Genomic DNA, 144,179 nt, shown 5'->3' on the forward strand with positions numbered 1-144,179 from the left:
AGAAAATCGGGAAAACTTAAAGAAAATAATTAATCAAATATTAATACTTTTTAAAAAAAAAACACTGTTACAACTTTCGATACGGCCGTCATCTTGAAAATCCATAATTTTTATCAGAACAATTCGAAACATTTATTATTTTTATAAATAATAATAAAATTTATATTTAAAAAGCCATCTTGGATTATGACGTCACGAACACCATCTTGAAAACCAGTAATTTTTAACTAAAAAATTGGTAAAAAAAATACAATTTATTTTCAATTGAAAGAAGCAAATTTTAATAAATTATTATATAAAAATGCACTAACTTCTTTGTTTCAAACATGGTGAAGGCTAAAATTAAAAAAGGCAACGGATACTTCTTCCACTGAATCCGCCGACAGATTGACCTCCCACCACTAATGCTAGAGTATATAATTATATCGTCAGATAGTATGTCGTCATGTCCGCCATCTTGTTTTGTCTGCTGGATGCCACCATCTAGTTTTCGTCTGCTAGAGTGCGCTATCGCCATATTAATTTAATTATTATTTACTAGGGTGCAATATTAATTTATTATTTCTGTGCCACCCGCCATTTTGACATTTAGATGTCTTCTTGAAAATAAGTAATTATTTAGCTAGAAATTCAGGAAAAATTCCATAATTCGTAAAAAAAACTGCAATTAAAATATTTATTGATTTGAGTTGATACCTGTATTTAATCGATACTTGATAAATGCTCAAAATTATAATTTTATGCAATAATAATTTCAAAAATATTGTAGAAAGTCCTAAAAGAAACTTAAAATACTTATCTACCAGCCTCCAGTAAGCAGATGATATCATATTGGCCACCATTTTAAAAAATATAAATATTTAATGCAGAAAATCGGGAAAATTTCAAAAGTTATCGAATAATCATTTATTAATATAATGAGTGATTCTATCGATATCCGTCCTTTGTATGATACTTGATGGATGGAAAAAAATTAGACTCAAAACAATTATTAATAAATCATTTTCAAAAGCCTAAAAGCAACTTAAGTTTTTCATATAGTACAGCCTCCTATAAGCTGATATGATAGCCATATTGGAAATTAATATTTATTGACCTAGAAATTCGGAAAAAAGTACAAAATTCATCAAAAAAATCACTTATTATAATAATAATTGATGCGATGGATTTCCGTCTTTGGTTTGATTTTGGGCCAGTGATAAGGACAACTGAATATTAAAATAAATTTTTACATTCGGTTTCCCGTTACCTTACATGGAGTTTACTAATCATTACACTACGAAAAACAACACTAGACTATATACCTGTCCAACGAATTAAATATGTTGTCACGCTGCCTAACACGGAAGTCTATTTTTTTTTCGATGCATGAAAAACGTTCCAACCAGTTCATGGTTAATGTTATAAGTATAGGCCTAGTGTCTTCGGGCCACGAGACCAGGTCATACACAAAGTCAAAAGAATATACCAGACATTTCCGAACCTCAAGACCTTCGTCGATAGCTAATATTTAATATTTAAAGCATTCAAGAAAAAGTTTTGGAACTGTCAGACATAAAATATCGATAAAATCATTTACAAGCATTTAGACCACCGTAACATATTTTACGCTTACTAAAGTACCAAGAAACCATGAAAAATATTTTACCAAGACCAAGAGGTTTTTAACTAGTAAATATTCAGAGCTACTACAGATTTGACAACGCACATTTAACTAAATCACACATTCAACAAAAGAAAAGAACACAGTACACACAGTACACACACTGGACACGCAATGGACCCACAGTACACGCAATAAGAATGCAATAGACACACAGTGTACGCAATAAATACACACAACACACACAAACAGAACACACATTTGACTAAAAGAAAGCACAATTGGAAGCAAATCAACGACAAGGAAGCACAATCGGAAGCACATTCGGCAAAGAGGAAGCACAATCAACGAAACGAAATCACAATTGTAAACACAATAAACGAAAAAGAAGCACAATCAACTAAAAGAAAACACAATAAACGAAAAGGAAGCACAATTGGAATCACAACCAATGAACGGGAGCAAAAATAATGAAAAGGAAGAATACTCGGAAGCACATTCGACAAAGAGGAAGCACAAACAACAAAACTGAACAACAAAAATTGGAAGGTCAATTTACGAAAAGGAAGCACAATCGGTAGCACAATCAACGGAAAGTATACGTTCTCACAAGTAAAATACTATAATAAAGGCTTGACTATGTAAATTTGATGAGAAGGACGTACATTTTCACGAACATTTAACTCAGTAGGATGCGATCGCCTATTTTAAGATAGGATATAACACCTCCATCAGTCATTGCTTTCAGCAGTCATTGTCTACAACAGTCATTGGCTCCAACAATCTTTGGCTCCAACAGACTTTTGGCTCCAGCAGTGTTTGACTCCAAAAATACTTAGGCTCCAACAGTTTTTGACTCTAAATTTACTTTGACTCCAAAAGGATTTGGCTCCAGCTGTCTTTGTCTCCAGCTGTCTTAGGCCTAACTGCTGTTTGGCTACGAGACTAGGTGGCTACGAAGCCACTTAGTACAATGGTTCATCAGAATTTTAGTGATTGTGAAAGATACTATTTAAAGATTTTGAATGCAAAGAAAACAATCTGGAACCACTGTTATAATAATAGTTCATTTTAGTACTTTCGCAAGTAAAATATAAATCTGTTCGTACTTCGTATGGAGTACAAACTTGGTGATTACTAGATTTGCGAGAATTTCGAGAAATATTTAAAATATTTACTTTTCGCGTGAAATGGCTGATTAAGTATTTTCTTTTGTAATAATAAAATTCTTTAAAATATATTATAATTACTACTTGGTTACATACTTGTTAATTAGTTATTAAGTAAATTTCCTGCAAACTGCCATTTTAAAGGTATTTCTTGAATTTAAAAGTTTATAATATATTAAGCAGTATGTATTTGTATTTTAACTATGGTTAAATTAAAATCGAATTATTATTGAGAAACATGTCACAATTATGTTTGCTGTATGTAACAAATGCTTTAATATTACTTGGCCATTATTGGTGGTTCGCTTTAATTGGTGAGCAATAAATGGAGATTAACCAAATATTGCTTATATTTAATACGAATTTCATCCAGGCTAGGTTTTAGTAATCAACTCTGCTTTGGCTAGTTTATTTTACTGTTGTGCTAACTGGTTAGAGTATAAATAAATATTAATTCCGCAATTTCTAATAATTCAGGTTTGTGTGAGACCAGCAGGGGTGTGACAAATTTGCTCCACTATGCTAGGCAGTAATAGATTTGGGCAACATTTTGAGTTTTTTTTATTAAGTTACATAGATGTGTTCTTGATACATAATTTTGACAAAGAGAAACTGTCGCAAAATGTACGCTTGTGTTATATAAAATTGAAATGCATGTTGATAAGCCTGTAAAGGTGTACCTTACCAGTGTCTACCCCCCCCCCCCCCCCCCCCCCCAACCAAATGCTGATGTGCCACCAATGGAGATTTTTCGGAACAATTATTGTTATATTTGAATTTTGAATTATCATCTTAACAGTAATTTTACAGCTTAAATTTAAACTTGTTCCACTCACTGTACTTAATCTATGTTCGGCTTTTTTCATCGAGTCATTCCCAGCACAGTATCTGAGATTTTGCCGACCCTTTGCGAGACCAGCATCCTGCCTCATTTTCTTTCCGCCTCGGTGCACGCCCGACTCCTGAAACTCTGCCTGTCGACGTGACCAGGACTTCTTGTACCTGCAGCTTCTCAGGCCAGCTGGTCTCTCAGAGCTCAGCTGAGGTGAGCACTTCCAGTCAGGCTCCCGAGTCAGTTTCCCTGTTGTCCCGGCATGTCTGCAGGCCCATCCTGCCACCAGCCTTCTGCTGAGCTCCTCAGCAACATCGGCCACGTCAAATGACCGATCATAGCCCCGAAGCTTGTGGGCCTTTCAAGCCGCCACTCCAGTGCTGCTCCGAGCTGTTGCAAGCGCAATCCCTCGGCGACAATTTGAACTAACATCCCAATTAATTCCCTTCCTGCTCGCCAGAGAGCAACACTCGCTTTGCCCACTTCCTAGTCTAGCGCCCATGCGAAGGCACACACTCTCGCGGTAGTCGTGAGAAGCTTCCCTGAGATAGTGCCCCTGTCACTCGTCACTCAACCATCCTTGGTTGCCCCTGCTTGGCATGCTAACAGTGCGACTCCAGCATAGTTGTTTTATTCTCTGGTTGAGGCCCCTCCCGGCCTGCCCTGCTGGCCAATCAGAAGGCAGTTTCCCTCTCCCTCAAGCCCCAAGCCCCTTGGGCGGGATTTAATCATACATCCCTCCGATAACCAGGGGAGTCGCGTTCACATCGCATCTCACTGCTCGGCCGCGACACTTGTGCTGATCACCGACAACACCCGGGATGTAGCTCCGTAGCATTCCCTGCCAACACTTAGCTGCATTGTGTTTTGTCTTAGGATCTTCATTGAATTCATCACGATGCGTGTGTTTACTCCTGCAGACCCCATGGAATGGTGTCTGGTCTTCTACCCCATTTGGTAAGTGAAAATCGACTGTCTAGCTACATTTATCACCCAAACCCCTTTTTTTGATAATTTTCTGGACGTTTCGATTAACTAGTTCACTGTGACCATTGTTCACAGTGGGGTCCAACAGCCCTACGGACTGGTGTTCCTGAGCACTTATGTAGAGCCATGATAGCAGCTGGTCCTCATGGAACAACTCCGAGCCCCCCACTCCTCTCGGTGGCAGCGTGCAGACCATCAGGAGATTACAATTTAAGATGAGTCCGATCTGTCAAGTCACCGTCTTTGCAGTTTTCAATAAGGACTGATAAACCAAATCAAAATCACGAAAGATATCGTTATAGACATTTTAAGCAAACATAATGTAAATTATTACTATAAATAATGGGTCACCTGTAACAGTCTGTAATATTATTGGTGGGAATCCGTCCCCAGTTCTCTTGATTTTGTGTAATTCTCCTTACCCGGCCGGGGGTTTTCCATTTTTAGTAGAGTCTAATTAGAGTGTCATTCCCGAATTTTAAAATATTTACCTTTTGGTTGTACGTGTATAAGTACAGTGATTATATTTAAAAAGTCTTCACTGCACGTATTTTCAAATAAGTGTCACCTAGAATGTACACACGAAATAAAATAAAACTAAGGTAAGCGGATAACCAAACGGCTTGTTTTTACAAATTCTTAACTTTGATCCACTTAACACCCTTGGGAGTGTGCTTAAATTTGGTCTTGTTCTCACCATGTGTTCTCCTCTGAAGCAGAATATTGTATATATATTTGTACGCAGACGCCTTTTAGTTTTACTATGGTTATTCTAATGAAATTAATTTTAGAACACAAGGTGAGTTACACGGACATTTAAAGATGTTCTTGAATTATTTACACAGCCACGATCCAAAACCACTCTATGCTGGAAATCCCTGGAAATTCATCCAAATTTGTAATTAGGGTATTTTGCAGGTACGAGTATCAGCTGTAAAGAGAAACTGGATCAGGCGACAAGGCAGTCTAATAACCTAGCAACCTTCAGGCACAGGCTGAAGAAACATCTTTGGAACACCTACTCAGCATGATAACTTCGCGGCTTACCTACCTACTGTAAGAATATGAGTGTGAATGTATGGGAGAATATATCAAAGTAATACTATATCATATTGCCAACTAATGACTCCTAGCCTTTAATTAAATTTCAGTTGGTTTGTATGCCAATTTCGAGTTAAATACAAATTAGTTTTCTGTTCACCATTTATCATTGTATATTCAGTTAACTATCAGTTTTTTTTAATCGGTTATTATTTTGCTATGTTTTATTATTTTATTATTGTATGCAATTTTAGTGTAGAGAAATGCAAATGTTTCATGTGGTTACGTGCAAGGTAAGGCCTGTGATTTAACTTCGACACCAATAAAGTCGATAAATTAATAAATACGATTTGAAGGAAGCTGATATCATAAGTCGTTCAAAAACGATATATACTTAATTCCGCTGCAATTATCATCATAATGAAAAATAAGGGGGGAATACCTTTTTTTCTTGGAATATTGAATTTTGAATAAGAAGATTATTCTAGAAACTTCAGCCATACCGAAGATTATTGTTATTTCGCAATATTTAAGGAAAGAAAAATTTCTCATGATATTGATTGGAATTAAATTATACTTTTTAACAATCTGTGTAAAAAGAAAATGATCCTAAATGTACCGGTTTTGTATATCCCTGGGGTCAGAATGAGTTAAAAGTTTCCCATTTAGGCTCAATTGTTGGGGGGCAATTTCTCTCCAGCGTGTTGGAAAATATTTAAGAAGAATTTCCACTTAAATTTGTAAAAAAGATTTTTGACGAAATATGCATAAATGCGGAATTATTTGAAGGTCACCTATTTCACTCAAATAAAATATTAGAGAAATTAAGATTGGCAGGTGTTACGTTAATCTGGAAAAGGTTTCTTGGGTGCTAACTGATATAAAGTTTTTGGGATTTATTGTGGGAAATGGTAAAATGGAAAACAAATGGCGGTAAGATTTCCACCATTATTAATTTTCGGAAAGCCAAAAATGTTAAGGATTTGATGAATTTCCTTGGTATGCTGGGATATTATAGCAGGTTTATTTCAAATTATGCTGAAATAGTTGCACCTATAAATACGTTAAAAAATAAAGAGGTTATAGCTGGGGGAGGGGATGCGGAATAATATCAGGCATTAAGGAAGTCGAAAGAAGCTATCTATAAAGCACCAATTATAGAATTTCCTTATTATTTTAATATGTAATTTATAAACCCAGGTCGATAGTTCTAGTTTGGCTCTAGGGACTGTTTACTGCAGGAAGGTGATAAAGGGCTGCAACCTATAATGTATGCCAGCTGAACACTTAATGGAAATAAATAGAAGTATATTGTCTATGAGAAGGACTCCTTAGCATGTTTATTTGCAGTGGAACAGTTTGATAGGTTTTTAGAACATAATACCTTTGATCTATTGACGAATAATGAGGCCTCTACCGCCAACAAGGCAAAATAGGCAGATGGATTATGCGACTACCCAGATTTTAGTTAGAAATTGAGCATGTAATGAATAAGGATAAAGTATTTACTGGCGCTTTGTTACGAATGTTTGATCCTCACAAATTGAATTTAATATTCATTGAGGGGAGAGTTAAAAAAGGACCTTGTAATGTTTTATTATCCTTTACTAAAATCTATATAAATTTGCAAGAATAACCAGACAAAGATTGTGATGTTTAGTGTTCCTATCTATGGATTTATGGAGAATGTTACTTTCAGTATTTCCATAATTCTTCAATCGGTGATCATAGTGGTATTGAAATTAATGTAAGAAATTTAAGGAAGAAATATTTTGGCCAGGAATGAGGAACGATAAGGGTTACATCAGTATGTCCGGGGTTGAATTGCGTCAGTTTGTTAAACAACCGAGCAAAAGTATGTTAGGAGTTACGCTGTGGAATAAATCAGTAGGTCGTGGGAATGTGGTTTCTTAGATAATTTTGGGCCTCCACCGAAATCACGTTTAGGGAACAATTGTTTGTTGAATATAGTGGATGTTTTTGCATGTTTTCTTTTGACGTGATAACATCTTATAAACCAATGAACGCCAGCTGCACGCACGAAAAAACATGACTCATTGTCACGTTCCACCTGAGCCGAGCGTGTAAGAACCGGCCAACCACCGTGCGAGAAAATCTTCTATAATATCAAACAACTTAAGGGGGCTTTTTTTTAACTAATTGTTCGTGATTATATTTGAACAAATTATTTAAATTATATTTGCAAAAACTGTAAATAACATTTGAAAATTAAAAAGTATGCAATTGTTCATCAATGTTTTCTTATGACGTTATCACGTAAAATAATCGTCCGTAAACCGACATAACATACAACCCCCTTTTTAAAAAAAAAAAATTAACTTCACCAAAATAAAAAAAATTATCAAATATTCTAATATTTACATACTTTAATACAAAATAAATAATATTAATAAATTCGATCTTTATCATCAAATATAAATTTCACATACGACAAAATGTCATTAGGACAAACTTATTTCACCTAGCCCGATATAAAAAAAAATACCTGTTCCAATGCACGATGACATCATATTCCGTGGGTAAATCGTCTTCCATTTTTAATTTTTTTATTTTCTTTCATCCCTGAGATACATTAAATAATACAAGTGGTAAAAGAATTAACCGTTAGATTTGGCAGTTGTTGGAGGTGAGGAGGAGTTGGTTTCGGATGCTGCTAATGTTTTTTTTTTTAACATCAGTTTGTTAGACGGAATGTCACTTCAAGTCCATAGTCGATGATTGTTGAAAGAGTAAAAAATTATTTAAAAGCTGCTCTTATTATGTGAAAGTGAGATAAATCTGTATGTTTCCTAATTATTGCCTTTAATATGTACCTTTTAATGGTTGGGATGTTGAAGGGCTAGTAACACGATTTATAAAGGAAGTGAGCACATTATATTTTATTACAAATTGTATCTTCATCTGTGTGAAAAAATTACAAAAAAAAAAACAATTTGTAAGTGCCTTAATATCAATGAACACACACACACGTCTGTGGCTCTAGACAAAGTGTGTATGGTGTGTGTGACCTCAGGCAAACACTGTCAAAATGCAAAGGAAATCAATGAACTTTAAAGTGCCTTGCCATTTTACAAAATTATCTAATAGGAACACGGATTTAATTGAACAAAGCATAAATTCCTTGGAATTATATATTTTTTTAATAATGTGGCTATCACAGAAATTAATATTAACTTGCTTTTCTTTACAGGCACAGTGGTACATATATTATATATAAAATTCTCGTGTCTCAGTGTTAGTTATCATACTCCTCCGAAACGGCTTGACCGATTTTTATCAAATTTTGTATGCATATTCAGTAGGTCTGAGAATCCGCTACTATCTATTTTTCATATCCCTAAGTGATAAGGGTTGTCCACCCCTAACATTTATTTTTTAATTTTTTGGACAAAATGTTTTTTTATAATGTGGCATTAAAAATACATACAACCCTAAATTTTCACCCTTCTATCACCAACCCCTAATTTTTAATATAATTTTATATTTTTCAACCCCGGTCGATAGCTGATCAATTAACACTTCATCAACCTTCCCCGCCTACAGCTAGTATATAACCTGGATTAACACATAGACCACATATTAATATGAAATCCCATCCCTAAGGGAGTGAAAAAGTGATAATTTCATTTTATAACAGAAAAAATCATAGGTCATAGGCATACAAATAGTGAGTGAGTGTCATTTCTTTGTGTCTGCCACACGATCACACACATAGTAAGGTCTGGTAAATTCATATTTTTCTCCTTGGTGAGACCAGCCCGCTTAGTGAAGCTCGCAGCGGCTAGCAAAATAAAGGCGCTCATAACAGTTTTGTTCTTAACTTAGTCAATAGATAGAGTTAGTTGCCTTGAATTTTAAACGCACCATCGTTTGATGCGTTTGTCATGTCTTTAATTTTCGTTTGTTTTTTCCGTATGCGTTCCTATACCATTCATCCAATTGCGATGAAATTTTGGTGAGTTGTTATGCGCATATCCGTGAAGGTTTCTGAGACGGTATAACTATTTTACAATAGTTGGAGCACAAATCGTTTCAAAAAAAAGTGTTTATTTAATATTATATAGCGGCACTTCGTTTGTTTTTGTAGTATAAGTGCGCACGCATGACACAATTCATTTAAATATAAAAGAGAGTCAGAGATAGAGTGAAATATAAAGAGTGAGATAAAGAGAGACAGAGAGATAAGTTGAGATAGAGCGAGGTATAGAGAATGAAATGGGTTAGATAAAGAGATATATCGATGTATAGAGCTATATAGAGATTTATATATAGAAGAGATATAGTGTGAGGTATATATGTAAATATGTAGATATAAAGAGATAAATAGCGATAGAGAGATACATAGATATAAGTATAAAGATGTATAAAGAGATAAACATAAGTTTAGAGAGATGGATAGATGATTTGTATATGTGGAACTACTTCAAACATATTACAAAACAAAACTGAATGAGGCATTGCAATGCATGCTGAGCATTAGCTAGATAATGGAATCTTTTCAATATTAGTAATATCTTATTTTTAAGCTTTTTTCTATAGTGCTTTATAGAGTCTAGACTGCATACAGACCACCAATTTTTAGATATATACAGGTAAATAACTATACACTGGCAGAACGTCTGTCGGGATCTGAAAGTGATATAAATTATTTTGCACACTTGACATTCAAATTAAGAAGACAATTACTAACTACATCTGATTTCGAAAAAGGTCCCCTTCACCCTGTGTTCAGCCCGGGCAACGCTGGGTACTGCAGCTAGAAATTCCCTATAAATAATTTATATGGCAAAACAACGTTTGCCGGGTCAGCTAGTATATATATATATATATATATATATATATATATATATATACATACATATATATATACATACATACATACATACAAATTTTTATCATAATTAGAGCTTAATCAGAAATAAGATTTTAAGAAACCAAAAACCGTTAATATTCACAAAATATTTACACTTAATCCTCTCTTATATCCAATCGCCAACCAGAAAAATACAACATTATGTATATATATATAATATATATTCGAGTCAATAGCCCTCGTATTCGCGCGATTTCAAGGTATTGCTCATATTTTACCTTTGTACAAGAATTATGTGATTTATTTCAAACATTTATACTTACTAAATGGACAAAATAAATTGTCAGGTTTAAACAAGTTAAAATTCATAAGAAAATTGTTCAGAAATTATATTTACTAAAAGTGGTTATGCGTAAGCCTTTTTTAAATTTCAATACAGATTAAGCACCTATCTGATTTTATAACATACTTTTGTAAGCGACTTTGTCTGCGTGGAAATGAGAATTGGTAAGAGAGGGAATGATTAAAGAGGGAAAAGTAATTATAAAAAACATAGCAGATAATTATTTGCACTGCAATTTTGCGCTTCATTTACATGGTAGAATCGTGGAATTAATATTGTTTCTCACTATTTATTTAGTGAAATTGATATTTTTTAACATTATATGATTTATTATTATCTGCTGGTATGTATACGTTGTGGGCATTAAATACTCTTGAACAACCAACATAGAGCTGAACATGCGAGAAGCATGGAGTACCCAAAGAAATACTGCCACTTTCAAAGTTTGACCCTAGGATTTATTGCCATTTTAAATGTTAACTTTAGAAGGAATTGCAGCTCCTTATGCTTTTTGTTGTCCCAGTAACTCTTATAGTTAAAGATATTTGTAAATTGTTCCCTGAACAGCTTTCCAGTATCAACTGCGCATATTAATAAACCCAATTAATAAAAATTTAATTATTGAATGTTCGATTATATTTTCCAGCGTTTAAAAAGATTATGCCTCAAAAAACATTAATTAAAATATTAAATAATGTATCAATTATTGAAAGAAATACTCAAAGTATTTATTATATAGTCAAAAATAAAAATAGTATGACAAAGGATATTCTTATGGACTTATGTTCAAAGTAAGTGTCCGTAAATTCACAAAGATAGCCGTAAATTTACGAAGGACCATGTATTAATTTTTACGTGACAACGTCTAATAAATCGATGAACGCCGGCTGCACGCACGAAAAAGTGTCCCGTAACGCACATTGTCCCGTTACGCTGTTTCCCGCTACGCTCATTGTACGCTTGCGCCGCATCTATCTCTCTTCCACTCGATTGGAAAAAACATCGATTTGACTTTTTCGAGGCACATTAAACTTGAAACACTCCCATTCGTTTCCTACTTTTACTACCATCGTCCTATCATTAACAGAATAACACAGATTGTAAGAAGTTAAACAGCAAACATGTATACAAATAATCTCTTCGTTAAAGTAATAAACATATTTGAATCAATGAGTGCAAATAAAAGTAAATTTATCAATTAGATTTCATTTCACTCCTTCTTTGTGTTCATACAAAATAGTGATAATTCAATAAATATGAGTCAATTTTATTCATAAAAGTATGCAATCATTTCATAAATGTTTTGTTATGACGTCACGTTAAAACAATTTTTGCAACCAGCGCTCTGCGTAAATTTATCGAGGAATATACATGCGCTATCCTTTAGCTTCTCAGGTCGGTGAGAATGTGATGTTTCTCCCCAGCTTTATGAGGCGCTGCCTGGTACAGTTGCACAATATCGGTGCATCAAGGTTACCGTGACGCAAAGCTTCAGCTCCAGTTTGTGGGAAGGACGTATCCCCTAGGCAAGACGTATCGGACGCACCAAACGATAACACGTTAAAAATTTAATACAACGCCATCTATTTAGGAAATTCCAAAACTAAACTCCTAATAACACTATCCACCGCGAGCTTCACTAAGCGGATGGGTCTTGCCAAGGAGGAGAGGGATTTGCCAGACCTTACTATATGACCGTGTGTCTGGCAAGGAAACTACACACACCTACTGTCCGTATATGACTTAGCTATGATTTTATATTTAAAAAAAAACACGAATTTTATACCTTTTACAATCTTTTAGAGTTTACATTTCATTATTGTATGGTCAATATATGGTCAGTCGAAATAAAAGAAATCGAGGGCCTTTAATCTATGCCAATGGTCAACATTCAATAAATCTGTTAGTTCTCTAGTATATATGCAAAAAAATGATTTTTATTTTATATCTCCGGCTCCTGACGTCGTATCGAAATAAAATATACAACAGCTTTTAAGTAAAAAAATAAGCTTTTAATCAAAGAACTTTTCATTAAATTAAATCCGGTAGTTTTTGCATGATGCTTAAACAAACATACAGGCAAACAGACAGATACAGTTTTATAATAGTGTTAAAAAGGCAGACAGATCAGCGACGGGCGCGCTTCGTTCGGAGCTGGCTGGCGGTCCCTCACGGCCACTGACGTCACGCGCCATGCATGCCACGCATGCCTGGCCGGATTACAAGGGTCCTCGCTACCCACACTCCTCCGCTTCCCGCGCACCGTCCCGCCACGGGTTATTGTCACCTCTAGCGGCCTGGGAGTTACGGGGCTTACAGAGGCCGCCGCAAGGAGTGGCGTGAATAAGCGTCGCTGTTCTGGGTGTTTCGGGTGTCGGGTTGGCCCGGGATGACGCGACATGTCACGGCCACTCTCGTACCTTCGAGAAGGATGCCTCGGGTATGTAAGCGATATCCTGGCCTCTGCGGGAGTTCTGATAGTTCGGAGAGTTCCGAGAGTGAAGGAAAATGTGACATCGGCGAAAAGGGTGAGATAGACACCCCCCCCCCCTCCACTAGAGCGGAGGGACGAGGAGTGACGGAACCATTTTTGAAGGAAAATTATTTATTATTAATATACATATATACAAATATAGAAATATAGGTGTTATCTACAACATTTACAGTTTGAAATAAGCTGTTAAAATATGATATGTCATCCATGAAAAATATAAAAAAATATTCTAAGGTTTCAGGAAAGCTATGTAAATGGTAAGTCTGATACTCTGAACTTTACTTCGCATTTACGACTTTAAAAAATCGTGTTTCATCGTCGTAAAGTGTCTTGCGAGCAGTCCTTAACGCGCAGTCCTGGATGCCAATTTGCAGGTTCACGTCTCTGTCACTGCACTAAGACGTTTCTGCAACCATCAGCCTTCTCCTTGGACAGCATCGGTGACAGCAAGTCCACCACATCCACTCGATGCTCACCTGGGACACCTCTATGGTGTCACTACGAGTAATTCGGGACCACCAAGCAGACTCCTTATCTATTCTAGCAACGACCAGTGATTGGCGGAATTTCTGCAAGACAGTTAAATGTCTCTGGTAGTGGTGTCACTTCTCAACAAGATAGCATTCAAAAACTTGCTTAAACTAGCAATGGAATATGTAAGTCCATGTCATGCCAACACCATACTCTTAGAGTCGTGTATTAATAAAATAACTAAGTCCAATCCTTCGCAACTGCTTAAGCCCTATGTCCTCACGGTAGCCTCTTTATAAGTTTTACACCAACAGCATACTAAGTATATGCTTATTACTCGATACCAGCTCCGGAATCTCAATATATATTCGGCGACAAAGAGTGTCCTGTATTTTGTGTTTAAAACAAGTCGTCACAACTACAACTGGAGACAGGCTAAGTCCAAACGAGTGCGTGAATAAGAAATGCTGGTCCCACCAAAGTTCAGGTTCTGGTGCGGACTCACTGGGTGGCGACAGCTGGCGACGTTTTGACTGTGTAGTCGGATGGGCGGGGCAGCGGCGATCTTCGTCGCCGATGATATCTTCATGTCTTCTAGGGATTATTAGGATTTTGAGTTCTTTCTAAGGAAAAAGTGTTTTGAGGTTTTTCGAAATCCTAATTTTTGAATTTTTGTGAAAGAAAACGATAAATTTTTCCTCAAAACGAGAATTTTTGAGGAATTTTGAGGAATTTTTGAGGAATTTTGAGGAATTTTTGAGTCAAAGATGGCCGCCGTGACGTCACATTAAGGGGCCCACCTCGTCAGGGGTGTATGTGTGTTAGTGAGGCGGGATGATAAGCGCGACGCTCGCTGGTGCTTCCAGCGCGGTATCGCCTCTAAGCGCAAGTCTCTGAACTGGCGCGCATTCGTCTCGTCGTCACAGGATAACTGTGAAATTTGAGCGGTGACCGTAACATTATATGGCGGAGAAATGAAGATAAAGGTGTTATGCGAGCCCCTTAAGTACTTTCACGAATCTGTACTGATTGTTTTATGCCTAAAAATTACTCTGAAAACACGCGTTTTAGGCATTTTAACGCTTCTAAAAATACAGTTTAAAAACTTAATCCGAAATTAAAAGTACTTTTCGGTCCTCAGCGAACTCTTAAATGCTATTCTTAAATAGGCCCCACTCGGATATCTTGAGTAGTTTTGAAATCGCGTTGTTTTTCCTGAAGCTCTGCACACCGTGTGTGTGCCCAGGTAGGCGGGCCCCTTAAGAGATGTGGCTCGTCACCACAGTCACCACACCCTGGACCCTGTGCCAGCTCCGGCTATTACATACTACTGACCAGTCTAGCCAAAACCATCCAATGGGTCTGCTTCCAACGGAAAAATCATGGTGGACTTTCGCCACTTACAAGTCGGTAGCTTCATTTCGTTTGAAGACAATATATTATATTAAAAGGGGGTTTTAAATTTAAGCTTATGGGCAGAATAGTTCTGTGCATCTTCAGCAGTAGTTCTCAAACTTCAACGTTCTAATTCTCTGTCAAATATGTGAAAGAAATTTTGCTATCCTGATGTGTAAAATCTTAAATCTCGGTATACGGCAATTGGTAGGAGTAATTTTGTGAATGGGACGGAAATGTGTAACGTCGGTGCTGCCATCTGTGACGGATGGCAAGAATACAAAGCCAAAAGATAACTTTTATATTATTAACTGTTGAGTGAATGTCAACAAGGTAGGCAGTATTTTATTACAATTCCTTGTCGAAATTCGAACCCAAAATCGGTATTTAAATTTTTTCAAGTGTTTTTCGCTTTTATCTGAGCCTTTTCATTATATAATTTAAAATTAAGCTCTGCAGATCGAATTATTCCGTAGTCGACAAAGCAGTTTAGGCAACGAATTCTAGAGGTGGGTGGGGAAACCATTTATGATTCGCGTCCAAAAATTTAGTTAAAAACGCAATTTTAAATGTATTTATCACCTCGGCATTGTTTTAAAAAATTATTCGTTAAATTTCGTGTTTGAGTTTCGTATTATAAGTGTATTTGCAACATGAGAACTGATTAATTAGCTCGTTATCGAGGTTAGAGGTTACACATCTCCGGCGAGTACTGGAAGACTCACCCACGTGGTTCTTGACGTGATAACGTCTTATAAATCGATGATCGCCGGATGCACGCACGGAAAAGCATTCCTCATTGTCACGTTCCACCTGAGCCGAGCGTGCAAGTACCGGCCAACCAACATGCGAGAAAATCTTCTATAATAGGGCTTATCGAATATATTAAGGCTGGCTTTTTAACTAATTTTTCGTGATTATATTTAAACAAATGATTGAAATTAAATTTTGCAAAAAAACTGTAAATAATATTTGAAAATTAAAAAGTAAGCAATTTTACATCAATGTTTTCTTATGACGTTCTCACATAAAATTATCGTCCGTAAACTGACTTTACAGACAACCCCTTTTTTTTTTTTATTTTGGTACTGTTCGTGTTTTAATTTTGGGCACTAGGTTTGTTGCTGCATGGCATCTCTCCTGTGGGGTGTCTGCTGCATGGAGTTTCCTTGCAGCTTCGGCTCAGTGTTGCTGTAACTCACAATTTCAGCTACCTCTGGTGGATTTCGTGTAGTGGAATTCTGCTTGGTGAGACTGTCGTGTAGTGGCATTGTCTTCATATTGAGGTAATGTTTCGACTTTAGTTATGTCTCTAAATTTTTTATTTAAATTAGTTTTTTTTTGACGTGACGTATAATAAATCGATGCACGCACGAAAAAGTGTCCCGTAACGCACCTTGTCCTGTTACGCTGTGTCCCGTTTTCTCATTGTACGCTTGCGCCGCATCTACATATCTCTCTTCCACTCGATTGGAACAACCATCGATTTGACTTTTTCGAGGCACATTAAACTTGAAACACTGCCATTCGTTTCCTACTTTTCCTATCATCGTCCTATCCTTAACAGAATAACACAGATTGTAAGAAGTTAAACAGCAAACATGTATACAAATAATCTCTTCGTTAAAGTAATAAACATATTTGAATTAATGAGTGTAAATAAATGTAAATCTATCAATTAAATTGTAGATTTCATTTCACTCCTTTGTATCCATACAAAATAGTGATAATTCAATAAAAATGATTCAATTTTATTAATAAAAGGATGCCATCATTTCATCAATGTTTTGTTATGACGTTGTCACGTTAAACTATCGTCCGTAAACCGACTTGACAGACAACCAATTTTTTTTCGCCTTCTTCAGTCAGGAGTGCCGGAGTCCCAGGAGCAGGTGGCCTTGAAGCGGGCGGCAGGACTGGCGGTTAGCCCGCTGTGCGCCGCACACACGCACCAGCTCCTCCAGCGCGCTGACAAATTGGCCCGCGGCGGCGCACGGCGGCAACAGCGGCACAAAGACCCGCCGCCGCGAACACATCACCACGGCCGGCGGCGACAGTCCACTCTGAGAGCCTCACTGTCGCCTTGCAGCAACGACACAAACTACTGGGGCCGACAAGCAGTGGAGCTACACATTCATTCAAACACTGGAATATTGAATACATAACAATTATTTTTGACGTGATAACGTCTTATAAATCGATGAACGCCGGCTGCACGTACGAAAAAGCATGACTCTTTGTTAGAGACCTGAAAATTCGCGGGTTCATTTCGTGTTATGCTGAAATTCAAATAAATATACCTTAGTGCTGCTTCTGTCATTGGTTCACTGTTAATCTGGAGGACTGAGGGCCAATTAGAGACCCTCACTCATAGAAGTGTCGAATCACAGGCCACCCAGTCGAGACGACTCACAAGTCAGCAGCCAATGAACAGTTGGCATTTGCCCGAGTGTGTAGAGGATATTGGAGTCTATCCTGGAGGTCATTTAACCCGCGAATTTTTCCGGTCTCTACTGATTGTCATGTTCCGCCTGAGCCGAGCGTGCAAGCGAGAGCGCGGAACAAGCGATAGAGAGGCACGAGCGGCTTGTGACGCATCTATCTCTCTCCCACTCCATCGGCCGATGCGTCCCGAGTAGAAGAGAGACAGCGGCAGCACACAACCTGCACGTGAACTGTTTTGTCAGCTGTTTATAAAGTGAAGTGAAAAGTTGATGTGGTTTGTATGCAATTTTTCATAAATGTTTTCTTACGACGTTATCAGGTAAAATTATCGTCCGTAAACCGACTTTACAGAAAAACCCTCTTTTTTCAATACCTCTAATTTAGTAACTATAATTACCCTTTACAGTCATATTTAAATTTCAATTTTTTTTCTTACCGTACACAATATTTAAAACATAAATGTCAAGTCAAATATTAATAAGGGTTTTATATTGATAATACGCATTTATTTCTCACGATTGATTTTACTTTCAGTAATTGAAATGCCACAATAGTTCCCCAGCCTCAAGCGTCGGGACATACTCCCACGTGCCTGCGAGGCTAAGGGCGCGACCCTTGAGCGCACTTGTTCACTGCCGCTCATGAACACTCACGTTCCTCCAATTCCCTGCTCCCGTGTTCTACCACCCACATGACCTGCACTGCCGAAACCACTGTCATTTCACACTACATGTTTGTGGGAGTTGAACATCCGTCAATAGTAGTGTAATTTTACAATTATTTAATGGTGATCAGAGGCGCAAAAACTACATTTTTAAAGGGGGTGCAATATACCTTTTTATAAAGAATCGTCGATCCCCCTTATTGAAGCGGAGGTATGTGTAGGTGTAAAAATTAGCTACACTCACATCGGTGGGAACTCTGCTTCACACATTCATTTGTGTAAAATTACAATGATTCTGGTTTGGTAGATATGACATAGCGGTTGGTGTATTTTTACTCCGTGATTTTTTTTAACATTTATAAACTCATGCATTTGTAACATTACCAGAACTGTCAGTTAATTTTGCTGCATCATTTATGTAGTAGCTATACACTAACAAAAAAAATTTAATTTGTACAAATTCCAAAAATATCTTACTTCTTGTATCTTATGGCTGTTATTTAACAATACATACTTCAGATATTATATTAATTTAAATACCTTAAAATCATGAAGTAATCACTAACGATAATCTGAGTGAATTATCGAAGGATGGAACCCAATACATTTTCATTGTGAGTCACGAACCTTAACCTCTCGATCATGGTGCTCAATAAACAACATGAAGAAATTGGAATCAGTTTTAAATTTACTGCTAACAAATTGTTTTCATTTTTACTATGACACAAGTGTGTATATATTACAGATATAAGCTGTGACCTGTAACTTTCTTCCTTCCTTTAATGTTTAGTCAGTATTTATCACCTGTTGGTAGACCAACAGCCATATATCCGTGTTTGTAAAGTTGCCTGTAGATTTTTTTTGCATGGGGTAAACCCCTCCAAATTGTTCCCCGTGACAATAAACACCCCCCGCCCCCATAATCGCACGTGCTGGGACGGAGCAAGCTAGCCAGACTACGAAAGATTGTTCTACGCGGTTCTGGTTGGAACTGGGCGACTACGTACATATATGTCCGCTCTTTGGGACTCCTTCAAGGGAGAGAACTCCGCAGTCGCCAGAGAGCGTAGCGCCGCCCGAAGACCACAGAAGTCTACAAGTGCGGAGACAGCCCCCACGTGGGTAAGAACAGACATTTCTGCATTTCTTGAGGCCGGACTTGACCCGTGACCAGAGGAAGCAGCCGACGACGAACTTCCAAGACCAGCAAGAAGGTTACTCGCTCCACGAGTAGTGAACTCGCTCAGCGAGTAAATTACCGAAAACTCGCTCTTAGGTATCTGAGAGTACGCGTGTGGGTAGAGGACCCTTGTAGGAGGCTTTAGCAACTCTCCGACGACGGTAAGAGGTTACTCGTCGAGCGAGTGAGGGAGAGAAGCTTGTTGGGAGACAGGAATAAATAACTCAGTTGAACGCTCGATGTAAGGGCTGGTTGGTCAAATACAGAGACGTGGGGCGCGGTGAGTGTGTATAGACAGAGGGGAACCAATGAGGCAGTGACAGTAACTGTAGTGACGAGTGTGTCCAGGGCAGCAGTGAGCCTACAAGTGCAGGTCCTCGTGGAGGGAGCGGAGTGGTCTCCGGGCTTCGTGGTGAAGCTGCCAGCCAAGTCCGCAGCACCGCGGCTAGCAGGAGACAGCAGGAGACATCAGGAGACAGCAGGAGACAGCAGGAGACAGTAGGAGACATCAGGAGACAGCAGGTGACAGCAAGATACAACAGGTAACAGCAGAGACAGCAGGAGACAGTTTTCCCTGAACCTGAAGTGCCCTTGACGACTGCGAAGAGAGGTGCGGAGGACAGGCCACGAACCCCTTTGGCCAGACAAGCATGATATCCACACCTGTTACACTCACACCAGTGAGTCGTAACTTCCGAGTGGACACTCCTACTCGATGTGAGTGTCAAATCTGGTGTACACAAGTCTAAGTCTGGAACACACTGCCTTGGTATGCCTGCCTCTGTCTGACCACACTGTTTAAAATGATGTCACATACATTCACTCACCCGTACCATTGTCCACTCGTAATTACTCTTCAGTTCCACGAACAACTATATCCTTAAAAATACGAGTGATTATAAACGTCTGCTATTGTCCGACTCTGTCTCGGACTCGCTATTGCCAAGTGCCCTCCTCCACAGCTTCTCCAACGAGTCTCCCGGTCGCCACACAGTCGACACTCGACTCGTTGTTGGCTACCTTCGGCACTTGTTCGCTGACGATCCTTAGCGCTCCAGCGTTGCTCCTCGCGAGTTGGGCCAAGTCCGACTGACGACGAAAAATAACTTAGTCCAGCTTACCCTTCGCAGAGCCTATGTCCAATACCGGAGTTCGTTGTCCATTCGGGCATAGTGACGGTCCTCTTCTTGGGTACACAGTCGTCAACTAGGACACAGTTTGACATATTTTCATTATCTAGGACATAAATTGTATACACATTAAACAAAAATGACACTTATTCGTCATCTAGGACACGTATTCGGTATCTAGTTCACACAGTTCTAAATACTTTCGTCATCTAAAAAGAAAATTGAACACACGTGTACTTAAAGATTATTTTTTGGATACACATTCGTTTTCAAAGACACAAAGTTGGACATAATCTTCTAGGAACACACATTGGTCACACATTCAACAAAAGGTATATTCGTTTGGACGCACATTTGTTTTTATGGCTAAGCATTTTTGTGCCCTAGGTGCATGCCTTCTACCTTGGTTTACCTGGTTTACCTGTGTTGTTATTATGTACCTAGTGAGAATTTGTACTGGATGCCTGCGGAGCTTGCAACCCGCAATTCTTGCGTGCCTTGAGAAGTCTGTCGCCCAGGCAAATAGTGGTTCAGCAAGAAAATAAAGTGTTCCAGGGATTAAAAAAAACCCTCTTATTATACGGCTTGGTATGAATTTTCTCTACCATAACTAAGCCTTGAAATAGAGCAATTATTAAACCGATCTCATGGGAAAATTCCGCTTGAAGAAGCAGTAGAAATAACTGCCTTTCTAAAAAAAATAGAATGTGTTTCCCCTGGGGGATTCTGACCTTAGGTGAACGAACCTATTCTACCATCACATTAAAACAGGCAATGGAAAACCAATACGGCAGGCCCCACAGCAAGTGCCTTCGGCAAAAAAGATGAGGCCATGAAGACTATTTCTGATTTCAGATCCTACAAAAATGAAGATTACTATGGACTGGGTGGAATAATAGAGCCATTTGCGAGACCCTGGGCATCCCCTGTCATATGAGGTTTTGTGTGAAATACCTGAAGCTGAATTACATCGCCAAAAAGGACAGCTTCCTCCTTTAATGTATTGATGACAATCTTGACACATTTTCTGGTACTAAGAGGTTATCCGCAGTGTACTTGAAGAGTGGTTACAAGAAAGTGGAGCTTCGCCCTTAAAATGATAAGGAGAAGACTGCTTTCTCAATAGTTCACTGTGCTGTTATTTTGATTATGAAATGCTCCTGAAACTTTTAAAATATTGAGGGAACTTGTGTTGGGTGGTTTTATATGTATATGCTAGAATATTTGTATAATATTGAAGTGGAAAATACAGAAAAATAGCATCTACAACATTTCCAAGAAGTTTTTAATGGGCTGTGCAATGCAAAATTCAAATCAACCCCAATCCTTGATCCAACATGAGGTAACATTAGGTAATGTATAATTAAAATATAGGGTACGGAAAGATCCTGAGAAGCTCCTGTCTGTCAAGCAGCAGCCTTGACCTAAAGATAAACATCATTTCCAGACCACACCATTGCATAAACTGACAAAAAGAAGACACATTGTTTATAGACTTCTGGGTGTGAGGCTGCCTTTCAGAACCATTTTATAGCCCCATACCTACCTACCAACATCAGCATGGAGAGTAAATATTGGCATGGATGTAAGCAGGGATGGACTGAGTGTTGTACTTTCCCAAGTTCAGGATGGAAGCGAACGAGTCATCGGGTATACAGTAAAGATTTATCTCAGCTCGAACGTAAGTTTTATATCACTAGAAGAGAAATTTTAGCTTTAAAAAGACCCTGCAGTATTTTTACAAGTATTTATATGGGAACAATTTCTTGGTATGCACTTAAGTGGATGTTGCAGTTAAGAAGTCAGGAAGACAACTTAATAGGTTTATTGAGCAGATACAACAGTATGATTGCTGAATCGAACACCGAAAAGGCCGACTTCAGAGAAATGTTGAAGCCCTTTCTCGCTGGTCATGCAATGTAGTCGGCAACCATTGAAAAACGCAGAAAAGAATAAAGGAATCAAAGACATACCACATTCGAATATCGTTGGGAGCTACGATAAATGGGACCAAGCTAGCCAAAATTTGGCACATAGACAAGACCCTGACCTAGGGTCCATTATAGACTGGCTAGAGACGGATACATGATGTCCATAATGACATGAGATATCCAGTTCCTGAAGGTCTGTGAACGATTATTGGGCACAATGCAATTGCTAAAAGATAGTTGTATATTGAAGAGGGCATGGTAGAGTCCAAATGGGATAGCGGTTACCATGCAGCCACTCCTTCCGACGAACTTAGTACCCGAAGTGCTAACAGAAATGCATTATAGGGCCTCGGGTGGCCATCTTGTTCTAAATAAAACTCTAGCCAAGATTCGTCATCTCTGCTACTAGTTGAGGCGATTTTGGTGTAACCAATGTGACATATGTTGAGTCAATAGGGGCCACTGTACTGTAGTGGAGAATGAGGTCCTACAATTTTGGAGCTCTGTTTGAGAGGGTAGCTATAAGCATTGCTTGACTATTCCCTAAGACTAAAGATATTAACAAGTTTATCCTCAAAGTGATTAATTAAAAAAATAGCTAAATCAGTAAGTCACTACCATTGTGTATGCACTAGTCAACAACCACATTTGCAAATTTGGGGTATCGATGGCGCTGAACTCAGATCAGGGCCGGAATTTTGGATCAAATTTATTCCAGGAGACGAGTTGGTTATTGGGATAAAGAAAATCTGGACTACAGCCTTACACTTCTGTCCAATGGCTTGGTGGAAAGGTTCAATAGGACCTTAAAAAAGAAGCATTCCTAGGTTATGGCTGACCACCAACAAGATTGGGATCAACACATCAAATTATTCCTGATGGCATATAGGGCTTCTATTCATAAATCGACTGGACTGAATCCTGCAAGTATTGTATCTAGACAGGAGTTTAGACTACCCTGTGTCATCACATTAAGCCGTTCTCACCAAGAGCTGACCAGCACCACCGACTAAGCCCATAATCTTGAGGAGCATTTGAAACTCATACACTATGAGGCTCCTAAAAACTTTCTATCGGTGACGAACCAAGTGACGACAATGTACGACCTAAAGGCTAACTAGACTGGGTTCCAGGAAGGCAATTCGGTGTGACTATAAAACCCACAATGAAAGGCAAATGTCCCAAACTTCAAAGCTACATATTTTTGACTAGAAAAATCAATAACAATATCAAGCATAACCCCAAAAAGTTTTGGTTTATGTGAAAATTATAGAAAAAAATATTTATAATGATCCATACTCTTTAAACATAAACATTGTGATCCTACTTTTTTGTGTAATGAATTTGGTCCATAATTTTTAAGTGTAAATGTTCCCTAATCCACTAATCACCTAGATCTTAAACCAACAATGTCAAGTGCGTTTATATCAGTTCCTGAAATTTAGTATTCGTTGATACTGCAGGTCTTTAAAGTTTTAGAAACTTCATATCTACTGGTCCAGCTGGGATACCGAATTTTATTAGTTACTTTATTAAAACATTTGTTAATCTGAGTTTTAAAAATTTGGTTTTTCCAGATAAATGGAAAACAGCCAAAGTAATAGGTAGTTATTCACAAAGGTGGTTTTAGGTTATGTGTATTTTGAGTATCTTTTCAAAAATATTTTTAAAAAGTTATAGTTATTTAAATTTTTAAATTACAAATAAAAAATATTACCTATATGATAATTAACATGAATTTATAACCGCTGTGTCCACTACAAGTAATCTTATTACTTTCTTTAATCGCATTTATAATGAAGTAAATAGCAGAAGACAAGTTGATGCCTGTTACTTTGACCTTGCCAAAGCCTTCGATTCTAATTATTATCTAACTGCGGACTCTATGATTGTTATATAAACTGGTTTTTTCTGTTATCTTAGTAGCCGTATTTTTTATGTTACTTAATAAAACTACATTTCTCCTTATTTCTATGCAATCTCTGGTGTTCCCCAGGGAGATTACATTGTCACCATTTATTTTATTTTATTATTTTCATTGATTATATCTCACTGGCACTGTATCACTTTATTAGTGCTCTTTTCGCAGATGATATCAACATCTGTAGAAAAATAACATTAAAATGATTGCTTACTTTTACAAACTGATATTAATGATATTAACAATTGGTGCACTAACAAATATAGTTACACTTAATAAAAGAAAAACTAAAATAACAACCTTCACAAAGAAATATATTCATATTAAACACGACTACTTACTGGAAAATACTTTCATCCCAAAATACACTTAAATAAAAGATCTCGATATCATTGAACACTAAAAATTATTTTTTCATCAAAATGTACTAGACTCGAGTTCCAAAAGAACAGTAGCCCTTATCAAATACATCACTTTTCATGCTTTATCTGCCAATTCTCTACTTTCAGTACCCATACTTAGCTCTAATTATATCTAAACTTGAATATTGTTCAATACTTAGGAATCGTATAGTTTAATCTGATAGTGAAATATCATGAACATTAAAAAAAGTCTTAATTTGATTTATAATAAACAATTTTCTGTGCCGAATTGAGCTTCTCTCTCGGATCGTTGATTCTACCTAGACTCACTTTTTGTTAACAGTTGTTTTAATTCAAGGATTAGTTGCAAATATATACTTTATAACATGGGCCTAACAGTTCCTCAATTACATAGTCGTCTATTATCCACCTTTTCCACCTTGAATGTACAGTGATATAATATTCAGACTAACAACTAATTATAATTAATAGGATCTAATGGAAAACATAATAAACTTTGATGAATAATTATTTTTAAAAAAATATGATAACATGATTTCCATTCTTGTCCTGTTAACTTATGATTGTTGTAGTACTAATCTCTAGATTTTTATTAAAATGAATATCTCGATACTTCTGTTGTATGTTTCGTTTTATCAATATTTTAACTGTTTGGTTTTTATTTTAATTTTACTGTATGTCTATGCTGTTGTTTCTGTTGTATTTGTTCTCTGTACCCTGTATTGTGTATTCACTAAGTAATTTTTCTTTTTATGGTGCACATTCCTTGCAAGCTCCCTAAGAAGTGTTAATGTGCATATTACAATATGCAAAAAAATAATTAAGATTCAATGAGTTCATTATTCCAGTATTTAGAAAAAAATAAAAATAAAATTATGCTGCGTTGTGATGTTACTGCTCACAATTGCAAAGAGGCATTTCATAACTGAAACTTTTATTTTGTTAAAAATTATAAAATTATTGAAAAAATTAATTTATACAAACATTTATTTATATATTTTTCTTTGACAATGATTTAATACAAAATTGCAGATAAAACTTATTAAAAATAAAATAGTTAATTGTTGTTTGATGTTTTTAAAGTTGAGTTTTTATGTGGAAGATTAGTTGCGCTGTCAAGCACAATACCTGGTAGTGTACAAGTGCTGCAACATATTTAATAGACGTATTTTGCGGTTAAAACTTCAGCAAAGTTTTTTTTTTTTTTTTTCAAATTATGAGAAGCACCAGATATTGCAACTGTTGAAAATAAACTCTTGCGCAATAAAATGTTTGAAATCAAAGCAGGTTTCAATATATTTTTTTTAACTCCACATAAATGCTATTATGTTGTATTAGCTATGCAAAATAAAGAATTCATAACAAAATTTGTTAAGTTATATATAAAACTTTTTGCACGAAATGAAATTTGTGACCAATGTTGACCATCAGAGACACTTTAAGTTGCAGTATCACTGGCGTGCTACGATTAGGTGACAGGCGGCAGTGATGACTGCTGACGGGCTCTTCTGTCTGCTAGCTACATTGTGGTATTCTCAAACACTAACGACAAGCCACGACCGCATCTCGTCACTAACGACAACAGATGGTCAAATTCCCAGCTCCCGTGAACGAGGCTACAGTCCCTGGTCAAATGAATGAAATGGTCAAATGTAACCATACGCATATCAATACTGGGAGAGTAAATTTATATTAGAGAAAAATGTGTTAAATATTTTTGGAAGATATCTTCCAAATCGATTTTAAATAAATTATTTTGCAGGTACATTTTCTCAAAGGTCTTAGTTGTTTTCAGTGAAATAATTCCAAACCAAATGCCATACATAACTTTGTCAAAGTAGGGCCTACATGTAAACCTTGAATTACTGCACAGTTAAAAACATTAAATTACATAAGAGTAAAAACTTTTTTTTTGTTTTTAAAATTAATTAAAATTTCTAGAAATAAAAAAAAATGTTTTTCTACTATAGTAGAGTTCCGAAATCACGTAAAACAGTAAGTTTTTTACTTGTTATATGATTATAGTTAAAATGACTTTTTGCAAAATATGTTATTTCACGAAAATTTATTCAGTTCTTTAGTGCTTGATTGTGCACATGCGTCGAATCTTAGCTACAAAACAGATATTAACTGGGAACTCATTCAGAAGTTTTTTTAACTTCTCAACAATTTCGTGTTATGTTCATGAACAATTATTAAATACGTACACTATAGTTTTTTTATGTAATTTATAGAGTTATTATGTGGGGAATTTAAGAGTATGCCAATTTTATAAACACTAGTAGAATTTGTATGAACTGATAAAGTTTAAATATCTAAATAAATGATTTAAAAATTATATGTATTTTTCTTTTGAATCTATATTGCACTTTAAATATGCAGTCACTCTGTCTATTATAAATCGTTACGTATTTTAATTTTTTTTTAACTAAATGAGGTGTCAGTGACATTTGATTTTTTTTATAAATCACCAGAAATTTCAACGCAAAGAATATATTCGTTTATTTACGATCTTCCAAGAAATTAATAATGGGATGAATATAATTTATTTTAAGAAACATGAACGTTGTAAAAGACGGCACATAAAAAAATTATACTGTCTAGTACATTAGCAAAAGCGTTGGCATAACCGTTCACAACAAAAGATAAAAGGAACTGCATCAAACTGTGTTGGTCAGTGCCAGCGGTCAGTGTTTGAGGCCTTGGAGGTTATTATAAGTTACTCGGAAAGGAGTTCTCAATTGTAAAATGACGATTATCGGAAGATCTCAATGTGTTCGGTATTGCAAGTTGGGAAGCCTTCTTTTCACAAACGAGAGAGCCAAACGCCCGATCGTGCATCTTCGGTTTTTTTTTGTTCATTGTAAATAAATATGGCCCCTTGTAATTTTACGCAACTTCTAATTTTCAGGTAAGGAATTATGCTATTTCTGATTGATTTCTAGAATACCTTCTGAATCGTTTTGTATCTAACATGTTTATAAAAATTACGAAGGCTCTATACTAATGGTCAATTAGGTTAGGTTAGCTACATTATAAATACTTTAAAACATTGTGGACGGTTGATTTGGTTAGGATAGCTACATTAAAGATACTGTGAAATCATCTAAACGGTTTCCTAGCGCTAGATAGCTACATATTAAAAAGTAATTTGCTAAGCAACCATAAAATGTTTTTACAGAATCCACAATGTTTTAAAGTATTTATAATATAGCTAACCTATCATATGCTTCTTTTGACTAAAAAAAAAAACAGATACCGTTTTATCTTAATTTACTGAATAATTCTTTCAATTACTTCTTGCTAATTTTAAGAATGACATCTTATAAGTTAAACCCGAGCATTTACAGAATAAATGCCCGCGAATTTTTTCCCTCCAATTAAATACACCTGTTGTGGTACGGAAATAAAAGCGAGCATGAACTTCGGGGAACTTCGGATGTGGCTCTCTCGTCTGTGAAATGAAGGCTTCCCTTGTAAGTTACGTGTGGCTTCTCGATTCTGGGTGACAGCTGATCGGTAGAGCCCAGCTGCTATTGGGCTCTCGCAACCTGACTTCACGATCAGCAACTCGCTTTCAAGCATGGCGGCTTGTGAGCGTAGTGGTGGCAGTTACATATAAGCTGGATATTCTCTCATTCACTGTTTACTCACTAGTCACATTATTCTTAAAGTAATTTTAAATGCATTTTAAAATTTCTATTTAGCGACTAGGTCTATAAGGTACAGTATTTTTTAGTTCGTGTGGAGGGTCATCAGAGATGTTTGGAGGGTCACCAGAGTGAGTGTTTTGGTCGACCAGAGGGAGGCCCATCTACCTGTCACGCGGAGTGGTCGTGATGACGGTGTCAGGGGAGCCGTGAGTGGTCAATAGAAGAAAAATGTGGCAGAGTAAGTTATTTCATGACATTGTAACCTCAATGAAAGAAGTTTTATGAGTTCATATCTCACCTTAAACAGTTCATTTGGTTTTTAAGTGTGTTTCGTTTTTGTTCAAACAATTAAAGACTTTAATTTTTTTACGGTACCGAGAATATTATATTTTAATCTTGTCTTGCTTCGTTTTATCTGCGTACTCAGATATTTTTTATTGCGGATATTTGTGGATTTTATATTTTCATTAATATTTTCAACATTTACTTTTTTCCAATATTATTCCTTGTTTTAAACAATGCTCAAAAACTTCGTACTTATTCAAACAATTAAGTTAAGAGTGTTTATTTTGCTACGCGAGATTACCGGAGATTGTACTGATACAGTGAGGCTGTGGTCGAATGTAATAAAAACCAAGTAATTTTTTTCCTCCGTCTTATTTTTTAAGTTAAATGAGTGCGTAATCATTTTAAAGAATTAAAAAATTCAGTTTGTTGTTGAGTCGAACCCAAAACAATCTCACGCAGCAGTTTTAGCTTGCGATGCAGTCAACCAACTTTTTAAATGTTTTTACAGTATCTTACCGTTTTTCAAACGTAGAGTTTAAATAAGTAGCTCAGATTGAGTGATAAATAGAGACCGGAAAAATTCGTGGTTTCAGTGACCTTTATGATAGACTCCAATATCCTTTACACACTCGGGCAAATGCTAACTGTTCATTTGCTGCTGACTTGTGAGTCGTCTCGACTGGGTGGCCTGTGATTCGACACTTCTATGAGTGAGGGTCTCTAATTGGCCCTCATTACTCCAGATTAACAGTGAACCAGTGGTAGAAGCAGCGCTAAGGTATAATTTTTTGAATTTTAGCATAGCACGTAATGAACCCACGGAATTTTCAGGTCTCTAGTGATAAATGATGAAGATGTAACGGCTGTTTAGTGTTGCCATGTTGCTTGTCTGTAAGTCACCGGAGGGGGAGGCAGGAGAGTAGGGGTGGGGAGTCGATAGACCCGAACATTGCCGAACATTGCCGAGAGAGCGGACCCTCGTGCAGGTACAGTACATTTCAAACGCTTGTCGGTATAACTGATAGGCTGTGTTCCGACATACTGGCCAGTCACGGAGAACACCATGGTGTTGGTCCCAAACCAGACTGCAGAGGAACATTCACCCAATACTTCTGCAGAGAGACTACGTTCGTTAATAAAATGTTATCTTCAAACATGCATTTTCTCCATGTGCAATTTATATAATATTACATAACATAGGTACAAATATTTACTCTCATAAACTTCAGCATAATAATATATTTCAGTAGGTCGAGTATTTCTGTGAACTTATTTATTTGTAGTCAGAGTTTTCATTAGTTAAAAAACATACAAGTAATACATAGAAAATCCCTTTTTTGTATAATAAATTAAATGGTATCTTTTTTTAAAATTAGATCTTCAGCAAACCAAACAGAATATTTCGTAGCAAAATTTCATTTTAGGTTAAAACCTGTCCACTAAGAATTAAATTTATGAAATTAATTTAAAAAAACATACCAATTATGTTTTCCTTATGCCTTCATCTGTCGGGTTTTTAACCGCAACAGAATAAAATGTACTCACGTTAATATAGGCCTATTTTAATTTATTTCGGGCGCAAATCAACTTGGCTCGATGTGGCTTGCAGGACGCACTGGGACTGTAGACTGTAGACTGTATACTGGAAACTGTAGAATGTAGACCAAGCGCGGCTCCAGAAGGGGGGGGGGGCGACAGCCCATTCCGAGACCAATTTTATTGATTAGTGTATATTTATGTTTACTTAAATATTTATTTTCATATGTTAAACTTTTATCTCATCAGAAGTTGCATGGAGCTACTAAGGTTCTGAATTTGAAACCTGTAATTTGTAAATAATATTCCAAGGCCAATATCTGACCACTTTCATTTTTTTGCAACTACGACCTTTCTTTGTGCGATAGCCCCTCCCGAAAAGTCATCCTGAAGCTGCCATTGCTGTAGACAGTAGACTGCTTACTGTAGACTGTAGACAGTAGACTGGAGACTGTATAATGAAAACTGTAGACTAGACTGTATACTGGGAACTGTATACTGTAGACTGTGGACAGTAGACTGGGAACTGTATACTGTAGACTGTGAACAGTAGACTGGAGACTGTATAATGGAAACTGTAGACTAGACTGTATACTGGGAACTGTATACTGTAGACTGTGGACAGTAGACTGGGAACTGTATACTGTAGACTGTGGACAGTAGACTGGAGACTGCAGGCCGGGCGTGTGGCGGTTGTGCGCTTGTTGCCCGGCCGCTGCGACAGCGGCGCGCCACGCGGCCGTTTAGGGAGGTAATGCGACGCTGAAAGGCCGCCCTTCCTTTGATGGCGCACAATGGCGGCCTGCCCTCCGGACTTTCTGACTGCCTAATGTAAATAGAGGGCCGCGCACAACATGGCGGCCTGCCGGCGACATTCCTGGGCCCAGCCTGCGGCGTGGACCGTCGCCTCGCCTCGGCGCAGCAGCCCGTGTAGTTGCACGGGAACAACACCAACAACAACAACAACAACACAGGGCCGTGCTGCTCTGCCGTCCGTTCTGCTGCGTCACGGCCCGAGGAACGATCTGTTGTTGTTAACAAAACCAACATCTTTATACTATAGATAGAGACCTGTAAAATTCGCGGATTCATTTCGCGAAAGGATAGAGTCCAAATACTTTTGTCATTATATTGCTTCAGTGATTGGACCACAGTTTATCTGAAGGACTCTGGGCCAATGAAAAATCTTTAACAGAAGAATTAGCGAATCACGATCATTCCAGTCAACAGGTGTTACGAGTCGGTAACCAATCTGCAGATGTAATTTGCTTGAGTGCATAGAGGATCATGGAGTCTATCCTTTAGGGATTTGAAATCGCGAATTTTACAGGTATCTAACTATAGATATAGGATGTTTCTCTCCTATTTGCTGTAAGACAGATTTAAGATATTGTAATACATTTTTAAAAAAAGTGTTTCTTCGGAAACGAGTAATAGCTGCATCCAAGGTGTGAAACTGCACCATTACATTATTTCAAAGCAATGGAAAATTATTGTTGGGATTTAACAATACTTTTTTTTTCTCTCCACAAATAAAAAAAAAGTTGTTACTTATAGTTATAGCGTGTGTTGGGTAGCGTTCTCAAACTCAACGACTATCGTTTGGTTGAATTATATGGATACACGCAGTTCCTCGCTGACGGTACAAATATTTGTGGCAGCAGCTCATGGATGAACTCATCAGAAACTCAACCCAGCTGTCAGTTCTGGCCAACAACATGCCAGACCCTCATTTTGTATCTTACTTCTTTCAACAAACAGCTGTGGAGGAGCGGGAATTCTTAAAAGCACAAATATTTATTTACCATGATTATATTTTGTTTGATTAATTGGTTTCGTAATTACTGTGTTCGAAATTACAGAACATTTGTGGGCTTTTTAACTAAGAATGTATCTAAAAAGGGGGTTGTCTGTAAAGTTGGTTTACGGACAATAATTTTACGTGATAATGTCATAAGAAAACATTGATGAAAAAATTGCATATTTTTTAATTTTCAAATAATATTTACAGTTTTTGCAAATTTAATTTGAATAATTTGTTTAAATATAATCACCAACAATTAGTTTAAAAAGCCCGCCTTAACCTGCTTGATATTATAGAAGATTTTCTCGCACGGTGGTTGGCCGGTTCTTGCACGCTCGGCTCAGGCGGAACGTGACAGTGAGTCATGCTTTTTCGTGCATGCAGCCGGTGTTCATCGATTTATAAGTAGGGACACCTGTATTTCGCGAATACATTTCGTGTCAAGGTATGTCACAAAACACTGTAGCTTTTTCTTAGAGTAATGGCGAATCGTGTGCATGCAGCAGTACGGTATCCACATTCCCATTGGCCCCGTCAAGTGCGGGCAAACACCTCTCGCCGACCACAGCCAATAACTACAAGAAAAAAACTACGGTGTTTTTCGATGTACCTAGACACGAAATGTATTTGCGAAACACAGATATTTTTACAGGTTTTTTTATCATTAGAAATTCGCAAATTATGAAATACAGCAAATTGATAAATTTTTCCCCACCCCAACTTAATTTTTCTTGTTTGTTTGATGGTTGGATAACTCGGTCCATGCTTACTGTAACCCTAACTGTCATTTATGAAATAGGCCTAAAAACAACCACTTTACATTATATTTAAAAGATAAAATCAGAAGTTATGAAAATCGTTTATTGAGAAAAAAATTTCACATCATGAAAATTACAGCTGGTTTTTATTTATTTTTTTGGGTATAAATTACTTTTATTGAGATGGAAAAACCAAAAGCTCCATTCAATAGAAAGTCATCCTATCCCTTTCTACATGGTAACTCGCAACAAACGGACTCCAAACATACATTACTCCTACCAGTGTGATGTCTCGACAGCCATATATGTCACCTCCCTAGATTTTTCTCGTCTGTTATTGTGTTATTGCAGTTATTGAATCCCAAATTTAATTTTATAGTATATGTACAGGCCATGCGCATTAAAGAATTTGAGCTGCAATTATTATTTATTTTATATGAAGTATACACATTTGTTCAAACGATTAGCACGCCACCTATAGTGAAATTGTTGTACTAACTCAGAAACCTTCGCAGGCATGTGGATAACAAATCACTAAAGATTCGTCACAAATTTTATGAATTTTTATGAATTCGTACGGGACCATCAAACAAATTTTTTTAATTACATTGTGAAGAGGTATATGCACACTTTGATAGAAGTAACTATATTTGCAGCTAAATTATCCATTGTTTTTGTCTATGAAATGTTATATCCTCATATAAGTTATTTTGTTCGCTATGCATAATAATTTCGGCAAGCAGTATTAAATCTATGCCGTAAATATGTGATGTTTCAAACTGAAAATGAAACTTGTTGTTAAATTAGTGTTTATATAAAAATTAATAATTTCCCAATTACAGTACTATTTCAAATGGTTAATTCAATTTGCTAAGTTACCGAAACTACACGAATTATTAACATCCACGGTAATTGTCTACAAGTTTAATAACATTTCTGAGGCGGTCAGACTAGCATGATTTTAAAAGACAAAAGTTGACCGTCACTCGGAACGACAAAACAAGAAAACGTTCTGGAAGCTTTTACTTTTTGGTCTGGACTAGCTCTGAATATGAAGCTTTGATTTTAATGTTCAATGTTGCAGCAGTACAATACTCGAGAAGAAATATATAATTGACGACTGATATCAAGTTAAATCAGAATATAGAAATAGGTACATCAAAGACAGTAACGTCGATAGTATTATTTTGAGATTTAAAATTGTGTACTGCGCAGTTAAGTCGTCGACAGTTGGAATCAAGATACGATTATAGTTTGAATCTATTCCTGACTGCTGAGACCAACAACGGAAAGGGGAAGAAATACGGATCAGGAGTCGTCAGCTGATCACTTCGAGAGCCAATACGACTTTCCTGGAGGAAGGGCGTTACCAGCATCGCTGATTCCAGAGCACAACCTGTTACGGCTCGTCTTCGCTGGTGATATATTGCTGAACGATATTCATCAACATTGGTTGAGTTTTGTAACATTGAGATCAGCAACAGATAAACAGTTGCAAAGTTGTTAATTTTACATATCGAAACCATTCTGAGATTTATATGTTTTAACCGCAAAGTTAAATCCCATTGGTAGAGACCTGCAAAATTCGCGGTTTCGATGGCCTTCAGGATAGACTGCACATACCACTGTACACTCGGGAAAATAACACAAGTACATTGGCTGCCAACTTGTAAGTCGTCTCAGCTGGTTTTTTTGTGATTCGATCCTTCTTTGGTTGAGGGTTTATAACTGGTTGAGATTCGTCTAGATGAACAGTAAGCCAATAGCAAAATTATCTAAGAGGTATATTAATTAATCCGCGAATTTTGCAGGTCTCTACTCATTTGTAATTACTGTGATTTAATGTAAAATATAGTGTAGGTATGTCAAACTGACGATATTAGAAGTAGAGCAAAGGGGACACTGGTGCTGTTGCCAGTGCGCAGTGGTGGTGGCTTCTGCTGCATTGAAACCTGCATCTCGGATGACATCACGGCGCCACCTCACATTGTACTTTTCCTTTAGGTCGCCATCTTGGACCGTGACGTCACGGCAACCATCTAGGAAGACCTTTGACTTTGACCTTGACCTATGGCTAGGGGCAGGCATTTTTCGCGAAAAGATCTGAAAGCTTATTAGACTGCAACAAGGTATACCCGCACCTGTGAATTATTCCTTGTGATTGGCGTCCGTCTGCGAGAGAAGTTGTTTTGCCTTATTTGACCGAGGCATTCAGGACTGAATTACTGTGATTGGTGTTGTTACAATCGATATGTATCTGGGATAAACTCGCGCAATCACGAACCACAGACGATGCTACAGTGTTTTAACTTTCAGCTAGTCTCGAAATCTTTTCGCGAAATCTGCACACCCTTACCTCTGGTCTTTGACTTTAGCGTTGACCTTGAAATTGACCCTTTTCCTTTGACCCTGAAATTGAACTTTACTTTGACCTTGAACCTTGACATTGACCTTGACCTTCGACCCGAGTCGCCATTCGGGATTCTGCCATCATGTGATCGAGCGCCTAATCCCCGAATGTTGAAATTTTTCGTTATAGTCGCCATATTTTATTTAGTAATATGTCCGCCATCTTGGTTCTGATGTCAACCACTATTTAGATTCTGATGACATGTCCGCAATTTCGTTGTCGTCTGCTGGAGGCCACCATCTTGGATGATGTCATGGACACCATTTGGTTATTTTCTGTTCTGCGGGAGGCAAACATCTTGTATTTCGTCGATGAACCGCGAGTATGAAAGAACAAAAGAATTTGCTTGGAAGTTTCAATTTGAAAAGTCGTCGCTGGTAAAGTTAGCGCGAGGGAACTGTGCAATAACGAAGAAAGGCAGTTGAGTAGAGCAGCGAAATACTACGATGAATTCTGGTGGCTTCAAGTCGTCGTTTGGTCATCCACAAGTAAAATTTGTGAAATTTCTCTGGCAGAAATATTTTTATGTCATCTTGGAGCAATTCGATACATTCCTTCGCTGCTCTCCATTTCGAATGGGGAAGTCACCGGTGATGAATAAACAAGTTTTCCCATGCTGTGCCTAGTCTGTTTGGGCATGGTTCACAGAGCTGTTGGCGGTATCTTTTTTTAAACTGGCATGTTGTCCTCATTAAATTGCGTAATGCAATTTTTATTATTTCACCGATGCAACGAAAATTGCAAGTTTTGCCATTTGAGTTATTTGGCGAGGATAAGAGGGTGATGGTAATCAGATAAGACCAGCTAAAGATAAATATATTTCTACGAGCATTTATAACTAATAAATGACTTGGGAAGTAGGAATTAGCGACTGCTGGTTAGTAAATTAAATTTAATAACTTGATGTTGCTTGCGGTGCCATGTGTCAACCATTTGCTATACGGTGTGGTTGGTCGAATTTTCCCTGAAATTGATGCTGGTTAAATCCTTTGGCGAGTCATTTCTGCACGAGAAATATCAACAAGGTTAGTGCGGCGAGTGAACGAGACACAGCAATACAATTTACACCTGTTAGAATTTACTGGTTTAAATGAGTTTACTCATAATTAACTGTTACTTGACAAGTTGTAAACAAGATGAGGGTTTGTGTCATAGATATTCGGATTATAAAGTAGGAGAAGTAAATGAGTTCTGTGACTTGAATATAACTAATACATTTTTTGCATACTTAAGAATTTATTGAGCTGGTGTTGATGAGATTGTGTAGTCACAGAAATGTTATAAAAGTATAGAATATGTGTTGGTAATACAGTTCAATGTATTAAGAGTCATTTTAAAACATTGTTAATGAATTAGTACATTTTGGTTAGGTCGAGTACTTACAGCGGCCTTTTGATAGTACTCTACGAACTTATGCACTTTAAAAGTAATTATAGAAGGAGCACAAAAATATAAATATATCGTTAATTTTTATGATATTTTAGTAGTTAGTTTTTAAATAGATATTTTTTATTTATTACTTTTTGCTTACATTATTTATATGGAATAGTGGTCTGATTGTAGTGTCCCGATCGTTGTGTGAAACAAACCGAGGAGTATACCAAGTGTTATTCTGAGATATACTTACTGTGATACCAAGGGGGATAAATGGTATTGCCTGATAAGCATAAATCCAATGTTTTGGTAAATTTTATGCAGGTTTCTATAGTTGTTAAGGGAGATAAAGTAACATGATGAGATCTGCCAACAAACTGAAAGAGGTTAAGTTGGAGATAATAAATGCTTGAGTAAGTCAAAAGGGGAAGAAGCTGCTTAAGTGTTTAACTGATTAATAGGAGCACTGGTGCAGCGGAATAGCATTTTTAATCGGGAAATGTTTTGTGTTTGGGTCGAAGCTGTGCATGTTTGGGATACATGCAATTCATAGTAATCGAATAAGTGAAGAATCTCTTCCTTTGAAATGATGTACAGGCAGTCACTCTTTTATGTGACCTGCAGGATGCTCACTCAAAATTTCAAGAGGAGAGCATCGCTATACACCAAGGAGAATGAAGTTCATCTTCTTGTATGATAGTGATTCTAAGCTTTCTAAAGGCATACTATTTGAATGAGTAATTATTATTTTGTTGGAATTACATATTATAAAATAATTGTTGGTGATGATTTAGTAACAGAAATTCACAAATTAAATGTAACACTGAATAAAATTGCATGTCTCATTGCATTGCTCCTTGGCTCCTGGGCATCTGGGCTTCTGGGCTCCCTGGCTCCCTGGGCTCCTTGGCCCCTTGGCTCCTGGGCTCCTGGGCTCCTGGGCTCTCGGGCTCCTGGGCTCCTTGGCTCCTGGGCTCCTGGGCTCCTGGGCTCCTGGGCATCTGGGCTTCTGGGCTCCCTGGCTCCCTGGGCTCCTTGGCTCCTGGGCTCCTGGGCTCCTGGGCTCCTGGGCTCCTGGGCTCCTGGGCTCTCGGGCTCCTGGGCTCCTTGGCTCCTGGAATCTGGGCTCCTTGGCTCCTGGGCTCCTGGGCTCCTGGGCTCCTGGGCTCTCGGGCTCCTGGGCTCCTTGGCTCCTGGAATCTGGGCTCCTGGGCTCCTGGGAATCTGGGCTCCTGGGCTCCTTGGCTCCTGGGCTCCTGGGCTCCTGGGCTCTCGGGCTCCTGGGCTCCTTGGCTCCTGGAATCTGGGCTCCTGGGCTCCTGGGAATCTGGGCTCCTGGGCTCCTTGGCTCCTGGGCTCCTGGGCTCCTGGGCTCTCGGGCTCCTGGGCTCCTTGGCTCCTGGAATCTGGGCTCCTGGGCTCCTGGGAATCTGGGCTCCTGGGCCCCTTGGCTCCTGGGCTCCTGGGCTCCTGGGCTCTCGGGCTCCTGGGCTCCTTGGCTCCTGGAATCTGGGCTCCTGGGCTCCTGGGAATCTGGGCTCCTGGGCTCCTTGGCTCCTGGGCTCCTGGGCTCCTGGGCTCCTGGGCATCTGGGCTTCTGGGCTCCCTGGCTCCCTGGGCTCCTTGGCTCCTGGGCTCCCTGGCTCCCTGGGCTCCTGGGCTCCTGGGCTCTCGGGCTCCTGGGCTCCTTGGCTCCTGGAATCTGGGCTCCTGGGCTCCTGGGAATCTGGGCTCCTTGGCTCCTGGGCCTCTGGGCTCCTTGGCTCTCTGGCTCCTGGGCTCCTTGGCTCCTGGGCTTCTGGGCTCTTTGTAGCCTGGGCTCCTGGGATCCTTGTATCCTGGGCTGCTGGGACTCTAGGCATCTGGGCTCCCATGCTCCTGGGCTCCTGGGCTCCTAGCTCCTGGTCTCCTGGTCTCCTGGTCTCCTGATCTCCCTGGCTTCTGGGCTCCTGGGCTTCTGTTCTCTCTGGCTCCTGGTCTCCTAGTCTCCTGAGGTCTCTGGCTTCTGGGCTCCTTGTATCCTAGGATCCCTGGCTCCTGGGCTCCTGGGCTCCCTGGCTTCTGGGCTCCTGGGCATCTGGGCTTCTGGGCTCCTTGGCTTCTGGGCTCCGTGGCTCCTGGGCTCCTGGACTCCTAGCTCCTGGTCTCCTGGTCTCCTGGTCTCCTGAGCTCCCTGGCTTATGGTCTCCTGGGCTCCTGGTCTCCTGAGCTCCCTGGCTTATGGTCTCCTGGGCTCCTGGTCTCCTGAGCTCCCTGGCTTATGGTCTCCTGGTCTCCTGGTCTCCTGAGCTCCCTGGCTTATGGTCTCCTGGGCTCCTGGTCTCCTGAGCTCCCTGGCTTATGGTCTCCTGGTCTCCTGAGCTCCCTGGCTTATGGTCTCCTGGGCTCCTGGTCTCCTGAGCTCCCTGGCTTATGGTCTCCTGGGCTCCTGGTCTCCTGAGCTCCCTGGCTTATGGTCTCCTGGTCTCCTGGTCTCCTGAGCTCCCTGGCTTATGGTCTCCTGGGCTCCTGGTCTCCTGAGCTCCCTGGCTTATGGTCTCCTGGGCTCCTGGTCTCCTGAGCTCCCTGGCTTATGGTCTCCTGGGCTCCTGGTCTCCTGAGCTCCCTGGCTTATGGTCTCCTGGGCTCCTGGTCTCCTGAGCTCCCTGGCTTATGGTCTCCTGAGCTCCCTGGCTTATGGTCTCCTGGTCTCCTGGTCTCCTGAGCTCCCTGGCTTATGGTCTCCTGGGCTCCTGGTCTCCTGAGCTCCCTGGCTTATGGTCTCCTGGGCTCCTGGTCTCCTGGTCTCCTGAGCTCCCTGGCTTATGGTCTCCTGGGCTCCTGGTCTCCTGAGCTCCCTGGCTTATGGTCTCCTGGGCTCCTGGTCTCCTGAGCTCCCTGGCTTATGGTCTCCTGGGCTCCTGGTCTCCTGAGCTCCCTGGCTTATGGTCTACTGGGCTCCTGGTCTCCTGAGCTCCCTGGCTTATGGTCTACTGGGCTCCTGGTCTCCTGAGCTCCCTGGCTTATGGTCTCCTGGGCTCCTGGTCTCCTGAGCTCCCTGGCTTATGGCCTACTGGGCTCCTGGTCTCCTTAGCTCCCTGGCTTATGGTCTACTGGGCTCCTGGTCTCCTGAGCTCCCTGGCTTATGGTCTACTGGGCTCCTGGTCTCCTGAGCTCCCTGGCTTATGGTCTACTGGGCTCCTGGTCTCCTGAGCTCCCTGGCTTATGGTCTACTGGGCTCCTGGTCTCCTGAGCTCCCTGGCTTATGGTCTACTGGGCTCCTGGTCTCCTGAGCTCCCTGGCTTATGGTCTCCTGGGCTCCTGGTCTCCTGAGCTCCCTGGCTTATGGTCTACTGGGCTCCTGGTCTCCTGAGCTCCCTGGCTTATGGTCTCCTGGGCTCCTGGTCTCCTGAGCTCCCTGGCTTATGGTCTACTGGGCTCCTGGTCTCCTGAGCTCCCTGGCTTATGGTCTCCTGGGCTCCTGGTCTCCTGAGCTCCCTGGCTTATGGTCTACTGGGCTCCTGGTCTCCTGAGCTCCCTGGCTTATGGTCTACTGGGCTCCTGGTCTAGGTGCAGAGGCGACCCCGGGATGAGTATTGTGATGTAAATAAAACTCTGTTGACACGTTTCGCACTTATAATCATTTAGGAATTTTAGTTTACAGGGAATTTATAGACTTTGTCATTGTAAAATGTAATGAAATAAGCAAATTTAATTCAGATTCTAGATATTATTAACTTATATTTTAAGTATAGAGTGTGTAAATTTAGAAACTAAGTGAAACTATTCAGGATTGATTTTTTATTATATTAACTCAAAAGTATTGAAAATTAGTGACACCTGTAACTAGCACCATAAAATAATCTTAATTTACATAAATATATATTATTTTTAAAAACCTTTTTAGTATAAGACCCTTCTCTGAAATTTAATAACAATATTGTAACACACATTTATCAAAAAATAAAGTAATAAATTTTAATGTAAAATGTGTATATGTTTTGGACTGTAAAATACGGCCTCAACACAAAATGAAACGTCTCAAAAGAGGTTGAAATATCGTTAAACAAAAAATTCTAAACAATGATATGAGTTGTTTTAGTTTGTATGCCAATGCAATATAAGGTAAGACTGCGAATTCCCGTTTTATTTCCTCTAATTGCATCTGCTGTAAGTAAAAAAAAATCGTAAAAAATACCTTGGGGATGTAATGAGTAGTTTTAGGGCGGTTTCCATTGCCAAAGTCTGCAATTTTCCATTTTATTTCCTTATTTGCATCTGCTGTAGTTTGCCTGTATTTTAATAATTATAGACTGTCACTGTTTTCTTTAGGAGTTTGAATCAAATTTTTAGCAACGTTATAGCAAAGTTACAGCGAAATTAAACAGTTGTGCACGTCCAAATAGAAAATTCTTAAACCGGGCCCTATAATAACAATAACCCTACTAATAAATATTTACATGTGATATTTTGTATGTTTGAATGTTTTAATGTTTAGATTTTTTCTGCTTAATCACGTTTTTAGTAGGTACTCAAGGATTTGGATAAAATAAAAACACGGCTAGCTCAATCCTGGATTAACACATAGGCTTAATATAGTTAATTAAAAAATTTCAACCTTAAAGGAATGAAAAATGGGTAAAATAAATTTCATAATAGAAAATCATAATCGGTAAGTCATAGACATACAAAGGTATAGACATACAAAAAGCAAGCATAACCGTGAGGCTATTGTAACGAATTAAGTGGAGAGTAAGAAAAATGAAAGCTTTTGGCAGATTTTCGTTGCATTATTTGTTACATAATTGTGAGTATTCATTTTGGACTTTATTGCATTACAGAACTACCACAGCCCTGCATCACATTGTAGGCCTATCTTCAGTAAACTACACACTAACACACACAACACAATACCGAAACCTACAGCACACTTACCTTTGTACACTGTTATTTCACACTTTGCACACTTTCGCACACTCTCATATACTTTCAGATAAATTTATGCTTTTGAAAATTTTCAAACTCTTAAATTCTTAAAATATCGTTTAATATTTTTGTATACTTTTGCATACTTTTTCATACATTTCCATTATTTTTGATGCTTAATACTTTTCGATATTTTTCCATATCTTTCCATAAGTTTGCAAGCTTTTAAACACCTCCGCATAATCTCTCTAAATACGCATTTTTTTCTCATACGCTACTTTTTCATAAATCGCTCACTTTGTTCTCTTTTGCATAATTTTTCTCACTATCGCGCATTTTTTTTACTTTTATTCATAAATGCGTACTTTCGCATACTCTCCATATTTTAGCACACTTTTTTGTACTTTAACATAATTTTGCGTATTAAATTACTTTCACATACTTTCGTATACCTTTCCATACTTTCGCATACTTCTACAAAGCATAGGCGTGCGCAGGACTTCAGTAGTGGTGGTGCCAGATTACACAACAGCCCTATCATTCACGGACCCCGAGCCTAAAGCGTGGGCGGGGGTCCTCCCCCGGAAAAATTTGGATTTGAAAGCGCAAAATGGTGCTATTTAAGGTGTTTCCGAACAAAAACATTAAATATACAGATGTAAAAATTTTAACATTTTTTATGACAAATTATGACTTTGAACGTTTTTATCGCCAGGAAAACTACTAAACTATTTACAGTTTTAAGGTTTGTTGAGCCATAAAGTAAATTGCACAAATTGTTTGCACGGAATTCATGCTGGTGGCTTTGAAAAACAGTACTTACATGTTTTCTGAAGACGCCAAATAAATGCTAGAAAAAACATTCTCAAATGTTAAGTTTTAAAATCAACAAATCAAGGGAGTTTTTGTAACATACCTCAAATATGTAAAATATTAAAATAATAAAAATATACAAATAAGAGTGGGCAAAAGTTTTAACTTTTAGAATACAACAAAAATGTTTTGTCTGCGACTGCATATAAGTCATCGAGTAATCCTTTTCGGGACCCGGATTTTTAATTTTAATCACCCATTTATACATCATACAGACAGATATATACAGCAATTAACGAACCATAATAACTGTCAACTAGTGAAAATAAAATGATAATTAATTAATGAGTGATCCACATAACAAACACAGGCTGTACTCGTGTACTCATTAGAACAGTAAACTGATGAGTAAACAGTAAGAGTAAACACTACACAGTAGTGCTACTTGGCGGACAGCGGCTATTATTCCGTGCGCCTGCCGAGTGGAGTGAACAGTGGACACCGAACGCGCATTCTATGTAATTCGAGGAGAACTAGGAGAAGTATTTACATTTCAGAAGTTTCCTAGCCGCGGCCCGCGTGTACAACACAAGTAATTGCACCTGGCTTGTTTCCGTGTGTATAGTTGGTTCGATTGATAATTGATATACTGCTAGTGTTATGAGCACATATCTGTAACTCGACACGATTGGAAACATATTTTTTTTGGAAATAATGCGGTTTTTTGTAAGTATGTATTATTTCTGCTTGTAAAAAACAAAATAACGTTAACCCTAATGGTGGTGCCAAGGCACCTGTGGCACCTACCGTGCGCACGCCTATGGCAAAGCCTATATTTGCTTATTTTATATCTTTTGCACATTTTTGCACACTTTCTTTCTTTGCGCACATTTTCACATACTTTAGTAGTCCAATGCTTAATTTTGCTATTTATACATCTTTCAAAACGGTCACCTAATGGTCCGTACTTTAAAATTATTTCGCATACTCTCGCATGCTTTAGCATACACCATTTCGAATTTGTTGCTAACATTTTGCCTCTTTTGCAACCTTTGCATACTTTACTGAAGCACATTTTTCCTACTTTAAAATATTTTGACATTTTTTTACGTTTAGAATAATTTTAGAATAATTTAGCCCATTTTGCTTACTTTTACCCATTTTTGTTAAGCTGTACACTGTTTCTCAATTTTCTTTCAACTCTCATCTCTGAAGTAAGGTTCTATTAAGAGTTTTAAAAATGTATTAATTAAAAATTCTTGGTTTATTTAATGGCAATTTCTCGTAAATAACTTATAAAATTGTTTTAATTTCGGACAGTAAATGTAACAAATGGCTTGAATTAAAGAATTTTGTTCTGGATTTGTGCAAATATAGAATTTCAGCCATAAATCTAAAATGTATTAAGAATGCTTTCACATTCTTTTTAATACTTTAACTTACTTATATATTTTATGCATTGGTTTCAAAAATTTATTTTACATAATTATTTTTTTCACATACTAGAACATATTTCTACCTTATTTTGCATAAATTTCCTACACTTTTCAAAAATTTTGTAAATTTTCCACACTTTCACGTACATTCCAATTTTTTCCATACTTTAACATACTTTCAAGACTCGGATATTCTATGGCGGAGGAAGAGAATACCCTAAAGAGTGGGGCACTTAATGGTTTAGTGAAGGGACGCATGGTGGACATGAAAAAAGTCTTTTCAATTTAAAATTTTCATTTCTTTTTTCTTTACCACGTGGTGTTTATATAGTCGGTGTCATTATGTTCATATGTATAAAACTATATACAGAACTGAGTGCATAAGAGAACGGGTTATCTAGTCTGTGAACGACGGGCACCTCAGCATGTAGCAAGTTTCCTTCAGTCGCACCAACTGTGCAGCAGGCCCAGGGACGCGGGCTAATTGCAGCGGCCTCGCTGGAGGCAAGTGGACTGGAGGGTCCTCAGACTCGCGCCCCGGTAGAGCATGCAGGCTGCGGGCCCCGCCAGGTGCGACGCGCGCACAAAGCCGCAGTTTTCCGCGCGGATACCTCTCGACAAGCAGCCGGCGGGCCTCTCCTCGTGTCGATACTCTGGAGCACTCCGCCGCAACGCCATTGTGCGCCCCGGCAACTGTTTCCACCGGCGATTCATTAGCGCTTTGTGGTCCGCGTGTAACACATTTGGAGAGGCGGGCCCGCGCTGTATCAAGACCGGCGCCTTTGTGCCGGCAAGAAGCAGATGTCTGGCGGGGAAACTGCGACTTCGCGGGGCCGGCTCGCACTTTGCTCGCGGCTAACGGACTTCCTTTCAAACCCTTCTGGGACTGCGGGTCTCTTCACTCTTCACTCTGAGCTCGGCGAATACTTCACCTTGGTTCCGGTCTCAGCTTCAGCTACAACCGAGTTTCCATACGTGCGCACAGTACTGTAATTTTGACGTGACAACGTCTAATAAATCGATCAACGCCGGCTGCACGCACGAAAAAGTGTCCCGTTACGCACATTGTTCCGTTACGCTGTGTCCCGTTACGCTCATTGATCCGTTGCGCTGTGTCCCGTTACGCTCATTGTACGCTTGCGCCGCATCTATCTCTCTTCCGCTCGACTGTTTATAAAGTGAAGTGAAAAGTTAATGTGGTTTTCATTGCTTATTACAACAACAATTTCAGCAATAAAGGTTAATTATTCTTGCATTTTAAAAATCTGATTACTATTATAATTTCAAGTTTTTATTCTTTTATTATTAAAAAAAGTAGCATATGTCGGCGAGTGGAGTAATAATAGGTTATGTTATAATTGACTAAAAAATTATGGTGATTCATATAATTGATGATAGATGTTTTATTACAGTTTATTTATATGAAAACTTGTTCATAATTATATTTAAATTTTATAGCTAAACGCCAGTTTTTAAAATTAATTACAAGTCATCTACACGTAAACTGTTTCGACGACTGTTTATAAAGTGAAGTGAAAAGTTAATGTGGTTTTCATTTCTTATTACAACAACAATTTCGGCAATAAAGGTTAATTATTCTTGCATTTTAAAAATCTGATTACTATTATAATTTCAAGTTTTTATTCTTTTATTATTAAAAAAGTAGCATATGTCGGCGAGTAAAGTGATAATAGGTTATGTTACAATTGACCAAAAAATTATGGTGATTCATATAATTGATGATAGATAATTGATTACTGTTTATTTATATGAAAACTTGTTCATAATTATATTTAAATTTTATGGCTAAACGCCAGTTTTTAAAATTAATTACAAGTCATCTACACGTGAACTGTTTCGACGACTGTTTATAAAGTGAAGTGAAAAGTTAATGTAGTTTTCATTGCTTATTACAACAACAATTTCGGCAATAAAGGTTAATTATTCTTGCATTTTATAAATCAGATTACTATTAAAATTTCAAGTGTTTATTTAATTATTATTTAAAAAAAGTAGCATATGTCGGCGAGTGGAGTAATAATAGGTTATGTTACAATTGACTAAAAAATTATGGTGATTCATATAATTGATGATAGATGTTTGATTACAGTTTATTTATATGAAAACTTGTTCATAATTATATTTAAATTTTATAGCTAAACGCCAGTTTTTAAAATTAATTACAAGTCATCTACACGTGAACTGTTTCGACGACTGTTTATAAAGTGAAGTGAAAAGTTAATATGGTTTTCATTGCTTATTACAACAACAATTTCGGCAATTAAGGTTAATTATTCTTGCATTTTTAAAATCTGATTTCTATTATAATTTCAAGTTTTTATTCTTTTATTATTAAAAAATGTAGCATATGTCGGCGAGTGGAATAATAATAGGTTATGTTACAATTGACCAAAAAATTATGGTGATTCATATAATTGATGATAGATAATTGATTACTGTTTATTTATATGAAAACTTGTTCATAATTATATTTAAATTTTATGGCTAAACGCCAGTTTTTAAAATTAATTACATGTCATCTACACGTGAACTGTTTCGACGACTGTTTATAAAGTGAAGTGAAAAGTTAATGTAGTTTTTATTGCTTATTACAACAACAATTTCGGCAATTAAGGCTAATTATTCTTGCATTTTATAAATCAGATTACTATTATAATTTCAAGTGTTTATTTATTTATTATTTAAAAAAAGTAGCATATGTCGGCGAGTGGAGTAATAATAGGTTATGTTACAATTGACTAAAAAATTATGGTGATTCATATAATTGATGATAGATGTTTGATTACAGTTTATTTATATGAAAACTTGTTCATAATTATATTTAAATTTTATAGCTAAACGCCAGTTTATTAAAATTAATTACAAGTCATCTACACGTGAACGGTTTCGTCGACTGTTTATAAAGTGAAGTGAAATGTTAATGTGGTTTTCATTGCTTATTACAACAACAATTTTGGCAATAAAGGTTAATTATTCTTGCATTTTAAAAATCAGATTACTATTATAATTTCAAGTTTTATTCTTATATTATTAAAATTAAAATGATTCCATTTTATTCATAAAAGTATGTAATAATTTCATCAATGTTTTGTTATGACGTTGTCACTTAAACTATCGTCCGTAAACCGACTTTACAGACAACCAATTTTTTTTTATATTTAAAGTATTAATGGATCAGAAAAATTGTTTGTATTACAATAGCGTATCGAATATCTACTTTACTGTACTGAAAATCATATTCACCATAATACATTGTTAACTGAAAGTGTTTACTTCATATCAAAGATGCACACTCAAATGTAGAATTGATCACTTGTGTAAGCTGTAAAGTAGTCCACTTTCTACAAAAATTGGCACACGAAATTTATTTAATCACAAAACGAGTTTTTAAGAGTTTTTTTTTTCAAATCTGCCGACATAATCTTCGTGCTCAGTTTTCGACATGTGACATGCAATTCTGCTGAGCTTCAAAAACTACGCCACCGAACTCGATGTGTGGCATGCACTTTTGCTGAGCCGTAACACTAACAACGTCCACATCCACGAGTGGGATGGACTTCTGCTTAGCTTCAACACCTGGTCGTGTAGGATACACTTCTGTGAGATCAACACCCACATGTAAGATACACTTCTGCTAAGATTCAACACCCACACCATTCTCATGATCATATAGGATGCATTTAGTTTCAACACCCACTGTGCCGAACTCGATGTTAGGATTTTAATTAACTCCAGCTTCAACCCCAAATACATCCTCCAAGTGTGTATGATTGATTCATTTCTGCTCAGATTCAAACACCACCCCCTCCTCCTGGTCATGTGGGATGCACTTCTGCTGTGATTCAGCACTCTGACGCCTTACTTGACAAGTGGGTTTTAATCATTTTTTTTGGACATACACCATTGCAGTTTAGTAATATTTGTCATGGAAAAATTTAGAAAATAATAATAAATATAACGATAAACAATGCACAGAAAACAAGACTAAATGTTGTAAACAGTTTATTAGAGGCAAGCCAACACTATTTGGGTATATGGTATGGTCACTATGTTCAATCGATGTTTATATTGAAACTTCAATATTTACCAAGGTAAATCTCCCTGTGCAAACAGTTTACAAGAAAATAATTTTGAAAAACAGCTGCCCCATTTTTTTTACCAATGATTGACGACTTTATTAAAGAAGTGTAGTTATTTCCTTACCATTTATTTATTTATAACTTATTTACAGGGCTTTATCTGCTAGCATTTCTAAGAGAAAAAATATATGGTGTCACAGGCACAATTAAGGAAAACAGGATACCTAAGTAATGTCCTATTACATCAAAAAATGTTCTTCTGAAAAAGGAAAGGGGCTAGCACGAAACTTCTACTGTCAAATAAGATGGTGTTTTAGTTGAAAAGTGGGTTGACAACTCACTGGTAGTTATAGTATCGAATTGTCTTGATGTTGAGCCACAGTTGCGAGAAAAGCGAAACTTTCAGAAAGAAAAACGTATGATACAAGTGCAGTGGCCTTTCCTTTTTGGAGAATAAAATATAAAAAAAATGGGTGGTGCTGATCGAACGGATCAAAACATTGCTATGCACGGTCAAAATTTGGAAAAAAAAAAAAGGTACTGGCCTCTACTTTCATGGTGTATTGATTTATCTGTTTAAAGTTCCTGGCAACTAGCAAGAAATGTTGGAAAAACAGTCTCTCCCTTAGAGTTCAGGCGTGAGAATGTCTTCGTGTATTTGAATAAATATGCCAATCCATCTAAACGCTTTGGAAGACCATGTTTGCATTTAGCTACATCAAGAAAGATTAGAACACCTGACATTATTAAATTCGATGGCTTCAACCACCTTGTGATAAAGAGTCTGAAGAAAAGAAGATGTGCTTGTAAACATTGTCTCGAAAAATCATCTGCTGTGTGTACCCAGTCCAGTAAATATGACGTTGGCTTGTGCTTGAACTGCTTCGAATATTATCACACGAAACGTAAATTAATCTAGTGGTGAAAAATAAAAATTGTTTATGGCCAATATTATTTATTATTACAATTTTAATTTCATGGTGTTAGAGATAAAAAAAAATATCATGGGCATGCCTAGTGTGTCCAAATGGACATAGCACTCTTCTTTAGAAAAGTAGCTCCATTGTTGTCCTCTAGCTTGTAAGCAGGCTTGAAATTACAAGTTATCTCGTGTATTTTTGAGCTCTCTCATCGCGTAAATGACTTGCTACAACTAATGCAACTTATAATTTTGCGTAGCAAATTTTTAACACTGTCATTCTTCTCACGTTCTGTACCATTCTTTCTCAAGATAAATTCCTTGCTACTAATCTTACACCTGTCCTTTCGATACAGTGGCAGACAACGAACATGAATTTATATTAGTTACTGAGAGTTATGAAATTGAACCATTATTTAAATAGTATTTTTTAATATTCCATCAGTGAGAGTTAATTTACTCACACAAGAAACTTGTTGCAAGTAGTTCCTATTCCCATTGAGGTGAATATTTTTTGTTATGCGGGATACAGGATGCTCACTAACGGTCGCAAGAGAAGGAAGTATTCACTAGATACCAAGGAGAAGGATGTTTGTCTTGCATTTTAGTGCTTCTCAGTTGTCTTAAGGCATATTATTTGACTGAGTAATATATTTTTTGTTTTAATTTCACCTGATTTAAAACCTGATTTAGTAAAAGAAATTCAGCAATTTATAGAAATCTCTGAATGAAAATACTTGACTCATTATTTAAAATTTTTATCATGTAGAAATTGATTTCTCAGAAATAACCAGAAGCACTCAGATAACATCAGCAAATGTCTCATCAGGATTAATAAGGGTCATACGGAGAAAAAAACTAACGTATTTCTTCCTCAATATGGTGGTCATGGCATCCTAATTGTCACGGTCATGACCTCAGCGGCTAAGGGTGATTTGCATATATGGATTCTTAAACCACTTTGCGGACTTTTGGTTCTAAGGCTAAAGACTTTTGAGGTTTTTTTGAATTCCGAATTTTTGAATTTTTGAGAAATAAACCGGGATTTTTTTCTTTAAAAAAGGAATATTTCCCTCAAAATTGAATAAATGTTTATTTTTCAGATTTTTTGAGAATTTTTGGTGGATCTTTTTCCAAAAAAAAAAGACTTGAATCTTTTGGAGAATTTTGGGCAAATTTTAGCTACTGTTTTAAAGGTCAAGGTCAACTTCATACAAGATGGCCGCCCTGACGTCACAATCCACAGACTGAAGCCCGGCACAAGCACCGCAGCCTAAGGAGGAACTATTATATAAGTACTACTGCTATTATCTGATCGCATGTTACAGTAAGAGCTTCAGTGTGAATAGACCCATTTTAGAAACTTTTTAAAACAATACTCAAAATATCTAAATCCCTCCCAAAAATTTCCATTTTGAACACTATGGGCACACTTCCAATTCATTTTGGATAAAATGTCCATCTTGTGCGGTCAGTTTTGCTTTATTGTAAAAATCACATCTCCGAATTTTCACGCAAGCATCAAATGTGGGGGGAAAAAACGGCTATGGGTGAAATCTTGGGAACTTTTTTTTTTTAATAATACTATAAGTACGAAAGCTCCCGCATAAATTCGAACAGAACCAATTACAATAACTTCCGTGAAAATGGCCAGCCTCTGCTATTCTCCCACAGCGGTGAGAGGGCAGGTAGTTGTGCCCAGCAGGGGACAGGGGACATAGCAGGGCTCATGCGGGCAACACTGTGGACACACAGCGCTGCAGGCGGCCACTCGACTCACTACAACCCGTGCCCCCCCCCCCCCTCCAGGGCTTGTTGTGCCACCATGCCAACACCACACCTCAACTAACAACGTACCCATACACTTAAACGTATCAAACTTGAATACCTAGTGGTTCACAGCCAGTTAGCCAATTACCAACTTGAATTATTTAATTACAACATCACCTCCTGTTAAACACGTGATAATTAAAAATCTTTGCCTGGTTATTTTATTTAATTGTTGTAATGAATTCATACTAAAAAAAAATATGTTCCAACACCACTATTTAGCGTCGAAAATTCTTTTACTCTTACAAAATTACTTCTACGCGTTATATACCCCGTCAAGCTACATACGTACACAGTATTAACATATATTTAAGAATATTTAGTGGTTGCATTGAAGGTTTGAAAGCGGAGTCAATTTCGGGACAAAATGCCCACCCGAATTGACAGGCGTGCACCAAGTTGCATCGTGAATGTTTGCAGTCAGAATGTAACCCTCGGACAAGCCTGCTGCACCTCCCGTCCAAGAACACTTGCTTGTCAGTCACCGCCACTCACGCGCTTTGCGGTTTTTCCTCTGCGAAGAGCCGCGGGTGTTTACAACTTGTTGCTGTGGCCTGGAATTATCGTACCTTGTGAGTGAGCATGGGAAACTATTAGTAATCTTCTGTGCAATACACCTGAGGATAAATTATAGAAAGCACTACTCTTCCACCCAATATACCTACAGAAAAACTTAAATTTAAGTGTTTTTCTTCAATTGCAGTGATTTTTAATTCATAATCCAAAATAAAATTTTAAATCAATACTAGGATTATACATACATCAATATGAATTTGGTATATATTACACTATTTTTATTATGTAAACAGAAATCATTGAAAAGTAAATTTAGAACCACAGCAGTGAAACAAACTATTTTAATAAAAAAACAGATTTGTAAAGTAAAGACACAATTATATAAAAAAACTCATTGATGAACCAATATTTTTAAAACCATAAGACGAAATTTGTTAGATTATTAAATGTTTGAATCCGAAATTGGTGAGATGTATATGAGAACACTGTATACAAATGCACACGGAAAGATGATTATATTCTAAAAATGCTGTAAAGATAAATAATTTTCTATCTTATTAGAAACAATATCCTTCGATTATAAAAAAAAAGGAATCTTGCAACCGCAGGATAAATAAAGATTGATGCCCACTATAGGGAACGTTTAATATAGGTAATAATGACTGCCCTGGTACCAACAAAGTGTGGTCTAAACGGTTCCGTGTACATTTTTCACTAACAAATTTTTTGTTTGTTTTTTATATCTATAACTAGTTTCTTTTATAATATATATTTTCTTTTTTATAGTCTTTTATCTATAAAAGTAAAAATCTACTATGCTATAATCTAGCATTTTGCAACCTTCAAGACCGTCTCAAACAGACATGTTCACGACCAACATAAACAGTATAACCAACGTATCCCAATCTACACCATGAGCCAGCTCTCATGCGCATGCCATGCCTGCATGTGTTAACATACACAGGAAGCCACCTGCCGTGTCGCCAACATAACTTCAGTGCAAAATGCTGGGGAGTGCAGGATCTTGGTGTTACAAGATCGCTTTTCTGGTTTTCGTGTTTCAAGTATTATTTGTTATCTTAGGTACGTTTACCATAGGTAGAGACACCTGTATTTCGCGAATACATTTCGTGTCAAGGTATTTCATAAAATACTGTAGCTTTTCTCCTGTGGTTATTGGCTGAGGTCGGGGAGAGGTGTCGTCCCGCTCTTGACGGGGCCAATGAGAATGTGGTCACCGTACTGCTGCACCCTCACAATTTGCCATGACTCTTAGAAAAAGCTACAGTGTTTTGTGAAATACCTTGACATGAAATGAAATCGCGAAATACAGGTGTCTCTACCCATAGGGCTTGTTAACGCACAGTGCATATCCTATTCCAGAAAATTATTTTTAGCAGATATTAAAATTTAATGAATGTTTTCGATGAGTTATTATGCAAAACAATGTTTATTTTAATGACAATAGAATCAATAACTCTATTTACTGATTCTGGTTGAATTTGACATAAGTTTAATTTATATGTTTATATGTTTGTATGTATACAATCAATTATATAAAAACTATTTTGCGTTTGTTTGTTATTTCTTATAAATACTTACAGTTTGACTACATTCAAGATTAAATTTAACACATTTGACGTTCGCAACTTAAGGAATTTTTGTGTCAACGTGAGATTCCTTTAAAACTGAATGCTGATACATCTTGATAATTTTGCATTGTTGATGTTTTCTTCTTCTCCATGACAATGGCTATTACACAGTTTGTGCCTTTTTTCATGTCCATGATAACGCATATGACATGGTTTGATTTTTTTTTTCGTTCTAAGCGCTTCAATGGCGTACCAACAAGTTTGGTGGTGGGGGGGGGGGGGAGTGTAATGAACTGTGTAAGAGTCTACAACTTAATTACAAGTGAATGGTAATGTCTCCCTTTCACACCAGTTCTACCTATATAGAGTCTACAACTTAATTACAAGAGAATGGCAATGTCTCCCTTTCACACCAGATCTACCTATATAAAAGACGTGACTGCCAGAGTGATCAGGGTTATAATTTTAAATGGAGTCAGTGAGAAGCTGCCAATTTGAAATTATTGTTCATAATTTGTGTTTTTTTTTTTCGAAATTTTTTTAAATCTAAATAAATACAAAATTTAAAAGATATATATATTATTTTAATTTTATTGATTATTTGAATACTCACATAGTGTTACGAGGGTACTAGAGACGAGGTAGGCCGGTATTGTGAGGTTGCAGGAAACAAGGCAGGCCGGGGGGCGTTCCAGGGGAGGCCCTGCTTCCCGGACACACAAGCTCCCATCACCCAGGTACATGGTCATCCGATTAGAGCTGCACCTCGCTACCTATCGCTCTTTCTCTCTCGGGTTGCCTCATCTGTGACAAGTGTCTTAACTAGCACGCCATTTTTCTTGCAACTTCGGAAGTTAAGTTGACCCCAATTACACGATATTTATGAGGGATACGAAACGTTTTCCAGGACGGGAGTTCGCAGGAATTTAAGGTGACGCTGACCTCTGACGTGAGAGCAGTGAAGGAAGAGGGTGAGTGACCCATTGGTGACCAACGACGACCTTCGACCTTCGTGAGCGAAGATCAGAGCACCGAGGACCGGGGCGTCTGGTACAATGGCGGACGAGAGTGTTGGTACTAGAGGTGCGTGCTCGGAGACAAACAGTGGAGTAAGCCCCGTCTCACAGATGGGCCTTTTAGAACTGCCTGTCGAGACGAGTTTCAGCGAGGAGAGTGAATAGTGATCTTGCGAAGTTGTGATTAATGTGTGGATATAAATTTAAGTTACTGTAATTTAATTTATATAGTAGCTAATAAATAAAACTATATTTAATATTATTTTCATTTGTTTTCTTTTCCGAATCGGTATACTCCTTCCCCCGTAAAAATTTTTTCAGCCATGACTTCAGTAAAATGTAACAGTTTGCATTGGTCATTATTTACAGAAGCTTAAATGGATTCTGGATCGTTGCCTGCAGTGGTATTGAAGGGCGCCCTGGTAGTGAATGAAGCAAGTTATGTTCCTTGAGAAGAAATGCTAAGCATTATAAAAGGACGGATTTTATTTTGGGGTTCTTAACAAAAACCATTTAACCAGAGCTTGATAAATCACTGTCGCGTACACTAAAGTTAAAGGCGATGAGTCTGCAACTTTAGATAAGTGAAATCCAGGTGAAATATTAGATGAATTAGATTAATATTGTAATCTGGAAGAAGGTGAAACACTTTTACTGACCTTGCTTTCTCGGATCTCTTGAGTAAAATGGAATAGACAGTTGGAGAAGGTATTAAGAAAACTTTGGAAGAAGGAAATGCATCTCAATGGGGTGGGAAAAATATTCACCCCAAATTCTAGTCTCCTGCGTAAAGTTGATTTCAATATAAAATCACAATTGTAGTCGATAGCGTGGAAGGAGGAGGCAATATGAACTTAACCTTAACCTCTAAAATTCCCTTTTACCCCCCAAAACACCCCAAAAGTCTTCAAAAAATTTATTTAAAAGGAAAAAAATACCAATTCGAGGGGAAAAAGTCCGATTAAAACAGAAAATTATACAATTTATTCCCTAAAAAACTTATGGCATCTTGAAAAGTCTACAAAGAGGCTTAAAATCCATTACGCTTGCTTCTCAATAAGAACACATGCAAAAGAGTTTTAAAACTCCCTAAACATATTACAAAACAGACGTTTAAATAGGGAGACAATATGCCTAGTAACAAAGGGAAAAAGTGTCAAAAGAGCCACACAAAACTGAACAGCTGCTCAAAAGATTACCAAACACCCAATTTGCAAGGAGACGGAAAGAACATTTTCGGGAAAAGAAATTCCCTTCAAAGAAAATACCACACCAAAAAATCTAAAAGGTATCCATAATTACACAAAATGGCTTTAAAAAAAAACACCTAGAGGGCACCAATTAGTAACATATTTTCCGCCATCTTAGAATCCCTGCTAGTGTGCTACTAACATATACCTTCATGTTATACCTGCTAGAATGAATTAGTAGCAATCAGCTATGCATAGCACCCCAACATATTGTCAACCAACACACATCACCGTCATTTAAAATTATGCATCTCACAATAATCAAACCTTCTTTGTGTTATATGTAAAATATTTAAATGAATTCACCTGACTTTATATAAATTTTTTTTTTACGTTTTAACAGTTTTGTATGAAATTAGGTCGCAGTGTAGTAGTTACTACTGCTACCCAATGCCCAATTATGTTAAGCAAAAATAAAACATAATCTAAGTTGAGTTGTACAGATTAGTCCATAGACCAATAGCCACGATTCGATACTTGAGACTAACCAATCTCTAACCAAACACAGCGATTCACCTTTGTTACGTTTGTTTAACAATTGGGCTGCTCGGTAACGTTAACTCGGTACGAAACTTCAGACAAGCTTCGAATGACTTGAGCGTTCACAATTTTCTTGCCTTTACTTCGAGGAAGGAAGGGGTTGGCACCACCAAAACACAACCCTTCATCCTCCCTCCTTCACAGATCGGACAATGCGTAGCCACGAGTCCTCAAACCTTTGCTGGGCTCAGGTTAGCCAAAACATTATTAAGAGCTGACAAAAAAGAAAGATTTTTATGTTCTCCCAAGCTAGGGACATTTATATCTAGGCCTTAAGTAAATGGTTATAGTATTTTTCTTTTGCCTAGCTTCGTTTCAGGCCTCTCATTGAGGAATATACATTTTTTTAAATGGTGATATCTGCTATCATGTCTGTGGATGCTTCACGATATAAGTTTTGTATTTTCTTGTAAGTTAAAAATAATTATTATATTTGTGTGTTGAACTAAAAAAATAAAAATAATAAATAAATCATTTTAATCATATATTTTTATTTCTAAGAATACAGATAAAACTATGTAATAATTTCAACACATATTTATGTAACACTTAATTTTAAAGAGATTTACAAATAACATATCACACTTACAATGTTAGATCATTTCTGAAGGCACTTATAGTGACTAAAACTTTCAGAGATAATAAGCTTGTCAAACTTACTGCGCAAGCAAGCAAAACCAAAACCAAGTTGTTATGCTTAAATAATTTTAAGCAAAATAAGGTAAATTCGTTTATAAAAACCTGCACTTAATATCGTCTATAGTTATTATTATTTGTTTTAATGACAGAAGAATTTCAACGCAAGTATATTTCCCGCGTGTCTCGCACAAGCGTCGTGCTTCTGAAGGGGATCAGGTCAATGTTCGGTCGCCATTTTGGATATCGATGACGTAAGAATAGAACTCCCACCGCGAAATACGATACCTTGAATTATATTTCACACATCAAATAAAAGTTAACAATTCTACTAATTTTTTCCAATAATATTTTTAAAAAATTACGTTTTTTAGAAAATAATTTACTGTATTTAATTCATCTATATATTAAAATATATATATATATGTTATATCATAAATATAACATAAAGACTAATGTTATATTTTTGAAAGAAACTTTTAAGTAGTTTTTAATACATACCTACATTAATGCCCAAAATTTGAATTTTTACACTGGAAAAGTTTTTGAAGTGAGTTATGTTCAATAAGTTTACATTGGTTATTTTTTGAACCACTTATGGAAATATTTTGACTGATATTTACGAATTTTCAAGATCGTGGTCAATATGGTCAATACAATGGCGTCCGCTATAACGCTGTCGATCTGGCGAATGACACTAATTTTCTCTAGGGGATTATGGGTGAAGCAAAATGGCAACTGATACCAATATACTCTAGCACAAGACAACGTAGCAAATATGGCAGCTAATATGCTCCCGTAACTTTACAGCAGGCATGCATTTTTAGTCTCCGTTTATGCTGGCGGAGATCAGTCTGCTTAGTGTTATGGTTAAAATAAGGATTCTGTGTCAGTTTTTTATGAGTTTTTTGATTAGGAATCCAACAGAGGGTTGTTAATTATTTGTATAAAATTTAATTAAGTTGATTTTAATTTTTTTTTTTTTTTAAATTTTTAGGTCCATGAATCATGTCGAGGCTCGAACCGGGGACATTTGCTTTATTTCTAATTATTAATTTAAACAGTTAAGAATACCTTTTTTTAATTGAGATTTTTGTTTCGTTTAGTTTCTGGGGAAAATGTAATGGAGGCATAAATTTTCACTCGAGGTGTCCAAAAAATTTTAAGTGTCCTACTTCAAGATTAAATTTCGGTGGGGTTCAGTGTCACCGCAATCCAAGATGGCGACCGGTTACAGAATCATTCCGTTTCCCTGGCCTCAGGTCGCTATAATTTTACTGCCTAATATCTGTATTTAACCACACTCGGGCTTTCAAAAAATATAGATTTGCAAGATTTAATTCACAATTATATTATAATATTCAAAGTTACACCTCCAGTTTCTTTACTAACTCTGTAATTATACAAAAAATTTAAAAGGAAACGAATAGTAGATTTTTCTTCTATTATCAGTGGTGTCTGTTATATGCATGTACATCTGTAAGGTTAAAATTACATTTCATAGTCTCTTAACAAAATCGTGAAATGGCGGTAAAATAAACGTGCAAATATTATGCAGCTAAAAGTGCTGTTATAAAATGTACATAATCAATACTTAAACTGTATTTATTTTACACATATAATACTTATGTATATGGAGTTCCAATAAAATAAACAATCAATCTTGTATCTAAGAAATTTTTTACAAACACAGTATTTTATAACTTTAAATGAGTGTTTCAAATGTATAGATGTGGGCTATATTAAAAGCCTTTTGAATACATAAATTTGTAACACCGTGCATAAAAATTTTCATGATCGTGCCTAGCGCAAAAATACACACTAAAACCTTTTTTTATCCTAACTATAATTGAGGATAGCAAAATTATTTTAGATAACCATTTTCTATAACGGATAATAACAAGGAATTACATTTTTTGCAGCGGATTAATGACGGTAATGTATCTGCATTTATGACTTCGGTATGTGATAGCACTGAAAACAAGGAAACAAGGAAACACTAGATTCACACCAGTTCACTCCGAGGTCACGTTCGTGCATGTTTGGTTTATTTTTTCTTCTAGTTTCTCTCTCTCTCTCTCTCTCTCTCTCTCTCTCTCTCTCTCTCTCTCTCTCTGCCCAAAATCAACAAGTAAAGGATTTGAATTTTAAATTTTATCTATATCTTATGGGCTGTATTTGGTTATAATTTTATCTCACTTGGTTAAAACACAGGTAATTATAATAAAAAGCCACTTTTGCAGAAATAAAAATTCCATAATGTTGGTAGTTAATAATTTTTACAACTGGTTAAATTAGGTGAAAATATTATAAATTTTGTGATGTCATGAGACGCTTGGACTCTTACCTTGACGGTGGTTTATACTTGGATGTATTGCATACTAAGTATAGACTAAGAATGTCTCGTGGTTCGGAGAATTTTATCCTATATGCTTGAAATTGGACATTTATTAATTGAAAGGCATACCAAGTACCTACCTATGTATAAAAAAGCCCTATTAGCTTGTTCTAAAGTTTTTTCGTAATTACTACAGGGTCTTAAATCGAAGCAAGCGTAGTCCCAAAGCTAGACGTAATGTCATCGAGTAGCAAAAATGCGAATCCAGACAGTTGCCTTTTTATTGTCATTGCCCGTAGTGAGAATGATTAGTATGCTTGTCAGAACGGAAGTGTAAATTATTTCCTAAAATATATATTATTTGTGTTGTTGCAGGATCTCTGCACATGGGACTCCGACTTATTATTCGGGAATAGAACCGAGTATAACGATGTCCGTGGTATAATTATCATAAACGTTTTACAATTACCACAAAAGTTTCCAAATGTTTTTTTAAATTTTTTATAGTTAATTTTTGCCCTCAGCAGGATGTAACTATGGACTAAGAACTATAATGCATGTTTTTTTTTATGAAATCCAATTAATAATTACAAAAAAAATGTTTTTATTATTTTTTAGTTATTACAGATATTTAGCCTGATATTTGTAGTCGAGTCCCAGAAGCGGCTGCGGACATTTAGAGCCACCGACATTTTGGCAAATAAAATAAGAATATTTCCGACAAAACGGGAATTCTAAAGCCATTTCAGGAATTTTTAAGCTAATCTGGAAGGTCAAGATCAACAAAATGACTGCTGATTGTAAACGACTCGCGAAAAAAGTTATAATCTCAATGATCCAAATACGATTAGTTTATAAATTTTAAAAATTGATTCTGGTTAAATCTTTAATACCGTAGTCATTTTACTTTAACAAGAACACGTGTTTATTTTGTTCTTTGAATTCGAATATATTAGACAAATACTAAAAGAATTTACCGTCTGTATGCAGACATAACGGTCGCCTCTTCAAGGTCGGCGCGGTGGCAGTGCTGTTATAAGCGCACCTCCACGGTGATGTGGTGAAGGTATGAATTCGAGTTCTTACACCACCATCATATTTTTAGGTGAAACAAGCATTTTAATTAAAACCTTTTGCGTTCTGACATGGAGCGATTTGAACAGCAGCAGCCAATGAGTTGTGGTATATGTATACAAGCGGTGTCTGTTGGCGACGGCGGAGCACCTCACATGCGCACCAGCGCGACCAGCGCACCTTCGGAACAGGACTGCGGCTGTGCAAGACGGACATGTCCGGTCAAGGTCAACGAGCTCCGGTTAGAAGGCTTCGAGCTGCAAACGCGCCCAAATCCTTACGAAAGGCAAGCCTCAGGTGTGGCAGTCCCGTTACAAACGCACTGCGACAAAACCCGCCATTCACATACTAATACTATATTTGAAAAAAAAAGGGGGGGTAGCCTGTAATGTCGGTTTACGGACGATAATTTTACGTGATAACGTCATAAGAAAACATTGATGAAAAAATGCATACTTTTTAATTTTCAAATAATATTTACAGTTTTTTGCAAATTTAATTTAAATATTTTGTTTAAATATAATCACGAACAATTAGTTTTAAAAAAAACCGCCGTAACCTTTTTGATATTATAGAAGATTTTCTCGCACGGTGGTTGGCCGGCTCTTGCAAGCTCGGCTCAGGCGGAACGTGACAATGAGTCATGCTTTTTCGTGCGTGCAACCGGCGTTCATCGATTTATAAGACGTTATCACGTCAAATTTTTTTTTCCTAATATTTGGGTACCTAGCTAAGAAAATTTGACCAATCGATATCCAGAACAACCTGCAATTCAGTCGCTCTGGTTGTTAGCACTAGAGACGGCCAAGAGCCACGCGTCCCTCGCCCGGGTATAGACTCGGAGGCCACGTGTCACAGGTCGCTGGTCTTGTACATGTCGCTGATGATCCGCTGGATGGGGATGTGGCCGATGGTGCGCCGGAAGAACAGCTCCTCGATGGTGTGGCTGGACACCAGCTGCAGCGAGGGCAGCAGCAGCAGCAGCTTGCCGAAGCGGAAGGGCTGCGCGGGGTAGGCGGTGCTGATGTACTTGTTGAGGGTGAGCTGTGTGTGGTCCTGCAGAGCCACCACAGCCGCGGGGTCCTGCAGGCTGTCGCCGCCGGCTGCCGAGCCCTCCGCCGCTGCAAGCACAGCCACGGCTCGTCCATGCACAGCCACAGCTCGTCCATGCACGGCCACAGCTCGTCCATGCACGGCCACAGCTCGTTCTTTCACAGTCACAGCTCGTCCGTGCACAGCTACAGCACGTTCATACACAGCCACAGCTCGTCCATGCACAGTCACAGCTCGTCTATGCACAGCTACAGCACGTTCATACACAGCCACAGCTTGTCCAAGCGCAGTCACAGCTCGTCTATGCACAGCCACAGCTCGTCCAGGCACAGCCACAGCTCTTCCATGCACAGCCACAGCTCGTTCTTTCACAGCCACAGCTCGTCCAGGCACAGCCACAGCTCGTCCATGCACAGCCACAGCTCGTCCATGCATAGTCACAGCTTGTCCATGCACAGCCACAGCTCGTCCATGCTCAGCCACGGCTCGTCCATGCACAGCTACAGCTCGTTCTTTAACAACCACAGCTCGTCCAGGCACAGCCACAGCTCGTCCATGCACAGCTACACTACGTTCATACACAGCCACAGCTCGTCCAGGCACAGCCACAGCTCATCCATGCTCAGCCACAGCTCGTTCATGCACAGCCACAGCTCGTTCATTCACAGCCACAGCTCGTCCATGCTCAGCCACAGCTCGTTCATGCACAGCCACAGCTCGTTCATTCACAGCCACAGCTCGTCCAGACACAGCCACAGCTCGTCCATGCTCAGCCACAGCTCGTCCATGCACAGCCACAGCTCGTCCATGCTCAGCCACGGCTCTTCCATGCTCAGCCACGGCTCGTCCATGCAGAGCCACGGCTCGTCCATGCAGAGCCACGGCTTGTCCATGCACAGCCACGGCTCGTTCATTCACAGCCACAGCTCGTCCAGGCACAGCCACAGCTCGTCCATGCACAGCTACAGCACGTTCATACACAGCCACAGCTCGTCCAGGCACAGCCACAGCTCGTCCATGCTCAGCCACAGCTCGTTCATGCACAGCCACAGCTCGTTCATTCACAGCCACAGCTCGTCCATGCACAGCCACAGCTCGTCCATGCTCAGCCACAGCTCGTCCATGCTCAGCCACGGCTCGTCCATGCAGAGCCACGGCTCGTCCATGCACAGCCACAGCTCGTCCATGCACAGCTACAGCACGTTCATGCACAGCCACAGGTCGTTCATGCACAGCCACAGGTCGTTCATGCACAGCTACAGCTCATACATGCACAGCCACAGCTCGTCCATGCACAGCCACAGCTCGTCCATGCGCAGTCACAGCTCGTCCATGCACAGCCACAGCTCGTCCATGCACAGTCACTGCTCGTCCATGCACAGTCACAGCTCGTCCATGCACAGCCACAGCTCGTCCATGCACAGTCACAGCTCATCCATGCGCAGTCACAGCTCGTCTATGCACAGCCACAGCTCGTCCATGCACAGTCACTGCTCGTCCATGCACAGCCACAGCTCGTCCATGCACAGCCACAGCTCGTCCATGCACAGTCACAGCTCGTCCATGCACAGTCACAGCTCGTCCATGCACAGCCACAGCTCGTCCATGCACAGCCACAGCTCGTCCATGCGCAGTCACAGCTCGTCCATGCACAGCCACAGCTCGTCCATGCACAGCCACAGCTCGTCCATGCACAGCCACAGCTCGTCCATGCACAGCCACAGCTCGTCCATGCACAGTCACAGCTCGTCCATGCACAGCCACAGCTCGCCCATGCACAGCCACAGCTCGCCCATGCACAGCCACAGCTCGTCCATGCGCAGTCACAGCTCGTCCATGCACAGCCACAGCTCGTCCATGCACAGCCACATCTCGTCCATGCACAGCCACAGCTCGTCCATGCACAGCCACAGCTCGTCCATGCACAGCCACAGCTCGTCCATGCACGGCCACAGCTCGTCCATGCACGGCCACAGCTCGTCCATGCACGGCCACAGCTCGTCCATGCACGGCCACAGCTCGTCCATGAACACTCTCCCAAGAGCTACCAAAAACTATTACAATGTATCCACTATTGTTGTTTTCATGGGTACTTTACATTTTCGTAACGGTGCTGAACAGTTTTTAAACAGTTTTATTTTTTACAATAGACAAACCTTTATCTCACTTCTATAATATACTTACATCTAAGGCTTATCTTAATTTCAAATCTTTAATTTCTTTGCTAAAATGTGATAATTTTGATATCTCGGTCACAGTAACTGCCATAACCAATATTAATTTTCATTTTAAAAAAAATTATACGTTTGTTCTCTTTATTTATTTACTTTTTAATGCTCTATTTTAGGTAACTTATTTTTTATTTATTCTTTATTAAAATGTGTAAGTAAACTTTATTTATACGATAGCGTTATCTCATTAAGTTCCATTAAATACGGTCTTAATGTCCAAGTTTGATACATTTTGTTAATCCCACAAATATTCGCCTCAAATGATGCCTTTTTTTCAGCAATATTTTTTTCAAATGATTCTTCAACCTAACTGACTATAGTATTTTGCGTAACCTAGAATTTTCTGCAAATTGCTTTTTTCACAATTTCCTTTTTTAATGACGATTATACCTTGTTTAAGTGAACAGAGTGCTGCAGTACCGGAGCATAAATGCTAAAGAAGCAGGACTGATATTTTAAGAAATACTTAAAACTTCATTTCACGTCTCGTCCATATTTTAAATAGTATTTTATGGTCAAAGAAACAACATAACTCATGTCGAAAATTAATTTGGCTCACCATGTTTCATTAATATATTTATTTTTAAATATTTTATTGGCAAGATTAATATTTAATTAAAAATAAAGGTACTTGTGTTGTAACACGGATTAGTATTACAAAAAAAAATAAAAAAGTTATGAAATCTGTAAAATCAGTATTACAATATAAATTAGACTTTAAATTAATATAAATTTAGATAATTATTTTGTAATTCACATTTGAGTTTAAAAAACCGGATGAGTTCGGTCTTTGTTTGGTAAAGGGATGTTGCCATATTTACTTAGTTCTGAACTTTTACTAGGGCATCCGTGTGTGAAAAGAGGAGAGGGGGGAAAATGTGGGATTTTTTAAAATATAATACTAAGCAAACTAAGCACCAACTAATACGTTTGATAATAAATTTGATATCTATACTATTTATTTCAAATAAAGATAAGCTTTATCAAACATCCTTAAACAATAGGCGCTATTTGTAATAAGGCGAAGTTATTTCATTATTCTAAGCTTACCTTAGACCATACTACTTGTTCATGTACTAATAATGAAACTGTTAGTACAAACTATGGCATAAGCATAGTTAAAATGAAATAGGAGCGTGGGTAACAATATTTTTTAAAATTGACTGCTTAATAAAATGAAAAGGAGGTAAGTGCAATTTCATCAAAGTAAAATATATACTTAAACACATTAAAACGTAATCAAAATTTAAAATTAGATAATTGATCTATACTAAAAATTAAAAAGGCTAAAGCATATCCAGTGTAAAAACTACCATTCTTAAACGTATTTGTAATGAAATAGATATTTTTTTTAGCTGACAAATTTCTTGTGTCTTTATTTTTGTACAAATGTTTGGAATTAACTGCATAAGTTTTTTTTTTCAGTTGTAATGTTTTAGCAATTGAAATTGCGTGAGCAAAGCCGCGGGTAATAGGCCTACTGCTGATTTGTTCAAGCTTTGGATGTTTTAATGTATGCTTTTATCGAGTTCAAAATAATTTATCCGAACTTGATGTATTAAGTAATTTTTAGTTTTATTTATATATAATTTCTTACTCTTTAAATAGTTTCTTTGAAATCAAAAATGTTTGAAACAATTGATATTAGTTATCAAGGTCATATGAAGGATCCAAAGTCACTTTATATAAAGGTAATAGCAATCCAAGGTGGTGATTTTAATATTAATCAAGCTAGGGGCCACAATATATTTCCATTACAGGCCGGACCGTCTGTTATCTTGACTGTTTTCCGTACAATGTAGATTTGTGTTTTCAAACAAGCGGAAATACGGCACCATAAAGTTATAATTTAAGGTGGACAGTAAATAAGAGTAAAAAGGTGCCATAAAAATACACCGGTGGCCATTAATATTGCATCACAAGGTGGGTCGTGCCTAACAGACTTCACTTTGTAGGGAGTAAAAAGTGCAAGGAAGGACAAAAAAAAATAACAGGATGTGCGCGTATGGTGATATTTATGAGTAATTATATTGAAGGTAGCTGAAAGCTATTGGCACTGAGTTTTCCCGCCATTCGTTTGCGCATACGGGATGTATTTGCTACTTCTCAAACATCCAACAATTCTACAAACGTAATTAAATATTTAACTATAGGCCCATCAAGATTGTGGTTGATACTCACATTGGTTCTTGAATATTAAGAATATAATAATAAGCGCAGTGAGCAGATTTAGATCAAAAATATTCTAAATACAGGCTGAGCGTCACGCGTTAAGCTATTGCCTTGTCTAAATAACCAGTACCTATTACAGACATCTCCTTTACATAGAAATTAAGGACCAAATAAATATATATATATATACACTAACTGCCCGACCCGGCTTCGCACGGCTATACTAATGGAAAAAAAATTAAGCCACATCTCCCATTTACAGTAATGGTAAATAAAAAAAATCAGTGAAAATTTATTACAATGCTGTATAATGTACCGGAGAGAAAATGAATAGAACCGATGGTTTCCCGACTCGTGCATGCAACGTACAACTGATGTACCCGTACTTCGCTACGGCAGTCTACAGGCAGATCACTCTTGCGCCGCTCATTATACATGCCCCTCCTTGTGGGTACGCCACTGCCGCGCGATGCCCGTTGCCATGGAGACGCAGAAGGAATGAACAATGCAAAATACTGTTCTCATGCAGACAAAGTACCCACGGTTGCCAGGTTTTAACCACCCATGGGATCTAATTTTCGGAAAATGTCATCCTGCGTAACATAAGGAACATTACTGTGAAGTTTCAAGTCTGTAAAATATATATACTTGAAAAAAAGGGCATTTTTTATATTTAAAGTACCCGCCAAAATTTCAACGGTGATGAGGACTGCACTAACAATGAAATAGTCGTTGCCATAGAGACGAATGAAGCATCAACAAAGCAACAGCTGTTGCCATGGTGATTTCCTACCAAAAACTGGAAATTTTGATATATTACGCCCCCGAAACTCCCCTCGGGATCGTATTTCCGCAGAATCCGTTCTTAGTGAGCGTCTACATCACAAAATGAGTAACTATGCTAAATTTCAAGTCAATCGGGTGTATAGTTTTAGAGATCTCGTGATGAGTGAGTCAGTGAGTGGTATTTCGCTTATATATATATATACTTATATATTATATATTAAGAATGATAAGGCATCTAGTGCGTGGTAACAATGTTAATAAGCAATAGGAAATAAACTTCTAGCGCCTGCGGCATTGTCAACACACACTTTGTACGTGTACTGCATGTTGTATCTAACCCCCTACAACGCATTTGATTCTAAATTGGACTTTTAGTAAGGATCCCTAATGTTATTGATAATATAATATAGCCTATAGCATTCCTCGATAAATGTACTATGCAACACTGAAAGAATTTTTCAAATCGGACCAGTGGTTCCTGAGTTTAGCGCGTTCAAACAAACAAACAAATAAACAAACTCTTCAGCTTTATAATATTAGTATATATATACACACATATATGTGTGTATATATATATATAGTGTGCATGGAGATACCTACAGCCACCATATATTTAGTGTTCATGGAGATTATGGCCAAACAACCACCATGGATATGTACATATTGTGCATGGAGATAATTGACCCCTACACCTTGCTAGTATATATATTGTGTGCATTAAAATTATGGACCTACAGCGAACAAGAATATATACATAGTGCACATGTAGATATTTGACCTTCGGCCACCAAGAATAATACATTTATATGTTTGAAAAACTGTTATGGAAATATAGAAACCAAAGTTACATTTTATGTTTATTGTAAGGTTATTATGCACATACAACTACCAAGAATATATATATATATATATATATATATATATATATAGTGTATCCATGGAGATTATGAACCTTCAAAAACCAAGAAATATATATGTGAGTGAATGGAGAATATGGCCATACAGCCCTAAAGTGTGTGTATATATATAAATTGTGTGCATATAATTAAAGAGAACTAAAACCACCAAGGCAACATATATATACATATACATAGTTTGCACGCAGATTATGAACCTACTGTCACTTAGCATATATATATTATGCATGGTGAGTATGGAGATACGACCACCAAGGATATATTATTGTATATATAAAGTATGCATGGAGATAATTGATCTACAGCCACCAAGGGCTCATAAATTGTGTTCATGGAGTTTTGAGCTACAGGTACTAATGATATATAATTTTTGTGCATGGAGATGATGAACCTAAAGCCAACATGGATTTTATATAGCCATACAATGTATAAACATATTAATAAATGTTATAAATATGTTTATACATTGTATGCAAGGCGATTTTTAAACCACAGTTATAAAAGTCCTATCGTGATTATGGATTACAACAATGAGTTTGGTTCCTAAATATTAAGAAGAATAAACGCAATTAAACAGATATGGATCAAATATTCAACCTGTTCTTCTTGAACAGGTAACACTGTGCTGTTGTAGACAATGCTGCGAAGCCATCCTACGCATCGGGCAAGTGTACTGGATATGGCCCACTTCTTCACAGATGTAACTTCACGGCCATCCTCCAACTCTTCGAGACCATAGGTCCGCTTTGCGATTTCTATGGGTCTCACTCTTCTGCACTTGCTACCGTGGTGCTTCCCTCTCCATCAGGCAGCCCACCTGGGCGAGTTCCCGTTCCGCACTTCTCAATTGAACATGCCCTTGTCGGCACACAGAAGCACAACACCGTAGGCGACTTCCTGTTCATTTAACCAGTGATTTGTCACCCTCCTTAGTCCCATTGTCGCATCGATGTCCTTCCTCCTCCGGTTTCCTCCAACGATTCAGGCAGTCATGCTGGACATGCCCTCTTTCTAGACACGCGGAGCACTGTGGACGACCTCATCTTCGTCGCACCAGTAGATTCTTCTCTTGTTCGATCGCTGCATCACATCATTGTCCTTCTCTCGTGGATTTCCTACCACGATTCGGACACTCGCACCGGATGTGTCCCAGTTCTTTGCAGACGAAGCACCGCTGTCGTCCCCTTGTTCTCCGAAACTGCGATACATTCAACAGATGCTTTAGTGTCCCGAATATAGTCTCTTCGTTAGTATTCGAGCAGCAATTCGCTTGATGGTAAGGTTATATCACAGCCTGTCTCGCTCTGATACTCATGTTTCTTGAGGCAATGCAGGCATATTCGAATTTCCTGGGGGTGGACAAGAATACCGCGGATAATTTTGTGGCGGGCCAAACGAAGAGTTTGTTGAACCTCCGCATCTCTGAGTCCATATAAAAAAGCACTGGTGGCTATCTGCTGGCGGAACTCTGTTGGTGCTTCTGGGTAGGCGAGGTGCACGAGTAGCTCGATGTCGGCTTGAAATTTTTGGAGTGTTCCAGAAGATCGCTTTTGACGTGTTTTCAGTTTCAGGGCTGTTCTATACAACTCGCCCATGTGTCGGTCAACATACCTCAGCTCAAGGGCCTCTAATAATACTCGATAGTCTTTCTGGTATAGAACTGGTGTGGTCTGCAGCAGCTCTAGTAGAGATCCTCGCAGGGCCAAGACTAGTCTTTTCTTCCACATCCCAACCTTTCACTTCAGAAGCTGACTCGAACTGTCGCCTGTAGACATCCCACGATGTTTGGCCATTAAAAGTGGGTGGCTTGAATTTTCGTGACCAGCTGCGCCTTCCACTTGCATGTCTCCGGAAGATCTACTTCGTTTAGTAGCAGATGTAGCTTCCTAGATCATCCGATGGCACTCTTCAGTTACAGCTACTACTAGCTGTCCGGTGGCCTGCTCGAGTTAAGCTAGCTGTGGCGCCATCAGTTCTTCGTGGTCTGCTAGATGTTGCTCCAAATACTGCACTTTTCCATCCAACTTGATGCTGGTTTCATCGATATTCTTCTTCATTTCTTCTTGTGCAGCCACTGTTTCGTTTCGCATCTCTTCTTGGTTTTCCTTGATGCCTGGGATCTCGGTCTTTATGCCATTCTTAATATCTTATTGGCAGTTCTTCATTTGTTCTTCATCTCATTCTTCATTTCTTCTTGGCAGTTCTTCATTTCATTCTGGCTAAACTTCATTACATCCTGGCTACTCTTTACCTCATCGTGGTTCCTCTTCATTTCACCCAGCCTACTATCGATATCTCCAGGTTACTCTTCATTTCATTCTTCATTTTGGCAAAGAATGCCATTACATTCTTAAGCTCGTCGGCAGCTATCTTTCTTGTTCTCATACACTACCAGCATGTAATTTTACCAACGAGCTAATCGAACCTATAACTAACATCACTACAACTACACTCAAAACTAATTGCAATTTAAAAAATCTATTTTTTTTAATTATTTTTAATTATGTAACTGACACCTAAATCTATTAGTTAGGACTATCTCACTTCTGACACCAAAATATTACGATTTATCATATTGGGAGAACTGGGTTCGTAAGGGATAGCCCAATTAGGTTTTATTACAGTTTTATTAATTACTAATATTTGCATTAATAAAGAGTTGTACTTATAAATGTCTGATCACAAGTGACTAGCACTACTTAAAATGTTTATTCTCAGGTCAGTCAATGTCTGTCAAGTTCCACAGTTCGCACTCCTCACTGGAGCTAGGCTCGACAGTGGTTCGACCCTCACCTCGCGCCTGTCCACACACACAGTCTCGCGCCACTCAGTCGCCGCACTCTCACGATCCAGTCAAACTCCGCGTCACGCATCTCTCGTAGGTGCGGGGGGGAGGAGTGTGTCACCCACTTCGCCGATGTCGCGCTTCTCTCCGTCGCCGAACTCGTCACGGGAGTCACGCGGCACTCGACTCTCAACTCTGTCGCCAATCTCGCGGCACACACGCGACACTACTCGTGGAGGCTGCCTTCGCTGCTTAGGTACTTGGGCACCCTTCTCGAACCGACGAGAGCAGCTGTTACGAGTCGCGTCATCCCGGGCCGACCTGACGCCCGAACAGGCCAGAAGGGCGGCGTCAGTTCACGCTGCTCCGCGCGGTGGCCCGCGGTATTGCCAAGGCCGCTCAGCGGTAGATGGGGGAGGGAACGCACGTGACGCGGCACATGACGCCACCGGCCGTGCAGGGCCCTCAGTCATCGTGGTCTGATCTCTCGCGTTCCTAACAATATATTTTACATTGTTTTGTGGACTTTCAGACATTAAGGATATATATATTGTTTGTGTACATGGAGATTATGAACTTGTAACTGAAATGGATATATATAGTGTTCATGGAGTTTATAGACATACAGTTATCAAGTATATTGCTATTGAGCTCATGGAGATTATGTAACCTGAGGCACCGAGTTTATATATATATATATATAACCTCAGCCACCGAGGTTATATATATAACCTCAGCCACCGAGGTTATATATAGTCTATATAAATATATATACATATATATGCATGTATATGAGTGTATATATATATATAGTGAGCATGGAGTTAACGATTTAAATATTTTGTGCATTGGATTATTAGAGCATCCAAGTGTATATAAATGTATGAGTGTGTTTAGTGTGCAAGTAGAATATGGACCGAAAGACACCTCAAAAACCCTCAACCAGATAATATTTTCAGTCGCTCGGAAATTAATCTCCAGACGTCCACTATTGCAGCTGCAACTGACTCCTCACCATAGAAACTGAAGTTGCAATAGTGCGTAAATGTTGAGCTTAAAGGGATTTCTGGAGTGCCATCTTGTCCGACAAACCCTGTTTCTTTTTGCATCATCGGGTTCAGGTGCCAGTTGCAGGGCCGCCATCTTGGATTGTGACATCACGGTGGCCAAAAATTGTTTTCGTCTGCTGGAGGCAGCCATTTTGGATTATGACATCATAGTCACCATCTTGTTTTCGTCTGCTGGAGACAGCCATCTTTATTTTCAGTACTTGTAATTAGGAGCGCTAGTTATTACACATCGTCTGCTAGAGAGTGCTGCCGCCATCTTGTTTTCAGTATTCAATACCAGAATTGCTAGTGTCAGGTAGTAAACACATCTGCCAGTGTGTGTTGCTGTTATATTGGTATAAATTCATCTGCTGGAGTGCATTAGTATTTATTTCCAGGGCACCCACAATCTTTTCGACCATCTTGGCCACCATATTGTCGACCGTCTTGGCCGCTATCCTGAAAATCTGTAATTATTTAGCTAGAAATTCGGAAATCTTCCCAAATATCATTATGCGTTTAAGTTCTTGGTTCGATCCTTGTTCCATCCAAAAAAAAATTTTATGTATAAACTATAATTTCAATAAATATTGTGAAAAGTCCTGAAAAAGTCTGTAATTCCTCTACTACTAGCCTCCAGTAAGTCGATGATGACATATTGACCACCATCTTGAAAATTCGTAATTATTTAGCTAGAAATTTGAGATTGATTCCCAAATTCATAAACCAAGCACCGCATTAATATTTTGATTGACTCGATCTTTTAAAGTTCTTAGTTAGATTCTTGCTCAAAAATATATATGATTTAAATTTAAATGTATTAATTTAATTAAATATGGTGAAAATTCCAATAAGTGGTTTAAATTTCTCCAGCAGACTTATAAATGATGGTGAATGTGACGTCATACTAGCTCACGTGATATATACATCAGTATTAGTGGTGGGAGGTCAGTCTGTCGGTGGTCTCTGTGGAAGAAGCACCCATCACCATTTTTATTTTGTCCTCAGAGTGTTCGAACCGAGGACTATAAGCTCCATGATATAAGTTATTTATTAATTATATTTTGGTTAATATATTTATTTTAATAATTGTTATATATTTAAAATATTTTCTAGTATAATAATTATGCATTTTCAAGATGGTGGCCATAAGGAAATTTGCAATGATAATGTCATGATCGAAAATTATTGTAATTTTTCGAAACAAAGGTGGCTGAAAACAAAATGGCGGATATGATGCCATAATTCAAAATGGTGTAATCCAAGATGGCAGATCCAAGATGACCGCCGGGCTCAAGGTCATAGGTGAAGGTCAAACTTTAAGGTCAATGTCATCCAGTATGGCGGACAGACCACCTGCACCTCAGCCTGTCTCCAGGTGCCGGACCTACGTGTCAGCCAGTATTTCGGAACTAGACCGAGATCTGCATTAAACATTGTCTTGCTGCCTACCACTTGGAGTAAAGTGACTGTTCAACTCGCACTCGGAGCAAACAGCTGGTGCACTGAACAGTAACATGAACATCGTGCAGGTGTTAAGGAACGTTATTGTCCCCTACCTTAAGGGGACCGTCTGGGTGGTTATCGAGGCGGGATGATAAGCACGACGCTAACTGGTGCTTCTAAGAGCAGTATCGCCTCTAATCGCAAGGCTTTGAAATGGCGCGCAGTCTTCTCGTCGTCAACTGGATAACTGTGAAATTTTAGCGATGACCATAACATTTTAAGGTGGAGAAATTAGGATAAAGATGTAATGGAGGGCCCTTAAGTACTTTCAAGAATATTTACCGGTTGTTTTACGCCTAACAATTGCTTTGAAAACACGCATTTTAGCAATTTTAAATCTTCTAAAAATACAGTTTAAAAACTTCCACAGCTTTTTAACACAACACATTCACTTGATATCTACCACATAGAACATGAATAGTCCATGTTCGGGAGAACTGTGGGCATGAATCAAAACAGTATGGACGGAGGTAATCCAAAACTCCCAATGCAGTGGTTATGGCCACCCATTCAGTACTGATGACCTAATGTTCCGTGCATCATATACAGCTGCCAACACCAACGACCTTACCTGTGTAAGATAAGCATATCTCCCAATAATACTGGTACTTGCTCATTATTTTCGTACATTTACAATTTTAATAGCCAGTGGGGTGAAAATGTTTCATAAATTTGGCCAATTTTATCATTGAGCGAGTTTTAAGTTGTCAACAATTTAAACTTATATAAACGGAAAAAAAATCATATTTCATTGATAACTAAGATGAAATATGGCAGGAGCTAGTCACAGCCAGGTTGTGACAGAGGAAAGGCAGGGCCAGGTTGTAGCGAGGGAGGTACAGGCCACGAGCAGAGGTGAGACGTGGCCAAGTAGGGCAGCGAGGAGTGTCGGGGCTCACCCGTGCTGAAGAGCGCGATGGCGCGCAGGCAGGCGAACTCGTGCGGGTCCACCAGCATGCGGCGGATGTCGTCCAGCTTCTCCTGGAAGAGCTGCACCTCGCGCAGCAGCGGGGGGCGGGCGTGCAGCGTACCGCAGGCCGTCAGCACCGCCCCCAGGTCCAGCGGGGGCAGGAACTGCGCCGCCCCCAGCACGAACAGCTCTCTCCAGCTGGTCTCCAGCAGCATCAGCTGCGCACCAACCACACACGTTCACGTGCTTTCTTATAACAAATATTTACATTTTATATAGGCCTACATTTCTGGTTGACTACTACTTCCCTTTAATGAAGTTTTATTGTAAATTTAATATTTATCGGTCATCATTTATTTGAAAAACGTGGTTTTAGTGGTCATCACATTTTTAGGTAAATACTTTCAAACTTAATCATAGAATGCATTGATTTATTTATTTTGATGTGACGGTTTATATTTCTTTGACAACCAAAATTATTGATGAAAATATAAATTCAAATTGGTCATCTTTTATCTCTTGTTGTCGTACCTATAACATTTATATTCAATAGCTGTTCCCCTCTACCATATAAATAATACTGGAATGATTGCGCTGTGCTTGTTCCGCTGGTCGCTAGTCGGTACCCACCTGGTCGTGCAGGGCGAGGGCCGTGAAGGCTGGCACACTCTTGGCCCACTGCACGTTCATGAAGAGCAGCCTGGCAGCAGACTCGCACACCGCCTCTGCGCTGGGCGGCGGAGCAGCCAGCGGCAACTGCAAGTGCACAGCCTGCTGCTTGCACTGCCGTGCTGCCACACTGGCACACTGCCTGTACTGCCATACTCACACACTGCCATTCTGACACACTAGCACACTGCTTATACTGCCATACTCACACACTGAAACTCTGCCATACTGACACACTGCCATACTGCCACACTAGCACACTGCTTATACTGCCATACTCACACATTGCCACACTGACATACTGACACACTGCCACACTACCACACTTGCACACTGCCTATACTGCCATACTCACACACTGCCATACTGACACACTGCCATACTGCCACACTGCCATACTCACATACTAGCACACTGCCATACTGCCACACTAGCACACTGCCTATACTGCCATACTCACACACTGCCATTCTGACACACTAGCACACTGCTTATACTGCCATACTCACACACTGCCTCTCTGCCATACTGACACACTGCCATACTGCCACACTAGCACACTGTCTATACTGCCATACTCACACACTGCCATTCTGACACACTAGCACACTGCTTATACTGCCATACTCACACACTGCCTCTCTGCCATACTGACACACTGCCATACTGCCACACTAGCACACTGTATATACTGCCATACTCACACACTGCCATTCTGACACACTAGCACACTGCTTATACTGCCATACTCACACACTGCCTCTCTGCCATACTGACACACTGCCATACTGACACACTGCCATACTGCCACACTAGCACACTGTCTATACTGCCATACTCACACACTGCCATTCTGACACACTAGCACACTGCTTATACTGCCATACTCACACACTGCCTCTCTGCCATACTGACACACTGCCATACTGCCACACTAGCACACTGTCTATACTGCCATACCCACACATTGCCATTCTGGCACACTAGCACACTGCTTATACTGCCATACTCACACACTGCCTCTCTGCCATACTGACACACTGCCATACTGCCACACTAGCACACTGCTTATACTGCCATACTCACACATTGCCACACTGACATACTGACACACTGCCACACTGCCACACTAGCACACTGCCTATACTGCCATACTCACACACTGCCATACTGACACACTGCCATACTGACACACTGCCATACTGCCACACTGCCATACTCACATACTAGCACACTGCCATACTCCACACTAGCACACTGCCTATACTGCCATACTCACACACTGCCATTCTGACACACTAGCACACTGCTTATACTGCCATAATCACACACTGCCTCTCTGCCATACTGACACACTGCCATACTGCCACACTAGCACACTGTCTATACTGCCATACTCACACACTGCCATTCTGACACACTAGCACACTGCTTATACTGCCATACTCACACACTGCCTCTCTGCCATACTGACACACTGCCATACTGCCACACTAGCACACTGTCTATACTGCCATACTCACACACTGCCATTCTGACACACTAGCACACTGCTTATACTGCCATACTCACACACTGCCTCTCTGCCATACTGACACACTGCCATACTGCCACACTAGCACACTGTCTATACTGCCATACTCACACACTGCCATTCTGACACACTAGCACACTGCTTATACTGCCATACTCACACACTGCCTCTCTGCCATACTGACACACTGCCATACTGCCACACTAGCACACTGTCTATACTGCCATACTCACACACTGCCATTCTGACACACTAGCACACTGCTTATACTGCCATACTCACACACTGCCTCTCTGCCATACTGACACACTGCCATACTGCCACACTAGCACACTGTCTATACTGCCATACTCACACACTGCCATTCTGACACACTAGCACACTGCTTATACTGCCATACTCACACACTGCCTCTCTGCCATACTAACACACTGCCATACTGCCACACTAGCACACTGTCTATACTGCCATACTCACACACTGCCATTCTGACACACTAGCACACTGCTTATACTGCCATACTCACACACTGCCTCTCTGCCATACTGATACACTGCCATACTGCCACACTAGCACACTGTCTATACTGCCATACTCACACACTGCCATTCTGACACACTAGCACACTGCTTATACTGCCATACTCACACACTGCCTCTCTGCCATACTGACACACTGCCATACTGCCACACTAGCACACTGTCTATACTGCCATACTCACACACTGCCATTCTGACACACTAGCACACTGCTTATACTGCCATACTCACACACTGCCACTCTGCCATACTGACACACTGCCATACTGCCACACTGCCATACTGCCTATACTGCCATACTGACACACTGCCATACTGCCACACTAGCACACTGCCTGTACTGCCATACTCACACACTGCCTGTACTGCCATACTCACACACTGGCATACTGCCATACTGACACACTGCCATACTGACACACTGCCATACTGACACACTGCCATACTGACACACTGCCATACTGCCACACTAGGACACTGCCTATACTGCCATACTCACACACTTCCATACTGCCACACTGCCATACTGCCATACTCACACACTAGCTCACTGCCTTACTGACACACTGCCATACTGCGACACTGCCATACTGACACACTAGCACACTGCCTATACTGCCACACTAGCACACTGCCTATACTGCCACACTAGCACACTGCCTATACTGCCACACTAGCACACTGCCTATACTGCCACACTAGCACACTGCCACTCTGCCATACTGACACACTGCCATACTGCCACACTGCCATACTGACACACTAGCACACTGCTTATACTGCCATACTAGCACACTGCCTATACTGCCACACTAGCACACTGCCTATACTGCCATACTCACACACTGCCACTCTGCCATACTGACACACTGCCCATACTGCCATACTCACACACTGCCACTCTGCCATACTGCAATACTGACACACAAGCACACTGCCTATACTGCCACACTAGCACACTGCCTATACTGCCACACTAGCACACTGCCTATACTGCCATACTCACACACTGCCACTCTGCCATACTGACACACTGCCATACTGCCACACTGCCATACTGACACACTAGCACACTGCTTATACTGCCATACTCACACACTGCCATTCTGACACACTAGCACACAGCTTATACTGCCATACTCACACACTGCCACTCTGCCATACTGACACTCTGCCATACTGCCACACTAGCACACTGTCTATACTGCCATACTCACACACTGCCATTCTGACACACTAGCACACTGCTTATACTGCCATACTCATACACTGCCTCTCTGCCATACTGACACACTGCCATACTGCCACACTAGCACACTGTCTATACTGCCATACTCACACACTGCCATTCTGACACACTAGCACACTGCTTATACTGCCATACTCACACACTGCCTCTCTGCCATACTGACACACTGCCATACTGCCACACTAGCACACTGTCTATACTGCCATACTCACACACTGCCATTCTGACACACTAGCACACTGCTTATACTGCCATACTCACACACTGCCTCTCTGCCATACTGACACACTGCCATACTGCCACACTAGCACACTGTCTATACTGCCATACTCACACACTGCCATTCTGACACACTAGCACACTGCTTATACTGCCATTCTCACACACTGCCTCTCTGCCATACTGACACACTGCCATACTGCCACACTAGCACACTGTCTATACTGCCATACTCACACACTGCCATTCTGACACACTAGCACACTGCTTATACTGCAATACTCACACACTGCCTCTCTGCCATACTGACACACTGCCATACTGCCACACTAGCACACTGTCTATACTGCCATACTCACACACTGCCATTCTGACACACTAGCACACTGCTTATACTGCCATACTCACTCACTGCCTCTCTGCCATACTGACACACTGCCATACTGCCACACTAGCACACTGCCTATACTGCCATACTCACACACTGCCATTCTGACACACTAGCACACTGCTTATACTGCCATACTCACACACTGCCACTCTGCCATACTGACACACTGCCATACTGCCACACTGCCATACTGCCTATACTGCCATACTGACACACTGCCATACTGCCACACTAGCACACTGCCTGTACTGCCATACTCACACACTGCCTGTACTGCCATACTCACACACTGGCATACTGCCATACTGACACACTGCCATACTGACACACTGCCATACTGACACACTGCCATACTGACACACTGCCATACTGCCACACTAGGACACTCCCTCTACTGCCATACTCACACACTGCCATACTGCCACACTGCCATACTGCCATACTCACACACTAGCTCACTGCCTTACTGACACACTGCCATACTGCGACACTGCCATACTGACACACTAGCACACTGCCTATACTGCCACACTAGCACACTGCCTATACTGCCACACTAGCACACTGCCTATACTGCCACACTAGCACACTGCCTATACTGCCACACTAGCACACTGCCACTCTGCCATACTGACACACTGCCATACTGCCACACTGCCATACTGACACACTAGCACACTGCTTATACTGCCATACTGCCACAGTAGCACACTGCCTATACTGCCACACTAGCACACTGCCTATACTGCCACACTAGCACACTGCCTATACTGCCATACTCACACACTGCCACTCTGCCATACTGACACACTGCCCATACTGCCATACTCACACACTGCCACTCTGCCATACTGCAATACTGACACACAAGCACACTGCCTATACTGCCACACTGGCACACTGCCTATACTGCCACACTAGCACACTGCCTATACTGCCATACTCACACACTGCCACTCTGCCATACTGACACACTGCCATACTGCCACACTGCCATACTGACACACTAGCACACTGCTTATACTGCCATACTGCCACAGAAGTCACGAATTAGGGTTTCCCCCCTTTTCTTTGATAACCCAGCGCTCTTAGCCGTGAGGCCCTGCCGCCCTGGGGCCCCCATGGGCGTGGATGCGGATCACGCCGCATACGCAACCAGGAAGAGCGTTAGAGCTTTCGGCTATGCAAAGTGACTGAGGCTACCCATCTCAGTTTATGCACCACCTCTGGCCCCCTACTCCACTCAGCTAACCAGCAAGTTGGATGCTCCCTTCCCCTCTGGAGTATCACTTCTGGCGCCTACCTCGGTCTCCCGCCTCACACTGGGACTCCTCAATCACCCAGCGAACCCGCGGTCCGGTGGAGGCCTACCCAACCTCTGCCAGCTGTCCAGGTTGGTTACCGGAGCTGTCCTCGTCGCTCACAACGTCAGTACTTCAATACTGCCATACTGCCACAGTAGCACACTGCCTATACTGCCACACTAGCACACTGCCTATACTGCCACACTAGCACACTGCCTATACTGCCATACTCACACACTGCCACTCTGCCATACTGACACACTGCCCATACTGCCATACTCACACACTGCCACTCTGCCATACTGCAATACTGACACACTGCCTCGCTAGCACACTGCCTCTACTACCATACTGACACACTGCCATACTGCCACGCTGCCATACTGACACATTAACACACTGCTTATACTGCCATACTCACACACTGCCACTCTGCCACACTGACAGACTGCCATACTGCACACTGCCATACTGACACACTGCCATAATACAACACTGGCACCATTCTATATTCCCTTCGAGCAGGCCAGTTTGTTTTTTGTGTCCAAATTCACCATTTAAAGATTGTATATTAACTCTAAAATTGTTTATTTGCAGAAGAATTATTACTAGCTTTAAGATACGTTTGAGTAAAATTTTTATTACATATTTTTTTAATGATTTTATGATAAAAGGTATGTGGCTTGAATTTGTGTTATTTTTAACTTTACTGTCATATTTTGAAATGGTTTTGCATTAATTATTTTTAATGGTTATCAATTAGGTAGCTACAAATTTAATCTTTAAATGGACTACGAAATGGAAGACTAGAACATTGTTTGATATCTATTTGGTTGGACTTAAATTTAAACGTGGGCCAGTGTGTTTCTTGGAACCGCCGTAGGGCAGTCAGTCAGCTGGTCGCGGCAGATGCCAGCACCGGTGCGAGAGTGTCTGAGGGCCTCGTGCAGGCGTGTGTTGGGGCGTGAAGGTCCTTACACGGAGTACTGCGGCCCGTGTTACCTGGCATCAGACCTCTAGGAAGTTTTGTGCTGGAAATTAGGTATTTCGGCACGTTTTTTTGTAAATTTTATCATAATATTAAATTATTTTTGGAAATAATTTTTTTCCCATAAGTCGACTGTACCGCGACTCGCCCCTGGTCGACCTTAGTGCGTGCAAACTCCGACAGAGGGAAGTCTTTTACGATAGTTCACTTCGGGCCGGACGACGAGAGTTGCCGAAGTTTTCCGACGCCCCTCCACCCTATAGGACGAAGTCTTTGTTTGAATTAGCGACGCAGCGCCGATGTGAGGGGACTCTTGCTCTGCACTCTGGAACGACCGCGTCGGTAGTCCGCTGATCGCGTTTCGGGCTCCGTCCAGTTAAATCAAAGCTGACGCCGAGCAACAGTACTAAGATGTAGTCTGATCAGAAAAGGGATGTTTCCCTATTTACCTTTTGGTTTTTTTATTTTAGTCATCTCAGTATAGCATCTACGTAGTAATCCTAGTTTCTCCGCGAACCAAATTTATTGTCTGGTGCCGCATTTTTTTAAAAAAAATTTTTTTAACCGCGATATCGGCCGCGCACCACGCCCTCCATCTTCCCACCAGGCAACATGGCTGTGCCTAACAACTACTACCCTGTTTTGACAGGGTCATAGTCCCCCCCCCCCCCCCCCCAAAGAGAAAGAAACCATCATGGGGAACTAAGCAAGCCCGGCGACCTCCAATTTTTGAATTGGTGGTTTCGCCAGTGGTAGCCCTCACTCCGGGCCTTTTCGCCATCAGCTACGAACCGCCAGAAAATCTTCAGTTCGTGAGAACGAGTGCCAGTGAAAGTTTTTTTTTTTTTGTTAATTTCCAAAAGTAATTTCAGATAACAGATTTGAACCAGTTTAACAGTTTTGGTCTCTTCAGCCATTTCGAAATTGTATAGGTATGTGAAATGGTTAAAATTAACCAATGATAAGTTAATATGGTGATTACAGATTATTGTAAAATGTTAAAACTTTACGGTTTCTTTAAGAATGATGGGTTGGAAAAATATTTTTCTATTCGCGACCCGGGTCGGCAAATGATTAGGTAAATTGAGCTCTCTTTAATAATGGTTAAATGATAGAAGTGTTTTCTCTTTATAGCTTGTAACAGAAAATCTTGAAAACAAACCTTGATCTTAAATAAAAGGATGTCTATAAACGTAACTATTTGTTTTTATTACTTAAGGCAATAAAGATCCACACTATGCTCCCAGGTCTTGATAGGGAGTTTACAAATTTTCGTTGGACCCACCCCGTGTCCGCCTCTGATGTTTAAATTTTGTTCTTAATTATTTCTTTTCTGCCCGCCACTTCCAAGGCCTGTTTTGTCGACATCTTGTCAATATTAATAACAAGGACACGAGGGGCGTTTCAGTTTTTTGTCATACATTTTCTTTCAAAGCTAGCTTAGTTTGCCGTCGGCTAATCTCCTTATATATTTCTCTTTTATTGAGATGAATCTGTTTGGATGACACTGCACGGGAAATGATTTATTTAGTATTAACATTGTAAATATTGCGTAGTTGAAATTTTATCGAAGCATTTGTGGTAAACCTAACCGCGAGGAAATTTAGCATTGCGTGTGAAGTAAACTAAAAGCAACAGTTTGAATTTACCATTAAACAACGTCGCAATTATTTTAAAACTATGTACGCATTGAAGAGCTAAGCTTAAAAAAAGACCCTGCCTCTATACATATATTTTTTTTTACATTTATGGCCATATGAAAGTTGACACGACAAAAAATTTTTATATGGAGATACACTCTCAAAAACCAGCCAGCATGTTTCAGCCATTTAATCCGCAAATACTTAGACCAGATACTAACACTCCACTAATCGTGTTTGATTTTACTGAACAGTATGATTGTACAAATTCGAAATATTATCGACTGCAGGATCTAAGTCACGATTAGTTAGAATATTTGCTACAAATATATGTTTATTCTACATGCTATTATACAATTATATAATTGCAGTTATGACATGTGTAGCTACGACAGACTTTGCGCTCTGGGAAGAGACTGTGAGGCGACAGAGGGCCAACAGCATGGCTGGTGGTACCTTGAGAAGGGCCGGCGGCGCGCACAGGAAGGCGGGCAGCACAGGACGGTAGGACGCTGCCTTGGGCGCGACCATGCCCAGCAGGGGCGCCTGGTCGGAGTCTCTGTGCGGGGAAGACGAGCCGGCCTCCTTCAGGTACAGCGCCATCTGGCGCCGCAACGTGGAGCTGCGAGGACCGCGCTCGTGCTGCACCGCTGCAACACAGCTGTCACTCCGCTGCAACACTGTCTACACGCTGCTGCATTACAACTGCCACTGCCACTGCCACACGGCCGTCCAACTGCTGCAACACAGCTGTCACTCCGCTGCAACACGTTCTACACGCTGCTGCATTACAACTGCCACTGCCACTGCCACACGGCCGTCCAACTGCTGCAACACAGCTGTCACTCCGCTGCAACACGGTCTACACGCTGCTGCATTACAACTGCCACTGCCACTGCCACACGGCCGTCCAACTGCTGCAACACAGCTGTCACTCCGCTGCAACACGGTCTACACGCTGCTGCATTACAACTGCCACTGCCACTGCCACACGGCCGTCCAACTGCTGCAACACAGCTGTCACTCCGCTGCAACACGTTCTACACGCTGCTGCATTACAACTGCCACTGCCACTGCCACACGGCCGTCCAACTGCTGCAACACAGCTGTCAGTCCGCTGCAACACGGTCTACACGCTGCTGCATTACAACTGCCACTGCCACTGCTACACGGCCGTCCAACTGCTGCAACACAGCTGTCACTCCGCTGCAACACGTTCTACACGCTGCTGCATTACAACTGCCACTGCCACTGCCACACGGCCGTCCAACTGCTGCAACACAGCTGTCACTCCGCTGCAACACGGTCTACACGCTGCTGCATTACAACTGCCACTGCCACTGCCACACGGCCGTCCAACTGCTGCAACACAGCTGTCACTCCGCTGCAACACGGTCTACACGCTGCTGCATTACAACTGCAGTAGTATATAATAGCCCGTCCGGGGACAGGGTCCAGGGGGAAGTGCCTGATGCCGAGCCACATCTCTGAATGTGATGTCACGGCGGTCATCTTGGATGAGCGTAACGGGACACAGCGTAACAGGACAAGTAGTACGTGACTTTGACCTTGACCCCGGCGGCCATCTTGGATCCGCCATCTTGAAATCGATTGCCCCACTCATTATGATGAAATTTTCGTCTCTGTCGACATATATGGATTTTTTCTGTTCTGCTGGAGGCTGCCATCTTGGATACCGTCGAGTTTGTTTCTGCTGTTTGTTCATAGAGAGCGCCAGCGTCGCTCTGTCTCATCACATAAGGTCGATGTTCCATTACCTACCATAGCTATTATGGTCCTTATCGACATATTAAATTTAAATTTTTATACAAAATACATTGGAAGTGCTGTGATTCGAACCATCGCAGCTCTGATCTCTAGGTTGGAAAACATACGCCTTTAACCGCTCGGCCATCGAGACATTTACCAGACTGAAAATTAAATAAGGTATATATAAAAATAACATGCATATTCGGAATTGTATTTTTTTTTAAATTTTAAGTAATAATAGCACTACCTGTTTTTAAGACAGAACCACCATCTTGTATTAAGACGTAACTGTTGCAATTATCGTTACGGTCACTATCTTTAAAATCAGCAATTTATATGTTAGAAAATCGGGAAAAAATTTAAAAATCATAAAAAAAATTTAATTAAATAATAAAAATCTTAAAAACCACTGTTGCACTTATCGTAACGGTCGCCATATTGGATTATATAAATGTTGCATGTTTCGTTACGCCCGCAATCTTGGTTGAATACTATGTCATAGTTACACTTTATGTTACGACCGTCATATTGGATCCTATTAATGTTGCATGTTTCGTTACGGTCGCCATCTTGAAAATCTTTATTTATTATCCAATTTTAATGAAAAAAAATACAAAATTCATCAAAAAATTAAATTATTAGAATTCTGATTGATTATATCGATTCCCGTCCTTTGTTCTAAACCGGTGAGGGCAGCAAAATAAACGTATCCTTCCTCCACAGAAGCCACCTACAGACTGACCTACCACCAATACCAAGGTATACAGGTATATACCGTCAGCTGGTAGGATGACATGTCCACCATCTTTTCTTCATCCGCTGGAGACCACCATCTTGTTTTTGTCTGCTAGAGTGTGCTGATACCATGTAAGTATAGTTTTCTGGTCACCATACCTTTGTCCTCAACTGTTGGCATTGAACATTGACCTTGAAATTAGACCTTGACCTTGAGCTTTAACCTTGACCCTGAAATTTGACCTTTACCTTGAACATTGACCTTGACCTTAAACTTTGAATTTGACCTTGAAATTTGACCTTGACCATGATCTTTGACTTTGACCTTGTCGACCATCATGGATCCGACATTTTATTTTCAGCACATGCTACCAGGAGCTACTGCCTGCTAGTGGTCATTGCCACCACCTTGTTATCAACTGCTAGAGTGTGCTGACGCCATGTTAGTTTAATTCTTACCCACTTGAGTGCAGTAATCATTAATTATTATTGCTGTGACACCCGTCATCTTTTCATTTGGCCGCCATCTTGGAATTGTGTTTTTATTTAGCTATAAATTCAGGAAAAATTCCAAAATTCACCAAAAAAATTGGCAATCATTCTAAAGATTGATTAGATCCGCTCCTGTCCTTGGTTAGATACTCGATCGATGTAATAACATTTAATTTTATGTAAAAAAAATAATAATTTCAATAAACCATGTTAAAAATTCTTAAAGAGACTTTAAATCCTCTACTACCATCATCCTATAAGCCACCAAGAACAACATCTTTGAAAATTCGTAATAATTAACCTAGAAATTCAGGAAAAAGGTCAAAATTCATTAAATAAATTTGCAAACAATATACTGATTAATTAGGTCGATTAAGGTCCTTGGCACAATCCTGGACGAAGCTAAAAGAAATTTAATTTAAATACCAGAAAAGTGTAAGGTTCAAAAATAAAACACTGTCAGTTCTTTCTCAAACATAATATTTATTACATAATTTCTATCCTACTACAGGATCACTTGACGATATTACTTGGATAGACATTGCAATAACTGTACAACTAAGATTAATAAAGATAACGAAGACTGTGCTCCAACATCGTGGAAGAGGAACGAAGGCAGAATATTAGACGACAATAATGATTATGAAGATTGTAAAAAAGCAAATGCTAAAAATACTGATATAGATCAAGATAATAATTTAAAATTAAAAACAAACGAAGAAAGTAGCAACCTCATTAGAAATGAAAAGATATTAACATCAATATCTAGTCGACTCCATGAAAATGTGAAAGATGGAGAACCACCTGAAGCTAACAAGACTGAAGACTGTGATGAAACATCTGAAGCTGACACGATTGAAGATTGTGGTGACACATCTAAGGCTGACATGATTGAGTACTGTGCTGAAGCACCTAAAGCAGTCAAGATCGAAGACTGTGATGGCGGCCTGAGACCAAAACAATGGAAACGTCGTAATAAAATAAATTATCCTTATCAAACTTGTAATTCTGACGTGAATGAGTACTGTGCTGAAGCACCTAAAGCAGTCAAGATCGAAGACTGTGATGGCGGCCTGAGACCAAAACGATGGAAACGTCGTAATAAAATAAATTATCCTTATCAAACTTGTAATGCTGACGTGAATGAGTACTGTGCTGAAGCACCTAAATCATGCAAGAGCGAAGACTGTGATGGTGGCTTGAGACCAAAACGATGGAAAAGACGTAATCAAATGAATTATTCTGATCAAGCTTGTGATGCTGACATTATTGAGTACTGTGCTGAAGCACCTAAAGCGGTCAAGAGCGAAGACAGTGATGGTGGCTTAAGATCAAAACATTGGAAACGACGTAACAAAATAAATTATCCTAATCAAGCTTGTGATAATCACTGGCTCGATGACGAAAGTGACCTTGTAGTTGGTGTTGAAACAGAAGACACCAGGGATAATAATATTTATTATAAACATACAAGGAAGATGAACGTAGCAGAAGAGATTGATTGTAACTCATGGGAAGATCCTAACATATTGGTTGACAGGCTAAGACTTCTACATGGTTCGCTTTGTGCAAAAAACTATTCGAACATCAAAGAAATATCCTTCATACTTAAAGAACTGAGGGAAGCTGGCTAAATAAAATAATGGTTTCAATTAAATGCATGTGTATAAACTTGAAGAAAAATAAATATATTTTTCAAAATGGATATTATCATTTCTCGAAAGCTCATTTCTAAATAAAACTTATCACTTAAAGATTTGAAAAAGTCACCACTGACATCCAAAATGTATACTTATAAAGTCATGCATGTAAACACGTCAAGTTCGAAAAAAAAAAAAGTAATTGAAATCATTTGGTGCATTTGGAGCGGTTGGAACATTTGGCATTTGCAGCTGTTGGAGCATTTGGAGCATTTGGAGCTGTTGGAGCATTTGGAGCATATGGAGCTGTTGGAGCAGTTGGAGCTGTTGGAGCTAAGAAGTAGTCGTTGCACGTCTATGCAGGGCTAAATGTTTATAAGATTGCTGGCTTTCGCAAGTGATCCTGTAGTAGGATAGAAATTATGTAATAAATATTATGTTTGAGTAAGAACTGACAGTGTTTTATTTTCGAACCTTACACTTTTCTGGTATTTAAATTAAATTTCTTTAAGCTTCGTCCAGGATCGTGCCAAGGACCTTAGTCGACCTAATTAATCAGTATATTGTTTGCAAATTTATTTAATGAATTTTGAACTTTTTCCTGAATTTCTAGGTTAATTATTACGAACTTTCAAAGATGTTGGTCTTGGTGGCTTATAGGATGATGGTAGTAGAGGGTAGAGGATTTAAAGTCTCTTTAAGAATTTTGAACATGGTTTATTGAAATTATTATTTTTTTTTACATAAAATTAAACGTTATTACATCGATCGAGTATCGAACCAAGGACAGGATCCATGATGGTCGACAAGGTCAAAGTAAAAGATCACGGTCAAGGTCAAATTTCAAGGTCAAGGTCAAATTTCAGGTTCAAGGTCAAGGTCAAATTTGAAGGTCAAGGTCAAAGTTCAAGGTCAAGGTCAATGTTCAATACCAACAGTTTATGACAAAGGTATGGTGACCAGAAAATTATACTAACATGGTATCAGCACACTCTAGCAGACGAAAACCAGATGGTGGTCTCCAGCGGATGAAGACAAGATGGTGGACATGTCGTCCTACTAGCTGACGGTATATACCTGTATACCTTGGTATTGGTGGTAGGTCAGTCTGTAGGTGGCTTCTGTGGAGGAAGGATCTGGTTTTTTGCCCTCACCGGTTTCGAACCAAGGACGGGAATCGATATAATCAATCAGAATTCTAATAAGTTAATTTTTTGATGAATTTTGTACTTTTTTTCATTAAAATCGGATAATAAATAAAGATTTTCAAGATGGTGGTCGTAACGAAACATGTAACATTAATAGGATCCAATATGATGGTCGTAACATAAAGTGTAACTATGACATGGTATTCAACCAATATGGCGGGCGTAACGAAACATGCAACATTTATATAATCCAATATGGCGACCGTTACGATAAGTGAAACAGTGGTTTTTAAGATTTTTATTATTTAATTCAATTATTTAATTTTTTTATGATTTTTAAAATTTTTCCCGATTTTCTATCATATAAATTGCTGATTTTAAAGATAGTGATCGTAACGAAAATTGCAACAGTTACGTCTTAATACAAGATGGTGGTTCTGTCTTAAAAACAGGTAGTGCTATTATTACTTAAAATTTAAAAAAAATACAATTCCGAATATGCATGTTATTTTTATATATACCTTATTTAATTCTCAGTCTGGAAAATGTCTCGATGGCCGAGCGGTTAAAGGCGTATGTTTTCCAACCTATAGATTAGAGCTGCGATGGTTCGAATCACAGCACTTCCAATGTATTTTGTATAAAAATTTAAATTTAATATGTCGATAAGGACCATAATAGCTATGGTAGGTAATGGAACATCGACCTTATGTGATGAGACAGAGTGACGCTGGCGCTCTCTATGAACAAACAGCAAAAACAAACTCGAAGGTGTCCAAGATGGCGGCCTCCAGTAGAACCAAAAAAAATCAAGAGCGATGCTGGCGCTATCTATGAACAAACAGCAGAAACAAAGTCGATGGTATCCAAGATGGCAGCCTCCAGCAGAACAGAAAAAAATCCATACATGTCGACAGAGACGAAAATTTCATCATAATGAGTGGGGCGTTCGATTTCAAGATGGCGGATCCAAGATGGCCGCCGGGGTCAAGGTCAAAGTCACGGTACTACTTGTCCCGTTACGCTGTGTCCCGTTACGCTCATCCAAGATGACCGCCGTGACATCACATTCAGAGATGTGGCTCGGCATCAGGCACTTCCCCCTGGACCCTGTCCCCGGACCGGCTATTATATACTACTAACTGCCACTTCCACTGCCACATGGCCGTCCAACTGCTGCAACACAGCTGTCACTCAGCTGCAACGCGCTGTCAGACCGCTGCAACACTGTCTACACACTGCTGCATTACAAATATCAAAATGCTGCCAAACGGCTGTCACACCACTGCAACACAGTTTACACACAGCTGCATTACAACTGCCCAAATACTGCTACACGGTTGTCAAAATGTTGCTACACGACTGTCAAACTGCTGCAAAATAGCTATCATACCACTGCTACCTAGCCGTCACACAGCTGAACACAGTGGTCGAAACGCTGCAACTCAGCTGTCACACTGCGGCAACACAGCCTGCAACCAGCTGGAACATAGCTATCACGCCAATGCAATATACCTGTTACACACCTGAAACACAGCATAGACACAGCTGTAACACAGTTATCACAATGCTACGACACAACTGTGGCACAGTTGTAACACAGACTTCACACATCTGCAATACAATATCATACAGCGAGTAACACGGCTATCACACATCTGCTAAAAGGACGTTTCACTATTGCATCACAGCTGTCATACCAACACAACACACCTTTTACACAGCACTTACCAAGCTATTATCAGTTTTACACACAACTGTTACACTGCTGCAATACAACTGTCACAAATATGCAGCAAAGCTGTCTCACATCTGAAACACAGTTTTAACCTAATGCAACATTGCCATTACACCACTGCAACAAAGCTGTCACATGGCTGAAACACTGTCTACACATAGTCTACACATAGCTGCTGCATCAGTTGTCACACCACTGCAATGCAGCTGTCAAACAGCTACAAAACAGGTGTCACATAACTAAAACATAGCCATTATCACACCTGCAGCACAGCTATCACACAGTTACAACACAGCTGTATCACAGCTGCATCACACCCGTCACACAGCTGCAACAAAATTGTTTCAAATATTTTCATAGCCCTCACCAATTGCAACGTAATCATCACAAAAATAAAATTAATACATTACACATTTGCAACACAGCAGAGACAACTTTAACAATCGTCACAAATCATTATATAGCCATCATACGATGGAGTGCATGGTTTTATGTGAGTTTTGTATTCGCCATCTTTGAATGTGACTTGACTTAATAATTCCTCAAAATTAAATAACAATTGTAAAAAAAATTACGAATGGCCCATTTTAAAGGAGAAAATATCTGTTTTTGGTGGAAAATTTATGTTGTTTTTTTTTTGTGCCACAAATAGGGTAGCTGTAATTACCCCAAAACAGCTTAAACTTTCCCCCATGTCAACCACCAGAAAACTACTGGCATCTTCTTTGTCTGCTAGATTAAAACCAAAATTTTTAAAAATATATATATTTTTTAATAAATTAGTTTTTAAAATTTGAAAACAATTCAAAATAAATTAAATAAAAACAGTGTAATAAGGCCAGAGAAAAACGTTTTGAACGCCGCACTCGAGTGGGTTTCTGAAATGTGAACAGATAGCACGCAGTGTGTATTCGGGGTTAGTGGTCGTTCAGCAGGTGCCATTTGAATATCCGTTGATGTTTGTACTTTCAGGAAAGAAACCATTCAACCTCTGCATTTGTAGAAAAGGAAATAGAAGCATTTTTGAAGCTTTGAATGCTTTAAATATTAAAAGAAACAGCTAATAAAGCTAATAAATAAAACATTGGTTTTATTAAGTGAGTGGTTTTTGTTTTTTATTGTCACTACAATGAAGCTTCAGTATAAGCATATGCTGCTATCTGCTTACAAAATTTGAAGTTCTCAAGCAAGTAGTGTTTTGTAAAAGGGCCATGCAGAATGTTGTGCAGATTTTCCCTTATATTCCAAAAAGGCTACCGTTCTTACACAACCAGAACATGTTCATAATATAAAGAAGAAAGACATTGAAGAAGTGTTCCAGTGTCAAATTTTACAAAGAAACGAAAGTGAATACTAAAAAGACCTCAGCAGCTATCGGACTCGTTTTGTTCATACTGCAATGGACTAAATAGTGATTAGCATAAGGGAGAAATGTGAGTTTGTTGCATGACATGTAAGGATTGGTGCCTTTAGCAATATGCATGAACATAAAATAGTGACAAAAATAGTTTGGATCTTTAAAAAATAAAAACAATAAAAATAACGTTACCCTTGGTGGTGATATGAAAAGACTGGCTTCTAAAATGGCCAAGTTAGCAAACTTTGAGTTATATATATATTTTTTTCGATTTTATAGTATCATTTAATTTGAAATTTTATTATATTATTGTACTATAGAACTAATCTACTACAAAATGGTACTGTTTTCCTCTCTGTATTAAACTATTTTAAAATTTTTGGGCCCTTAATACAGTAAATGACTCTAGATATATTCATATGAACTATATTTTCTAGTATTTTAGACATTTAGAGTATAATACTTACTGGGAATAAAATTATTTACTGATAAGAATGGTTTTTGAACGGTCCAAAGTGTAGGGAAGGTATAGGCCTGAAACATTTCTTCGCTGTATTTGTTATCACTGTAATACAATATAAAGTACATAATTTAATCATCTATACATCTATATAATTCAAACCTATATTTTAAGTTATAATAAAGTTAATGACTTTATAACCTTCAACTTCTTGTATTTTTTTAAAATACTATATTGATTTTACTATTATTTCTATCGCAATAAGTATCATTTCTAGAATTGTTATTCGTATAATTTACAATTTTACTGGAGCCTATAAGTAACCATTTATTGTTACGTCATTTAAGAGATTTTAGAATATCTTTGTCAACTGATCTTTTAACGTAAGAAACTTTAAAATATTTCCATATTTTATTGGGGTCGTGACTATGAATATGAGATAAATATTTGAGAAACTTATTCTATGCTTTGCGGATAATGCTTGTACTATTGTCACTCAGTTATTTGTAGTGAATTAAATCTCCTCCATTTTAATTTAAGGTAAGTTTTCTTTGCCACATTTATTTCTTATTTTTGCCACGTATATAGGTCTTCATAAAGAAGATCGTATATTTTTGGCTTATCTGTACTTTAAAGGTGCATTTCTGTAGAAAAAATATAACAAGGGGTAATTAAATGTGGATAATTTGTCTTCTATTATTTCATAGTGAAGACAACTTCCATTGAAGTGTTTGATAAGTTTTGAACAAATTACTTGCTAAGCTTTTGTATTGTCCAAAATATACTTTGCAAATAGTGAAACATTCGTTTCGTCAGGATAGATCGCCGTGTTCCCAAGGTATGCACTAAAAGTATTCATTTAACACTCCCTTCAAGAGGTTTTCCACCAATCCGAGAGGGCAAAAAGAACGATAGTTTGCACAATACTAAAAAATCATTTTCATGTAACACTAAAAGAATTAACATTATTAAATAGCAATACCACTACAACGGAAGATAATGAATATATTTTAAATACTATTCGTGTTGATACGAGCGGAAATACATGCACTTAAAATCTCTCTCTTTTTAAGAATACATATAATTCGTTATTATTATTTAATTAAACAAACTACAGCTATTACAGAAGACAAAGAGAAAGATACCACAATCATTATATGAAGTTCAATGTGCTACACTGTTAAACTAACATGAAACATACATAATATCATTATAAATCTCATGCATCTATTAAATGCACGCAAAGAAAAGATTAATTTTGAGCATCTACCTACACAGTTCAATACAAGATGACAGTTACTAATTCCAATATGACCAATTTTTTTGTGTACTCTATCTGTGAATCTAATGAACAACATGGAAGAGTTCTTAGGTGCATCGTGCCTTCATATTTTCATTCAAGATGGTGCCTCTTCAAAATCCAATATATGGCTGATGGAGAACACGTAACAACAAGATTTCTTTGTGTACTATAGGCATGATATGGAGTGGTTCCTTTTGTGTATCATGCCTAAATATTTTAATTCAAGTTGGCGTATTTTCTCAATTCAATATGGTAGGATGGAGCTACACGTGTGTTGTTTGGAAGACATTATGAGTACTTAACAAAGCTGGAAAAGGCACACTCTACCAAATACTTTTTAATATTGAAATTTTTTGCCCTCTGGAAGCAATCCCTAGAATAAATGCCAGTCCGCAATCTTGCATTATGATTTCACGACGGTCATATCGGATGACTTTGACCTTTGACCTTTACCTTGACCCCGAACGATATCTTGGATTTCACCATCTTGGATTTCGCCGTTTTGTTTTATAGAACCCTCTGCCATTTTGGATTCCAATATCTTTAATTATACGCCAGTTTGTTTTTTCTATAACTTTCAGCCATTCAGAAATGTATCATGATCACCATTTGGTTTTCTATAACTTTTCAACACTTTAATTATGTCTTCATGGCCACCATTTTGTGTTATAGAATTTGTATTTTTAATTTCACTGTTTCAAATTATGACTCCTCATCTGCCATGTTGAATATCTGAATTATTATCCAAAAAAAAAAAAAAGAGAAAAAAAATAATTTTGAAAAAATATATATGTTTATAAATTTTAAAATTAATAAAAAGTCTTTTACATTATGGAGATATTACTGAGTAAATTATAAAGGATCTCTCCATATTTTTCAAATTACTAGACTAATAACAGATTTTTAAGATGGCTGCCACTCAAATATCAGCAAGTTACTGGAGTCTTGTAAAAGGAGATTTTGTCAATTTGGGAACACTCAAGATATTTAATTAAAAAAGAATTTTAACCTTAAACTACCTGTTATGCATCGACCAAGGGTAGAACCACGGGCTGGAAAAAAAATCGAATCGTGCATTATATTAAAAAGTGATTCTTTATAACTTTCGGAATTTTTTAAGTTAATATTTACATACGTTCAAGATAGCTGCCAGGATGGTTGACAATATGGCGGATGCTACAACGGTCTGGTGATCAACGCTATTGCACTGTAGTAGGTAAAAAATAAACAAATATAGAAGGAGTTGTTTCTAGCAGACGAAAACAAAATGGCGGAATCAATAACATTCATGACGTCATATTGGTTATGTATATATTCCTTGATATTTGGGGGGGGGGGGGGGGGGGGCAATTTTTTTTCCTCTCACCAAGTTTGAACCGAGGACTCCAAGCTTTATTATAAAGGTGAGTTTATTACCAAAATGTTATTAAAATTGTTTTAAATGATATTTTTAACTTTCTATTTTTCCGATTTTTTTTTATAAAATTACGTGTTTTCATAATAGTGTATGTGACGTCATAATTCTAACTGGCAGAACATTCTGGAAAATAAAATGAAGGAAGTGTCATCACAATTTAAAATGGTGGAAGGTTCTAAAAAAATAAATGGTGGAACTCTAGAGTTATGAGTCCAAGATGGAGGCCGGGGTCAAGATGACGTTACTACTGTCTGCAGTCAGTAGTATCGTAAAGTCACTGGTATGTTTCCTGCAGCAAGGAGTGTTCCATGAGAGAATTGTGTGTATTGTGGTTTATTACCAAAAATAATTTATTTGTGTCCAAAGCCATAGATGTATCAGTCGAATAAATTCAATTGATCATCATCGTAAGCCTTATGCAAGCACTTCTACCCACGATGTGAGAATGACGCTTCACTTTAAAAAAGTGGAACGATTTAAACATATTAGCTGGTAATTGCTGACGTTTTATAAAGATGACAACAAAGACACTTGGCAATTTATGACAGATAACTACGAAGATTCACGATGATGATAACGAATATTCATAATGATTTATAAATATTATTATAAAGATAATAACAGAGATTTACGAACGTTTTCTAAGAAAATAGCAAAGATATTTCATGTTTTGAATGGCTGTGTGACGTCAAGTAGGCAACCGAATATCTGAAACTATAGTCACATGTAAATGGCATAATGCTATGTCGGCGATTAATTGTACAAAACGATATGATTGCTATCTAGATAATGGCTGAATGTACGTATATTAGGTATAACTGCTCTAGATCCTGTTGTTCGGAGACACTTGGTCGATATTCATTGCAGCTATTGTAGTAGCCATTTGTTGGAACCAAATGTAATTAGTTGGAGCCAATGAAGACATATGTAGCCAGTAGGAGTCATTGGGACCATATGTAGCGATATAAAGCCAAATGTATCCATTTAGAGTAAAATACAAAATACGTTTTAACAACGACAAACAGCAAGTAGGAGGGATTTTGAATAAAGTGGCACTTGGACTTGACATTTTTTCAGACCGAATGTTCTCCGGCAAAAAGCTGTCTTATGCGCGTCCATGAAAGCATCTGGTCTAACGGATGTGCTGAAAATACCGCGCATGCGAGCGATTTGTATTTATATTAGCAGACACGGACAGGCATTGTCGGTTGTGGCAATCGTTATTTGAAATGAAACTATCCACTTTTTATGTTTATCAGACCAAAATTTATTTTAAATTTAACTTTATCTGGAGCAGGATGTGTAGGCCTACTTATCGAAAAGTATGAAAGAAATTAAAAAATGCTAGTGAATATTTTTATTAACCTAAAATTAATAACAAACACTTTAAAAATACCATTAATATAAAATAGTCAAACGCGATTTCTTAGTTATCAGTGTCCACAAAATTATTAAATTTCAATTTTTTTTGGGCATTATACTAAACAAAAACCTGTTCGGTACAAGGCCACACTTAAAGGAAGATAAATATAAAATATTTTTTCAAGAATTAAATATTATTAATTGCTTCTATAATCTTTTCAATATGAAAATCTTTCTAAGTAAAAAAAATATATGTTTCATTATAAAACATAATTTTTTATAATTTTTAAAACACACTATTATTATTATTATTATTCTTACTGAAAGTCTTGGTTACATCAGTCACTTTGATGTTATCAAGAGGTTCAAGACTGTATTAAGAAAACAGAAATAAAACGACAGCAAACACGTCATTTAAAGCACATGGGAAAGTAAACCAGGGGCAGGAGACTCACCGTCCTTGTTCATGCCCGCCTCGATGCACTTGTTGAGGCGACAGGCGCGGCACTGGTTCCTGTGAGTCTTGTCGACCACACAGCGCCCCGCGCTCTTCGCCTTGCAGACATACTGCCGCGCGCGGCGGATCGACCGCTTGAAGAAGCCAGCACACCTGCGGGACACACACTCCAGCACCTCACTGCACACTCCAGCACCTCACTGCACACTCCAGCACCTCACTGCAAATCCCAGCACCTCACTGCACACTCCAGTATCGTCACTACACACTCCAGCATCCTCACTACACACTCCAGCACCTCATTGCACACTCCCGCACCTCACTGCACACTCCAGCACCTCACTGCACACTCCAGCACCTCACTGCACATTCCAGCACCTCATTGCACACTCCCGCACCACACTGCACACTCCAACATTCTCACTGCACACTCCAGTACCTTACTGCACAGTCCAGCATCCTCACTGCACACTCCAGCACCTCACTGCACACTCCAGCACCTCACTGCACACTCCAGCATCCTCGCTGCACACTCCAGAACCTCACTGCACACTCCAGCATCCTCACTGCACACTCCAGAACCTCACTGCACACTCCAGCACCTCACTGAACACTCCAGCACCTCACTGCATACTCCAGCACTTCACTGCACACTCCAGCATCCTCACTGCACACTCCAGCACCTCACTGCACACTCCAGCACTTCACTGCACATTCCAGCATCCTCGCTGCACACTCCAGCTCCTCACTGCACATTCCAGCACCTCACTGCACACTCCAGCACCTCACTGCACACTGCAGCACCTCACTGCACACTCCAGCATCCTCCCTGCACATTCCAGCACCTCACTGCACACTCCAGCACCTCACTGAACACTCCAGTACCTCACTGCACACTCCAGCACCTCACTGCACACTCCAGCACCTCACTGCACACTCCAGCACCTCACTGCACACTCCAGCACCTCACTGCACACTCCAGCATCCTCACTGCACACTCCAGCATCCTCACTGCACACTCCATCACCTCACTGCACACTCCAGCACCTCACTGCACACTCCAGCATCCTCACTGCACACTCCAGCACCTCACTGCACACTCCAGCACCTCACTGAACACTCCAGCACCTCACTGCACACTCCAGCACCTCACTGAACACTCCAGCACCTCACTGCACACTCCAGCACCTCACTGACCACTGCAGCACCTCACTGCACACTCCAGCACTTCACTGCACACTCCAGCATTCTCACTACACACTCCAGCACCTCACTGCACACTCCAGCACCTCACTGCACACTCCAGCACCTCACTGCACACTCCAGCACTTCACTGCACACTCCAACACCTCACTGAACACTCCAGCACCTCACTACACACTCCAGCACCTCACTTCACACTCCAGCACTTCACTGCACACTACAGCATCCTCACTGCACACTCCAGCACCTCACTGCACACTCCAGCACTTCACTGCACACTACAGCATCCTCACTGCACACTCCAGGATCCTCACTGCACACTCCAGCACCTCACTGCACACTCCAGCACCTCACTACACAGTCCAGCACCTCACTACACACTCCAACACCTCACTACACACTCCAACACCTCACTGCACACTCCAGCACTCACTGCACACTCTAGCATCCTTACTGCTCACCTGAGACATTTAGGAGTCTTGCCTAACCCAGACACCTCCCAAACAAATACAATTAGTTTTAGTAAGGTTAGGGAATAAAGAAAGGTTCCGGGGTCTGGTGCGAGGTGCGGGTCAATGACCAGCTGACATTTTGGACTGTCACGTCACGGAGACCATCTAGAATGACCTTGACAGTGACAGTAGTATATAATAGTGTTTCCGGCGCCAGTGTAGAGTGAGTATATGGTGGATTGTGGCCACCATCATGTATTGTGATTTCAGGGCGGCCATTTTGGGTGACATTGACCTGATCCTGACCTTGACGCTGACCTCAGTAGCAATATCGGATTCCACCATCTTATATTCCGAAATCTTGGTTTCCACCATATTGAATTCAGCCATCTTGTAAACGAATGTCCCATTCAATATCGTTGCAATTTCAGTTATGGTAGAACCGTAGAACGTTCCGCCTTTTCGGATTATAACATAACAGTTACTTTCTTCAATGCTGACGTCGCGTCCGTCACTGTGGAGGTCACCATATGAGATAACATCATTACCGCCGTCGTGTTTTTTGTTTTTTTGTTTTTCTAGAGGTCACCATCTTGGATACAGCCATCTTTGTTTCTGCTGTTTGTTCCTGGAGAGTGTCAGCTTCGGTCTGTCTTACGCACAAAAGGTCATGTTCCAAAGTATAAGTCTTAATCTGTTAACTAATACATTAGGATCTTCCCATGTCGTGTAATCAATCTCTTATACTGCTGTTATCTTCCTTGTACGCTTATTATATGTATTTTTAAGATATCTGATGTCTTCCATTTTAACACCGGCCTCAAAGTCAATATCGTCATCGTCCTAGAGATCATAATAAGCTTGATAATTGTAATTTAGTTTAACACATCGTTTCCATCGTTTTGTGCCATCATCACAATATTCTGTTTAGGTAGCTTCATATTCTTCTATATTTTCTCATTTTCTGGAAAGCCATTGTTTCTGTTGCCACGGTTTCAATTAATAATGTTTAATCCTTCATCTTCAATAACATAAAATCCATCAAATATTTCTGTATGCAGATTAGAAATTTCATGAGTCGTCTTAGGAAACTTGTTATCATTATCTTCCTGCAGTACTGTATCTTAGTGCCGTTTCTTCGATGCTGAAATCATATTTAATTTTAATTCAGGCAATGCAGATGTCTAAATTTGGTCCAAATACAGACTTTTCCTTACCAGACAAAAAAAAGTGTACATTCGCAGGTGTTTTTTAATTATTCACTTCGTCGAAACTGAAAAACCACAATTTTCGCAAAGTATCATTTTCCGCAATGGTATCTTTGCACAATTGCCTTTCATATTATGATGTCAAGCAGTGTTGATTTTAGTTAACTAAATGCCACCGTACCCACACATATACGCCGTCAATGACACTATAGCTTTTGAACCATGCTATATTGGCCGGTTGTGAAACTGGAGTCGAAGCGACAAGCGTGGAACTGACCACCATCTTGATTTGAGACTTAATGGCAGCCATCTTGTATGACATTGAACTTTCACCTTTGATGTTGACCTCAGCCGCTACCTTAATTACACTATATATAAATTGAATATCCCATTCCCGAATGTTTCTATTTTGATTACGGCCGCCATTTTTGATGTGTATGATGTTATCATTTCACTATTCGTTATGGTCGCCATCCTGAATTCTAATGTCACATCAGCCATCTTTTATCTGATGTCACAATCACTATTTTTAGTCTCTGACATTAAGTCCGCCATATTGTTTTCGTCTGCTGAAGGCTGCCGTCTTGAATGACATAACTTCCATCATTTTGTTTTTTTTTTTTGTTCTGCTGGAGGCATATCACTATCTTTGTTTTTGCTGTTTGTTCCTAGAGAGCGCCAGGATCGCTCTGTCTCATGCACATAAGGTCGATGTTCCATTAACTACCAATTTTGTTGTAGTCCTTATCAGCATAATAAATTTAATTTTTTATACAAAATAAATTGGAAGAATGGTGAATTAAACCATGGTAACTCGGACTTCTGGGTTGGTATGGATGACCGCACGGCAATCGAGACTTTTAACCGATTGAGAATTATTAAGTTGTATACAAAATAACATACACATTCAGACTATTTTTTTTTTAATTTTAAGAGTTTTAAAAGTGGTTGTGACATCAGATACAAGATGGCTGATGTGACATTAGAATTCAAGATAGTAACCATAACGAAAAGTGCTACCAAGAGAACTAGTTAGCATACTTCGTCTGCTAGAGGGTGCGGCCATAATCTTGTTTTGAGTAATCAATACAAGGAGCTCTATTGTCACATAGAACACCTGCCGTCTGCTCGAATGCGCTATTGCCATATTGATGTAACATTAAACTGCTAGAGTGCCAATCACCATACTCTCATTTATTTTTAGGGAACGGATTTTGGTGTCCTATCCATGACATATTTGCTGCCCAAACTTCTGCGCATGCAAGCTCATTTATTCGTCGATTTCGTCCACATGGCGGACCCGCATCTGGCGCCATTGACTCTTATATAGTAACTTTCGTGAGCATCGGGCAAAATACGAAGCTTTTTGGTGTGCCAAATGAAACTATACGGTAGCGAAACTATATTGGAACACATTTTGTACACTTTAATGGTCATAATAATAAATACTCGCAATTTAAAATGTACTTGAGAAAATTAGAAAAGCAATTACATTTGTGTGCAACAGTGCTGCCATCTCTTGGATTTTGGCCGTAACAATTGTATGCATGGATGCGAAAACGTCCGTCAGAATGCGTTGGAGCCTCGCGCAGAGAACCGTTTATTCAAACGATTGCCGAACTCTTAACTTACTGGGATTCGGTTTGGATACGTTATGGAATACGGCCAGCGAATTAGGTTACGGTTGTACCCCTACAAGGCAGTGCCTAATTGCTGACTTACCCGAAATTGTTTGAATACCGCCCTTAATGCTAAAACAGAAATGCTAAAAGTGCAAAAGGGTTGCGCGGATCTTTCGAGGCATGGGCTGATTGTTATCGGAATTTAGAACACCATGTGATGCACTCCCTTAGTATTTGTTTATCACCAACAAGGTTTCTACAAATGGTGATCACAGGGGTTCTAACTCGCTGAGGTATGCGTGTGTTGTAGGTGAAAGCACATGCCCGAGCTGCAACTGCTTACCCGTCACAGGCGAATATGCCGTAGTGCTTCCCCGAGGAGTGGTCCTGGCACACTCGGCACGGCACGTCGTACAGGATGCGACCTGAAACACGGCACGGCACGTCGTACAGGATGCGACCTGAAACACGCCAACACACTCGTCAGCACACGCCATGCCACACCCACCCTGCACTCGCGGGCAACCAGGCATCAGCTACATTTCTGGCCAGTTGCTACTTCTGTAGCCTAGTTTGAGCAACAAGGTCAAGGTCAAAGGTCAAGGTCACGGCCGTCCAAGATGGCCGCCGTGACGTCACAATCCAAGATGGTGGGCACAATCCCAATCCCGACCCCTGACCCCCTGTCCCAAGATGAACCAAAACCTATCTACTCTGTATATTTTTTTGCTTGTAAACCAAAACGCCACAGTTTCTACACAGAGGAAGTCAAGCATAATGTAAGTTGTCTACTTCATAGAATTTGCTTGTTTATTTAGAACGTATGGGTTCAGTATCTAACTTAATTTTTACATTAAAAATATCGATCTCGTATTTGAAACAGCGGTTGGCAGTTCATAATTATTTCTAATGATTTTTTTTACTTTAAAATAAAAGATTGGTTTGATGACGGTCCGTGTAGTTGGTATTTCTTCAAATGCGTTTAATTTATTTGGTATACTTAATTTTGTAATGCTACACTCCATGTACCTATACGATTTTATAGCCTAAATGTGATGAATTTTTAGTTGTGATTGAAGATTTGGAATGACATATGAGGTTTAATGTGTGTGTTTATGTATAATGTATACAAATTATATAAACACTAGCTTTTACCCGCGGCTTTGCTCGCGTTGATGTCCTTAAATAAGTATCAAAAATAATTGTGAGGAAAAGAAAATAATATGGTAATTGGTATTATTTATTACGTTACTGGGATCATCGGTATTTAAAAATTCTAACATACAATTTAGCTTAAAAACCTGAAAACATGCTTTATTGAAATATATTTCACTATTACAAAATATAAATAATTTTGAGTACTAACATTTTCAAAAGTTCAAAGTATTAACGTATAATAAATTAATTTTTCTTAAAAAAAAAGATTAAATTATAGTATTATTCTAGGATTCTCCTGGATACCATGTTATATGTTATTTTTTTCCTGTTTGGTGCAAATATGTGTAGATTTCGGGCACTGGACACACGCGAACAGGCTACATATAGTTGGCCATGGGAAAAGCATGACTTTTCCAAATGCACCCCTGGTACATGCGTTTTTTTGATGGTAACAGCACAACTAACCCTGACGGGAAACTGAATTATTTTGAATTGGAACGGTAGGTCAGTGGGGATGATTGGAATTCGATGTATGATAACACATTTCCCCTTTACCAACACCTGTTAAAATAGTGGCATCAAGTAAATTCTGCCCCAATTGTATGATTCGAAGCTTCGTTCCATTACATAGTAGAGGAGCATCTAGATTTTGCATACATAACTTGTACATTTAGTTTCATTCGAAGTTTATTTGAGGGTACACCCGAAAGTTCAATAAACTCCACAGGATATGAAGTGCTTTGTTCTGTATCCATGATTGTGTTTACTGATAAATACTCCTTCAGTTCCCCTTGCACCTCTTTTAAAAAATAAATGTTGATTTTATTAACGATACAATTTGTTGGTGCCAATATTGCTCTTGCGCACAACCACTGATCACTATTCTAATTTTGATGCAAGACCGGGAAATCTTGAGTAATAAGATCCACATAATTTTCTACTAAATTACAAAATTCTCTTGAAAGTAAAATATAACCTTCAGCATCAACGTCCAAAACACCATCACCAAAAAAAAAAATAAACAAACACCTAACCTAAAATATTATACAGTTTAAGTATTGCTTGGCGATGACAGAAAAATAAATTTGAATAGTGAATTAACCGCCCGTATTACCTACAGTAATAGTTTGGCGAATTATTTAATTTACTTATTTAAACGCCGGATGGCGTTACATTTCATTCAAATTACTCAAACTCTCAGTTGGACGTTCATACATACAAATATCATTTTTTTTGCCCTTCGGGAAAAAACCTTTATATATATATATATATATATATATATATATTTAAAGTGTCCTATACCTTTGAAAATATGCGCACGAAATTTCATGATGATCGGTTGAATAGTTTCCGCGTGAAAGAATAACAAAAAAAAAACTCACATTTACATTTATAATATTAGTAAGGATTACATGGCGGCAACCATTTAAATGAGTAGTTAGAAGGGAATTTGTATTGATATCCACTGTAAAGTAATGTCTTTTAAAGGCAACATTTATGATTGTCATCTAGCAAGGCAAATTGAACTGGAAAATTCTATATGCGTATAGGATAATGATTTTCGTTGTCAATGTTTTTTTTTCATGAAAATGCATGTAATATTTGTTTTTTTTTTAAATTTTTACATTGAAACATAAAATGTAATTAACACTTTATATATATTTCAATGTTTGTTTCTTTGGCTCTTATGCGTTGCCAAACCATTCATCCGATTCCAATGAAACTTTCCACAATGGACTCTTGAAACAGAGGGAGGCTGCTGTCTAGGCGAGTAAACATACAACAGCTAGTGCGCGAGTCGTATCCATAGAGATATTAGTCGATGGAGTCGGTGTCTATGTTCTCATGTTAGAGTCAACTGGTTAGCAACTGGCTAGCAAAACAAATCGTATTTGTATAAAGGCTAATCCATACACATAAAAATGAATGTTTAGTATGTGTCCCTTATGTGTTCCTAAACCAGTCACGTGATTGAGATTAAACTTTTGAGAGTTGATATACGCATGCCTGCGAAGGTTTCTGAATTAGTACAACCACTTTAGAATAGTTGCGCGTGAATCGTTTTAAAAAATGTGTGAATTTCATGTAGTTTAGCGGCAGTATGTGTGTTTTCTGTGTATGAATGCGAACACATGACAGGATTGAAATTAATAAAATATAAAAGAGGAATATATAAAGATAGAGAGATAGCGAGAGATAAAGAGGTATAAAGAGATATAGAGAGAAAGATGGAGATAGAGAGGCGTAGAGGATGAGATAGAAGGATAGATAAGGATATATCCTATAAGTTACAGAGCTATATAGAGAAATGTATACAGTGATATGGATGTGTTTATAGAGTAGAGTTATACGTATGGTTGTATAGACGGGAGTGGTAGACAGATATAGAGGGAGCTTTAGATACATAAAAATGTATATAGAGAGATAGAGAGAGCTAAAGAGAAATAGAGATAGAGCGAGGTAGACAGCTTTATCTATGTAAATAGAGAAATAGAGATTTATGTAGAAAGATAGAGAGGGATAGAGAATTAGAGAGTTAGAGGGATGCTTTGTATATGTGGACCTACTTCAAACGAATTACAAAAATATCTGTATTAGCATTGCAACGCATGCCAGCCCTAGCTAGTACTATATAGATCAAATAACAACTAATTATTTTAAAAGCTATGTTAAAATGAAACGAAAGATAACATACACAAATCTGAAATATATGCAAATTATTTTTTTTATTTTTGAAATTCGCAACAACCCAATCTATCTCTTGGGAATCTCTTCAACATAAAAATCGCATTTCTTACTCCTACTATCTATCACATTAAGTATTTCAGTTCTGAAAATAGATCTAATTCCTTCAGGTTCACTTTATTGTAAACAATTTCGAATTTTTACCGTCGGAACTTTCATAAATAATCTTTTATAAGTGTATTTCATAATCTGCTGCAGTACACGCCGCACGTCCACGCCTATGTGTTAATTTGTATTTTTTTCCCAAGCCTGCCATGGTGACATCCTTCTTACTCTTCCCCTTCCCAGATCAAAACAACCATTAACATTGTGAGACTTGGCAATGGTGCGACTCCCATCCTTCTCGGTCACCCGAGCTGCCAAAACCTCCCCCCCCCCAACCATCATCCCTCCCCCCTCCCCACCCGAGCCGCGACCAATCCCAGCGCGCTTCAGGGGCAGTCGGCGAGTCAAGCTAGGGTAAGGAAAACGTGTCCCGGCTGAGGCGGCTCACAGCCGAGAAGGCCCGAGCGCGGCGCACGCAGTTCTCTCCCTTCCATTGGCCATCATCTCGTCACAAGAGACGGGCTTTTGGGACCCAGCAGTCTAACCCTCCCCCCCCCCCCCGAAAAACTTATATAGCGTCTGCCGTTGTCTTTACATTCAGCCCTTTGACCATTATTTCTTGTCCCCTCCCGGCCATTGAGGATACCTGAGGCTGGGTCAGAGACTCCGTCTCCTCAGAAGCCAGGTCCACTGCTGTCACACACTAATCCTATTCTTAATAGGCATTTATTCAAACCTTTGTTCTCTTCTCTTATAGACCCCGAGGGGTATGCAAGAAGGAATTTTTTTTCCAAATTTGATTCTGTATAACATTATTAGCCATTATATTCTCTTAATTATTTTATTTTGGTTTAAGGGTATAACTCCTTTATATATATTTTATATTTATTTATATATATTATATGATTATATATGATTAAATGCGATTATATACTTTATATATATTTCAGCAACATATATTTGCTTATGTAAATTTCCGTTAATCAAATCCGTTTTAAAGCCGGTCAGCATATATTCCATTTTAAACAACACATTTATACTTGATCCGTTGGTTCGATTACCACGCGCAGGAAGAACCACTAAGAAACCCATGCAGGATGTTCTGTTTATCTTTATGTAGGATCTTTTCTTCTTTCTGCCGCATTTGGTAGCTACTTCCTTATGTCCTAAAAAGATTCATATTCTTTAATTACAAGAACTTGTGAGCGATCCAACTCTTCCTCTGAATATTACATCAGCTTCGCAAATACTATTACAATTTCTTGTCCCTTCTGCCATCAGATCTACTTAATGATCTTCCAATCTTGAATGCTTTATACTCTTCCGGTCTTGTGCATATAACTCTAGAATATCTTCCGGTCTAGGATACTGGTCCTCTCCCAGTCTTCTTTAGATGTCTTGAAGCTGGGTTCTGTCGTCTTGCCGTCACACACTGTGACTCACTAACAGGCGGAGAGAGTGAAGGGAAACATGCTCTGACACCACCTCGCGTTGTGTCTGCAACTCGTCAGTGCACGCCGTTTGAGAGCTTTTCGGAAGTGCACATTTCAGCTTGTCGTGGGACGTCTGTTAAATATTAAACCCATGCATGTCTTAACACTTTATAAGACACTTTTATGTTCAAGAAAGTATGTTGTTTCATATTTCGTAATTAATATGGAATGGTTTGTGGCCAATGCTTAATATCACTGTACTCTTGCCATTGCTTTTGTAACTGTTATAAAAATAATATTATAAGCGTGCATCATTTACGTGCATAAATTTATTTACCAGTAACATAAGTTGGGTCATGAATTTAATTTATCTGATATAGTAACAATATATAACTTATTTTAATCACTTTCAAGTGTGCTATAGAAGTAGTCCATTTAAATATAAAAAACACCACTTCATTAATTTGTATCGTGGTTTAGATTCACACACACACGTACACACGGCATTGCTAAGAGACAAACACACATAAGATAATATGCGCGTTTTGATTATATTTTTGATACTGGTTTATGAGGTTTAAAATATGGTTTCTAGAGTAAAATTATTGTCACATTACGTAGATCAATTTTACTGTATCAAAACTGCCAGGACCTAATAGTCAAACGATTACTTGTTTCGCAGTTATTAATTTTTAGATCATGGACATCGTTACAAAAGAGTAATTGGTTATGATATTACGTAAGAGAATTATTTTAATGAACAGGAATCACAAGAGAGGTGCTCCTTCTGTAGCGTGTCCCATCATAAGTCTGCAGTGTGCATTTAATGGGAATACACTCTCTCTTTTCAATGAACGATTTCTGCAATAAGTGCTGTCCTTGTTTCTGTGTGTTGTTTCCAGATATAAGCCATAGACCACAACAGTTCAAGACATTCCTTTGTAATGAAATTTTATTTTTTTGTGTTGTGTAAATGAAACGTCGTATTTTATTTCAGTAAAATTTTAAATATAATTTTATAATTACGTTTTCTTATTTTATTTAATCAAAAACATCATGTGATAAAATTCAACTTGTACTTTTAAGGAGACTTGAATTCACCGTTTTGGTTTCAACCATTTTAGAAAACAATTTTTATCATTTATAAAAAAAAATTTTGGCTCTGTTTGAGTATAGATTATTTAATGGAATAAATACCTTCTTATCTAGTGGCTGTTTGCTACAAATAGTTTCTCCTATGAAATAATAATTGGTTTTTAGCACTGCATTTATTTTTGACGTGATAACATATTATAAATCGATGAACGCCGGCTGCACGCACGAAAAATTTTCACGTTCCACCTGAGCCGAGCGTGGAAGAACCGGCCAACCACCGTGCGAGGAAAATCTTCTATCACATCAAACAGGTTAAGGCGGGCTTTTTAACTAATTGTCCGCGATTATAATATTTAAACAAAAAATTTAAATTTAAATTTGCAAAAAAATTGTAAATAATATTTGAAAAAATTAAAAAGTAAGTATGCAATTTTTCATCAATGTTTTCTTATGACGTTATCACGTAAAATTATCGTCCGTAAACCGACTTTATAGACAACCCCCGTTTTTTTCAGCTTTAATAATAGTCTGAATAAATACAGTTTTATACTTTTATAACAATTTAAAAATATATATCAAAAATTGTTAAATAAAAGACTTGAAAAGAAAATGTAGAAATCAAACGAGCCGGGTGGACTCAGAGGGAACTGCTGTGGGCTGCAGGGAGCGGATCGGTGCAGGTGGCATGCAGGTGGCTTGCAGGTCTGTGCTGTGGGCGGGCCCGCACTCAATGAGCTGCGAGTGGCACAGCGCACAGCGGCCGTGTCTCCTTACAGCGCAGTGCTGCCTTCTTCCGGTGCTTTGTGCCTGCGCGGAGGGCTTCCCACGACCTGCCTGCTCTCTGCTCTGCTCCTTGCCAGCCCGGCCCCGCCAGGCTCTATCGCCAGTCAGCTTGGTTTACAAACTGAGAGTAATAGCCATGTATTATTTAATATTTCGGTCATTAAACATTTTTTTTTGTTTTGGGTTCATGTGAATCGGAAACCACTAAAATATCGAGCCATGTTTGTTTAAAAATCTGTGTCTTTTCCGCAGATCATTATACATATTTTTTATACGGCAGCTCTTACACAAATCCACCATCACTTGTAACGATTCACTTAAAGTGTCTGATTATCAAGTTCAGCAAGTGCTCTTCAAAAATCAAATTACATTCGGCAAAGTAGATTGTTTCCGGAACATACATAACCGTTTTAATAATATTTAAAAAAAAATCATTACAAAATTAAAACAATTAAAATGTAATGAATGTTATTTAATTGTTTATTAATATTTAATATTATTTGATAATTTTTTTTAAAAATTGCGTTTCCTTCAAATAATTATTTTTTCGCATTTCTACTTCCAAATTTATTACTCATTACGAAGTTTATTCCTTAAGTAAATCTCATTAGTAGTCAAGTTGTTCCACAAATGTTTTTTCATTGAGAAATTTTTAAAACTAAAATATTTACTAAATTCCTTCATGTTTCCCAGGAATAAAGACAAAAGATCATATCTGAGAAACACATTGAAGAAAATTTTTCAATATTTTAATAACTAATTGCAGTTTATTTTTTGGAGCATACATATGATTGGAAGAATTGCTAATTCTGTATTTCAAAGCTCGGTGAGCACTTCTAGTATCATTGAGAATGAACTTTTAAAGATATTTTTATACAAATTTGCCTTCAGATCGTTTTCTTAAAAATTAATATAAAATTTAAGTTGTGCAAATGTAAAACTCTATATTAATATTTTTTTCATTTAATTCTATTGCGCTCATTTTTAATTAATTTGTCTTTAGTTAGTAGTTTGTGATTGGAAAATTTTAATCGGTTAATTATAAAAATTAAAAGATTATAGTATGAGAAATATTTGCTATTATTTTAATTTTAAAAAAAATTGTGCTATTCTGATATGGAATCCAAAATTAAAACTCTTAAATGTCATAAAACATTTTCACACACGGTGCGCAGAGCTTCAGGAAAAACAACGCTATTTCAAAACTACTCAAGATATCCGAGTGGAGTCTGCTTACGAAAAGCATTTAAGAGTTAGATGAGGGCCGATAAGTACTTTTGATTTCGGATTAGGTTTTTAAACTGTATTTTTAGAAGAGTTGAAATGGCTAAAACGCATGTTTTCAGAGTAATTTTTAGGCGTAAAACAACCATTACAGATTCTTGAAAGCACTTAAGGGACTTGCAATGCACCTTTATCTTAATTTACCCGCTGGTAATCGGTTTAGGTTTGTAGCAGTAATGGAGGGAAAGACGCTACCTGTATCACGCCCCACCCACAGGCTAGCGTGCGGACTGACCGGCCTGCATCGCCGCTGGTCCTTGTAACAGTTACATGAGTTATTTATAAATCCAAAAAAATTTAATTCTTTCTTATATAATACATTTATTTAACCATGTAATATTTTGAGTGTTGAAAAATGGTTTTATTTGTGCCTTAATGTTTAGGTTTAAAGCTGAATTAATTTTGTTTAAGCAAAAATCGCAATATATATTTATTTATTTTGAAATAACTCCATTCCGAATATATTAAATGTTTAAAAAATAACAATTTTAAAGCAATTTTTTTTAACATTTTAAAAAAGTTTTCAGCCTTTTTTATGTTCTGCGTATGACAGGTATAAAAAATACACCTATTAATTTTTCTGTCGTAAAAACAGTTTTCATGCAATGAATATTTGAAAGTTAAAGTCGAATGTCAATTCTTAAGTTTCCAAGTCACTGGTTGTCAATATACAAACAAGAGCAAAATCTAAAAATGTACGTAGCTGTAAAATAATCACGCGAACATGAAGTGTTGTTGGCTCGGTTGCGAGGGGATGGGACAGGGGTGGGGGGGTGGGAAGCGCGCAGTGCAGTGCGGGTTGCAGGCGCCTGGGCGCGCGGCGGCGAGCCGTGACGGCGGTCAGATGGCCGTGGGAGCCTGGCCGGACACAGCCGGGGCGACATGTGGCTCCGTGTGGCTCCGTGTGGCTCCGTGTGGCTCCGTGCGGCGGCATGTGGCCGGCGGAAGCGCGGCAGATTGCGAGGGTGGCTGCGACCACGCACATCCCCGCTGGACCTCCTGTATGTATCCCCCTGCCCCACACAGCACCAGTACCCACAACCGGAACATATTCTAGAGTTATACGCACAAGACCTGAAGATATTCTAGTGTTACACTCACAAGACCGGAAGAGTATAATGCATTCAAGAATGGAAAATCATTGAGTAGATCTGATGGCAGAAGGGACAAGAAATAATTGTAATTGTATTTGCGAAGATGATGCAACATTGAGAGGAAGAGTTGAATCGCTCGCAAGTTCCTGTAAATAAAGACTATGAATCTGTTTAGGATATAAGGAAGAACCTAATACAGCAGAAAGAAGAAAATATCCTATATAAAGATAAACAGAACAATCCGCATAGGTTTCTTGGTGATTCTTCCTACGCGTGGTAATCGAACCACCGCCACCGGAGCGAGTATAAATGTGCTGCTTAAAATGGATTAATTATATACGGGCCGGCTTTAAAACGGATTTGATTAACGGAAATTTACGTAAGCAAATATATGTTGCTGAAATGTATATTTATAATCGCTTTTAATCATATGTAATCATATAATCTATATAAATAATGATAAAAAATATATAACAGTATTATTCTCTTAAACCAAAATACAATAAAATAATTTAGAGAATGTAGTGGCTAATAATGTTATACAGATTCAAATTTGGAAAAGATATTCCTTTTTGCATATCCCTCGGGGTTTATATCAAGAAGATAAAAGTTTAAATAAATGCCTATTAAGAATAGGATTCGTGTGTAGTGCCTCACTCCTACATCTGCAAGTACACAACTGCGACTGGCACTGCCTTCACGCTGAGCAGGACACTTCTAATAGTGGCCTTCAGTGGCCGTGGTCGCATCTCGCTCGGGTGGCGAGGTCGTCAGTTCGGTTCCAGAAGCCGCCAGCAGTCTCGATGCGTCACTGTGTAACGTCAAGGGAACCGCCTCGTCAGGGGTGTATGTGTGTCAGTGAGGCGGGATGATAAGCGCGACGCTCGCTGGTGCTTCCAGCGCGGTGTCTCCTCTGGACTGGCGCGCAGTCTTCTCGTCGTCACAGGATAACTGTGAGATCTGAGCGGTGACCGTAACATTATATTGCGGAGAAATGAAGATAAAGGGGTAATTCAAGTCCCTTAAGTGTTTTCGAGAATATGTACCGGTTGTTTTACGCCTAAAAATTACTCTGAAAACATGCGTTTTAGCCATTTTAACTCTTCTAAAAATACATTTTAAAAACCTAATTCGGAATCAAAAGTACTTTTCGGCCCTCGGCGAACTCTTAAATGTTTTTCGTAAGCAGACCCCACTCGGATATCTTGAGTATTTTTGAAATCGCGTTGTTTTTCCTGAAGCTCTGCGCACCGTGTGTGTGCCCGGGTAGACAAGGGCCAATCTCAAACACCGCTGTATAAATAAAACACTAAACATATAGTAAATAAATATCATTTGGTTTTTAATTTTAAAAAAGTAATAGTATCTCAATAAATTAATATACGAACCTTTTTTGTTACGTATCTGGTAGTCAAACACAATTTTGACGATGCGTCTGTTGGAAGTGTAGCTTGAAAATAAAACTGTTTATAATTTAAAGAAAAATATTGCAAAAATATATATTTTGTGAAAAAAGGTTCATTTAATTTTAAAAATGAATATTAATGTAACTTAAAAGTGAAAATTATTTATTTAACATTCATTACATTCATAATATTCATGTTGTAGTCTATGTCATTTACATTATTTTTATTTGAGCCTTTGTGGGTTTAACAGAGGCTATTTTTTTGGGGAATGAAATATTTTAGAAGATAATTTAGTGGAACAACAATATTAAGTTTGAAAAATATAATCAATCTTCTTTTTAGTTTTGTCCGTAACAAAACTTGTTTATTAAAACTTGCGTGAGCTGTAAGATATTTAGAATGCCCAACTCATAAGAAATTATATTTTCTATGAATTAACATTTAGCATTTACATTCCTAAAAAAAGTGAAAGAATTTTGATTTTGATTTATACAAGCCAATAGCTTATATGAACGTAAGTGTCATGTGGTAATTACAGGCAAAAGTAATAAAAACTAAAAAAATATATGTTTATGGTTGTTATACTTTTATATCTTATCACTGATGTTGATAAAACATGATATTTAAAGTATACCCTAAGTAGAAACAATAATTGTGCCCCGAAACAATAAAATCAAGATTTTTCTTTGTTTACAAAAATATATTACAATATTAAATATAAAAATTACGAAAGGGTAGAGTTTTATTACAAAAAAGAATAGTTTAATGAAGTAATTTTATGCACGTAATTAACATTCAACTTAATGATGAGTGCTACACGAATTTAAAAAAAATACTTTTATGTAAAAATAGGAAGTTTTATATTTATTAAGACTACTATGACAACTAAAATTAATGAAACCGGAAGTCAAGAGTATGTAATAATTTACATTAAAATTAATATAACCATTTTAAAAGAGGTAATTAATATTTTAATTTGGATATATATATACACCGAAACGAAAAATAAGAATTTTTTTACATAATATTGGCTTTAAATCTATGCACAAAGGCTTGTATATACATTAATACTTAATAAATTTCAATTCTTTGAACTTAGTAACGAGTGAGACGATATATAAACGTGATATTTATTTAAGTTTTTAAGCATTTATGAAACAAAAATTTTATTACAACGTTTCAGTATTTGCGTTAGATAAAATGTTGTGGATGGTAAGATACCATTACATAAAATAAAAACTGCAAAATTTGGAAATGCTGCTAACCAAAGAGAAAAAATTAATTTCTGTAAAGCCTATTTTACCACTCACATCTTATTACATAAATTTGCGCAATACTTGAATACATAAGCACAGTTAAGTTTCATAAAATAAAACCGTTTGACAATGTATTTGAAGTAACATTAAAAATAATAGATATTTACTAAATTTTCTATGCCCCGTTTTTCTTGTAATTACAAGATTAAATTTAAATGAAAATTAATATTTTAAAAACGATATGACATTAAATAAATTATATCCTGATTACAGCACGAAGCATGGTTTAGGTAGGCCTGCATTTTTTTCGTAAAAAGTTCAACAGGAGAAGATTTCGTTCTAGGTTCCCAGGCAAAAATAATATATATAGTATCAAAATGAGTTTTTCTTAAAATACAAATAAGAAACCTTCTTAGAACTTGCCAACACTAATATTTAATGCTTCTAAGTGGTCATTGTTTTAATAATTAAAATAAAAACGGGATTTATAATTACTAAAAAAAAATTTTTTCGTGGCTTTTTTGTGATTTTGGGCTAAGCAAATAAAAAAAAACTTGTCCGACAAACACCTATAGCCTATAGGGTAAACACTTTCAAAGCAGACATATTTAGAGCAACACTAACAAGACAAACGTCGTTAGGGCGAACACCATTAGGGCAAACATCATTAAGGCTAACGCCTTTAGGGCAAACACCTTTAAGTGACACATGCTCCCAGACTATGAATCGATAAAGTGACTCAGAAAAATAAATAGTATTATTATGCTGCTTATTAACAAAATTTAAAACATTAGGGGTAAAAATAAATTTGTTCGAAAAACTGCCAACAAAATATGATACATATTTACACGAATTTCAAATTGTTAATATCAATGGTAAAAAAAAATTGGTTATCTGTAATGTCGCTTTACGGACTATAGTTTAACGTGACAACGTCATAACAAAACATTGATGAAATGTTTGCATACTTTTATGAATAAAATTGAATCATTTTTATTGAATTATCACTATTTTGTATGGATACAAAGAAGGGGTGAAATGAAATCTACAAAATTAATTGATAAATTTACTTTTATTTGCATTCATTAATTCAAATATGTTTATTACTTTAACGAAGGGATTATTTCAACTATAACTTTTATACATATTTGCTATTTAACTTCAAGATCGTCGAGAATGTTTTAGGTTTTTTCGCAACTACACATTTAACGACGGAGTTTGTTCGTCGTGAAATTAAACGTAGAATTTAATAAATTTGCCCTTGCAGTTAGTAAAATAAGTATTAGTAAGTTTAAGAAAGAATTTCGGCTTTAATCTCCAACCCAGACGCTCGTGGTGCGCTGGGGCGTGATTAAAATTCGTCTAGAATATTTTACGTTTTTATGTATTCCAGTGCTCAACATGATATGCAATTGTGGCGATTTTATAACAAATACGCATCCCAAATACACCAAACGTATGTATAATGTGTTACAATATTTTTTAAATCATTGTGCAAAATATCCCGGGTGTAATTTAAATTATTATGTGTAACTGTAAGTAAAACACCATTGTTCGTACATAAACGTATTTGAAAATTCGACATTATTTTTAAATAACCGTACCGATTGTGCTGATAATCGGTGGACGATAGTTAAAAAACATAATATTAATAATTGAAACGACGAAAACATGATTGAAAAGTCAAATCGGTGGTTGTTCCAATCGAGTGGAAGAGAGATGCGGCGCAAGCGTACAATGAGCGTAACGGGACACATCGTAGTGGGACAATGTGCGTTACGGGACACTTTTTCGTACGTGCAGCCGGCGTTCATCGATTTATTAGACGTTGTCACGTCAAAAAGAAATAAAATTATATAGGTATGTATGATATTGATCGAAGTGTTTATTTTTTCATGGAGAAAGTTTTTATTAGATTTATTTTATTTTAACTCGCTGCTAGATGGCGCTTAAACGCATCACGTTCTATATCATTCAACCGAACGCCATGAAAATTGGTATACTTAAATATTTGAACACGGATAATATTTTCGCGATATCCATTTTGATATAACTCGCTACTAGATGGCGCTGCATTTCATCAAATTCCATCGCGTTCATCTGATGGCCATGAAAATTGGGATATTGTAATTTTTACTGTCATTTATATTCAGTAACAACAAAATGTGATCATGACTGTGATTTGTATTTGGTGAGCGAGTTTAAGATGGAATACGGTTTCAAATTAAATGCTTTATAGGGCCTAGATTAAATACAAACCATCCATTTTAGATATATAGAGATAAATAAATAAACACTGGCAGGACAACGTTGTCGGGTTAGGCTAGTACATAATGGCAGTTTACCAATCATCAGGTTTGAAAATTATTTGTACTTTTTAAAAATTAATTTAAATAAAAGAACTATTTAATTTGTAAAAAATATGTGTACGTGTCTAGTAGTATTAAAATGATCGAAACTTACATCTTTTCACGTAGTGGTAACTAGCAATACCGCGCGTAGCATAAATAGCAGCGCAGCACTTAGCGATAACTATAAGTGCAGCACTTAGTCGTAACTCGCAGAACCACAGTAGCGTTTTGGCTGGTATGTTCACTCAGTGAGTTTCCAGAAAAATATGAGTATCATTTTGACCTTGAGTAAAAATTTAATAAGAAGTTTCCTGAAATGTGTGTTACTTATATGCCATATTGCACCAGCATCAGATTTATAACTTCAGATATATTATATATATATATATATATGTGTGTGTGTGTGTGTGTGTGTGTGTGTGTACGTGTGTGTGTGTGTCTCGCATTTGTAAATCACACAGAACTATTTTTTTATTTTTTATTTTACAAAATCTCTTTAAATGTCCCAATCATATTCATTAAATTGTTAAAAGAATGAATGTTTCAATATTTAGAATATCCACGTGTACGCCTACTCCCCACTCCACTCCCAGTGTGCACGAGACGGTACTCGGGCGCGGCGGAAACGATACAAATGGAAATGAAATTAATCCACATATACCGAAATGAGTCAGAAACCTAATATAAAAAAATAAAAACACTTAATACAATTCAGATAGATTTATTTGTACCCACATATAATAAAATGAAGTAAAATTACTTGAAAAAGCAGCGAAAGAACCCATTAATAACGGAATGAACGCACTCTAACAGAATGGTGGCCGCAGATGGCGGGAGTGGCGAGTGTGGGAATGCCGCTCTGGACCGCCATCTGCCGCGGCGTCACGGCTGACAACCACGGGGCGCATCAGCCTCATAGCGGCCACATCTGCCGTCCAACAATCTCGTCCGACACCCTTGCAACTGTTGCTCCAATAACAACAGACAAGTGTGCAGTTCTTACTAAAAAAAATAATATTTCATTACTTAATTATTGTACTGTTTTATGTTTGAAAACCAAAATAAAATATTTGTTTTTTTTTTATTATTAATGAAGGCATTTCCTAAAAACAAATTATTCTTTTTTAAAGCTAAATTTGGGCATGGTACATAAATTACAAATTGATCAGTATTTTCCAAAAATGACTAAAAATTTGCCACAATTTATCAAACATTCACCAAAATTTGCCCAAACTTCCAGTTAAAAAAAAAAAAAAAACTCGCTAAGAAATATGCTAAACAGAAATTCCACTATTTTGAGAGAAATATTCCCGTTTTGAGGGAAAATTATTCCGTTTTATTCCTCAAAAATTTCAGAGGCTTGAACTTTCCCCAAAAAAGCTTAGTGGTCGGACATAAAAGTAAGTTGAATTAATTAATATTCTCTACTGAGAATTAATAATGACAATGTTAACATCCAAAATCGTTAGAAGATGTAAAATAGCAATTATAAATTTAAGTTTTACAGCTTCTATCAGCAATTATTAATTTTACCGGTAGTTCAATATGCGTCACTGCATTGATATATTTCTGAGATTTGTTTTCCCCCAGTTAAAATGTTGGAATTTTTTTACAGTATTTTAAATGTAGCTATCATAATGCTTACTAAAATATGTTTTTTTTTACTTACATGTAATTAATAAATATATTCATGAGGAAGTTTTCAAAAGTGACATTTTAATCTCTTGATGCGCTGTTGTCTTATGCATACGCGAGACATGAAAAAGGTTAAATTTCACGAAAAATTTAAAAATTTTTTACTAAATGAAGGTATATGTGCTGTCATTGTTATTAGGTTTTTACACATTATGTTTTTTAATAATTATTTCATTGACAATAAAGTGTTGTGGTCTCTATACTTAAATGCTAACTTACATGCTTGTAATCACTACTTTATTATACAAATATACCAATTGCTGTTTTGAGAATTTTGTGATAAAGGTAATTCCCTAGAGTATAGACTATTCTATGGGGAAAAAATCTGAACATGGTGTGTTGTGTTTTACTACCATAATTTTTCCTTATACCAAAAAATCTTACTTTACATGCCGTTTTTTAAATGTATTTAAACTACTTTAACGACCTGTCAAAATATTTTGCAGTGTTCTAAATGTATCTTAACTAATAAACCATTCATTTTCTGTGCAGGTAGTTTAATTATTTGAATATCACAATGGTGAATTTACATAATTATTTATTTTAATTAAAAACGGACATTTCATTTTTTAAAATTTTATTTTCACTATTCGTGACTAGATAATAAATACCGGTGTGAATTTTACGAAGTTTGCTTTCAACTTAGATACGTGAATTTTAGCAACCAAAGGGTAAATCATTAAGGAGGTATATTTTCGAACACTGCTGTAAACATTACGTAAGTTTTTCATTTACTTGAAACATGCAGCGAATGCCAACTGTTTGGCATTTAATTGTGCCGAACTTCTAACATTTTTATTCCTAACTTGTAAAATTAACCTTAACCGAAATCCAATCACTCTTTCAGTGGCAACTAAAACATAATATAAAAAAAATATTATATTTGTAAGAAATGGCACATGCTCAAAACATTCAGCTTGAATTTTTGAGGACTTTTTTTTTTGTCAGTACAGCCAACAATATACCACTCACATAAGAGAGTTACGTTTTTTTCCCCTGTGTTCACGTGTTACTTGTAGTCTATGGCAAATACCGGACACTTTCCTAAAATCATGTAAACCACACGTTTAGTGATGCCAGTGCGAGTTGCTTCCTATACTTAGGTTAGAAGGAGATATTTTATAGTTACGAATTCGGTAAATATTGAAAAAATTAGAGTATATTTGTGTAAACTATTTTGAAGAACTATATCTGATGTGTCTAGTATTAATAATTGCAAAATTTAAAATAATAAGACGTAATTTGGCTTGTTTTCGAACGTGTGTGTTCTCGCACCGTGTAACGTGACGTTAAATCAGCGTTGAAATCAGCTGGGACATGTTGATAATGGATCATATGTACGGCAAAACTGGCACATATATGCAATTTACGGCTGTAATAATTACCTAATACAAAATAATGTGAAAACGTTATATTCATCTACCAAAATCTCACAAATGCCTGTAAACCTATTTTACTCTATAATATTTTTCCTGTAAATACATCAAAGAATTTGAAGTGCATGTTGATCGTATAAACAATATATAATTAATACGAACCAAACAAAGATTTGAAAAGTCAAACAGGTTATAAAACTTTTTAGAAAAGAAATTTCTTGGTGCTTTTTTTTTCTTAGCATTTCTTAACACGCATTTGACAAGAATATATATCCTAGTTATAAGTAATTAAGTTATTTCCCTCCACTTTTCAAAACAAAGTCTTGTACAACTATTGCAAGCAAAGCGCTAGAGTCCATGTTTCTCCATGCTGAGCAGGCATAGCGTCCGGTAGGTACCGAGTTCTAAACTATTTGTCTTTTCAAATAAACAAACATTGGTCCCATCGTCAAAACAAGCATGTAAAATGGGGTCGTGAAAATTCGCTGGTTTGTAATATAGTTTTTTTTTTTTTCGTCAATACGATGTTATAGCGTTTTGTCGTCAATAAACGTGTTCATAGCAATTATTGATGGCTATATCGTTTGGGCGATTTTCCATCTTCACAAACAATGGCGTTTCTATGGCGAGTCTTCTATTAACAATACTACTATGTCCTGGCATGGTAGATTTGTAATAGTTTTTAATTTTTTTTGGGGGGGGGGAGAGGGGGTTTGAAATTAAAGTTAATTACCCCCCCCCCCAAAAAAAAATTTTAATGGTAACCTTTCAGAATGTTCCCGTTGGTTACGGAACGAGAAAGCTCGTCTCTGAGTGAGTTAGAATTCGTATAGATGAATAAGTGAGTCAGTGAGTCGCACATCAGGGTTTATATAGGTATATTTAGATTCTCCTCGGTGTAAAAATGCCCTTTCGTTTTATTTTTCTACTGGCGTGTGCAGACAGAGAAAGAGCGGTATTACGAGGTACATAGTTCCCCTGCTCACCGCACAACGGTGTCACCAGCTTGAAGAAGCGATCACAATGCCATTTTTCATCCTGCAGCCGTGCTAGCATTGACAAGTGCAACGAGATTGTTGCTTTGGTTTGGTTACTTATATTAGTATTATTTATATTAATGCTAGGACTGACGTAAATATTTGCCTCTAAGTACATAGAAACCATGAAAAATGGGTTTGTTTGGTAAAAAAAAAAGCCTTTTGTAAACAATTAAATATGATCGTGTAATGAATTTATTGGGTCGTTACCACAACGCCGAAACACCACAACGCCGAACGTACAATAACGTCGAAGACCATAACGCCGAATGCCAAAATTTACCACAACGCCGACAGCTAGAAAACTGCTGTGTACCACAACGCCAAATCACCACAACGCCGAAAAATGATTTTGCGGGTAAGGGGGGGCCAGCAAAATGAAAAACAACTGAATAAATTTGTGTGGTAACCTTACCTAACGTAACCTTTGTGGCAGTCCTGCAATGACATTTTTCGGCGTTAATGTATTTCGGCGTTGTGGTAATTCGGCGTTTTGGTACACAGCAGTTTTATAGCTGTCGGCGTTGAGGTCAATTTTGACATTCGGCGTTATGGTATTCGGCGTTATTGTACGTTCGGCGTTGTGGTGCGTCCCGAATTTATTTATTATAATCGTGTGCAGAAAAAGCTACATGTTATGAGTGAAATGCTTGATGATAGTCTCGCCCGTCTGGATGCGCGTATCGGCCGGTGTAGAGGTGTAGAGGTGTAGAGGTAGTCATGACCTTGAGCAGGTGCGCGCAGGAATGTGTCTCGGCGAGGCGCTGCTCCAGTTAGCTCCTGGAGTGCCTCCGCCTGTTCTGCGGGGATTAACTCCGCGCGCTTTGTTCCCTCTGAGGGCAGCACCGTTACTCCGCGCCACTGTCCACCCCCCCCCCCCCCCCCCTTTCCCTTCGCGCGGTGGACCTGCACTGCTGACGGAACTACAGCCCGGCTGCGAGTCTGGGCACGAAGTAAACACTTGCTGTACGTTTATTGAAATATATGTAATCTCGTAGAGACCTGCAAAATTCGCGGTTTCGATGGCCTTCAGGATAGACTGCACATACCCCCTGTACGCTCGGGCGAATAACGCAAGTTCATCGGCTGCCGACTTGTAAGTCGTCTCAGCTGGTTTGTCTGTGATTCGATCCTTCTTTGGTTGAGGGTTTATAACTGCTTGGGATTCGTCCAGATGAACAGTAAGCCAATAGAAAAATTATATAAGAAGTATAGGAGTTTGAATTCTAGCCTATCACCGAATGAATCCGCGAATTTTGCAGGTCTCTAGTAATCTGGGAAACGGATTTTTTTTTTTTTTTTTTACTCTTTAACTTCTAATTTTCTCAACAACAAATAAAAAAGATTAATTATGATCTTTTTTAATATCTTGTTTTTCACTTAATAAGAAAAAAAAATTTTCTTGTAAGACCTGATTCATAGAGACCTGCAAAATTCGCGGATTCATTGACCTCTAGGATAGACTCCACAGTCCTTTAAATACTCGCGGAAATGACACCTGTTCATTGGCTACTGACGCGTGAGACGTCTCAACTAAGCTGTCCGTAATTCGGCACATTCTTGGTTTAGTGTTCCCATTGGCTCACAGTTTCCCGGATAAAATGTGGGCCAATCGCAGAAGCGGTACGAAGGTATAGTTGTTTTGATGCTAGCCTATCGCGAAATGAATCCGCGAATTTTGCATGTCTCTACTGATTCAGATTTAACTACTATTGAGTAGTTTGATATAAATTTTGTTTCAGACATTTGGCTAACTATTTAAGCATTTTGTGTGCCTTGAATATAATACAATAATTAAATAATTTATTAATTTACTCCTTTCAAGATAGCGAATTTCATTGTCTACGCTATGGATAGAGACCTGCAAAATTCGCGGATTCATTCGGTGATAGGCTAGAATTCAAACACATATACCTCTTAGATAATTTATCTATTGGTTTACTGTTCATCTGGACGAATCTCAACCAGTTGAAAACCCTCAACCAAAGAAGGATCGAATCACGGACAAACCAGCTGAGACGACTTACAAGTCGGCAGCCAATAAACTTGCGTTATTTGCCCGAGTGTACAGGGGTATGTGCAGTCTATCCTGAAGGCCAACGAAACCGCGAATTTCGCAGGTCTCTAGCTATGGATGACGCTAAAACCAACTTATACGTAAATATTCTAAAACAAATTATAAACATAGCACATTCAAAACAAAAACTTATATATATATATATATATATATATATATTCATATTACTTACAACTTTGTAAAGGCTGAAAATTTAACTAAGGATAAAACATCGTGCGTTGCAAACGTAAGAAAATATACAAGGAAATGACATTACACTAATAGGCAGTAGTCTCAGCAGATAAGCCACAAAGAGATCTTGCCTGGTGGGAGTGTTCCGAAAATGATTTTCCATCCTCTGCTTGAAGGTTACTGAGTTCTTAGATCGCCTCGTCGCCTGGCTCCTTTCGTTCCAGAGCATCTCGTGAGAAGCGTTATGGCTCTATAGTGCTATGGCGCTATCGTGCTATGGCGTAATGGTGCTATGGCGCAATGGTGCTATGGCGCGCTGGTGTTATGGCGCTACGGCGCTTTGGCGCGGCAACTGTGTCGCCTGATAGCTTATTTGACTCGGCTGCAGTGCATTATGAGTAATATTAAGTGAATGCACATTACGTCTTTGTGTAAGTTTGAACCATTTTAGCTGAGCATGGTAGCGGGATTTAAGGTTAAAAATCAATTTTACACAGCATAATACATATTCGTTTACATTACTTACTGATTTTTATTAGTTGCATTAGTATTTTTATCATTATCTTAAATTTTGTTTTGGCAATTGTTTATGTATCTAGGTAAGTCGTTAGTGAACATAGCTGGGTATTTAATTTATGATTTCGTGTCATTTCAAACTTTTGTTGTATATTTTTGTCTTTTAAATAACGCCATCCAACTGAATAATCTTCGATTTGACAGGAATGAATACCATTGAAGAATAATTTTTCTAAGACATAAAGGCGCTATTGTTTGGTTGTTATTTAAGTGAAGTTCCTCGGCTCATAGGAACACCACCAACAATAAATATTCTTGCGGCAGTCAGCACACAGTGATCTCGCTGCTGAAACCTAGCAGTTGCGAGAACCAGCCAGCCACCATGCAATTCGGCATATGCCGTCCACAGTTGTGTTCCGTTTTGCACGCCGCTGAAACCAAACATTCCTGCCAACATCATCTGCGAGAACCAAAATAAACGAGGAAAGAATTTAGTTTGTTTAGTTGGCTGTCTGTCTGAGCTCCCAAGCGCCACATAAAATAATTTTAGGGATATATTAAAAATTTAAGATTCGTATATAATAACCGATGCGACTTTAGGTCTGCATCCAAACATTGATCTTAATTATAGTTTTTAAGCCCATTTGTACAAGCACACGGAAAATATTACTTTTTAAATGTAATATCGAAAGTAAAGCGGATGCGTTAATTATTATTTTTTTTATTTCAGTTTAATGTTTGTGAGCTCTCCAAGGCCTTCGCGACTGGGGTGCCTAGGCAAGCAGACCTAGCAGTCTTCATTCTTTTTGCCTGCTAGCACGCCTGCTAACGTGTATGTGACAGGCGGCACCCTTCCAAGGGGTGGCTCTGGGTGTCGAAGTTTTCACACCCGAAGGCTAACCTAAAACCGCACCAGAACGTGTTCTATTTTTGAGCTATGCCTATGAGCTGAAGTCGCAAAGATTGTGGACCTACGTGTGGCTGCGTAAACCTAAATATTTTCTCCTTCATGAACATTGGAGGACGTAACTTATGTATTTATCTGCCAAATATAACTTCATAATAGCGAAAATGTCCTAGAATAGGTATGTATGTAAACGTAAATTGCAATAGCATCAAGTAATCACAACCATTAAAAAATATGTAAAAAAAACTGTACAGTAGAAAATTATTGGTTATACGTATAATTGTGTATGTATTGCGCAGTGGTAACGTTTGTAGTCTCTATTTTGATGTTATTATTTGGTTGTGGTTCATATTTCATCCTAGAAAAATTTCTTTATTTTTTATATAATTGATTTGTACAATTTGTATGTTAGGCAAAAATGAATTTTTAATTATTATTTTTTATCTTATATTTATTAAAAATATTTAAATACATGAATAAGACCGTTATTTTTTATCCTTACCAAAAAACTAAATACTATAAACAGGGTGTCTACCAAATCTAGTAAATGAAATTCCCTGATTTTTCCAGGTTTTCCAGGTCTAAAACTGAATTTTTCCAGGTTTTCTTTAACACAATTACGACATTTCACGAAACTGAATAAACTGCATAACAATACATTGACGGGTTTCAAAGTATTTCAACTTACTTAAATTAGTAAAAACAATTACCTTCTTCCAGACGTGGCCAAAGTGACTCAATTGATGGCAAATAAAACATGCTGCTACAAATATTTCACACAATTACTTTTGCAAAAAACATTAGTAAAAGGAAGCTCCCGTCAATTTCGCAGTGACTCAACTTTTGCGTCTATCGCACTTGCTTCAGAACGAGCCAAATCCAACGCTCGAGCCTTCTTAAACTGCAATACCTTGATGTCCTCTTCAACTCTTCTTTTTTCTGCCTTCTTCTTGTCTGCAGCTTCCTTTTCTTTTTGTTTTGTTTGCAGGGCTTCCTTACGCCTACAACTAGCATTTCTTACATACTGTAACATGGACTTGTTGATATCAACATGCTCTACACCTCCAGAACGTTGAACATACACTTGTCTTTGTGCAATCAGTGTTTCTTCCTGCAAGTTTTCAGTCAGCAGATTAGAATTCACTGAAAATCCTCTTTCCAATGATGCATTTCCATGGAAAGTACCAACATCATCCTCACAAACTTTAGAAGGCCTGTTTTAGCAGCTACTGTATGTGCCTTAAGAATGAGCATCCACAGTGCATCAGAATCTTGCGAGGAACATACCAACTGATATGATCACTCAATGTTATCAGCTTCTTGTCCTGATAGCCACCTGTTTCGAAGAAAACATTATAAACTGTACTTCACACGCTGTTTCCTCACACCCGAATTTAAAGCCACAGACGGACATAAGCAGGAAATTCCCTTGGTATGTTTGTACTTCAGGGGAATTTTGTCTTGAAGTTTTTTTACCATAATTTTTGGACCAGTCCTAACATCATTTTTCAGTAACAGGGCAGACTTTTCTGGTACTTTCTCTTTCTTGATGGCATGGCGTACTGCATAACCCAACTTTATTTTGTTAGCAGTCAATAGATTTTCCTGGTTATCTACATCCAATAGAGATACATTGCGTTTGTCCCTAAAGATCTTCAGTACCTCTGGTTTCACAAACTTTCCTGCCAAAGTTAATAAAATGTCTACCAGTGAATCATAGAGAAAAAGTGCCATGGGTGCTTCACTTTGGAACATTGTAAGAAACAATTCCAGCTCTGATGCTAAAGAGTGGAAGAATGTCAATTTTACTAGAAGACTATCTTCAAGAGCACTTTTCACTACATTGAAAGAGACAGATGAAATAGAAACTTCACTAACAAATTTATTTGGGTGGGGTAACGTTTTCATGGCACGCTCAGCAACTGCAATATTTTCTAACCATCTGATTGCACAAAATTTCTTGGGAAAAAGCTCTGATCCAGTTATTCTAATGTAATCTGCCCTCCATGCAGGTACATGCTTAAAGAAAAAGTAACTGTGCCTCAAAAAACTTAACAACGTCCCATTGTGTAGCAGAAATTCCAGTTTTGAAAGCACCATGGACCGTATGAAGCCCACAGTTACCAATTTCTAGCAATTATGGCGAATCTTCACCAAAAGTGTCTGTGATACGTATTTTCAAAGCTAACAAAAATGCCCAGTTTACGATGGGAGCATCCATAGATACTTAAAATTAAATGCACCTGTCCGTATAATCCGAACGTGGGAAGCACATGCTGCAGCACGTACGTCAGCAGGATAACAGACCAGCTTGAACCAGTTTGTATCACGTGATTTGACGCCACTTCCGAATCCGAAAATGGATGTGGGGACTGTTCATTATTTGCCATTCAAAAATAAAAATGGGAGGGGATACACTTGATGCTACGTTAATGCAACCTGATCAATAAACAAAAAAAAATTGCTAACTACAACCTACCAAACAAAAATTCCCTGATTTTTGAAAAAATTCCCTGATTTTTCCCTGATTATTCCCTGATTACAATATTCCCTGATTTTTCCAGGTTTTCCAGGTTTTCCAGGTCAGTAGACACCCTGTATAAACACAAGAACCACGAAAATATATTCTCTAATTGAACATACCTACGTTTCTTAGAAAATAAATTTCCCAGCATTCATTGCTAATCGAAAAATTTCTAGGAACTGCAAAACAGTTAAATAAAAAATCAAGTTGTTTTTCTTTTACTTAGAATCTGCACTATTACTATCTAATGCATCTTAAGCTGTGTTTGTTTCCTTCTCTTAGTAGATAAATTTATTTTCCATTTTCATAAAATAATAAGTTAGTAATAAATAAAAATTAAAAATAAATATTTCACTCGAAGGCATTTTGAATCCCTAAGGTAAAACAAGCACAATCATTAATAAGAATGCTCCAGACGATTGGACTAATTTAATGTCATTTAATGTTCATGTCATAAAGAATCAGACACTAATTTTCTTAGGCATTCTTTATTTTAATTAATATAATTTCCAACCAAAGCGAATATGGTTTGGAATTATTTTTGACTTTATAAAAAGTTGAAATAAAAAAATAATGTTTTTTATAGTAGAGATACCTGGACACAGGTTATATGACAAAGCTTAATCTTCAATAGAGTAAGCGAAATGTCTTAAATGGAACTACTAGTAAAGTCATAAAAAAATTTGAATCAGATTGCTTCGGGTATTAATTGAATAAACTATTGAAGAACTAATTCAAACAAGCAAACATGAAAAAAATATATATATTTATTTCATAACAATAAATAAATTAGCTACCAAAATTCAGAAAACTTTAACACAGTAAATAATCGACATGAAAACAAATTGCCTGCAAACGTTACAGGATCAAATAGCTGCTTTCGTTTCATAAAAAGGAACTGTGTTCCGAAGTATAAAGAAAAAAAATTGTGCAATTTTATTTAGGTATTTAATTCACCAAAATAAAATATTTCAATAAAGGCCTATATTTTTTTAATATTTTGTTCAAACAATTACAAATAGATTTATTTTAATTATTAAGGTTATATTTTTAAAATTTTAAACAACATAAATATTCAAAGAGCCAGTCTATTCTTCAAATATTTCTTTACAAAATTTGGAATAAAAAATAACCCTTTCGTATTCAAACACGAGGAAAAACTCTGATGAAGATGCCTACTATTAGAAGCATAGGTATTTAATATGTTAGTTCCAGTCATAACTCTTAGATGTTTTCATAGAAAGTTCTCTATGGATGCATTGCTGCTATAGGTTTTCGAGTTTTAGATCACAATTTAAAATTTATGTTAATTAAGACGAAATAATATTTCCCTAGCCAACCTTAGTCCGAAGATATATTCTATCTATTAACGTCGAAAATAATTAAAAAATGGTCTAAAGTGTTTTTTTAAATTATTTTTCTATATTTTCATACACATTAAAGTATCGAAAAACAAGAATAAATTAATTTGAAAATAATTCTTAAAGACAAAACTGTAGCATGACTACTGGTTACTGAGAATGGCCTAATTTTTAAAAAAATATTATTTACGTTTGCTAAGGTCTTCGTCATTTACATAAAAGAAATCTTGATAAGTTTACTACACCAAACTTAACCAAAAATTTATGTGAAAATAAATTTTAATTATCGACACTCAAAATAGCTGTGTTTCGCATTATAGACTTAAAGCTCTTTTATTTGTTTCCTCTGCAAAGTTGTTAGTCAATACGCATTTCCTGTAATGGCATAGTACTCAAAACAGACACAATGAATTTGTCACACTGTCACGTTTACAGCAGGCCAAGAAAAGTTACTTCCTTAATGTAAAGCCTATTGAATGCGGTATGTTTAAATACATCATTAATTGGTCAACGCAATAAACATTGTAATGATGTATCTGCCATCTGGCCGAGGAGCACTATATAAAGTTTTGAAGAATGGCTTCCAAAATTGTTGTATTAGATATGATTACAATAAACATTTGCAGAAAATGTAAAATATTATTAGGTAATTCGATACTTTTTTAAAAGTTAAATCTAGAGTATTAAGAATGTATTTTTAAATAATATTTAAGTTGGGAGATAATATTCTGTGGAAGTGAGAACAAGTGCCGCAAGATGCGCTGGCACGGTGACTGTGGTGGGCGTGGAAGTCATGGTGGTCGTGTTGTTCGCGGTGACTGCGGTGACCATGGTGGCCATTAGTGGCCGTGGTTATTGTGGTAGCCGTGGTGACCGTGGTGACCGTGGTGGCCATTAGTGGCCGTGGTTATTGTGGTAGCCGTGGTGGCCGTGGTGACCGTGGTGGCCATTAGTGGCCGTGGTTATTGTGGTGGCCGTGGTGGCCGTGGTGACCGTGGTGGCCATTAGTGGCCGTGGTTATTGTGGTAGCCGTGGTGACCGTGGTGACCGTGGTGGCCATTAGTGGCCGTGGTTATTGTGGTGGTCGTGGTGACCGTGGTGACCGTGGTGGCCATTAGTGGCCGTGGTTATTGTGGTGGCCGTGGTGACCGTGGTGACCGTGGTGACCATTAGTGGCCGTGGTTATTGTGGTGGCCGTGGTGGCCGTGGTGACCGTGGTGGCCATTAGTGGCCGTGGTTATTGTGGTAGCCGTGGTGACCGTGGTGACCGTGGTGGCCATTAGTGGCCGTGGTTATTGTGGTGGCCGTGGTGACCGTGGTGACCGTGGTGGCCATTAGTGGCCGTGGTTATTGTGGTAGCCGTGGTGACCGTGGTGACCGTGGTGGCCATTAGTGGCCGTGGTTATTGTGGTCGCCGTGGTGACCGTGGTGACCGTGGTGGCCATTAGTGGCCGTGGTTATTGTGGTAGCCGTGGTGACCGTGGTGACCGTGGTGGCCATTAGTGGCCGTGGTTATTGTGGTGGCCGTGGTGACCGTGGTGACCGTGGTGGCCATTAGTGGCCGTGGTTATTGTGGTGGCCGTGGTGACCGTGGTGACCGTGGTGGCCATTAGTGGCCGTGGTTATTGTGGTAGCCGTGGTGGCCGTGGTGACCGTGGTGGCCATTAGTGGCCGTGGTTATTGTGGTAGCCGTGGTGGCCGTGGTGACCGTGGTGGCCATTAGTGGCCGTGGTTATTGTGGTAGCCGTGGTGGCCGTGGTGACCGTGGTGGCCATTAGTGGCCGTGGTTATTGTGGTAGCCGTGGTGACCGTGGTGACCGTGGTGGCCATTAGTGGCCGTGGTTATTGTGGTGGCCGTGGTGACCGTGGTGACCGTGGTGGCCATTAGTGGCCGTGGTTATTGTGGTGGCCGTGGTGACCGTGGTGACCGTGGTGGCCATTAGTGGCCGTGGTTATTGTGGTAGCCGTGGTGGCCGTGGTGACCGTGGTGGCCATTAGTGGCCGTGGTTATTGTGGTAGCCGTGGTGGCCGTGGTGACCGTGGTGGCCATTAGTGGCCGTGGTTATTGTGGTAGCCGTGGTGGCCGTGGTGACCGTGGTGGCCATTAGTGGCCGTGGTTATTGTGGTAGCCGTGGTGGCCGTGGTGACCGTGGTGGCCATTAGTGGCCGTGGTTATTGTGGTGGCCGTGGTGACCGTGGTGACCGTGGTGGCCATTAGTGGCCGTGGTTATTGTGGTAGCCGTGGTGACCGTGGTGACCGTGGTGGCCATTAGTGGCCGTGGTTATTGTGGTGGCCGTGGTGACCGTGGTGACCGTGGTGGCCATTAGTGGCCGTGGTTATTGTGGTAGCCGTGGTGACCGTGGTGACCGTGGTGGCCATTAGTGGCCGTGGTTATTGTGGTGGCCGTGGTGACCGTGGTGACCGTGGTGGCCATTAGTGGCCGTGGTTATTGTGGTAGCCGTGGTGACCGTGGTGACCGTGGTGGCCATTAGTGGCCGTGGTTATTGTGGTGGCCGTGGTGACCGTGGTGACCGTGGTGGCCATTAGTGGCCGTGGTTATTGTGGTAGCCGTGGTGGCCGTGGTGACCATAGTTGTTGTGGTGACAATGATGGTCGCGGTGGCTGTGGTTGCAATGGTGACCGTGGTTATTGTAGTGACCGTGGTGGCCATTGGTGGCCGTGGCGGCCGCGGTGGTCGTGTTGGTTGTGGTGGCTGTGGTTGATGTGGTGTGGCGGGGCCAAGTGGCGGCAAGTGCTGTGTGCGATGTGCACTTGTACTTCCGGCCCGTTGTGCGGGTCCCTCCCAGGCCGGCCCCCTGGCCGCTGTGTGAGAGCGTGCTATGTCCACCCTCCCCGCTCCCTGCTCTACTGCTTCTCGACTTGTTTATCGCTACTTCATACTGGTAGGTAATGTCACATAACACATGAATTACAAGTGATCATTTAAGAGCGATATTACTTCAATCACGCAATCACATGAAAATAGCACTTGAGATCTATCTTTTCATACGTTGTGGTTATGAGGACATGGAACTTTCTTATTACTAATGGTTTTGTTTAAGGTTATTACCAAAAGCACTATTTTGTGGCACATCTGATATAGTTTAGGTGAATATGGCTCATTATCTTAATAAAAATATTTACTAAATTAATAATAAATTTGATTTGAAGTAACAAGTTAATATGGCTCGAATCGATCACAAAGGTTTTATTTTCTGTGTTTATAGACATTGGTCCTTTTTTTGCATATTCAAAGAAATCACAGCACACAATTATTATGTAGTGCTTGTAGTATAGGCTACACAAAACAAATCATATCGTATATTTTATATAGGCCTACCTGTTGATTTTTGTGCTGCCGCATAACTTACGTTTGGCCATGTTTTTAGCCATGTTTTATGGACTTGAAACCAGCCAATTATAAAAAAAAGATAGGTCGTTCTTAATTTTATGCAAAAACAAGTTTTGTTTGAGTGAGAAATAACACAGGTCGGAAAATGCTCCGCATACATGAAACCAGTGGTTGAGGTAACATTTTATTGAAGTACGTAATTGAAAGAGCCCTGTAGACGTTGCCTTAAAAAGCCTCGTCTAAATGCCTGCAATAGAGTTAGGACCCCGTCACATGTCCAACACCTAATATGATGTGTCAAACATAGTTTGAGTGTTACGACGTCAGAGCAAATGTCAAAAGGTCAGCCATGTTTGTTTCATAAGTTAATGTCTTGACTTATCATCAAATATTTTGCATATATGACAAGTTCTAAAATATTTTGGATATTGGATGCCATCAACCAATCTAAATCGTGCCTAGCAAAAACGTAATTGCCTTCCGTTCTTGTCAAAATGAATCATTAAAAAGGCGAAAAACACATAGACGATTGAATAAAGGTGTTATAAAGTTGAACATACTAAAATATTCTTAATATAATGTTGTATGCAAAATAGTTTTATATGAAATATGTAAATTAAGTGTCTATACCTTTAAAAAAAATCCCTGAACATTTATTTTAGTGTGTAACGAGTATAAAAGTGAGTTAGATTTATAGATGTTTAAAATAAAAAATGCACAACAAGCATAACAATTTCAAAAATTTCATCCAGCACTGTAATGCATTATTTAATTTCAACTTGCAATTAAGATTGAAAACCTTAAGATAGCTCAGGCCAAAAAATAAATTTGATAGAGTGATATCATTTAAATCATATTTGAGATAATCTGTCCAACTTTTTTGATAGAGAAATAGCCTATGGAAGCTAATTTCCGTCCAGTATTAACCCTTAAAATGTGATGTCAAATAAAGATGGAGAAAAAATTTTTATAGATAGGACCTAAAGTAATATACAAATAACAGTCGAACCAATAAATTTATTTTCTTTCGAAAATATTACTCTTTTGTTGGTTTAGATTTGTAGAACTGGACAAATTTTAATTTTATAGGTGACATTCCATCGTTCGTAAAATCTTTGTTGCATGTGAAGGTATATCACATATAATTTAACGTAACTACCACTACCTTTAATTTCCAACACATATTTTTTTTGAGCTACATAGTTAGACAGGCCCAACAAACAAGCCATTTTAGTTTATTTGATAGGAATATGTAATTATTTTTCTCTTATTAAACAAATGACGTTCGCCCAGTGTGAGACAGGTGGGCTGTCTGCTCTCGCCGCTGTCAACCTTATTTCCTACGCACAGATGCCACAAGCTCTGCACCTGAGCGACTTAAGTGTTGTTTGGCTCTCAGTGTGTAGTTAAAGAAATAAAACATTTACACCAAAAATAAATTAAGAAATAGTTTTAAGATCGTCTATAAAATTTAACTTTAAATTAATTGCCTTAAATGTATATCGTAACCTTAAAGCTTTATTAACATTTTTGTCATAAACCAATTAGGATACTACCTACCAACGATATCCTGCTTTTCAAACAAATTTTTAATTTTTAAATTAAAACAATTGTAATGAAGTTCTTATTAAAAAGACAATGCGTATACCTACGGTAAGGTAATAGTTTAACTAATAGGTTGCTAGTGAAATATGTTAATATAATTATCTGCAAGATATCTGTAAACATTTTGGTAAAAAACATCTCCCCGGTCCTTTGTGTGGGATTACACGTGCCATTATTTTCATTTTATCACCATAACTAAACACCATAACTTAACACTATAGCCAGTTTTCATTTTTTTTTACAAATATTTTTCACGAATATTTTTTTCCTAATGGTTATAAAAGTTGTATAAATAGGTTTGCAGGTGATAGAGACTACAAACCCTTGCTCGCATTTTTACATCCTTTATATAATTATAAGAAAACAACTGTGGAAAATATTCGTAACAGAACACAAATGCAAACAATGTATAGTGTTAAATTTTTAGTAAACGAAGTAGCTTTTAACTAGCAGTAAAGAGGATAAAATAAAAAAATTAACATGGCTTGTGAGACTTCGATTTAAAAAAAAAAAATATAGTTCGTAAAACCTTTCCATATTTCTGTAAATTATTTAACTGCTGCTAGATTCTGTTTATAAGGCGGAGTTTTTAAAATATGTGAACAAAGGACATTTCCGAGCTTCTCAGGTTCGGAACGCTTCGTGCAACTTCGTGTAGCTTCGTGTAGCTTCCTTTATCCAGGATTCTCACAAATTTCTGGGAAACTACGGGGATCCAAGGTCACAGCTATGTAGAATATAATTTGTTGGCGGATAAAGACTTTAAACTTCAAAACTTTAAATTAAAAAAATTATTAAACTAACAACCGTACAAATAAAATATTACGTAACTATTTAAGTAAAGATTAATTTTTATTACATTACTGTGTTAAATTTGTTTACTTAATAAAAATATAAAGAAATATTTAAACCATTCTACTTTGCAAACCTGAATCGAGCGTAAAAGAGGTCGTTTGGCTCGGTCATACCAGCCATGTTGAATTATTAAATGTTCTTGTCATGACTATTAGTATATTATTTAAGGGCTATTTCTGTAGTTTTAACTTAATAACTTCCTTGGGACTTTGGTTCCGTCACTAATATTTTAAACATATTTTTCAAGTGAAATATAAAATGTGTAAAATATCGCACATGGTTTCGTAATTAATTTTAATTGAGAAACTTTTTAAACCCATTATCCATATTACACTTAGTGAATATGTTTTCAAAACATTGGTAATAAAACCAAAAATCAGCGACAGGTGTTGTGTTAAATATTTTATAAATAACCTTCAAATAAAAGTATTGATGGAAAAAAGAAGAAAAAATCCACATTGTACGTGCGACAAAGCCTTCAACTCGAGTCACGTGGGAGCTAAGTAGGCTGGTTAAAGTTTGCAAGTTCAATAGGTTCAAACGTCGCAAATAAAACTACTAAGCAATACAAAATATAATCAATGTAGAAATAACTGATTTATGTCATGACATGCGAAACCACGCCGAATGTGTTAAACTGTGCAGCTCATCAATATCGTGTTTAACCTTTTACGTGAAAAAAAGTCACTATAGGCGTATAGAAACCGAATTCCTGTAAAATGATTAGCGGTTAAAATTGTTATCACATAGAAGTGTAAATTAACGTTCTTATTAAGATCAAAACATGCAAATATTTGAACTGGAGTACCGGACATTGCCCCATTATAGGCCTACCTGTAAGGTACGTAGTGTGTGCTGTAACCGACGTGTTAATTTTCGTAGGTAAGTATACTTATTTCATTTATAAAAATTATAAAATTTTAAAAGTTAATAGTTTTACTTTTACACTCTAAAAATATTTTTTTTTATATAATTTCATAAATATGGTAGGGTACAACAATTTCTAAACACGTCAGAACTGAACCACAGAGATTATATTTTTAAGAAGTAGTTAGCTCTGGCTGGCTTAAAATACAATTTACAAATCAATAAAAAAGTAAATTTTGTACTTTCCTCGTAGTGCGTTCGATATAAATATCATTGAAGTATGCTTTGTCGTATCGCCATTGGCAGTATAACGCAACACTTAAATCCGGCACAATATAAGATTTGTTTTTTTGAAATTCTATGCCATACTTTTTTTTTACAAAAGTATAACAACATCGCGTAAGTGACTGCGTTAACTGTGTACACAACTAATACACATAACGGCTAAAAGTAACCATGTACACAAACGTGCCTGCTTCCGGGCCATATGATCACCCTATCTTCATATCTCCATATCTCCATATAATTATATAAATACTTGTGCGGCTCGTGATTTTAGTGCACTTATTTAGTTTAATATTAATTTTAGTAAATTATCGTACATTTTTGACGTAAGCCAGAATAAAGGTTAATTCTTTATAAGCTTGAATTGGTAAAAGTTAAAATGTCGGACGAGGGACGGATACAAACACCTTTTAACTCTTTCCAGCCCTGTGATGGTTCTGCCCTAGTTGGGATAAGAAATTCTTTCAACATTACGAACAAGGTTTCCGTTATGTTTCTAATAATGTCCGTAAAATTTTCGGTAAGTTTGTGAACATTTCAAACAGTGCACCGTTTCTTTGGGTTCAGTTCCGATACCAATGAAATAAACGTTTTAACTTGACTTCAACGATACAGTAATCGCACCCCAAGGTCATAAACCATATAATTACAGCTCCAACATCCTGCATAAAAATACTTGCTTACTCCAGTGATAAATCAACATATATTTAAAAAAAAATATTAGATTCGTAATTTGCGTTCAATTAATTTGTGTTTTTTGTACACTGAGTAACCTCGAGGTCCTATTTTGTGTTCGAGTCTGTGTTTCGGTTCAGGTGCTGACGGGCGTATCGTCGCCTAGCCTTGTTTATTTACGTCAGTGAAGGGCGATGAAGACTACGGTTCAAATAACCCAAGAGGCCTGGAACCAACACGAACACCCCAGACAGCCGCATTGTTTACGTGATTGTCTTCATTTATGATAATTAAAAAAAAATGGCATATTCCCTTTTGAATAAAGTTTTTTTATACAACGGATTTTAGTAACAGTATGTTCCAAATAAACAAAACTAATACCAACACACATATTTTTATTGCAAAAGAATATTCTGTCCCATAGTTTTTTGATTTTTATTTAATTTACTATAATGTAATAGGTATATTCTACAAAGCATATAGACAATATTTGTCAGAAAATGTCCACAAATTGTGATCGGCCACTTTCACAATACTCAGCGACGAAGCTCGAGTGGACTGCAAGGCCATGAGAGAGAAGTGAGGGAGGGAAGCATTCACAACAAACAGCTATTCTCTTAGTACACGAAGAAAACAGCTGACAAGAAAACGAAATTTATGTAAAAAAACAATTACGTTGTGTTATTTATTTTTATATTACTTTTTTAAACTATCCCATGTTACTTTTGATAAATAAGTAGCGTACGTAAGACTACACAAATACAAAATGCAGCACGAAATGTAATTCCATTTCTTACTATTTTGGAAGTTGATTTTGGTATTAGTTTTATAAAAAAAATTCCATATAACAACATTGAATATGCCTACTTGTAAACGAAATGCGATTTTTGATTAGCTGAACAGAAAGCAGACGGGAGTCAGACGGAAATAAGTTGTAATTTTTCATGTCTGTTTCCAGCTCTTGTAAACCCGGCTTATACCTTTCAGAAACTCTTGGCACAAACCGAATTATTAAACCGATGTTTATCCCTCAAGAAATTCAAGTTTACGCCCTTTGCCTACATTCCACTTCAATCGTTTTTGTTTTCAAAACAAACATTATTGAATCTTTAAAATTGTTAGCTTCCGCTAGAAAAGACAACATGCGCCATATAACTTCTGATTATTTGTTGTTTCAATGCATTTAAACTTTATGAGAAAATGTAATCAAATACTACATGGTTAAACCCAACATATATCATGAACTGTCGAGTAATGTGAACATAAGTTTTGGAAAGAGTAATACCTATGAAACGTTCTACCGTAAAATGATTCAATAGTTATGAAAAGCACACGAGAAACTTCTTATGCGAATAAATGCTGGTGCAATTGACACTAACATTAAATCATTGCCAATTATAGCGATAAACACATGCAAAACACAAGCGGCCTTGGTACAGTGAACCAACACCCAATTTTAATTTCCGCAGTACTAGTAAGACATTGGCTTGCAGATTAATTCCCGAGCAAGAATTATATCAAAATATACTCAATTATCTCTTGTAATTACTTCGTTGCTGTGAATGCATGACTCAATGTGTGACTGTAAAGATTTTAGACTGAATCACATATAGCGTTATTGTAATTTAAACACCTACCCTAATTTCCTAATGTGTTGGTAAATACTTAATTTGTTTTTAGTCGAGATCTTTAAATGCATTTCAATAATTTATTAGTCGGGAATAGAAAAACATTCGAGGTTTCGATGACCTCCAGGATAGACTCCACGATCCTCTATGCACTCGGGAACATTATTACACCAGCTTCATTGGCTACTGACTCGTGACACCTGTTAACTGGGATGTTTGTTGATTCGATACTTCTTACGTTGAGGGTCATTAATTGGCTCACAGTCCTCCACGCAAACTGTGTTCCAATCACTGAAGCGGCAATAAGTTACACGCGCTTGGATTCTAGCCCATCGCGAAATGAAACCGCGAATTTTTCCGGTCTCTATTTATTAGTGTAATTTCGGTTAACGTGATCCGCGTAAGGAACCTTCATAATTGCCCTAAATGCGACTGCACGCATAGTGGTCGTTGGTGTGCCGAGAGAGAGGCAGACGCCCGCAGCGGCACCTGAGCTACGGCCACAAGGCGTCGCCGCTTATTGATTGAGTGGCAGAAGCGCAGGCGGCAAGATGGCGTCGCGGCTTGCGGCTTGCCAGCTCGCACTGCCAGCCCGAGCGGCGCACTGAGAGAAGGGTTTGTTTGCCTCAACAAAAATATTTTTTTGTACATGGCGAAATAAATATATTTTGTTTATTCAAACAAATATTTGTTTGAATTAACAAAACATGTTTATTTCACCATATACAAACAAATATTTCTTTGTACATGGCGAAACAAATATATATTTTGTTCATTCAAACAAATATTTTGTAGTAGGAAAGATTCTGTTGACCCAACCAAAATGATTTTGTCAACTCAACCGTTTATTTGGTTAGGTGTAACAAATCAATTTTGTTACTTACTAATTTTGGTTAAGCTAACAAAATATTTTGTTACAGCAAGTAAATATTCGTTTTGCCTCATCTAAACAAATATTAATTTGATTCGTACAAACCTTTTTCTCTGTGCGAGTCAGAGCCGGGACAGACACACGGGAAACACAACACAACACAACAAACTCCTGATTAAGGTTGTTAAAGGACGAATTCTTAAAACTTGAATGAGTTCTTAAAATGTCGGATCAATCGGTTATTCCGATATCGAATGGCCAACGCTCTAAATGACGGAAATGTGGAGAACCAAGCATTGAAGTCTCCGCGCTGCCGCGTCGCTCCACGCAGTGATATTCGCGGCAGAAGGCGAGAGAAGGCGACATGTACCGTGCAGTTGTGTCATACCGCAGAGAAGCGACTTACTTGACGGGCCGGAAGACATGTCCGGGCATGTAGCGACTTACTTGACGGGCCGGAAGACATGTCGGGCATGTAGCGACTTACTTGACGGGCCGGAAGACATGTCGGGCATGTAGCGACTTACTTGACGGGCCGGAAGACATGTCGGGCATGTAGCGACTTACTTGACGGGCCGGAAGACATGTCGGGCATGTAGCGACTTACTTGACGGGCCGGAAGACATGTCGGGCATGTAGCGACTTACTTGACGGGCCGGAAGACATGTCGGGCATGTAGCGACTTACTTGACGGGCCGGAAGACATGTCGGGCATGTAGCGACTTACTTGACGGGCCGGAAGACATGTCGGGCATGTAGCGACTTACTTGACGGGCCGGAAGACATGTCGGGCATGTAGCGACTTACTTGACGGGCCGGAAGACATGTCGGGCATGTAGCGACTTACTTGACGGGCCGGAAGACATGTCGGGCATGTAGCGACTTACTTGACGGGCCGGAAGACATGTCGGGCATGTAGCGACTTACTTGACGGGCCGGAAGACATGTCGGGCATGTAGCGACTTACTTGACGGGCCGGAAGACATGTCGGGCATGTAGCGACTTACTTGACGGGCCGGAAGACATGTCGGGCATGTAGCGACTTACTTGACGGGCCGGAAGACATGTCGGGCATGTAGCGACTTACTTGACGGGCCGGAAGACATGTCGGGCATGTAGCGACTTACTTGACGGGCCGGAAGACATGTCGGGCATGTAGCGACTTACTTGACGGGCCGGAAGACATGTCGGGCATGTAGCGACTTACTTGACGGGCCGGAAGACATGTCGGGCATGTAGCGACTTACTTGACGGGCCGGAAGACATGTCGGGCATGTAGCGACTTACTTGACGGGCCGGAAGACATGTCGGGCATGTAGCGACTTACTTGACGGGCCGGAAGACATGTCGGGCATGTAGCGACTTACTTGACGGGCCGGAAGACATGTCGGGCATGTAGCGACTTACTTGACGGGCCGGAAGACATGTCGGGCATGTAGCGACTTACTTGACGGGCCGGAAGACATGTCGGGCATGTAGCGACTTACTTGACGGGCCGGAAGACATGTCGGGCATGTAGCGACTTACTTGACGGGCCGGAAGACATGCTGGGCAGGCCCCGGTGCTGCATCTGCGCTGCCAATCGCCGCCGCTCCGCGCCGCAGTCAACACGCGTGTGGCTCGGACTGGTCTGGTGCGGGGTTGCCCTCCGCAGGGGAGGAGGGCTGCTATTGGCGGACGAGCTCCGGGGGGCGGCCCACAGCTGCCGGAGGGTCGCAGGGGGAAGCGGGAATCATCCCTGCTGATCGCTGGGAATCAAACCACTTGTCCGGTGCAGAGGGGCGCGGGGCGGGAGGAGCGGAGACCCCACAACCGCCGGCAGTCGCCCCAAGTCACAGCCGCCAGTGGGGCGCGCTATTGTAGCTCGCTGGCTTGCGAGGCCGCATCTCATTGGCCGCGGCGCGCCGGCTCGGACAATAGCGCGCCCGGGGCTGCGCCGCCGGCTCTTAGATACTGCGTGTTAGCATACACGCGTCACGTGCGCTCTCTCACGGCGGCTGCTCCGTAGCAACACGGGCAGTTACACGAGAGATCTGCTCCTACATTCAGACAACATAGCTTCCAGGGTCACCCAGGTTGTTAGTTCCTTCGAGGGTGTGAATCCATCTTTGATTATGAGTCGTTTAACACATTACCAGGTGTCGTGAGATCCGCTACGTCCCTATGCTTGCCGAGGCATAATGAATCCACGATGGAGGCAGGGACAGTGTTTGTAGAATGCCCTCCCGGCTCCATAGCCCACCGGCCAGACGCGCCAGCCACTGGACCAAGGGGCGGACAAATGCATCTTCAGATGATCTGTGTATTAGCAACGCTAACAGAAAACTTTCCTGAGTGAGTTGTTGTTGAAAGGCAACAATTTTTAAATGTAATTAGAAATTGTAAAACGTGATTTTTGTTTTCCTCTAATTGGTATGTATAGTGTTAAGTTGGCTAGTTGATTATTGGAGCTAAATACTATAGGAACTGGAAGACCCGTTATTGTTCTGTTATTAATTTTTTTTATAACACCCTTTAAATTTTGCTTTTCATTATCCCTACAAACTGCATACTATCCGCAAGTAATGTTTGCAATATTTTAAAACGAAACGCAAACATTTTTGTTACCAACCAGAGAAAATATTATGCAATTATAATAAAATGTTTATTTTTATATTATAAACGAATGCATGTTTCCAGGAAATTGAGGTTTGATGTTAAAAAATTATTCATTGTTCTCATAACTAATAAATCAGTCGTTAATTACGAAATAATTTAAGAACAAGCACCATGCAATCATAAGCAAAGTTAGCAAAAATACTTATTGCAATTTTTCACTTATCGTTTTAATTATTTTAAATAATTTTTTTTGTCAATAGATACACAGTTTAAAATACGGATATATATATAATTATTATTATTTGAGTGTATGTATGGTGAAATACAACAGTATTAATAGGATTGTGTTTTGTTTTTTTAATGAAATATTCGTTACTCGTTCATATTTGTGCATTATTCTCAGGCACATTTTATTTTATTTAAGTGCTTACCGTCAAGAACAAAACAAAGATAATTTAAACGATTAACAGACCAATTTCAATCAAATGATTTTTTAAATATAATTGAAAAAATATATATTGTATTAATTTACAGCCAGAGTATAAATGAAATGCTGCATCGCAGCTGAAAGTGTTACAAGAGTAGGTACTGTATGAGCTCTACCGCAAGTGAGGTACCCGCTGGCAGGTAAAGGCGTGTCAGCTAGTGAGGCCCAAGCTGACGCTCAGCTCAGCTCAGCTGACGCGCGGATGTATCGCCTCAGTGTCACAGCCCCTCCCCCCCACTCAAAAACTGAGCCGGTCTGCGCGCGTAGACGGCGTCGCGTGGATAATACAAATCCCTGGCAGACAATCGTTAGTATTTTTTTTTTACTAATTTCACAGCTAATTATGTAAACCTCTGCTCTATTTACTTACTAACTAGCGACCCGCCCCGGCTTCGCACGGGTGCAATGCTGATACTAAATAGATATACTTTTTATAAATATAAATATAGACTAAAACAAAAGATATTCAACAAATATCAACAACAAAATATACATATTCTATTCAGTTCTTTTTTGGACTTAAATACCTTACCTTAAACTACGATTTTCGATAGTTAAATAAAAAATATTTTAATTACTATTCGTTCGACTAAAAACAAAATATAATCAACAATACTCAACAACATGATCTATCTCGTAGGGTTCAGCAAGCGTTTGCAATGTAAGAGCAAAAAAAAAAGTGTTCATTTACATCACATTATAAACCTCTAAAATTATCAGGGTTTCTCTACTATATTATGCATGCATTAGAGATATAAACCTTCCTCTTGAATCACTCTATTAAAAAAACCGCATCAAAATCCGTTGCGTAGTTTTAAAGATCTAAGCAAACATAGGGACAGACAGACAGCGGGAAGCGACTTTGTTTTATACTATGTAGTGATAGTGATTCACGTTCCTTTGACGCTTAAAATTGAAATTGTTAATTTTGATTTTCTTATTTACGTGGCTGACGGATATAAAGGGCTATAAGATTTAGTCATAGGCCTAGTTAGCTACCTTTTTTTTTTTTTGCAAAAATAATACCATATTTTAAAAGCTTTAATGTATTACCGATGTAAATAATGGTTTAAGATTTTTTTCCCTTTATTGTGTTAATTTTGACTTTATTTTGTTTCTTTTTACTTTGTTTTCAGCGTAAATAAACACAATGCCTCCCGAACGGGCAATTGTGATCTGAAGAAAACTTGGTGTCGGCTGTTACGGCAGTGCAAAGGGGTATCCTAAGCACTTACAGAGCTGCAGTGAGGTAAAACGTCCCTAGAACAACCATAAGAAATCATCTCTAGAGTCCAGCTTAAAAAAAACATCTAGGTCGAAAAGCCATATTGAATGAAGAACAGGAAGATGATCTTTCGAAAAGGATAATCTGGTTTGCTGAAATAGGACTGCCTGTGACACCAAGAATTCTCCGTCGCTTGGTGCACAGATTTTGTGAGCAGAATAACATCATGCAGCAGGCAAAGACTGGTTTAAGGCATTTATGAAGATGGGCGAATAAATTTTTAGATTTTTAGAAGTATTGCACGTGAAATAACTTCGTTTACATTATTATTGATCTCAAGTAAAATATTTAACGTATAATTTGAATTTTTGTCAGTTAAAGTCATAGTTCTTATTATCCTGCCATAGTAAAAAGGCATACTGCAGAGTTTTTTAAAGTTTTTTTTTGTTTCTTGTTTATAGCATAAAAGACAATTTTATGTGACTTTTTTAAGTCAAAATGTAAACAATTTTCCCTTTTAGAGATTTTTTTTTATTGTTTTGAAAAAAATTATCTCTTTTTTAATAATTTATTCAGAGTGGATGTTAATCGAAAAGTGCGGCAATTTCTTCAAAGAGGATTCATTTTCCTCACAGCAGTTTACATTTATTAACTGCTGTCAAAACTAAACGTTTTCTGTGAAAAAAAAAATATGTTTACATAATTATAAAGTAAAAACAACTCTAACATTATGAACTCTAGAATATTTGGTTCGAACGCTAGGAGTACAAACATATTTTTTTAATGAGAGAAAACATTAAATAACCAGCTTATAACCCGCGGCTTCGCTCGTGGCAACTTCAGGATATTGCTGGTATTTCAACATTGTCAAACAGTTATGTGAATAATTCCAATAATTTTAACTAAAAAAAATTGGTTGTCTGTAAAGTCGGTTTACGGACGATAGTTTAACGTGACAACGTCATAACAAAACATTGATGAAATGATTGCATACTTTATTAATAAAATTGAATCATTTTAATTTTAATAATAAAAGAATAAATACTTGAAATTATACTAGTAATCAGATTTTAAAATGCAAGAATAATTAACCTTTATTGCTGAAAATTGTTGTTGTAATAAGCAATGAAACCCACATTAACTTTTCACTTCACTTTATAAACAGTCGAGTGGAAGAGAGATAGATGCGGCGCAAGCGTACAATGAGCGTAACGGGACACAGTGTAACGGAACAATGTGCGTAACGGGTCAGTTTTTCGTGCGTGCAGCCGGCGTTCATCGATTTATTAGACGTTCTCACGTAAAAAATCACATTAAATATCAGACATATTTAATATTTCATTAATAACAAAATTATATAAAGTTGAAATTTGTAATATTCTAAAAAAAAAAAAAATACCCCGAGGATCGACACAGAGTGACCCGTCTGAGGCAGGAGTCTGCATGGATGGAATGGGGCCTGTACTCACAGGAACCGAGGGAGAATGCAGGAGGGTAGAGGAGATGGGGTATGAATTGGTGCAGGAAACTGGAGTACCCCGAGAAAACCCACAGGCCATGTCTTTGTCCGCCACATTTCCCACTTGCGAACTTCCGGGTTCGACTTCGCTGGAAATCGAACCCAGGTCGTCTGGGAGGAGGGAGGGGGGAATGTTCTAACCACGCGAACACCGCGCCTCTTACTGTTGTCAAAAATAATATTGAATAATTTTAGTTATACTTTAATCACGCCGATTTCATAATTATCGCTTTAGTGATGAAATCAATCACACTTATCTCTTTTTTTTTTCTGAGATAGCCTATTTTAATATTTGCGAACCACGCGCGTTTGTATTTTACTTTAATTTATATTTTGTCATTTCTGACATTTATTCTTACATTTAATTTGATTACATGCCCAGAATGATCAAAAGTAAAATTTTGAAACAATTGCATCTTCATTTGAAATGAATAATACTGGTATCAATTTTCTTATCGTACGTGTGAGAAGATTAATAGTTATGAGTAATATATAAAAGTATTTTCTGGGACTGGAACTGGAGCTTGGTGCATGGTGCCGATGTCGGCCATCTTGGATTGTGACATCATGGTAACCATCTGGGATGACCTTGACCTTTGACCTTCACCCCGGCAGCTATCTTCGATCCACCAACCTGTATTCCGTATTGGTTTCTGGAACATTCCGCCATTTTGAATAACAGAACTTTCCATCATCTTGGAATCGAATGCACTACTCCCAAATGTTTCACTTTTCGTTGCAGGCCTACATCTTGAAAAATAGTTCATTTTCATCCAAAAAATTGGAATAAATTTAAAAATAAAAAAAATTATTTAAAAACCCACTTACGTCATTGTGTTCTCGGTTCGAACATGGTAAGTGCTAAATAAAAATGAGGATGGATCCTTCCTCCAAGGAAGCTGGCAGACTGACCTCACACCACTAAAATCAACGCAGATATTACGTCAGTCGTTATGAAGTCATGACGGCCATCTTCGTTTCCTCGGCTGGAGGCCACCATCTTGGATCCGACATTATTTTCGTCTGCTAGAGGATGCTGCCATCAAATTATCTTAATTTTTACCAACTATAGGCAGAAATGATTTATTGCTGTTGCATCCGCCATCTTAGAAAATCTGTCCATCATCTTAGATATCTATAATTTTTAAGCTATAAATTCGGAAAAAATTGCCAAATTAATCAAAAAATTCACCAATTTATTTACTGACTGATTCGAAAGCCGCGGTTCAGGTATGACTAATGTAAAAAAAAAAAAAAAAGATGTCTTTTAAATTACTAAAAAAGAGGGGTTCAAAAATAAAACACCAGTATTTTTACAAAAAAAAAAGTATTACATAATTTTTACTCTACTACAAGTACAGGGAAAGTACTAGAGTTTCCTGATTTCTGAATCTCTACCCATGATTTAAATAGAGGTGGAAAGCGCATCGATTTATGTAAGATCGTCCATTTCTTCGTTTGAGAATATTCTCCACCAAGAACTCTTAGGGCTTTTAACCTGCTTTCTGGATTTTGTGTTCGTTCTAAGGCAAAAAATCGTTTGAGGTTTTTCGAAATCCTAATATTTGAATTATCAAATTGTTTGAGATTTTTTGGAGGAATTTTTTTTCCAAAATACTGGAAATTTTGGCGAATTCTGGGCAAATATTGGCAAATTTGGGACAAATTTTGGCAAATTTATAAGGTAAATATTATGGTCGAGGTCAAATTTCAAGTTCAAGTTCATCCAAGATGGCCGCCATGAAGTCACTATCCAAGATGGTGGTCGGAACCACGGCACCACACCCTGCACTTGTGCCAGTACCGCCATACATAGCTTGTACACTCCATAGGGTGAGTCATTAATCCAACTCGTGAAATATCTCAGGTATTGCCAGATCATTGCATTAACTTGGTGTCCAGATATTTATATTTTTCTTGTGCATAGACTCTGTACTCATAAAACCTCTTCTTCTCGAGCTGGTTCATATTGCATCTTCT

At 38.4% G+C, this 144,179-nt stretch overlaps 2 protein-coding genes across 2 annotated transcripts; both read right to left on the reverse strand.

Annotated features, from left to right (window-relative positions):
- Positions 1–37,488: 37,488 nt before the first annotated feature.
- LOC134542731 (basic proline-rich protein-like) lies at positions 37,489–38,520 on the reverse strand. The gene has a single exon (XM_063387225.1). It carries the CDS (start codon positions 38,518–38,520, stop codon positions 37,489–37,491), a length of 1,032 nt encoding a protein of 343 aa, XP_063243295.1.
- Positions 38,521–60,463: 21,943 nt separating this feature from the next.
- LOC134542732 (nuclear receptor subfamily 2 group E member 1) lies at positions 60,464–108,705 on the reverse strand. Its single transcript, XM_063387226.1, has 7 exons — positions 108,696–108,705; positions 100,261–100,378; positions 95,431–95,585; positions 82,043–82,203; positions 73,651–73,776; positions 73,010–73,238; positions 60,464–60,714 (listed from the first exon to the last, which is right to left on the reverse strand). The coding sequence occupies exons 1-7, from the start codon at positions 108,703–108,705 to the stop codon at positions 60,464–60,466; spliced, it is 1,050 nt and encodes a 349-aa protein (XP_063243296.1).
- Positions 108,706–144,179: the final 35,474 nt, after the last annotated feature.

The sequence above is a fragment of the Bacillus rossius genome (assembly GCF_032445375.1).
Source record: "Bacillus rossius redtenbacheri isolate Brsri chromosome 9 unlocalized genomic scaffold, Brsri_v3 Brsri_v3_scf9_1, whole genome shotgun sequence".
Taxonomy (NCBI): Eukaryota; Metazoa; Arthropoda; class Insecta; order Phasmatodea; family Bacillidae; genus Bacillus; species Bacillus rossius.

Coding starts and splice junctions, on each gene's coding strand:
- LOC134542731 (XM_063387225.1), bottom strand. CDS start 38,520: ATGGGAGCCCAGATGCCTAGAGTCCCAGCAGCCCAGGATACAAGGATC.
- LOC134542732 (XM_063387226.1), bottom strand. Junction 82,204..95,430: donor GGCGGGCATGAACAAGGACG/GTGAGTCTCCTG, acceptor GCTGTGTTGCAG/CGGTGCAGCACGAGCGCGGT. Junction 60,715..73,009: donor CATCGCGCTCTTCAGCACGG/GTGAGCCCCGAC, acceptor AGGGCTCGGCAG/CCGGCGGCGACAGCCTGCAG.